Here is a 144,179-nt window from a genome sequence, read left to right as displayed (position 1 = left end):
AGACACTCTCACTCTGCTTTCTAGTCCCTGTAGGAAAATAGGACATACAAAATATTTTGGAAACACAGTACCCTTTAGTGCCTGGAACCTAAGGGACTAATTTTAGAGGTTCAGATGAGATGAGTCCATCCCAAACAACGCTGAATATACTACTGCTTCTCTGTTTTCATTACCCCTTAAATTTTATTTTATTTTTACCGGATTGGAGTTTTCTTCTGATAGCCAGAGAATCACAAACAAGTAAAATCCCATCTTTCATTAAAAGAAAGCAGGTGATAATAATACACATAATGTACACATAATGTTGAACATAAATGTGAAAGCAGGTTTAAAATGCCAATATGCTTTTAAAATACATCTCATGATTTGCAGGCCTTCCTAATCTTTGAGCACTTAAGGTTGACAACACTGTAAATAACAGCTTCTGGCCCAAAATGAAAGGCGAATTTTATAATTTTAATGCAGAATGACACAAAAGATAAATAAAGATGATTGAAACCTCTGTCTAAAAAGTTCATAAATAAGATAAACCATCCAGGAGAAAGGTGTCACATTTGAAATGTCTGCTTACACCATAAAACAATCTTTCAGGTCAAGCCTGCAAGGCAGATTAGGAAAGACTAATAAGATATTTCCACCATCTGCCTTGGTAGAAGGAGAGGAGAAATATAAGACTTCATCAGCATATCCAGAAACAACTCCAAATTTGCAGTCTGCATATCAGCTGGAAGACAAGAATTCAAGTTTGGGCTGTGCCTTCAACAAAGTCATCAAGCCATTATCTAGACCAAAAACCTCCTGCAGGCAAGCTCTCTTTGCAGCTGATCATTCCCATTGACAGCTCATTTCCAGCTCCACTCCACCTGGAGTTCCAGACTTTCTTTCTCTCAACACAAACACTAACCCTAACCCAAACCTTCAATGAACCATGTAGACTGGCCCCTTTCAAACCCACACTTCCACTCCCTATCTCATTTTTACTCTGCCATCTCTGTGCAGACAGGATGTATTACTTCCATGAAGGAGCTGGAATAGCAAACTGCAGCCTGTGCAGGCTCATCTCCATATTTCAATTGCCCCATCATAGTCACTTGTCATATATCTGACATTGTCCTCTTCTCCGGTACCTATACTGCCATTTTCAGTAGATCTTGTGTGTCTCCTTCAGTAGTCTTCTTGTGTGAGCTCACCCTCTAAGATTCAAGCTCCAGGTATGTAGGACCACTTCTAGGAGATCATCTGTTCATCCAGGTGATTAGAGAATTAGGTGCCTCAGCCAAGGCTTTAAGACAATGGGACTAGCTTAAAAGTGCATTTACATAAATATAAATATCTCATCCTGAGAAGGCAGGCACAGAGGAAGTGTTTCCAAACCTATACTTTGAAAGTCATTAATTAGATACACCAGAATACCTGCTTTAGAAGAATAAAAGATTTTTTTCTCTTTTATTTAGCATTGGTTTGTTATTTATTAGCATGCATCTAGACGGCGTTTTCAGGACTTTTTCCTTGAATATGGGGATTAAAAGGTATTTTGAAATTAAGAAAGGTATTCTTAGACACTCACATCACTTCAGGAACCTGAACTTTAACATGAGCATCATAGAATAAAATCGTGACTTCCCACTAGTGCATTCGTCTACCACCCACAATGATGCATCAGCAATGAATGAAAGTAGAGAAGGCATTTTATTCTCGGATGCAAATCACCTGTCTTTCAGGAGTTTACTTTAGTTAGCAATACCAGATCATGAGAAGGCTCCAGGGAGCCCTTATTGTGGCCTTTCAGTACTTAAAGGGCCCACAGGAAAGGTGGAGACAAACTTTTTAGCAGGGTCCGCTGTGACAGGACTAGGGATAATGGCTTTAAACAAAAAGAGGATAGATTTATACTTGATATAAGGAAGAAATTTTTTACAATGAGGGTGGTGAAACACTGGAAGAGGTTGCCCAGAGAGGCGGTAGATGCACCATGCCTGGAAACATCAAGGCCAGGTTGGACGGGGCTCTGAAGAACCTGATCTAGTTGAAGATGTCCCTGCTCATTGCAGGGGGGTTGGACTAGGTGACCTTTTAAGGTCCCTTCTGACCCAAACTGTTCTATGATTCTATGACCTTGAATCCCTGTGGAATTTTATTTTAAATTGGTGTACTGCATCTGTCTGGGATAGGGTAAATTTTCTTCATAGCAGCCTGTATGGTCCTGTATTTTGGTTTTGTGACTAAAACAGTGTTGATAACACAGCAGTGTTTTAACTATTTCTGAGCAGTGTTTGCACAGCTTCCAAGGCCTTCTCTATTTCCCACTTTGCTCCCCCAGTGAGTAGGCTGGACAGCTGACCCAGATTGAGCAAAGGGATATTGCATGACACATAATGTCATGCTTGGCAATAAAAACTGAGGGGTGGGTGGTTTGGGGAAGCTAGTCATTGCTTGAAGGCTGGCTGGGAATCAATCTACTTGTGGGAGGCAGTGGGTGACTGCCTTTGCATCACTTATTTGTTTTTTTCTTCCTCTTTCCTTAGCTTATTAAACTGTCTTTATGTCAACTCAAAAGGTTTATCACTTTTGTTCTTCATATTCCCTCCACCATCCCACTGTGGGGGCAAGTAAAGCAAGCAGATGGCTGATGCTTAGCTGCTGGCCATGGTCAAACCACCACAATTGGGATCAATTTGAGTCAAGGAAAAACATAGTTCTTTCATGGTTTCCACTTCCAATGATGATTTTTGCCTTCAAAAGACCTCAGAAATTGTCCAAGAGTCAAAAAGTTTTGGTTTGTATCTGTTCACGTGCTGCTGTTGAATGCAAGAATGTGACTTCAACTACCGTGGGAGACAAAGTCTAACACACAAAGGATGGATGTGTGCAGAACATGAATCCAAAGACACGACCAAATGGTGTGTGCTATCTGCCCATCACAGGTAAATGTGGGTACAGAAAGTTAAATAAATACTTATAAAAGATTCCAGTTCTATCACACGGGCCACTGTCTACACTAAATGAGTTGATGCTACAGCAGGGGAACTCTGGTATGACCAGACCCATGGAAAAACTGGTTGAGTATCACAGCTACACCATGACAATGACTTGTACTAGTGTTCTTCTAGTGACTTGTGTGCCAGCATGGTCTTGGTGGTGGTCAGTCCTGCTCTTAGCTACACCCTGATTTTGTGATGAATCCAAGCAGATCACATTACCTACCTTTGCTGCTTACAGCCACAAATGGTGGGCAGGGCTCGTAGCCTCCATTGCACACTGCTTTAATGCTTTTGCTGAAGTGCCCTGGGCATTAGTAACACATCTAGGAACAAATGCCCTGCATTTATGGCAGATGACAGAGCCCTGGCTGGACGTGTTGCTGGCTGAGTGAACGCTGAGAAACTGCCAGAGTGGTGGCTGTCATCACAGGGCAGCTGGTGAGGGAGGCCAGATCCCATGGAGGGGACAGGGCAGCAGGGCTTGGGGAGGCACACCTTCAGGGAGGTCACCAGAGGCCCAGGGATCTCAGGAATGGTGTTGGAGGCACCATCCCCTGCAGGGATGCAGCAAAGGCAGGTCCTGTGTGTGGGAGACAGAGGCGAGGGCCACGAGAGCTGCAAGGGATGGAAGCAAGCGGCTATTGCAGCCTGCTGCCATGGGGCACCATCAGGGTCTCCACAGGTCACCACAGCCAGGGTCAGGCAGTGCCCAACTCCAGGACAGGAGTGACCCACATCCAGAGAGAGTGGTGACTCGTCGGGATCAATCTGTGGCCAGTGTAGGGCCAAGCATCCTGGTGTCCCCATGCCAGGGTCTGTTCCCTGACTGGCAGCACCAGCAGGGAGGCACTAACCCCGTGATGTAACCTGGCTCTGCATTTGCAAGGATGCCTTTATTCTCCGACTAACAAGAAATGAGATGTTAGGGCCTGCATACCACAATGTCAGTTTTCCTGTGGTGATGTAAAAGGGCTTTTACAGCCAAGCTCTGCTGGATGGGCACAACCTTTTGTGAAGAAGAGCCCTGTGCTCTGCTTCGTGTTAAGGATGGTGAGGAAGGATGGGTTCGGGTCGTGGCCCTCACTGCACATGAAGGTGATGGATTTGCTCATACTTCTGCGTGTGGCTCCGGACCAAGAGCTGCATGACAAAAAAGGGTTTGCATTTATTGAAAGCCGAATGCAGAGACTCTCAGTATCTAGACTGTGTAATTGACATGGCACTTCAGCTGTGACCACAAACGACCACATAGCGCTTTCTGTTTTCTCCATAACCATGGATGATGCCATCTCAGCAAACAAGTGCACCAACAGCAACATCTAGTGGCAAATGAGATGGTGGCTACACCACAGCAGAAACCAACCCCAATTAATGGGGTATGAACCAGACACAGATGTACAAGAACAGAAAGCAGCAACATACATGCATATATAATATACAGAATATGTATATCTGGAATATAATCTAGTCTTAAATCTTCCTTTGTTTCACAACTAACACTGTGACATTACTTTAAACACCAATTGATTTTATGACAATACGTTTGTATCCTATTTAGCGCTCTTAGACTTTAAAGATGCAGGACCATAACAGCAGAATTTGAAGGGAAATTATATATGTAGTTATGGGTTTTGTTTGGTTTTGTTAGGTACTCAAGCGGTGAACAGTATGATGCTTTAAGCATGAGAGAAACATTAGATGTATGATAAAACATTTGAAATTCCTACAAGGAGAGGAGTGTACCTTCTTTTCTCTATGCAAGTTTGAAAACAATTCAACATCTTTTTTCTCTCTTTCCATTCTGGCACTAGTCATGTATTTAGTATGTCAGACACCCATTATTCAAGATAGATGATTTTGTATTTAAAACATGGATCTAACTTACACCTCCTCTTTACCATTGTACCGGATCCAACTGGCGCAGTCCATACAGTGCTGGTGTCATGGTCTAATCCAGTTGGCAGCTAGGATCATCCAGCTGCTCACTCACTCCCCCCAGTTGGGATGGGGGAGAGAATCAGAAGAGTAAAATGAGAAAACTCATGGGTTGAGATAAAAACAGTTTAATGGGTAAAGCAAAAGCCATACACACAAGCAAAGCAAAACAAGGAGTTCATTCCCTGCTTCCCATCGGCAAACGGGTGTTCAGCCATCTCCAGGAAAGTAGAGCTCCATCATGCGTTATGGTTACTTGGGAAGACAAATGCCATCACTCTGAACGTTCCCCCGCTCCTTTCTTCTTTCCCCAGCTTTTATTATTAAGCATGATGTCATATGGTAGGGGATATACCTTTAGTCAGTTGGGGTCAGCTGTCCCAGCTGTATCCCCTCCCTACTTTGCTGGTGAGGTAGTTTGAGAAGTAGAAACAGCCTTGACTCTGTAAACACTGCTCAACAATAATGAAAACAGCTCTGTATTATTAACTGTTATTAATACTCTTTCCAGCACAAATCCAAAACATAGCCCCATGCTAGCTCCTATGAAGAAAATTCACTCTATCCCAGTCAAAACCAGCACAGCTATGTTTTAGAGTTGTGACCAAAACAGTGTCAATAACACAGGGATGTTTTAGCTGTTGCTGAGCAGTGCTTGCACAGCATCAGGGCCTTCTCTGTCTCTGACTTTACCCCACACCGAGAAGGCTGGGGGTGAGCAAGAGGCTGGGAGAGGACACAGCAGGTACAGCTGACGCAAACTGACCAGAGGGTTACCTCATACCATGAAACTTCATGCTCAGCAGTGAAAACTGGGGGTTGTCTTTCCAAGGCAGCTGCTGCTCAGAGAATTGCTGGGCATCAGTCTGCTGGTGGGAGGTGGTGAGTGATTGTCTTTGCACCACTTGTTTTAGTTGGTTTTTTTTCCTGCCTCTTTCTTTCACTTGTTCAACTGTCTTTGTCATGATCCACAAGCTCTTTCTTGCCTTTGCTCATTCAGTTCTCTCTCCCACCCTGCTGGGGGCAGGGAGTGAACGTGCAGCAAGTGGTTTCTTGATTTCCAGCCAGGGTCAACCCACCACAACCAGGCATACTGTACTTCATACCCTGATTTAAATATGCACATTGCATTGTGTCCAGAACTACCAAGTGTGATATTTTTCAGCTAGATCATGGAAAAAAAGTAGAGGAAGGACTTTCCTTCACAGACAGGAAAATGTATCAATTTAGAACTTGTGAGGCAATATCTGTTATAGATACGTATAGATTAGTATGTGCATTTATACAGACAGCCATTCTAATACTTATCTCTATGTAGTCACACAGAAATAACAGACTGCTATTATCATACTATCTTCTGGAGGACTGGGATCTCTCTGTGACCATCCCAAAATGTGCACTGTAGAAATGTTACAAGACACAGCTTCTGGTCTCTATACCTTCTTTGCAGCTGCATATAGGCATAATATTCTAAATACAGTATCAGATAATCTATGCAATGAGACTGAAGTGATGTCTGAAATAAGAGCATCTGCATGCTGTACATTGAGTCCTGTTCCATACAAAGAAGACCCTGAGCTGAAAGGTGGCCAACATTTCTGAAAAATGGCTTGGGGAATAGTCTATAGAGCCTGTACCCAGATAGTGCCATTCAACAGTCTTTGCGCTTTGCAGCGGTTCAGAAGAGACAGATCTATTTGTCTCCCAGAGCCCTAATCCTTACAGCTTTCCCTGTGCAGTCACAAGGGTTCACTGCTGCACTAAAACTTTAGAGATAGGAACTGGCAGCGGGTAACTTTCTTCGAATGAAGCTCCAGCTTGAACTGAGACAATACATCAAAACACCCAAGTCTCTGGCTAAAGGAAAGCCTGATGAATGTTAACATTGCGGTGTCGTGCAGTCAGAAGTGTGGCATGTCAAAATTGGGGTAGTTTCTTCTAGGGCTTGGAGACCAGGCCTTGACAAAGAAAAAAACCTTACTTCTTAAACTAGTTCTACACGTCACTCTGATAAGAAACTACACCAGTTGGTGCAGCATCAACTAGCATTCAAGCCACATTCACAGATACTCACTTCCCACCACCTCCTCCAAATGCTTCCTGCACCAGGCATCTAGGCTATTGCAAGCTGCACTTCACCAAATGATTTAAAGAAATAGCAGATGGCAAGTGGCAGAGAGATCCCTGATGGATAATTAGATCCTCCGCTGCTTCCCCTGTGCCTCATAGCTGCTATTCCCTGGGCTCTCAAAAGCATTACCAGTGCAGAAGCATCACTGCCCTCCCAACAGTCATCACGCTAGACTGTAAAGTTCTCTTTTCAACAAGTTATTCTATATTCTAAAGGAAATAGAGCATCATTTTTTATATGAGCTTCCCCTGGACCTTCCTGGTGTCTTGGCTTCTCCATGGACCTGTCCCTGGGCACTGCCTTGCCCTTGAATTGATCATTTACTTACCACCAAAGCTTCCATCCCCCAAAATTATCACAAGCAAAGCCAATCTGGACTTCTGTTCCTCAAGTCCATTTCCTTGTCCATGAGACCCCTTCCATGAAGCACGTTTTCCAGAGATGAAATGATCCACAGAAAAAAGCCACCTTGCCCCTCTATCCAAATCCTGGTTAGAGAAAAACTGTCTTCAGGAGCAAGTTTCCCCCTGAAATCTAGTATTTGTCAGCTATTTACATCCAGAAATCCAGTGCTTAAATTCTATGGAGGATATGGAAGGAGTATGTTTATTCCTCTAATAACAAATCGTACTGCTGACCATGCAAGTGTCCAGGCCTTTTGTGAATGCTGCTCTATACCCTGCACCAATGTGCGTCACAGAGTGTAGAAAACGAAAGAGAAATATTTAATTTTCTAGTTTTTTTTTTTCATTTTCCACATCAACTGTCGTTGGCTGCCCCTTCTTTCCTACCCTTTAGGAAGGAACTACAGGTTCAAAAGTGACCAGTCATGAGGGGTTAGAATTTATTCTACTACATCAGTCTCCAGGGAATGTGAGAAAAATGGAGCTCACTACAGTCAACAGTTTTATTTTGCAGGGAGCAAGCAGAGTACGAATTAAAATTTGTCTTTGTCAGGTACCGTGTTAAACTTGGAAAGAATGGGGAAAAAAACCTGAAGCAAAAACCGTGAACAGATCAGTAAGTATAAGCTCTCCCTGTCACATTTCTTTTATGGATAATTTCTTATGGAACAGGTGGTAATTTAGTTTTCCCATACTTAGACATACAATCCATATGTGCCCAACAGCCTATGATTCTCCTGACAATGCATCAGCTTAAAAATTAATTGACTGCCCTAACCAAAAGCTAAGTTGATGGCTTACCTCATTTCCCCACTTATGTACACAAGAGGGCAGAAGAAAGAAGAGAGAATTATTTCCTTCCTGAAACAGCATCATAGAGTTTTCCAGTCCTCTTGACTTGAACCTCTCCAAAGCCAGCTGCCTCGAGGAGCTTGCTGTACTCCGCTGCTGTTCGCTCTTTCCCTTCTGTCTGGACCAACATATTCATTGAATACAGTTGGGTTCCTAAAGGCCCACTTTTATCTTCATTCAGAAGTGACTCAACCAGCAGCACTCCACCACCTGGTTGAATAAAGAGAAATAAAACACACACTGGGCCCTGAGAAGACGAGATATTTTTCAGCTGAGTTGCTAGGCCAGACCCTAATCTTTAGTTTCAGGAAGAAGCAGTCCCTAAGTGAAGTTATATTTCAGCATCACAGAACACAACAAAAGAACAAAAGCATCAGAGCATGCCTCTGTTTGACTATGTATGTACTGATGTACCAGGGCCAAAGGGGATGCAATGACTGGGATGGAAATTCCCATTTTCCCCATCTGAAATGCACAGGAGCTTACTGATTATGCTGAGAACGTGGCTCTGTAGGCAGTATTTTAAAAGCTCGAGGGTTCAATGTGATGCTTAATGGGATTTTTATTATGAGGTGTATACACTTGTCTAACAGTGCAGTGTTATGGCACATATCTGATGTTTCCTTGTGACAGTAGTTATTTTAAAACAAAATATCACAAAACATTTAAGTATTAATCGTTCCGAGAAAAATGCCTTTTTAAGAGCTCATGCAATTGCCTCATACAGAAGGTACAAATATTGGTAGAGACATTAGATAACGGCTCTGTTAGATTTTATTATCCTGAAACACATAAGTTCAAAAAGATGGCAGCTGAACCTGCAGCACAAAGCCACAGCAGGGTCTCTCCCCTTAGAGAAGGCTTAACCTCAGCAGATGTGCGCAGGAGCCCTCGCAGCCAGACGGGCAGACACAGAGTTTATGAGAGCAAAGAGACAAAGGCTAATGAGAGGTAAGTGAACTACGTCACCTCCAGCCTAATGGCGACACTCTTAGTGTCCCCCGGGAACAAAACACTGGGCATCATTACTTTGGCATTTATAGTGAGCAAGGGGCCACTGCAGACTACCCTTCCCTGGCTTCCACTTTTCACAGTTAGAAAGACGGGAAATGAAAAACAGAGCCGGCGAACCAGGCGCTGGGGAAGCAGCGATGCCTGGCGGCTCCCATGAATCCTGGCTGCGCCCAGCAGCGCCGGGACAGCGGTGTAAGAGCCTGCAGACAGTCTCTCGACCTAATGGCACTGACTGAAGGGGAGGAGGGAAAGAGTCTGGCACCAGAAGAATGTATCAAGCAAGGCAAGAAAAAATGCCAAGCCTGCCACGTACGCAAGAGGATAAGCCACTACTCAAACAGACGAGACTCTGTAGAGAAAATCATTGAGCGTCCCAATGCTCTCACAACTCGCACATTTTTCTTTGTAACCCAAGACAGTAAAATGCTCCCTTTATTGCTGACAAGATTCTGAGGTATGTCCTGGTTTTCATTGCTGTACCTGTTGTATAACATAGGAGTTATTTTCAGAGCTTCTAAAAGATGACAGTTCAGAGGCTTGTTAAAGAAGACCTACTGATGCTCCCCTCGCAGGTCACAGACCTGCCTGAACAGGGAAAGGTCAAATGCAGCCAGAACATCTCTGCCACATTTACCCGATATTGACTGAATTTCAGCACGTCTTTTCAGCATTTCAGCATTAGCTTAATATGGACGCATTAATTTTTATATCCTTATATTGTGGAGCTCAAAACTGCAAACAGTACTCAAGGTGAGGCCACACCAATGCTGAGTATATTGGGACTTCTTTCAACAGGTTAGCTATACCGTGCTTAATACACACCACAATACAGTTGGCCATTTTGGCCACCAGGGCAAATTGTTGACTCATATTGATCTTACCATCAACCAAAACCCCCGGATCCCTTTCTGTGGGGCTGCACTCCAGCCTCTTGTACCCCGGGTCTGTAAGTACATCCAGGATTAGACCATTCCAGGTGCAGAATATGGGATTTGTCCTTGTTAAATTTCATACAGTTGATGACTGCCCAGTACTCTCTTCTATCAAGATCTCTCTGTAAGTCCTCTACACCCTTGAGGGAATCAATGGTTCCTCCTAATTTGGTATCATCAGAGCAACCTAATTTAGTATCGTCAGCAAATGATTTGGTAACATCCATGAGAAGGAAGACTCTTCTGTCTGCACTGAGAACATGGTTGAGATTACTTCTCAAAAACATGACATGAATGTGAATTTTGAAAGCACTGTAGATTGCAAATGAGGAAAATTAAAATTGAAATTGAATAGAGGAATTTTATGCAAACTCACATACACATAGGAAAACAGCATCAGCACACATTACAGAAATTGAAACTGCTGCCTGTCTGCCTCAATGATATGCTGTCTGGTAGAGAGTCATTACAACACACTCTGTATTCAAAGTCGCTTCCATCTTCCATCTGAAGAGACATAATATACAAATGTTAACAAACTTGGCCTGCTACATGGTAAATTTCAGGAGGGAAGAAGATATTTGAAAAATCTTGTTCTTTGCATGATATGACAGGGGGAGGAAAAGGCAACTGAAGTTTCTCAAACTCCAAAAATTAAAAATGGGAAGAAATCTTGCCACCAAAGGAACCTTCGACATTTGAGGCAGTCACACAGCAAGCCACCAGCTATAAACCCCCATGTTTTTAAAACTTCATGTAGAGACAAGGTCTACTCATGCAGGCCTCCAAAGGTCAGAGCATCTCAATAAATGTTAGGTCCATCCTGAGGGCCAGGTCTGCCTTGGTTGTTTTTTTTCTTTTATACTTCTATCGTGCCTATTCCAAGTTTAAAGTCAATGTAGTATTAAGATGCTTTATTATGCACTGTTTTCTTCACAAAGACATTAATTGATACCCTTGAGCATTCAAGTCAGATATCTATCCAAGACTGACTTATATTTCTTACCTTTGAGACTAAAAATCCACTGCTGTATTGCAAGATGGTTTGAGGATAGTCAAGGTCTTCGGTGGAACCCATCTTCTTTCTGGACTGAGGCACAGATTCTCTGTGGCTTAATTTAAATAAGCTTCTTTCCACCAGGCACAGAGCACACCAGATGATCCACTTAATCTTATTGCTTCTGAGAAACACACTGGTTACAAAACGTGTTAGCTAAGTTGTTTGGCTTCAACGGGTCTTTCTACCAGGTTCAGCTGTTTCTTTGGCTCTTCCATCAACAAGTATAAGGCTAAAGAAGCAGTGCGGATTAAAGCTTTATTGTCAGTTCAGCAGTTGGTTAACACGCTGGTACTTCAGAAGCCTTGAAAGCTTGTAACAAGCAAAACAGAAATCAGTACAGAACAGCATCAAGAACCTCAACTCAGGAGTTCGTAAACCAAAGCAGAGTCTTCCTGGGGCTTGTTCAAAAGCAGCTTTACTCCGTCAGGCTGGAATTTTGATGCTGGAAGACTTCCCAAAAAGAAACAGAAAATAGCAGGGGACAGAGTTTAATAATAAGAAAAGATGATCTGTATTGATCAGACAAAAGCCTGGACTGCAGGTTTCAAGAACACAGCTACATTCACAATGGACATCTTCCTCTGCGATCCCCATCTAAAGGATAGTGCACAAGCTCTGTTTCTATTTAAGAACTTCTATCTGTGTACGCACTAAATGGGATTCTGCAAAGTTCATTCGTTTCAACAAATCTGGACCCACTCTCACTGATCATGCCACAGCTTTTTCAGTTCCTCACATCCATTCCAAAGACAGTTCTAGGGGAAAAGAAAACTCAAAAACTTTTAACTGAGTCTGTGTCTTTTACCAGCTAAAGTAGAAAGCAATGGAGATCACTTGCACTTTCTTTCACCAGGCAATTCCTTGGGCCACTAGCTTTTACATGACAACAGTCTTCCACAGAATTGCAGGGTAAACCTGGTCTGAGGGTGAAAAATCCTTGATTAGGCACTTGTCCGGCAGGTGGAGAGTGCTGGCAAGGGTAGTTAGTGCTACCAAACCGTTACCCCTTCATATTGTACTACAAATAGCCTCGTTTAAAGGACAGCACTCCTGAGCATCCCATACAGAACATGTAGAGTTCGCTTTGCAGCTGCCACAGGGCATACGTGACTAGCTTACCTAACGATAAAAAGAGAGTCTCAACCAGGCAGCCTTAGTCCTGCGAAAGTTTTAACCTACACCTATGGTAAAGCATGTGGTTGAGCTAATCCACAAATTCGTTGTGAGGCAGTGGGAGATGTAGAGAGGATAAGGTGTGTGAGGGGATACCAGGTCCAATGGATTTTCTGCACTGTGATTAAAGACAGAAAGGTGCATACAATTTCAGAAAAGCCCCAAGAGCACAGTACCAGACAAAGTACAAAAAATAGAGGTACACTTTCTTTTAACAATAATAAAAAATACTCACACGTGTAAGAATACAAGCACCAAAGGGATCCATTCTGCACACTTAGTTCAGAACAAGTGCAAGGAGTGAGTAGTTTGGGTTCATTGCTGCTTTATGTTCCCCCTACAGATATCTCTGCAACTTGATCAACCACGGGCAGCTGCACTAGTCTGTTACACAAGTCTACACGTTTTCGAATCTGCTGTAAAATCTTTTCTACCCACCTGTTGAGGTGGCATTTATCTGTAACCGAAATCTGTGATTTCAGTTTACACCCCTGGGCCCTCTGGTATCATCCTGTGCTTGTGCTTCAGGGACCTTTGACAAAATCGGAGGGGCGGAGTTCAGCAGCACTCAGGATGTGACTTCTTGATAACTAATGTTTCATTAGGAAAATTAGTGAAGCATTCACCTCTGTTCTACAGCTGTTGAATAGTTTACATTGCAAAAATAATGGTCCATTAGCAGATAGATGGATGGGCAGATGCAGAGTTAAAGTTTTGGTAATCACTTTCTACCAATATTGATTAATTTGGCTATTATGACTTGCATAACACCAAAGTTGCTTTACTGCAGTGGTATGCAGATGGAAGACATCCACAGACATCACGTTTGAGGGGCTGGCATTGCTATCTCAGGAAAAAAGCTCCTTTCTAAGTTATGTGGTATGAATTCGGACTCAAGAGACAAGCTTAATTTCTGGAGGAGTTACTTGCACTTGAGGATTTCCTGCACCATCAAGGATTTTCCCCATCTCTACCCTGTACCCCTGGGGTTACCATGCCTGGACATGTCAGGACAAATGGCTTCTCCAGCTTTTCAAATGCCAGGCTACCTGAGAGGAACAAATTGTACAGGCTGGGTATGCAGAATGCCCAATCATTTCTGGTAAAATGTGGTTTTCAATTTAGTGTGACCTTATCATTCAAATGTCACAAGATACATTTTTTTTTCCACAATGACAACATACCTTTTCCACCAGAGTAATTATTTAGAGCCATGGATAGCTGCAGATAGTTTTCTAGAACAGAAACACTATGATCATACATTTCTGAAAGTACTTATTTTGCCCCACAATAACAAACTGACTTCTCTGTCAAAATGGTTTATGCTTACGTGTGACGCATTCACATAGTGTTTTGCTTATTAATATATGCCCACAGTTGAGGAACTTCTGGTTTCCACCAGCTGATATTTCCTACCTTTCTCAGGACTATTGTTTTATAAAACATTATTTTAAAACAGTTGCTGTTGAAAACTGCAAATTGTACAGTCTTCCCAATCACAAGGTTGTAAAGCTATGCTTACTGGTATGCAATCTTCCAATGTACAGGTTATCACAGAGGACATTTCCATAATTAATGGATTTTCATTTCCTTCTTGGAAATAATAAAGCATTCTTTATTTCTGAAACCCATGGTTTCAGTTGGGATAGAGTTAATTTTTTTACTAGCAGCTGCTACAGTGCTGTGTTTGGATTTGAGATGAGAAACACTTTTGGTAGTGCACTGGTGTTTTTAGTTGTTGCTAGGCGGTCAAGGCCTTTTTTGCTCTTCATTTCACCCCACCAGCGAGTAGGCTGGGAGAACAAGGAGTTGGGAGGGGACACAGCTGGGACAGCTGACCCCAACTGGCCAAAGAGATATTCCATACCATATGACGTCATGCTCAGCATATAAAGCTAGGGGAAGAAGAGGGAAGGAGAGGACATTTGGAGTGATGGCGTTTGTCTTCCCAAGTAACCGTTACGTGTGATGGAGCCCTGCTTTCCTGGAGATGGCTGATGATGGGAAGCAGTGAATGAATTTCTTGTTTTGCTTTGCTTGTGTGCACAGCTTTTGCTTTACTTACTAAACCGTCTTTATCTCAACCCCCAAGTTGAGATCTCTCCCCTGTCCAGTCTGGGGGGAGTGAGCATGCGGCTGTGTGGACCTCGCTGCTGGCCCGGGTTAAACCACAACACCTGCATATTAGCACACTACATGACGGAGGTAATATTCCAACCAGAATCTTCCCATTTGTATAACATTTGACATTCATGAGGACACATCCTTTGACAAGCAGCAATAGTTCACCTCAGTCTGTACTAAAACTTGTACCATTTCATATGGCTGGGTGAAAGCTTTAACCACATCATTGACTATCAGTGAGAATTTACTCCCAACGCATTGTAGGTCTATGCTATTCGTGATACCCCTCACTATCTCTAAATTTCCATAAAGAACTTAGGCCACCATCTCGCCCTTTCCTCCAAAAGTGGAAGACTTTCCGACTCTGTGGTGATTTTGAATAGCTGGGTTTCTCCCTGCAGAATTAGACTTCCATCTAAAATTTTAATTGATCATTTTCTTCCCTGAACTTCACTGAATCTATTAAAAGGTTGTGAATATCAAGTGTTTCACAGCAAAATTGCTATCCTTTCTGTAATACAGCAAATAAGGAAAATGTACCTAAAGAATTGGTAGCTGTGGGGACCACACTGTCATGAAGTTCAGATAAGCAACGTCAAAGTAGTTCCAAAATTTTTATTTTACAGTATCCAGAGTAAAGACTGAGCACCCTGTAGGTCATTTTACATTCCAGTTGAGTTGTTTTGGGGGTTTTTCATAGTAAGTTTGCTAACTTTTACACTCCATTTAGCACACAAGTCATTAATGGGAAACAATTCCGGATATTCCCACCCATACAAAGGTTGGGAATCACTTATACAGAAAGATACTGTAGTATTTATCATTCAAACATCACAGCTAAACCACCTGATCCTTTGTCTTCTCCCTCTTCAAATACAAACTCTTGAGCTGTAATGCCCACCTTAGATGAAAAGGCTTTTTGAGGTATCTGAGTATCAGCAGGTGTCTGTGCTAAAACAAAATTATTACATTTAGCTTCTGTATTTCTTTTCTGAGATGCTTTTCTATGCATGAGTAACCCAAATGGGGGCTTTCCAGGGCAAGACTACTCGGCCTCCTCTCCATGCCAGCTTGTATGTGATTGCTTTCCTGTCTTGGACTGCAAAATCATTATGAAACCTGACTGTATCCCAATTGCTTGGCATAGAGCAACCTGGTCTAGTGGGAGGTGTCCCTGCCCATGGCAGGGGAGTTGGAACTAGATGATCTTTAAGGTTGCTTCCAACCCAAACCGTTCTATGATTCTATGACTCTCCATAGGAGTCACCCCAGCAGAGCCCACAGCAGGCCCATTTGATCAGGTAGTGGCAACGCATTTTAGCCAGCTTGCAGTTCTGCTGTTTGTGTCCCCGCCAAAGGCTGAAGCCTACAAGCAAGTTTTCTTGGTGCGCTGCTGCTCTTCCCGCAGGTACTCTTCCATTAGGGTGGGAACCTGACCAGCCCATGAACTTGCCTAATCTATTATCATAAACCACCTCATACTCTCTCTTCAATTGCAGGCAGTTCCTCGGGCATCTTGGCCGCTATTGGAGCCATCTGTGTGGTCACAGCACTTAGGGTTGTCACTGTTGCCCACCATCTGTGGGCTGTGTTTTGCCACCTGCTTTGAGCACAGGCCACACTGGAGATTGCCGTATATACTAGGTCACTGCACTCACCTGTAGCTGAACTTCAAGGGGAGGCCACAATCCTTTCCCAGCCTCCTTTAGCCAACTGCTCCAGTGTGGTGGGGGCGAGTCAGGACCAGTAACCAGTACTTTGGCCTGAATTTTCCCTCTCTCTGATTTATCTTCAGCCCTCACTTGCAGAGATGTCTGCCTCTAGGAATCATCATGGTCTCCTTCAGGGTTGGGAGCTTGGTTTTCCCAACACCAATAGACAGCTGAAATCTGATTTTTCCTACCACCATTCAAGACACTGCATGAAACTGATTAGCTAAAGGTGAACACTGAGTTATTGCTCCTTAAAAATGAGCTGCCAGAAACACCATCCCTCAAACCCATCCCTATTTGAACACACAGAATCACAGGATCTTTGATGTTGGAAGGGACCTCTGGAGGTCATCTGGTCCAGTCCCCCTGCTCAAGTAAGGCCACCTACAGCGGGTTGCCCAGGACCACATCTAGACAGCTTTTGAATATCTCCAGGATCTCTACCACCTCTCTGGGCAGCCTGTGCTCAATCACCCTCACAGTAAAAAAGTGTTTCCTGATGTTCAGAGGGAACGTCCTGTGTTTCAGTTTGCGCCCATTGCTTCTGGTCCTGTCAGTGGGCACCACTGTGAAGAACCTTGCTCTGTCCTCTTTGTACCCTCCTTGCACACAGAATGTTCCTTCTTGCCAATTAGACCGCTTTGCCTTCAGCAGCTGTAACACTGGGGCCTTAACTCCTACACACATTAATGCTGTAGCTTTTAGCCTCCTTTGGTGTCCAAGGCTGTTGAATGCCATTTCTGACAGCTAAAGTCCCGAAAGAAATGTTTGTATAGAGGTATTAGATTATCCAGTCTCCAACTAAAAACTAAATCCTACCAATATTTCAGAGTTTACATACTAGATTTTTAATTTTTTAAAAATGTTTTTAATAAGCATTGAAAGGTGAACAGTTTTGTCGCACTTTGGCATCCTTGGCATTCATATCACAGCCTGGAACTGCAATCTTCCTTGTGCAATCTAAAAGCTGAAAGAAGAAATCAGCAATGTGTCCTACTGGCACTGCTTCATTTATCACCCCCAAAGGTTTATTGATCGACGATTGCATTCCATTTCAAAAAGCATTACCTGTTGTAAAGCTACAAGATATGGCACAGGATAGAGATTAAACATGTACCTTTCTAACAATATGAACTTTAAGTCATTCTGAAAGCCCACCCTGAGACGCTGGAAAGAAATACTGAGTTTTATGTGCTTTTACTCAGCTCCTGACAGTCTGATTGCACTAATATGTAACACACAGACATATTGCTTCTTTTAAGAAATCTGTTTCATCCTGTAACAATCAAATTGCTTTCAGCGTGTCTGGACACAGATACTGCACCTTTTCAGAGGCTGCAAGGTGCGAGAACATCCAGTTCTTCAGAAACATGCTGACCTTCTGCAAGCCACTCTACTGGCAGCCTTGCAGAAGACACTGTGCTCAAGGGGTCAGTGGTCTTGGTCAGGCCATGTCTGCTCTACTGGGCCTCGCACCTGGGGCTTGAGAAGCTGTATGCTATTACTGTAATCTGTAATTTATAATATCTTTGGGAAAAGTAAGCTGTGTGTGGATCAAGGGGCGCAACATATCGATCCTGAGTGGGAGCCTGTTGCACGTCTAGGAGGTGGTGACCCACATCACAGCTAAGCTGAGCAGGTGCCAGCCCATGCTGCACCGTGCGCTGCATGTCCAGGGTGGTCTTCAGGCCCGTGCTGTGCTGCCCAGAGCCCTCGGCTGCGGGATGAGCTCGGCCAGCTCACCCTAACAGAGGAGGCTGTGGGCAGCTCCCACTCGGAGCCAGCAATTACACCACCTGCGTGGCTTTGCCTGTATCTAACAGTGCAGCAACAAGTTCTTGTGAGAACGTCTTTTTTCTTGTAGGAAAATTATGTAATTATTCAAATGACCGAAAATGAGGTGCTTCCCTCCATGGACAGGATCTGCACAATACACTGTGGGAAAATCCAACTGAGCTGCATCCAGTGCTGCACGATGGGTGCCTGGCATTTGAAGGGACTTAAGGTTTAGTTGCTATCTATATTCCTCTTCTTATTCTATCTTATTAAAACAGTTATTTTATTAAGCCATTTGTTTTGGGCTTCCTTACTGAGATCCACAAAGCAGCCCACACCTTATCTCTCTCACCTCATCCTCCTGCCCCCAGTGTGGAACATTCTCCATAACCCTGCTACAGCTCCATTCAAAGTGTTGCTCTTGCCCAAAACTAAGTTGGTTTGCAATAAGGCTTTCAAGGCACTCATGAATGCGCACGTGCTCATAGGTACCAAGGGCAAGGCTGCGTGCAGATCCCACTGATGCACCTCAGGAGACATTATATAGCGTCCTGGACTTGGCTCCTTTGCAGGAAACTCCCCAAATGGAGAGGCCTCCCTTTGAAAGCCTTCAGCTTTCAGCCAGCATGCTATAAAGGCGAATTCCTTGGCTCCTCCTGCCCTCTGCTCTTTCATATAATTCCCAGGCCACCAGGTCAAGGCCCTGCTGGAAGCTTCTGTCCTACCAGACAGAGCAGCCTTGGGGGCAGCTGCACTCGCCCAGCCCAGCTCACTGACTACGTTTCCTGCCTGGTGCATTCTTCTTCTGCTCTTAGCTGATTCACCCCAGCTATGGCCAGGTTTCGTTCATTACTCTTAAGTCATACTGGGAGCTAGAAAATTTCTCTTACCCTATACAGCTAAAAACTCCATAAGAGGGGGAAAGAACCCTGTTGACAAGAGCCACAAGCATCAAACAGAAAGCCTCCCACCCCAGCACCGTGAAAGGGCCTGAATTTGGGAACTGCTTTCATTACCCAAAACACAAGTAACTCGGAAACCTCCACCTTATTGCTTTGTTCCTATATGAAGAGAAATAACTGGACTCCAGACGATCCAATGTGAATCAACAGAAGCCGTTTATTAAGCACAGATCATCATCTTTTATACCCTGTGTTGTAGCCGTACATGCCACTTGCTTATTTCTGATTAGCTAGTTACACTGTCCACGCGCTGTGCATGCAGTTCATTCACAGATCAGATTGGTTACAAGAATTCACATAGTAAATTACTTAGTCATTAGCACAACATGTTTTCTACCTTCTCGGTTCCTGTTTTTCCCATGTACTAATTCCATCTTCTGCCACCTGTTTTGCCCTTACTCTAATCTCTTATAGTAGGGAGGCTGGCTCACATGGCCATTTTCTCTCAGTCACATTCCTACAATACCCCCTTTTTCTTCTTGAGCCAGCCAGACCTTATGCATGGCATTTTCTATCACGTCAGTCACTTTGCGGAGAACACACGAGGCTACCATAATCAATAATAATATAACCAACAATAGCATGAGCCCTTGCTTTAGTAAATCTGATAACCATCCCATTATACCCCATGAGCTTAACCAATCATCGAAACCATTTTTGACCACTTTTTATTTGGACACGTTATCCTTCAGAGCCCATAACTGCTTATGAATGGATGATGAGTGGTTGGAAAGATTCATACAACACATACCTTCAAAATCTTCACATCCATGACCCTGAGCTAACAGCAAAAAATCAATAGCCGCTCGATTTTGCAACGTAGCATCCCGAGTGCTATCAACAAGCTAGATATGATTTCAGTTGTAAGGTTTATCTGTTTACTTGCCCAACACCCTATCTTATTCAACATATTTAATGCCGTTGCTGTTCCTAGCGAAGGAAGAATACTTAGCCCTATTCTTTGTCCGAGATTCGAAAATGTTATATGGTCGTCACAGGATGGAGTGAAGGTATGAACTGTTCTCTTGGCTCTGTGGTTCCTGTGTGCTCTGCTCACTGTATCTTTGGCCGTACGCAGGCCTCTGCTCATAGATCTGCCACATCTCCCCCTTTTTTGTTTAACACCAGACCATTTATTAACAAGGTCGCCATGACTTGTGCTTCTACTCGTTGTGACGCTCTTAGCAGGTTATATACTAAACACAATTAAAAACAGAATCAAAAAGAGCCCTGCTAAGGCAATAAATACCCAGATTCCTAAATTTAGCCCAGAAAGCCAATTTCTTTGGATTTACCCACGAGAAATCCTTTTGTAATATTTCAAATACATTGCGGTTCATTAAGTCTTGAATCTTTAGTATTTGAGCTTTTAGCTGATCATGTAAAGGACGAATATTTTGTTGCAACATGTCAAAAGCACCTTGCAGATGGTGTTTAACCATTTCTCAGCCACGTAGCAACATATTCCAGGGGAGAGATGTAACACAAAGTCTTTGAGAATTGTACTCCCAATCACAATACAGAGAAAGACGTGTTTTTAATGCATTTTGCCAATCCCCTATCCATTTTACTGCTGTTTATACCTTACTCGCGTTAAATTTACACAATAAGATTGATTACATTCTTGTATACTTGCATTTTGAGCCAAAGCAAACATACGGATGAGAAGTACAAATCATTACAGAATTTTCTTGCTCACAACTTCTATTTGTTGCAGTATTATCTGTCGTTAGCATGCACCACGATTTAAGGTGCTTATAATACACCTTCGGTTGTTCAGGCCATTCAACAGTTCTTAAAAAATGTCGATCTACTGCTGTGGATGACAAAGAAGAAAATTTAAAACATGAGTTGCTTTATACAATCACTCTTGAGGTGTCATACCTACAGGATTCACCCTTTTTTGTTTAGCAAGCATGGTTTTTAAAGTATGATGCATACGCTCCACAATTGCTTGCCCAGTTGGGGAATGAGGAATACTGGTGACATGTTTAATACCCCATATCTGTAAAAAAAAAAAAAAGACCTGTACTTTAGTGGACACATAAGCTGGTTCATTATCAGTTTTTATAGTTTTCGGTACTCCCGTGACTGCAATGCATTGCAACCAATGTCGAATAACATCACAAGCCTTCTCTCCTGTATGAGCAGTAGCTACAACAAAGTGAGAAAACAAATCAACTGAAACATGTCCAAATTCCATAATGCGCGTAACATCGGATTGCCAAAGTTCATCAGGTGTAAGCCCTCGCGGGTTAACCCCCGCAAATGATGGCAGAGGAGCCAGCTGCTGACAATCGGCACAAGTTCACACAATGTCATGTGCTTGTTGTTGTGTTAAAGAAAATTGCTTCCTCAATGCCTTCGCATTTTGATGAAAAAAATCATGCGACATTTTAGCTTGCTGCATAATGTTCGGAGTTGTTACCAAGAGTGTGATAACCCGCAACTGTGTTTCCCTCAGTTAAACGACCAAGTAAACAGCTATGAGAGTGTATGTGAACACTAAAATAATGAAACTGTCTTTTTCATAAAAGCAACATTAATTGCAGTAAGAGACTAAATAACAATTGGTTCTCTACTTGTTTTATAAATCCTCCTTCAAGTCTTTGAACAATACCAATAACGTATTGAGATTTGGCCTACATTTAACAGTTTCTGTTGAAATAAGTCAAACGCCTTTACTGTGTCTCTGAACCATCTACAAACACCGAACAGGTGCCATCAAGAGGCTTTGGTGCTAGCAGGATGCGCGGCTGTAAAGGAATTTGTGAAAGTGACTGTAATAGTCTGTGCTAGGGGAAAGAATAATTTATTTGCCCAATATAATGTACTAAGGAGATTAAGACTTTGTGATAACCAAGGGTCAAGGTCATCCTTTTTGATGGGAACATGTATGTGGCTTGGATCCATTCCAGAAAGCTGGTGAGAGCACAAACGACCCTGGAAAAACAATCGTGGTAACATTTCAATCATCATAGTTACTGGTTTTGAAAAGGTATGTGGCAAAAATACCCACTCTAATGCAGTCAGGCCCTTTGCGAGTGCATCATCCCACTGTCCTAACAGGGCATAAAGTTGAAATTCTTGTAGGAAGGTGTTCAATGCGTCTTGCAGCAGTAGTAAACTATATCTTGCAACATGCTGTAATGCCTTTGGAGCTGCTGGGGTTAATGAACATAGAACTTATGGGGGGGGCGGGGGCAGACACAGCGCTTCAGGGCATCCCCTGTATCTTCAAAGTGCGCTCATGTCTCTCTCCCCCTCTCTGACCCGAGACAGACCCCTGTATCCTGCACTGGATTGAGTGGAGAAGTACAGGCTAGAGTCGCTGCATGCGTGGCCAGTGCACGCAGCGAGTCCCACCAGACTCTCCTGCACTGGATCGAGTAGAAAAGTACAGGCTAGAGTCGCTGCACGCGTGGCCAGCACATGCAGCGACTCTCACCAAACTCATGATCCAGCTTTGCTAACAGCGGCTGTCTGATACTTGACTACATTGTTGTAATCCCTTCTGGTTATCTTCTTCTGTGAAGCTCAGGTTCTCATGGATACACACATAGTTTTTAGAGCAACATATTCTACAACTCGTACAAGGGTACGATGCAAAGCGGCATTTACAGCTGATCGTACAATGCTTATTAAACACGGCAAACAGCATACTAAACATAACAGACAAATTCCTTCCACGCAGGCGATGAGTATAATTTGCTTCAACCAACCCCACCCCCAAGTCCATCCAGCAAAGAGATTTCACCCAGTGGTCTCCACAAGTTGCTGGTTCGGTTGGTGCAGTTCCTGCAGCTGGGCATGGATGGATTTGGAGCGGTCACTTAGATTCATACAATACAGTCCTTTAAAATCTTGACAACCATGTCTGTGAGCTGAAAGCAAAAAATCGGTAGCAGTTCTGTTTTGCAACATCGCATATTGAATACTATCTACATCTAGCAATAACTCCGAAATAGCGGTACTAGTAGCATTGTTAAACTTAGCCTAGGCAGCAAAAGAGTCCTTGTTAGCAAGAGCGCATGCGGACTCCCTGTTCTTGCTGGTACTGTGCTTTGATCTTCTTCCACAACAGGCCAAGATTCTCAAGCAGCTGGATAAGGTGTCTGTGAGTCCATTACAGGCTTATGTCATCCAAATGTTTTTCTTGACAGCACCCGAGACTGAATAACAATTGGTGTGATATATGTGTTTTCCAGCGCCCAGGTGCGAGTCCCTTGAGTGTATTTACAGTCCTCCTCGCCGATTTTCCGTTGCTTTCCCATATTCCACCCCCTTGCTCAAGAGACCGCTTCTGCTGGGTTCATTTTAGGCTTGCAGGGTATAACACAGAGCAATCTACTAAGGCATGCAATAACATAGACACATATAGGAAAAAACCCAAAAACATATCTCTATGGTACTGCTTTGAATCAGGTGTCCTATTTCTCTTTTTCTGACACTTTCCCATAGCGCGTATGGCATACTTTTGTGCTAACGTGGCACATTTCCCATCTAATTGTTCCTGTTTGGTTTCTTTTTTTTCTTTTTCCTTTTGTTCCTTTTTTCCTTTTGTTCCTTTTTTCTTTTTTTTCTTTTTTTCTTTTTTCTTTTTTCTTTTTTTCTTTTACCATCACTTACAACTGACATAAAAGTCTGCCTTAGCAACAAGAGCTCAGTTTCTCATTTTTCCTTAAGTTTCTCATTTTCCTACAGAGCATCCTATAGATTTTGGCTCAACTCCTTTTCCCAGTCAACCATGATCTTATAGACAAACAACAAACAACCAGCGATACGCCCTGCACGGACGAGCCGTTCCCGAGAGCGTAAACGTGTCGGCTGGTGAAAACTCCCCCAATATTTCAGGACTTCCATCGGTTCTACAGCCCATCCTGGTGTATCTGCCTGGGGCGCGCTTGCCTTACATCTAAACATTGTGTATATACAGACTTCTTCACTTGACGGAGTGTCAGCCCTAGTTGCATACGAGAACAGCACCACACCGGGCAGAACGCCTGCTCAAGTGGAGTCACCTAACGACACTGCACACAACAAAAAGCAAACAGTAGCACACATGCTGATCAGCAGGTATAAGCTGGCGCCCGCACACACTTACACAGCAGACATACAAAAACCAGCACTTCTATCTCAGGGAGACGACTGGGGAGGGGAGGGGGCGAGGCGGGCCATGGCAGGAGCAAACAGCTCCGGCTCTGTCCTTCTCTGCTGACATTCTGCCTCCTCCCTTGGCCTCAGGTGGAGCAGAGGGGATCGTCCCAGACCTTCGGACCTGGCCTGTTCGATCCCCCTCCCGTGGGTTGTAAGGCTGCAAAAGCCCCGGCTGCTGTGGCTCGCTCCGCCTTCATATCTTGTGAGGTCGATAACACCAACCGCTATGTCGTCGCTAACGGTGATGCCTCTTCGTCTTCTTTACTTACCACTTCCCACAGTTTTTTCCCAACAGCCTCCCATATTTCTGGTTTAAAAGCTGTCTGGGGCTCTGGTGCGAATCCGTTCTCTCTGCACCATATTAACAACCTTCGGAGCATACGCTCATCGTATTTCACCCCTCTCTTAGAGAGGATATGCAGGAGAAGTTTTAATATAGCCCCTTCTTTTGTTACTTGTTGCCCCATCTCCTGCCCCGGCTGCTCACCTCTCTCTGGGTGTCCGTGGCCACATCGTCTGTTTCCTCTATTCCGGATTGCTGCCCAATCCACTCGGTCTCAGTCCAGCTGAGCCGTCCTCCAGCCGGTGGATCTCCTTCTGGGTCTTCCGCCCCTCACGTTCTGTTGCTCAAGCCAAGCGCTGATCGGTATCACGTCGGGGTCACCATCTGAGGAGAAATAACTGGACTCCAGACGATCCAATGTGAATCAACGGAAGCTGTTTATTAAGCACAGATCATCATCTTTTATACCCTGTGTTGTAGCCGTACATGCCACTTGCTTATTTCTGATTAGCTAGTTACACTGTCCACGCGCTGTGCATGCAGTTCATTCACAGATCAGATTGGTTACAAGAATTCACATAGTAAATTGCTTAGTCATTAGCACAACATGTTTTCTACCTTCTCAGTTCCCGTTTTTCCCATGTACTAATTCCATCTTCTACCACCTGTTTTGCCCTTAATCTAATCTCTCATAGTAGGGAGGCTGGCTCACATGACCATTTTCTCTCAGATACATTCCTACACCTATACAATCTTTTTTTTGCATTAAAATGTCCAATGGCAAGGAAAAAAGAAAGCTTAAAGACCTCATAGACCTTCTGATGACAAGGCATCTTCAGAAATGCCTGCTGGAGCATGAAAACCATAGAGCAAACAGGGTTTTAATTTGACTACATACGGCAAAGCACTTGTTTCAAGTCTTCTTCACAGTGTTTGTCATTTAGAAAAAAAGAAAGAAAAAAAGTGGGGTGGGGGGGAAAGGAAGAGCCAGCTATGCCTCTGTTTTGTCAAGACAGTCCTTAAGCTCAGAGCACTCTGGGCTTACTTTCTTACTCTGGCACTGACTTCTGTGCTTATAGAGCAACCTTCTCTCTTTGAGTCAGGAAGGAAGGACTAAAGGGTGGACAAGGGTCAAAGGCACATGGGAGAAAAGGGTCTCTGACGGAAGAGGAGGTTAAACACACTATGGAGGAAAGGCCAATGGGGTGAATAAGAAGAATAGGACAATCAGTAGATAAATAGTCTAATAGAAATAGCACAAGTTCTCTTACTACATTATTTTGTGGTTTCAAAGGTCTGGTCTCCGAAGGAGAATACAGAATGTTAGTATCATCCTTATGCATGCTCCAGTATTTACTTAGTCATCTAGCATAAGAGAGCAGCCAAGAATGCTTTAGCATCCCCCCAGAAGCTGGATGCTTAAATGCCAACTAGCAGATAAGGAATAAGCAGCTGAAGCTATAGCCGGCTGGAGGTTCTGCCTCACACAGGCAGCGAAAGCACACTGTCATGGTGTGTTGCTGTTCAGCTGCTCTGATATGGCACCACATCTGACCCTTAAAAGTCATTTAAATACCAACGATCCTCAAATTCTGCGATCACCATTCTGCACTTCATTCATTTCCATCTGTATTCCAGGTAATGATGGGTCAACCCTGTTCTTTAAAAATCTAGTATCTTTGAACCTTGATGCAGATAAAAAGGCATGTCAGAACCAGGTGTGCATCTTGCCTATTCAAGTTGTGCCCAAGCCACTCACGGGCAAGTCAATGACATGCAAACCATGTCATGAATCAGCGCAGAAGCACTGTATTTAAGGAATTTGTTTTGACAAACCAAAAGAGCCTGCTCGTGTTTTTCTTCAAGTCAAGGGCAGGATTACCACTGACACCAGCCGAGGCAGGAATTCTCTGACTCCTCAAGGTTATATGATGTGCCAGTTTATATATGCAGCTGCAGCGTGCTGACCATGACTGGCCTGTCTGTTAGCTCAGGAAACAGTGCAGCCCTGCAAGCAACCAGCAGTCCACAAGCATGCAACTTTTTTGGGGGGAAAAGCGTATTGGAGAAAGACCAGACAGGAGTTTTGTTTTTTAGCCCCAGCACACTTTATTTACTGCTTGGGACAGTCAAAGAAGCAAAATAATTTCTCTGAACACTTGTTTTTTGGGGGTTTCAGGGGAATCAACAAAGACCCGATCAGCCTCATTTCATTATTTGCATTCGTGCCTGGCTGCTGCAGGATGTAACACCTCGCTTTGTCTGGAAAGCGAGCGAGCGTTCAGAACACATTACTCACAGGCTGCAGCTCCTGGCAAAGTCACCTTCATGCCACATAACTCGCAGGTAGGGAACACTGCACAGTGACTGCAGCTTACGAGGAAACTCCCCCAAACCACTTGCCCCAACTCCTGCAATATCCCGTCGATATCTACAGGGCGAGATCATACTTGGGCATAAGTGGCTCATGAACTGTGTCCTGTTGCTTTTTACGGATAAGAAGGACCATTGCAGCCTTGTGATTTAATTGTGATGCCACAAAAATGTGACAAAAGGCCAACTTTTCCCTACTGAGGCTACTTTCTCCCTATGCTCCTCCTACAATCAAAGGAGCAGGAGGCTACCGAGAAGACTATCTCAGGCTCCTCCAAGATCCAGCTTAATGTGCAAACGTGATTAGTGTTCAAACCACAACTGCAGCAAATGACTTTCTGGTGCCTTCTCCAAGTGTTTCTCACTCCACTAATCTGTAATTCTGCTTCCAAGAACTGGGTGGGTTATGGAAGATTGTGGCTTGATCAAATGATTTGGAGACATAGCAATAAGGACTTCCCCAGCACGTAATTGAATGACTTGGTTGCATCATTCTCCCTCTCAGCTGCCAACTCCGGGCCTGCCCTGTGAAGAACATCCCTGGGCTTCAGCCAGTCGGCAAGCTACAAAATTCTTTTTTGTAACTTCAATAAAAATCTGGAGGAAATAAAAAAAAATTAGTATTGTTTTTCATGCCAAACTTCCCAAGGCTCAGACAGGATTTCTCCTGGAACTCTGAAAAGACTAACCACAGGGACACATAATTTGGTCTGCTTATACTATATGAATTCCCCAGGAATAAAAATTCAGGTTACAGAGCTCAGTGCAGGGATCAGTTTTATTTTGCAGGAATTCAAGCACAAATTCAGATTTGCTTTTGTCAGATACAGTGTTAAAAATAGAAAGAATGAAAAAAATCTGAAGCAGAAACACTGCACATTTCTTTCATGGACTATTTCTTGTGGAACAGGTGGTGATTTCTTTCTCTCCCTTCCAGATGCAAAGGCAAGCCCTAGTCAGGCTGCCAGACTTGCCAGTCTCACAATCAATACACACTCAAAATCTACCATTAGTGATTCTCCTGACAATGTATCTGCTTACCAAAAAGTGGGCTGCCTTAACTAAAAGCTAAGTTGATGATTTCCCTCTAAGAAGAGAATATCACATTTCTCCACTTACTCTATCTTGTTAGGTACATAAAAGAGGTACTATTATTTCCTTCCTAAAACGGCATCATAGAGTTTTCCAGTCCTCTTGACTTGAACCTCTCCAAAGCCAGCTGCCTTGAGGAGCTTGCTGTACTCCGCTGCTGTTCGCTCTTTCCCTTCTGTCTGGACCAACATATTCATTGAATACAGTTGGGTTTCTAAAGGCCCACTTTTATCTTCATTCAGAAGTGACTCAACCAGCAGCACTCCACCACCTGGTTGAATAAAGGGAAATAAAACACACACTGAGCCCTGAGAAGACGAGATATTTTTCAGCTGAGTTGCTAGGCCAGACCCTAATCTTTAGTTTCAGGAAGAAGCAGTCCCTAAGTGAAGTTATATTTCAGCATCACAGAACACAACAAAAGAACAAAAGCATCAGAACATGCCCCTGCTTGACTATGTATGTACTGACGTACCAGGGCCAAAGGGGATGCAATGACTGGGATGGAAATTCCCATTTTCCCCATCTGAAATGCACAGGAGCTTACTGATTATGCTGAGAATGTGGCTCTGTAGGCAGTGCTTTCAAAGCTCTGAGGGTTCAATGTGATGCTTAATGGTATTTTTTTTTTTTACTATGACATATGCACCTGTCTATCTAAACAATACCCAAAATCCCCAGTCCTTACACCTAAATGCCTTGAAAGAGGAGTCCCTGTAGAGGAGGAGACCAAAGTTGGAAGACAGATAAGGAGAACTTAAACCAGGCTCTGATCGTCTTGGCTGGACACAGCTGGTTTAAGAAAGCAAAAGACCAAATTAAGAAACCCCTGTACTGAAACTCTGCCATCCAAATCGAGCATCAAGACTGGTGTGCTTCATGTTCCTGACAAGTGAGAGTCTATCTGCTCTTCAAGAGCTCACACTTACCAGGTTTGCAAGCCTTGTAGACTTTTGCTAGCAGTTGCCTGCAGTTGTCATCATCCCAGTCATGCAGTATCTTGGATAAAATATACAGTTCGGCTTCAGGAATTGAATTGTTAAAGAAGTCTCCTGTAAAGCAAGAATACATGTATTACACAAAACCCCCAAAACATACTCAACGGGCTGAGTTCAGCAAATATTGTCAGTTTTGTCAAGTTCCAAAGACTCTGGGCTTGCCATCTCCATCACCCACATCAGACAGCAACAGGGTTGGGTAAAGGTCCTCTGTGGCACTCCAAAGGAGATTTTGTTCTTGTTCAGCCTCAAGAAGCTCTGAAATGTTTAAAAGCAGCAGTTCAACTGAAACAGCCTTTGATGTAGGGAAAGCATTTGAGTCTAAGTTTTCTCCAGTTACAGGAATTCAAATTCATAAAGCATTAAGAAGAGGAGACAGTTTCTCATGGTTTCTGTCATGGAAAAAAGGAAAGAATTTTCCCTTATCTAAGTAAGTTTTCAAAGACCTTCAGTAACCACAGAGATACAACAGAAATCCATAAGGAAAAAATACACATATCTCACCTCCAAGCACCAGTTTCATCACCACGCCTTTTGCACAGCACCTGTATTCCAGTTTTTCTGTCTGCATCTTACCTTTTCATGTCCACTCCCATTTCTTTGCATCATCACTGACACGCGTAACATTTCCTATGTTTCTCCACCTTTGTTTTTATATACTCCCTTCCTTCCTCATGGCTTCTTTTCTCTCTCTGAGCATCAAGCAATATTAAGTTATTCCAACACTTTGTAAACATCAAAAATTAGATCTCCCTACACTCATTTTCATCATAGATGGTGCAAAGACCATCCAAGATCTACCGACCGGCCAAGAGGAATATGGGCTAGCTCACCCACATTCAAAGCCTGAAATATCTTAGGACTTGAAAGTCAATCAAGTCATGACCAGAGAAGGAAAACCCATTGCTCAGAGCAGACCTGGCATTCCACACATCTGCCAGGAGGTCTGCACAGGAGAAAAGGGAGTGTTAGGAAGATTTATAACATGGCATGGCAGTTTTTCAAAACTGCAAGACTTTTGGGTTTGTTTTTTTTTTTAAAGTACCCTTGTTCTGAAGAAATCAAGTAGTTCTGTTCAGGAGTAAAGAGCTTCTGGGTTGCTGAATAACTGAGCTGTGTCTCTGACAGAAGGTAGCTGCAGATGCACAACTGGGACAGCCCTGTGGTAGCAATGAACTGCAGATCTGGGCTGGAGAGGCTGTGGTCTGGGACACACTGCCCATAAGGGGCAGCTGGAGACCTGATCCTCCACTGGGGTACCTCTGAGCAGACAAGGTGCTCAGGAGCAACAGCTGTCACAACACTACAGCACTGTCCGCACCTACCTTCATGGAAAGTGATCCGATGCTCCTCAGGGGGAATAAATTGCTCTTTGGCCACTTGCACAACTTTCGGCAGGTCATAAATTGTGACCGTGGAATTTGGGTACAAAGAAACACACTCCCGGGCCAAAGCTCCTCCACCTCCTTTAGGGAGAGCAAGCAAAGGTCAGTGCTGACACTAAACCAACCTGTTCAGCAGCAGCCCCATGAAGCGATGCGGGCAACAGTGCATTCAGCCTCATGGAAGCCAGCAAGGTAGGTTTGTTCCCCACGTTGCTGAAAGGGAAAAGAAGGGACAGAAGAGACCATCATCTCCATTTGCTCTGCAGGAGGCTCCAGGGCCCCCAGCACCCAGGTCTATGGGGTTAGCCCCAGCCATAACCACTTACGCACCCCCTCAGCCAGACCCAGCTGTGGGTGCTGGAAGGTGGGAAATGAAAACCAGAGCCACTAAACCAGGCGCTGAGGAAGCAGCGATGGAGCCTGTGAGAGAGCCTGACCCATCCCATGAATCCTGGTAGTGTCCAGCAGTGCTGGGACAGCAGGGCACTGCAGGGTAAGAGGCTGCAGGCAATCTCTCAGTGGCACTGAAGGGGAGGAGGGAAAGAGTCTGGCAACAGAAGAATGTATCAAGCAAGGCAAGAAAGAATGAGAAACCTGACACGTATGCAAGGGGATGGGCCACTACCCAAACAAATGAAACTCCGTAGAGAAAAGCATTCAGCTTCCTAATGCTCTCGCCATTTTCACATTCTCTTGTTACAAAGAGAATCAGTACCAACCAAATCAGTAAAATGCTCCCTTTATTGTCCTGCTTTCCATTGTTTTGCTCATCATATAACATAGGAATTATTTTTCTTTTCAGAGCTGGTAAAAGAAGATAATTCGGAGGCTCGTCAAAGAACATCTACTGACACTCACCTCCCAGGTCACAGATCTGCCTGAACGGGGAAAGGTCAAATGCAGCCAGAACATCTCTGCCACATATACTCCATACCGAGTTCTGGCCAGCCATGAATTTCAGCATTTCTTCTTCTGATCTAGTAATGCAAACAGATACAACAAATAGAAAAGGTAACTTGCAACATCCTTGGTGATTCATATCATATAACTGTTATTTCAAGTTACAGCTTAAACACTAGTCTTTATTTTCATTGACACAGAATACATTCTCTTTGCATATAAACCTACCTCGAGTCTTCCTGTAGCAGAAGGGTACGGCTATGCATTCATGCATTTAAATAGGGAATTAAGACTAGCGAAGTCCAACAGTGTATTATGCTGCTAATTCTCAGGCTTCCATGGGATTATTTTTTTTTCCCCCTTCAACTACCATTGCCTCTGTGCCAGAGACTTGTGATATGTTTTTCAGAATAGGAAATTATATACTTCTATTCAAAATATCAGACAGTGTGCCAGTAACGGATATTGTTGAGAAAGGAAAATGCTCCGTGACGGTTCTGAGGAGTGGGATTCTCACATCATTGTATTTAATTGTCCTGAGCCATAATTAAAAACATTAATTTTATCTACAATAAGAAGAATAAAATTTGTATAAATATGCTAATGATTACCTGTACATTGCTCCAAAAGGGTCTTCAGATGAAATGCCAAAAACTCTTTCATATTGGTTTCTTCCTTCTCTAAAGCAGCAAACAAACAAAGCATATGAGCATGGATTTCTTTTTTTTTTTTTACCCCAAACACACTTCCAGGCTGCAGTTTCAGATGGTTCATCACTGTAGAAGGTGCTCAACTTTGTACAGAATATATAGAATAGAACAGTTTGGGTTGGAAGGGAACTTTAAAGGTCAACTAGTTCAACTCCTCTGCAATGAGCAGGGACATCTTCAACTAGATCAGGTTGCTCAGAGCCCCAAACAACCTGACCTTGAATATTTCCAGGGATGGGGCATCTACCACCTCTCTGGGCAACTTGTTCCAGTGCCTCACCACTCTCATTGTAAAAAAATTTCTTCCTTATATCTAGTCTATGTCTAGCCTCTTTTTGTTTAAAGCCATTACTCCTTGTCCTATCACAACAGACCCTGCTAAAAAGTTTGCCTCCACCTTTCCTGTAGACCCCTTTAAGTCTGCCTTTAAGGCCTGAAAGGCCACAATAAGGTCTCCCCAGAGCCTTCTCTTCTCCACGCTGAACCACCCCAACTCTCTCAGCCTGTCTTCACAGGAGAGGTGCTCCAGCCCTCTGATCATTTTTATGGCCCTTCTCTGGACCAACTCCAACAGGTCCATGTCTTCCCTGTGCCAAGGGCCCCAGAGCTGGACCCAGTACTCCAGGTGGGGTCTCACCAGAGTGGAGTAGAAGGGCAGAATCACCTCCCTCGACCTGCTGGCCACACTTCTTTTGATGTGGCCCAGGATGCGGTTGGCCTTCTGGGCTGTGAGTGCACATTGTCAGCTCATGTTGAGCTCCTCATCCACCAACACCCTCAAGTCCTTCTCGTCAGGGCTGCTCTCAATCCCTTCATCCCCCAGCCTGTATTGGTACCGGGGGCTGCCCCAATATCAACGATGAAATGTGTGTTACCAGCCTGTTTGTAATGGCTGTAAAGGCACCCTCATTTGCCACCCCAAAATATGCTGAAATATTTCTCATCCTTTCACAGGAATGACTGGCTCTTTTCAAGGTCAGGTTGGATAGGTCTTTGAGCAACCTGATCTAGTGGAAGGTGTGCCTGCCCATGGCAGGGGGGTGGAACTGGATGATCTTTAAAGTCTCTTCCAACCCAAATCATTCTGTGATTCTATGCTTTATGGGAACACATCTTAGGTAAAGGTACAAGACTGGTGCAATCATCACCATCACACACACACCCCCCATGTTTGATCATCAGTTGCAAGGCCTGGAACAAGTGAGACTCCAGTCCCATATAGAACAACTACTATACACCTTTGCAACAGAAGTATCCTTGGCTATCATTACTCATCATTTACTTTGTTGATGCCTCCTCAAGTAAGATAGAGTGCTTTCCTGAAGGTCAAACACACAGAAGTCTGATTCTTAGATCATCTCTACCATCAGAAGGAAAAGGAAAACAAGAACACACACAAATGGAAAACAAGAAAAAACAAGAACACACATTGGCCACATTAACAGCAAAAACAATCTGTTGGTTTTTCTTTCTGAGAACCAGACAGCATCTTCATTGTGCCTTTTCCAAGAGACACACCACTCAGAGCAGCCACACAGATGCCGCAAAGCGGTGTGCAACAGACAGCGCACAACACTCCTCCTTACCTCACAGCATCGGCCAGGTAGTGCCAGCACAAGTAGACTGTATTGGAGTAATACATCATAATATGATACTGAGACTTGGGACTTGATTTTGTAAGGTAGATGTTTGAAATTTCTGTGTTTCTGTAGAGGGCTAAAGGGTGAAATAAATATATTTATTAACATGTATGATATACCACCTTGCCAAGCCTTTTGTACAGCATGGTATTTATCACCAGAAGATGCCTATTTGACCAAAGACACAACTGCAGTTCTTCTACAATCAATCCTCCCACTGCAGTGAGCAGTGGCTAAGGGCTGCTGAAATGTGTGTTGCCCCATTCAATGTGAGTAAACACTGCCTACGCTTGCTCCAGCAGCAAACATTTCTTTCATGAACAGCAAGAGGAATGCCTTACAAGAGTCATCATTTACGTATAGGCTTCTGCTATCAGAGGAAGCTTTTGGTATGCTCTATTTGAACGAGAAGCCCTTGCAAACAAGTCTTTTCTCTGCTCAACAAGGTCAGTAAGTGGGAGACAAGTCCCCAAAACAGCATGCCAACCACACCTACCCTCTCTCACTTCACTAGGGCACGACTCTCTGCAGACAGATGAATGTCTAAAGGGCTCACAGAAATCTTCCCTGCTTCCTCCAATGCATCTGCAGTGGCATTACTCACCTGTGTGACTGGCATACAAGAGAATATAAAAGATAGATCCTGCTCTCCTTAAACTCATTGGGCAACTACTGTAAGCCCTAAAACAGGACAAAGCAACACAAGCCAGAGCAGGGGACACAATTTGCAAGACTCTGGCTAGTCCTGACCAGCTGTCTGATGGCCACAGATCCGTTCTGTCCACATGGACTCAATGTCTCTGATGCAAGGGCAAACTGATATCACCTCTCAGTTCAGACCAGCAACTTAACAAAATACTTCATACGGTGGCAAAACTGCAAAGAAAAACAAAATGTATTTTTAAATCATGCTGTTGCCCATCCACCCTGGCATATTTTTTTTTTAAGGTTTAAAATCATGCCTACACCTCAGCATTTTCTTGAGACTATCTCTGTAGAGACCCTGAATATCTTCTCAAAGGTCATGTGAGGCTCTTGCCCAAAGAAGTGTAGGGATATAGAGCCTTTTAATTTACCCCTTTAATCATGCTGACATTTGATGCTTCTCTTTCAGGTGAAGAGGGGATGGTGTTCCCAAGTGATTCTGTCCTCCTTCCAGCTATGGTAACTGGCCTAACACTAGATATCACCTCTCCCCACACACCTTGCCTCACTTTCACAACCTTCAGAGGATTAAGTCTTTTAGTTTCTTCCCCTTCTTCTGCTTTTATTACCTCCTTCTTTTGTTAGCTCTACTGCCAAGAGCTTCAATCCCACGCAGGCATCCAGCAGTCTTTCCATCCCTGTGGTGCTGGTACCCAAGCGTGCAGCAATAGCACCTGAAGACAGAGGCTCTCCTGACTCCAGCAGAAGATCAAACACTCCCAATTCACTGGCAGTGAACATAACCTGAGGGTAAGGAACAGTGGAAGTGAGTGATCAGGTGAAAGCACCAAAGCCCACTGCATTTCTAAAGCTGCTTTGTTGGAGAAACCATACATATAATAATATTTTTTCATATAAAATCATATAAACAAGTCCAGTGATTAAACTGGAGTTTCTCTGAACACCAGTAATACCATACAGTGCTTGTAGTGCACCTTTTTTCATTTCTTTTCGTTTTCTGGAAAAGCCAGCCAATGTTTTTGGCTCACAAAGGCGCACATTTAGAGATTAGGTTTTAGGTTTGAACGTTCCTGCCTCTTCCTTAGTTTCAGAGCACATTCACACAGCCTCTCTTGCTTTTTTGCCTGGAGAGAACAAAGGCAAGACTGTGTGGTGGTGGGTTTTCCTGTTGTTGCTTTTCTTCTTTAACTAAGGATCTAGTGTATACTCCAGTGAACCCTGGAGACTATCCTGTGGCTTGCAGCAGGGGGGAATATCCCAGTCTATGGATCCTATTTTCAGGGACTGATGTGCACGACTACTGTGGTCTCCCTGAGGCAGGGAGGTTCATCTCAGCCAAAAGGACCGCCTCATTCGGACCAGCAGAATTGCCCGGTCTTTTCATAGAGAGGAACGTAACATCTCCAGGAACAACCCTCGACCTTCAGACAGACATACGTAACAATACATAAGAAAAACATCCTTCTCTAGCTGTACGCAGTAAAGTTTACAAGTATTAGCCTATTTCTCTGTCCACACAAACACTCCTAAAACAGTATCCAAGGCATCAACTCAATTAACTGTCTGTATCTACAATGATTTGATAAAGTTCATGGGAAACTCCTTTTACCCTCAGTAGGAACATCGTTTATCCAAAATTGAGATCACTTCTCAAAAACATAGCATCAGTGTTAATTTGGAAAGCATTGGGCACTCCTGTTTCTCACCAAGCAAAAGGATTTTTCATTATCCCATTTTCCTCTCTCTACTGTCCGCTCTGCCTTTCAGGAGCCTTAGGATGTAGCAGTATTTGCGCAACCCAAAGAGCATTTCTTCCATTACCATGTTGGCCAGAGGTGCAGCAAGGGACAATAGAAAAGGCAACTAAATAGTAAATGAGTAAAAAAATCTCCACTGCACTGGATATTATAATTTTATGCCCATGTGCTTACACACACAGAAAGGCAAAAAACATCAGTAAACGATAAAGAAAGTGGAACTACTTTTTCTACCTTTGTGCCTTAATCTTTTATCTGGAAAAGCAGTCATTATACCAGACTCTTTCTTTCACCTAAAAAAAAAAAAAAAAAAAAAGGCATTACGCAGAAGTTCTCAAGCTCAGATTTCTGCATAATACATACGCACAGGAGAGGGAAGGAAATTCTTTGAGAAGATATTTGAAAAATCTTGTTCTTTGCATGGTTTAACAGGGAGTGAAAAAGCAAGTCAAATCATCTCTCCATTTCTCATACTCCAAAAATGAGAAGTGGGAAGAAATCCCGCCGCTGAAGGAACGTTACACATTTGAGGCAGTCAGACAGCAATCCCTCAGCAAAACAACTCCTATGTTTTTATAAAGCCTCATGCAGAGACAAGGTCTGCTCATCCATGCCCCAAAGAGTCAGAGAGGTCTCAATAAATGCTAACTCAATCCTGAGAAGTCAGCTCACTTTCAACTCTTTTTCCTTGTCAAATTTCCATCCTGTCTAGATGAGCAGACAGGATGCTTTCATATGAGATAGTTTACGTTCCAAAGACTTACATTCAGGACCTAAAGTGAGATCCTTGAATATTTCTGTCTGCATACTCTTAGATATCTATCCAAGACTGACTTATATTTCTTACCTTTGAGACTAAAAATCCACTGCTGTATTGCAAGATGGTTTGAGGATAGTCAAGGTCTTCGGTGGAACCCATCTTCTTTCTGGACTGAGGCACAGATTCTCTGTCCTCTTAATTTAAATAAGCTTCTTTCCACCAGGCACAGAGCACACCAGATGATCCACTTAATCTTATTGCTTCTGAGAAACACACTGGTTACAAAACGTGTTAGCTAAGTTGTTTGGCTTCAATGGGTCTTTCTACCAGGTTCAGCTGTTTCTTTGGCTCTTCCATCAACAAGTATAAGGCTAAAGAAGCAGTGCGGATTAAAGCTTTATTGTCAGTTCAGCAGTTGGTTAACACGCTGGTACTTCAGAAGCCTTGAAAGCTTGTAACAAGCAAAACAGAAATCAGTACAGAACAGCATCAAGAACCTCAACTCAGGAGTTCGTAAACCAAAGCAGAGTCTTCCTGGGGCTTGTTCAAAAGCAGCTTTACTCCATCAGGCTGGAATTTTGATGCTGGAAGACTGCCCAAGGATAGAAATCCTTATATATGTTAGCCAGCCCAAAGATGTGACCCCAGAGGACCCCAGACTACAATTTGACAACACAATTCAAGTGAAATGTAGACATTCCAAGGGGTTTAAGAGTGAAGGAATATCAACTCAGTTCAAAGTGGTCACTGCATAGCCCTGGCCAAGCCTGGCATCTCCCATAACCCTAATTCCACTCACCCCTCACTCAAGCATATGCACAGGACTTAACTTCACCATACTGAAGCAGAGACTTGTTCAGCCTCAGGCTCCAGGCCACATACCCAGGGCCTCAGACCTTACCCATAGAAGTAAAACAACTGGCGTAACTACTACATAGCAGGCAAGAGCTGCTGAGGAAATAGTCTGAGAGCAGAGTCCACAGAAGGAGCTGAAGGAGGGGAAAGAAGCCCATCAGTGCGTCTGGAATAATTTCCCCCCAAGGTGTGGAAAACCTGGGTGCGCTCCCCTGGCCTGGTTTGCAAGCCATACCCATGGAAAGGATAAAAGAAACACAAAGGTGTAGCCAGAGGGGAGCTGAAACTTGCTGTGACGGGCACAGGTCCAGGTGACCCTGGGGCTGGCAGTAGGGTACACCCCACCCCTGAGTGCAGAAGCAGCCAGTCTGAAGAGAAGCTGTGAGTCTGTTTGTTGGGTTGCTTGGTCGCAGCGACTAGTTTGCTCCGACAATGATCACTCAAGTGAAGTCTACAAGGATTTAAACCTACTCCTGTTCCTCTTCTGTATTTTGCAGGTCCCCCCACATACTGGCTTAGAAAGCAATGCCTGTTTGATAGCAGCAGCACCACAGCAGGGGTGTCCTGCTTGTGCTTTGCCATGTTTTGGCACAGCACAGTGCTGAGGGATGACAAAACATTCCACATTTTCCAGCTGGCTGCCATGGTTTTCCTCCCCTTCTCTGCAAAACTAACCAGAGGCATGCAGAAAGTCCTTGGGAAGAAACAATGGAAGGATGGCCAAGTGCCAGATGTGGCATGGATTTCATGCAGAACATACCTCATAGGATTTCAACAGAAAATTAAAACCCCAGATTACTTTCTTGAAACCTCTCTGCCCCATTGTCCATTGCTCCAGCTTGTAAATGCCTGCCATCTTGCCATTTTGGGCAGACACTGCAACTCTCAGGTGAGAAAAGACTATTTCCATCAGGAAAAGACTCAACTGTTTTTATATCACGCATTTAGCGGCCCTTGGAGCAACAACATTGAATGAGACCTGACTTAGGTGATACAGTGACGACAAAATGTTACAAAGTAGCGTTTTTCCAGTGGTAGCTTTCTTCATGCTTCTTCAATAAATTTAATGGGTAAAACTTGAGCAATACAGTGATCAACACGCAGCTCAACATTTTGCCTACATTAGCTTGGTGTATGTTCAAAGGCTGAACTTGACAGCTTTGTCCCGATCCAGTATTTTAATGTTCTCTTTTTTCCTAGGAAGTAGGGTTGATGTTATACGCTGCTGCTGAAGGTTAGTTCTGTGCCTCCTCTCTTTTGAATCTGCCTCAGTTTAGAAGGAACAGGCCAGTATAACCTTTCCCACGTGTTCCTTCTGTCCGTTTTCTGGATGCAGTGAAACTTTGTCTACTGAAAGCTTCCACTGTATAATCCTTCTGTAAATCTTTATTTTTCATTCAGATTCCTACATTTCAGCCAAAAGATGCTGTATTTCTTTTAGCCAGTAAAATAGCAACCTACTTTAAGAGTTAGTTGTTAAAGTCAGCTAAGCAGATCTCACAATTATCAGCCTTCTCCCCCTCTGTATACAACTCGGAAACAGCACCTGTTCCCCAGGTTCTAATGCCACGGAGTCTCCTGTCTTACCAGAACATTAGGTCCGAACATACAAAAGTTAACAGCAAACACCACACTGCAGAAACACTCAGACCTCCTCATCCTGGATGATTACAGCACAGCCTGTAAATACAGTGCTATTGTCTTGCTAGTGCAGACTTCACTATTCAGTATAGGTTAGGCAGCGTTACTCTGTTCATATTGTCCTGTGGAGGCTGGAGATCACAACACACCTTTCTGCCAGAGTGACTGTGAATCTGTGCAGCTTGCATTTAACATGACAACACTTCTCCAAGGGAAAAGCCCGGACAACAGGTTTCAAGAACACAGCTACGTTCATAATGGACATCTTCCCCTGCTACGCCCACCACAAGGAGAGCACACAAGCTCAGATCCATTCCAAACACAGTTCTATGGGAAAAGAAAGCTCAAAAACTTCCCACTAAGTCTCCATCCATATGGACAGCCAGGTCAACTTCTTTCCCTCAACAGATTTCCCTCTCCTCGGATTAAAATACAGAATTAAATAGTACACAAATGAATATCACTAACCAAAGATAAATATTGTTAGCCAGAAAATTAGAAAAATGTAGGAAAATAAAAATATTTCTCTGCTGAAGGCCAGTTCCGCCTGCCTGCTACTGAGAAACAAATTGGTGCAATTTTGCCCAAGCATAGAGATTTCCCATTTCCGGGATCATAACAGCTATTCAGACTGAGGCCATCAGCCACACTGGAAGCAAATGCTCGCCACGCTGAAGAATACATTTCTCTTCTGTTGAGCTAAACAAAACAATTCTAGGATGAGCTAGCAGCTGCTTAGCAGCTTATAGACCACTTTCCTCAAATGACTCGGCCACAGACTGGTTATCAGATAGTACGGTGACATTTAGCACAGCTGCATTAAAGATTCATGAGTACAAAAATGCTCAGCCCTTGATTCTTGTAGGTTTGACTAAATAACAGACAGTTAAGTGCACAACTGCAGACTAGCACATCCTAATGGGCCATAAATTCACTTCACTTACGGCAAAGTCACAGGGTACAAGAGGCTCTGGTAATAAAATGACCACACAGTTAATTAAACTAGAAGTACTTTTAAAATTATGACTAAATCTGTCTGTTGAGGGCACCAGATGTAATCGTCTAATGGGATTACTACTGGTAGCAAGATGCAGGGGAGGAGGGTTGCAGATAACCCACAGACTGATGCAAAGCCACACACAGTGTGTTGTTGTTTCCAAGTAAATTGTTAGCGAGGCTTAAAGTCTAAGCTCCTTTTAATCTACAAATGCATTTATGAAGATGAAATTGCAATGGCTTGCTTTCTCTGAAAACCCCATCAAGGTTTTTGTCATAGCACTTAGACCATGCACAGGCTAAAGCTGTTACTTTACCTCCACGGTTTTATTTTGGTGATGAATTTTTCTTTGCCTAAATGACTCAGTACAGAGAAATACTACACAAAAAGTAATTATGTCATTTTTGCACACCATTTGAAAGTAAGAAATGATCTATGAACACAGTAAAATTAGTGTGTCTGCCAGTGAGAAATGGCAGATGACACTGTTTTCACACATGCAACCTTCCTTATAAGCAACAAGTACAAATCTCAGGGACGTGACTACGATAATGTTTCAGTAATGCCAATATGGAAACAACTGTGTCTCGCTATCATTATTAAGCCTCTAAGCATGCCTGGTATATATCAGATGGCCTGAAGTGCGCTAAGATAATACAGTTTCTACCCTTTTATTTTTTTTATTTTTTTTTTTAAGAATCATAAAAAGGCAAGGTACTCGGTATCATACTTTTTCTTGAAAATAGAACACCCAGTTTTAACAAAATATTCCTTTTCTTCTTTATAGCTTCTAATTCTTCTCATGTTTTACAATGGATGAATTTCCCTAGTGACATGACTACTGCTTCTGTCAGTTTTTGACACCAACTAATTTTTTATTCTTTTTTTCCCGTTTACATCACACATACTACTGTCAGACATCTGAAGTGGGCAGGAACTCCTGTGTACCCAGCTCATTCTCTAAGCAAACCCTCCCTTCTCCTCGGTTTTCCTTATAGTAAAAACCCTGACTGAGAATGCCTTTTGAAGTCCATCACAAGCAATCCAGAGTTGTTCTTGGTTTACCTTCCTGGCCCGCAAATAATCTCTCAACAAATAATTCAACCAAATAGTCACTGAAATCTCTGACACAGGAAGGTCCCAGCAGGTAAGAGACATAGTCTCCCTGAGAACAGACAGGTTCACTAGCTAAAAACGGTAGAGGCTGAAACTTTAAGGAGAGATAGATGCAAAAAGAAAACCAAGACAGACAGCAGCTGAGATAGGCTCTTATGTCAGCATTACTTGTGCTCTGTCAAGCATCACAAAGCCAACCAGCGGACATGCAACTGCCTTGCACAGGCCATCTTACGCTTGCTAGTCTGACAATCTTCTCCTCCATTTCTTCAAAACTAGAGCTTCAGAAAGAAGTGTCCCCATGGCTTGACATGGGCAAGCACCCCAAAAGTCTTTTTACCCGGTGTCTCACCTCAAATGTTTTTTTACAGCTTCATGCTGTTTGCCAGGTGCAGTGAGCGGAAGAGAAAGACTTTGACAGCCCTTCCCTTACCCAGTTAAGGTAGGAAGTAACAGACACCACCAAGGAATTCCTCAGAGCACTTACAGGCACATGTCCAGAATTATACGCAGAATTGACGGGAAGACCTGGTATGAGAGTGATCAATCCTTGCTCAGATACTTGGTTGGCAGGTTGAGACTGGCATCTGGGAGCAACTGTGGTGCTACCACACCATTATCCCTTCACAGAATCACAGAATGATAGGCGTTGGAAGGAACCTCTGGAGATCATCTAGTCCAACCCCCCTGCCAGAGCAGGGTCACCTACAGCAGGCTGCACAGGAACACGTCCAGGCGGGTTTTAAATGCCTCCAGAGAAGGAGACTCCACCACCTCTCTGGGCAGCCTGTTCCAGTGCTCTGCCACCCCCAAAGTAAAGAAGTTCCTTCTCATGATTAGATGGAACTTCCCATGTTCAAGTTTGTTCCTGCTACCTCTTGTCCTGTTGCCGGGCATCACTGAAAAGAGCCTGGCCCCATCCTCCTGACACCCACCCTTTAAGTATTTATAAGTGTTGATAAGATCCCCCCCTCAGTCATCTTTTTTCCAGACTGAAAAGATCCAAGTCCCTCGGCCTTTCCTCATAAGAGAGGTGTTCCAGTCCCCTAATCATTGCTGTTTTACAGACAGTCCAGTTTCAAGGACAGTACCCCTGGGCATCCCGTCCAGAGCAGGTAGAGCTCACTTCACAGGCATCACAGTGCACGCGCAACTAGATTAGGTATCAGTTAAAAACCAGTTCCAATCAGCCTTAGCCCTTCAAAACTTTTAAAACCTGCTACTATGGCAAACCATTTGCTTGAGTTAATCTATGATTTATTTTTATTTTATTTTGTGGGAGGAAGCAGGAGATACATTCTGAGGATGCAGCAGGTGAGGGGGAACCAGATCAAATTCATTTTCTGTGCTATGATTATAAAGAAGGAAGGATGGTTGTGCACTCCATTTCAAACAAGCCTCAAGAGCCCAATATCAGATCATACACACAAAAAAAAAAAACAAACCACAGAGGTACATTTCCTTTTAACAACAATAATACTTACACATGTAGGAATGTAAGACTCAGAGGGATCCGTTCTGTACGCCCAGTTTTGAAGTATCAACTGCAACTAGCTTGCTCCTTTATACAAGCACTAGAGACAACTCTGCAAATTTAATGTGAGGCAGCAGAAGATACACATTGTTGGGCTGCGGAAGGAAAGGATCAACAGAATGCAACATAAACTTAATGAAATGGGTGTTGTATCCAGATTACAACCAAACCTCAAAGGCAGGATACCAGATCAAAACACAGGAAATACATATATTTCCTCTTCTTCTTCATTGTAAAAAAACCCCAAAACAACAACCTTAATTTATATAGCAATGCAAGAGAACAGTGGTCAATTCTGCTCACCCATTTATGAATTAAGGCACCTACCAAACTGGTTGGTTTAATTCATGTAATCATAAAACGGTTTGGGTTGGAAGGGACCTTAAAGACCATCCAGTTCCCACCCCCCTGCCATGGGCAGGGACACCTCCCACTAGACCGGGTTGCTCAAAACCTCATCCGGCCTGGCCTTGAACACTTCCAGGGATGGGGCATCCACAGCTTCTCTGGACAACCTGTTCCAGTGTCTCACCAGCCTCAGAGTAAGGAATTTCTTCCTAATATCTAATCTAAATCTCCCCTCTTTCAGTTTAAAACTGTTACCCCTTGGCCTATCGCTACACTCCCTCATAAAAAGTCTCTCCCCATCTCCCCTATAGGCCCCCTTTAGGTACTGAAACATTGCAAAGGGTCTCCCTGAAGCCTTCTCTTCTCCAGGCTGTCTTAGATACAATCTAGCAACATCTCTACCTCCGCTGTCAAACATGTACAGCTGCAATAGTCTGTTACATGATCCTATACCTGTTCACGAACTGCCCTAAACCTGACACTGCTGCGATGCCCAGGTAATGCTGAGCCGTGATCAGCTCTCATTGGTTTCAGTTTATAGCCCTGCAGTCCCTGGTACAGTCCCGTGCTCACAATTGTGGAAGCCACTGCAAAAATTCCCATTTTCTCTAACAGCTTTCAAGATGATGCTTCCAGAGAACACATAAAATGTTTTTTTATATGCATACCTAATCATGCATATGCCCTTGTTGTTCTTGGTCATTGAATAGATTACACTACAAATGTAGAGTCAATTGCAAAATATCGTGGATATGGTCATGGCTTTGGTAACCACTTCTTATTAATATCAATTACTTCTGGCAACATGACTCTTACATTATCAAAATTACTTTACCCCAGCAGGCAGTAAGCAGATGGAAAGCACCACAATAATCATATTGAAGGGCTTAGCCTTGCCCTTGTGGAGAAGCCATAGTTTCTGTTGAATAAGTTGCTTCCTGAGTCACCTAGCGCAGGTCGAACCCAGGATAGAAAAAGAAAATTACAGGATGAAAGGCAGGTAAGTGCAGAGGCTCATCAGCCCTCAGATAGGAAGAGGGGGAGACATTCTTCTTTACGGATCAGAACAGGACTATGTGGTGACACTGTCCATAGCAATGGGAACTTGGTTTTCTTACCCTTTTGAGGCTCATGTTCTTTCCTTAAGAAAGGCTGCAGGAAAACCATTCCTGGCTGCTACTGCAAGAGCCGTGGCGAGGCAGCAGCACGTGCCTGGACAGCACACACCAGCTGCTGCACAACATGGGGAGGCTCTGGAGCTTTGGTCTACAACCTTCCCCCGCCACAGCTCAGACCTTGCTGCAAGCCATCTGTGATGAGCAGGATCCTCATCCTCAAACACGAAGAGGTCATGCACTTCCTTGTATCATTAGATGATTAATAACCTTCTGAACCCTACTCATCCTCAAGAGCAAGGTGAGTTCCCACTGGCCCGATGCTATTTTCCTGGCACCTCTATGAAGACAAAAGGGAGACATTGTGTTTTATGGTGACAGATGTGGAATCTCTCTGTGAGCTGAGTGCAAGAGAGGTGCATGCTCACTACAGAGAATCTTATTTTACTGTGATTAAGTCTGTGACTTAAAAGACTCAAGAACGGAGGCAGAACATCGTAAGAAACACGGCATTTCTTGGGACTCGGTAAGTGGAATAGGGCTTAGAGGTCTCTCTCACTGCTGCCAAGGCTTTCCAGCAGGCATGAATACAGTGCTGTGCTGTGGAGCTGCCTGATCCACAGCTAAGTGGGATTTACACCACACCAGTCCTGCTCACTGAGGAAATCTTTCCACTACTGAAGGAAAAAAACCATACCAGTAAAGAGCAAACCCAAGCTTTCCTCAGCAACGAAGGCTGATCTTAAAGTAAGCTTAAAATTAACTGACAGGTATGGCTGCCTGACACAGAGCAAGAAGCTGCGAACTATTTGAGTTCTTGGCTTTGCAGTGGCATGGGAAAAGCTCCAGAATTTAAAAGCAGGATGAAAAATGAAGTCAAATGCATGGGATAAACTTAACACTTCTGGAGGAATGACTTTTACTGAAGTTTTCCATCATCTTCAAGGACTTCTTTCCCCACCTCTACCCTATACCCCTGGGCCTGCCATGCATTTGGTCAAGATGAAAGCTGACATCCAGGCTCCAACTTTTCAAACGGCAGCCTACTGGAGAAGAAACAAAGACTTGCAGTCTTGCTCACCCAGATCCTTGATGTTCTGACAAAAAACAGTGAATAAATCTATATTCCTGGTTACAACCGAGGGGAACAAGGCCGCTCCGCCCCGCCCCCCCCCCAACAAAACCAAAACCTGAATATTGACAAACGGAGTAAGATATGTAACTTTGATGCAATGGGACATAAGTAACATACACCTCATGTCAAGCCTAGGCAGAGAGAGTCAGCTTACTACTGGTATATAATCCTCACTGACCAGTTTCAGAAGTAAACAGGCAGATATCTCTGCAGACCTTCTCAGTGGATTAGAATTCCAGCAGTTAAGGGTCTGAAAGTAGAGGCAGCCTAGTAGCTAAATCACACTCTATCCAATACTCGACCATACCAACATGAATTCAATATTTCAGAAGTATTTATTAGTTTGGTATGTCTTTGATAAGTATTAGTTGCTAAATCAGATACTCTTCAGTTTCTTTAACATGTATATCAAAACCTGTGACTGTGGTGTGATTTAAACACTGTAAATTTAATAATTAAACAAGAACAGAAGTGTGGATTATTGAAACTCCTTCATTAATTAGACCGAAGTTTGTTGATCAAAGTTTCAAGTCCATTTCAAAAGGACCTTGCTTTAAAGCAGCTAAAGCAGCAGAAGACAGACATTAAATACTGATATTCTTTTACGAACTCAAGGTCATAACTCAACAGACATACACTGAAACGTAAGAAAAAAGACCAACTAATTTTATCTACCTTTAGACAGCTCTTGAAAGTCAAGATTGCAAATCCAAGCAATCAGGTAAGATTTACGCAATCAGCATCACAACATTCTTTCAGAGTAGGGAAAAATAGCAGTAACTTTGGTACTTTGGCTTCTAGAAGACATTATAAAGTCTGCTGGTATCCTAGGTTCTTTTATTTGAACAACTAAGACCCCTAGAAGATACCTGGTAGAAATGTACTGACTTACAATCAATACAGAACCAAGAACAATTGTTTACTATCAAAAATTATATTCTTTAAGTTATTGCATCAGCAAGGTTTTTGCAGCAGTACAAGCACACACTTCAGCCATAACAAAACCTGAATAAATGATATTGGGCATAATTTAGACTCGTGACCTTATTAAAAGATTACAGTTTCAACTCTTCAAGTTTCCTTGCAGTTCAAAGCCCATCATCAATGACGACCACAAGCAGACTGATGCCCAGACAGTCTTGGAGCAATGGCTACCTTGAAGAGACAAAAGCCCCCATTTTTATTGTTGAGCGTGATGTTACATAGCACAGGATATCCCTATGGTCAGGTGGGGTCAGCTGTCTTAGCTGTGTCCCAACCCTCTTGCCCAACTTCGGCCTACCCATTTCAGGGATGTACACAAAATGGGAAACGGAGAAGGCCTTGACACTGTGCAAGCACTGCTCAGCAACAGGTAAAGCATTGGTGTGTTATCAACACTGTTTGCCACAAGTCCAAAACACAGCACCACACTGATAGCTATGAAGAAAGTTAACTCCATCCCAGCCAGACCCAGAACAAGGACACACGACTATATGCATTTCAGGGAATTCAGCACTGAAAAGATTTTGGTGAGCAAAAGACATACCTGAAGCAACAATACTGTTAAGTGTTAGACTAGATAAAACTCTGCACTGAGCGGTTACCGGGCAACTTTAGGTCCTAGGACCTTTAAGAGGTTTTGATGGGTTCAACTGGCTGACTGAAAGGGGACTTCTTCCACATTCCCTTTGCAGTTTGGAAAATAAGCATTTTCAAGTACCTTCAAAGTGCTGTCAGGCTTTTATTCCTGAAGCTGCTGTGAAAAGAATAAATAATACAAGCACTATAAATAACTGGGTTACTTTATGTTAACTGCACTTTTAGGGCATTGTATGAAGTCAGTGCTGGATATGGTGTGTTAAACTGAAAGATTATCAAAGCCTGACAGCTGAACATCCTCCCCCTTGTCTTCTCTGGACTCAGAAATTACCCTAAACATCAGGGGAGTTTATGGAATTTAGTAATTTCAGGGTGGGACACGAAAACTGCTCTTGGTGTCCTCTCTAGAGCAAAAAAATCTATCACGCACAGTCTTTTTTCATTATCAACTAACAAAATCTGGATTCTTCTAGTAGGACTCCACACTTTTTGGTGACTGCTACTGCTTTAACTGCTTCCACTCTTGGCAATGACACTGCATTCATAGCTTGATGATTTCCTGAAAGTAGCATTATAAACTAGCATCTCCCCAACTACTTACATAATGTGTCATCAAGACCCTCACTCAACATATCAATCTCATTGGAAATCTACAGTAGAAATATACTGTAGAAATACTAGTAAGACTCTAACCCTGAGCTCAAAGACATTGGTACTGGCAGCCGTTAGTTACATTTTTCACATAACTGCAGACAGAATACACTTTTTTTATAAAGAAAGTGGTGTTACCATGGACAGTGTCAGTATTTGAGAGCAGGCTAAGCAGAATTGCATGCATTTACAAACAGGCATCCCACCAGCCTTATCAAATACTTGCAACCAACATTATATTGGGTTTTAGCAAAATCATTACTACAGATGAACTTATCTTCAGGAAGACAGGCTTTTAACACTTTAACAAAGACAGCAGAAACATGAACTCTCCACAGAAAGCAACTGCTCAGAATTCAAGAGATCGGTGGTGCTGAGATTATTAGATAAATCAGTCTAGGTCTCAGGCCCCAAGACAGTCGTGAAACTCACAGAAGTAGTCACCAAAACTTGAGAAGTAACACAATTAATTTGAGATCTTTAAAAACGTGAATTGCCAGGAAGGGAAAAGAATGTCTACCTTTTCTTTCCACAGCTAGTATCTGCAAAGACTTCAGCAGCATGCTCTATTAAGAAACAAACCCCGCATGGATTCACTGAAAGCAACACAGCCAGCCAGGGATCCAGCTGTGCTGCAGCACCAACGTGCTTCTCAGGCACTCCAGGAATGGGATGTACTTTGATTTGATGCATCAGTATGAGGAAAATGGCATCCGAATGCTGTAGATAAAGAGTACACGCCCTGCTGAATTAACAGTTGACATAGCTGTATACAACAGGGCCATGAAGAAGAGTGGCTGAGCTTCATTATTCAAATGTCTTGAGTGATTTTTTTGAACAAATGGGTTCTCATACAACACTTCTGCAGATTTTAATACACTGACATATGAAAACAGCAACTTCGGTTCACTGGAAACAGTTTTCTTTTTAATTTTACCATAAAAAGGCAAAATAAACTCTTTCACTGTAATGTTATAGCTTTTAATATTCCTGAGCTGCATTTTAGAAGCAAAAGCATTCTTAAATGGATTTAAGAAGAGACACTGCAGCCTTACTTTCCAACACCACAAGTAAAAATAATTTAGCAACAAGGCCCCTTTTTCAAAAGACAATGGCTACCTCTGTACCTGAAAAAATATTTCAAGTAGCTCCATGCCACCTGAAGTAATAATTACAATGCCAAATATGTCAACAAAATAACAGAACAACTTTTCAACCATTTTACCACTGCTTCTTACTTCCCACATCAGTGCACCTCTCTTACATGGAAAGTATTATTACACAAGTGGCATTACATGCCAGAATAAGTCGGGCCACAAAGGTTGGCACCATACAGACATATGAAGGAATCATAGCAGTTTAAAAGATATCCTGCATATCTTTATAATAAGTTTTAAGAATTATACGAAAGTCCTGCTATACATCTCAATCAGCAATAATTCTACTTTGTTAAATGTGATTTCATTGAATGCACCAAAAAGCATTTAAAATCAAATCTGTACATAATAGCTTGTCACATTTGGAGTTCCAGATGTTCCCATGTACTTCCCAAGCCAAATTGGGTGATACAGAGATAAAAACTAAACCAACCAAAATTAAGGTTTAGAAAACTGAAAATCAGGAAATCAGGTTGGGTTTTAGCACTGTAGGAACTCGAGCGCAAGCACAGGTGGTTATACCTACATTGTGGCAGAAACCTAGAAAGAGACAACAAAGCACAAAGGAAGATTAAAAAAAAAAAAATCAGACATCTATTTTCTTGATTTCAGAGATCAGAGGCAAGTTAAGCATTGGTTGAAACAAACGTGTTGTCTATAGCAGTCACACCAGTGAGGTCTTGTTTACAACCTTCTGGCCCTTTTGTCCAACCACAGCCTTTCCAAGGAGCCAAAGCCTCCACTACCCACTCCAAGTACTCCTGTGCTTACTCAGTGATCTCCTCCGGTGCCTTTGTCTCCTGCTTGCACTTCTGCGACTGTGACTTCTTTCTCTTCTGTCTCGTTTACGTTCAATGCTCCGCGTTCTTCTGTAACGTGAACGTCTGGGGCTTACACTTCTTCGACGAGGACTATGGCTTCGACGAGGACTGTAACTTCTGCTTGAGTGTCTATAATACCTCCTTTCTTTCCTGCGCTTTTCATCCAGATAACTCACATCTCTCCTGTGCCTGCTCCTCTCTCGTTTACCCTTACTCTCATCAGTGTTTATGCTGCTACATGAACGGCTCTTTCTTCTCCTCGGCTCTGTGCTACGTTTGCGCTGCTCATAGTGTGAGTCCTTCCTGCAGGTATTCTGGTCATAGCTAGAGAGGTTCTTCTGCTGCTGGTTATTGGTGGGAATACATGAAAGTACCCCTGAACTTCTTTTCTCAGAACACCTCTCAGAGTTTGTGGTATGAAGTTTCTGACTTTCTTTGACATTAACTTTGTCATGAATGCTGCCATTCAAGTACTTGCATTGAGCGTTTACACTCTCAGGGGATGGTATTTCCCTTTGAGAGTCGGGAGGCAGTTTGCCTGTAACAGCCTGTCCTGAGGTAGAAGTGATGCAGCTGGATGACACAGTGTGCGGAACACCACTAGGGGTTTTCAGTACGTCAGACTGAGATGTTTCTGTTTCTTCTTTGTTTTGATTAACTGCATCCATTTTCTTGCTCAGAAGATTGTTCAGTAGTTTCACCCTCAGTTCCTTTTCTTTTCTCTGCAACCCCAGTGCTCTCTCTTTTTCCTCTTCCACACGTTTGAGCTCAGCCTCCTGGAGCCTTCGTCTCTCCTCTAGCTGCTGAAGACGAATCTTTTCTTCATTATGTTCTTGCTCCAAAAGCTTTACTGTCTGAAAGATAGTCAAAGGGAAGATAAGAGTAAACAAGAAGATACATATAGACCAGCTCATGCTTCCAAGTTATACCATAACACAAAAGCAGCAATATGGCAAGAAAATGAAGTCTAACAAACAGAACTTAACCATCCCAAAATAAGACAGTTGCTTCCCTCTTGAAGGAAAAAAAAAAAAATCAAAACCAACCAAAAAGCCCCACTAACAGACAACTCTTGTAAGGTGAAACATTAGTCTTAATCCACAAATTCTTTTGAGTGTTAATTTCTCCTAGCTGTTTCACAAGGCAAAACCAAAGCTTGGTCTTTGTGTCTCCTTAATACGAGAGTAACACGCAAGCTAGAACAACATGTGAAATTTGAGCTATTAAAATACATTTATCAAGGTCAACATTTCAAGTTGGACTCAAAATTAAAATATTAATTTCTCTTAGATAATTGCAATCTATGATTCATAGAAGACTTTGCAATGAGTCCATAAAAAACAGCAAATAATTAAAACCACACATATTATGTAGAAACTGATTCTCATTTTGTCAAGCACTTTGTCATGATACTGAAAAAAAAGATTCAAAGTTTTTTTTTTTTTAATTCTGACCCAGACAAACAGCTTAGTGTAGACCTCAAAATTCTGGGAGTGAAAGAAACATACTGTCCTGTTTTATCAGACAACCTTTCTATTTCACAGCTGCAAAGTGACAAAGCCTGCAAGAAGTACTGCTCCCTTTTCCTAGCATATAACTCACTACATAGCACTGCATGACTTCAAAAACACTCCTAAGGTACACTGGCATCAGGGGAAAAAACAAAACAAAACAACAAACTGTGTTTGTTGTGCAGTGGCAAACTGCTTTGCCACACAGTTTTTCATTTCTACAGAAAATACTTAACATACATTATGTTACACCCTAATGTGACTTTATCCAAGTCTTAAGCAAATGACATCCTGTTTCAGTGAAAAATATAAATATTGCTAGAGAGACAAGATCTAACATTTGAAAACCTTAAGCTGACGGTACTTTTCCTACAGAGAAATCATTTCGTACATTTTCAAACATCAAATAATGAAAGCTTATTCTCTGAAACTGCAAAGAATAGTTAACGGAATTGCTGAAAGCCAGAAGGGAAAGAGCATCAAAAATGGAATTAGAAATAAGGAGTCTTGCATCTTATACTCTGTGCTTACTTCACTTTATCATGCTTACACATTCTTTTACTGGACTTAAGAGCAAGCCTGCCAACTAGTTTACAGGTAAAAAACGCTATTCAGGACTTCAAGTTCACTCTTCCATTTACCTATATGTGTGTATTTTACCGAGGAAGAAACCCTGTTTCATTGCACTTTTTTTTAATTTTTGGTCTAAGGACCAAAAATTAGCATCTGGAGAGGTACTAAATCTGTTGTTAATGAACACTGATCTCCACACCCTCTCAAATCAGTACAGGGCTCTGATGGCTCTTCATTAGCTTCTGAAATAAATATTGAAGTTACCTTTGCCCTGCTTAGCAGTTCTGCAATTAGTCTAATTGACTGAAGATTTCTCTGAGCTAATAGGAGCTTCCTTTCTTCTAACTTTATCTTCTCTTGCAGTTTTTTCTGTTCTTCAGCTTGAAGCTTTTCAAGTTGTTTTTTGTTTCGTCGAACTTCACGATCTTTCTGTTTCTGTTCTCTCTTGCGCAACTTTTCTTCTCTTTTTCTCTCTCTCTCATATTCTTCAAGCTCTCTCTGCTTCCTAAAAAAAAAGAAATTAATATTTTTACCTTATCTAGGACAGGTACAATTTTAGACTTCTAGTCTATGTAAATTTTTTTTTTTTTTACTTTGAGTAAATTTGTTTCTAAGTAAGTCTTATTGGTTATTGAAAAACAGAAGTAGAAAACATTGAACATTTTAACCATTAGTTGTAAAGCAAACAATCATTAGCCTGTCAATATTTGAAAACAAGTTGAAATCCAAAACCAAAACATGGCTGCAACAATTTTTTTTTTGAACCTTTAAACCAATTCGGCCAGACACCATAACAATGCATCAGGCAGCTGGGCAGTCAATCATCATAGTGAGAAGAAAATTACCAAGTGAACTACTATGTGCAGGGGTTGGTGGCTTTTATTTCAGTCATTAGAACAAAATGATGGCTTAGCTAAAAGGCCAAGGGTTTCTGAGATCAGGTATCTAATGGCACAATTTTTAGGAAATTTAATATTTTGCAGATTTAGTATCTTGAACTGAACATAAACATTAGAGATAGTCTAAATAACCTTATAGTTTCACAAACTGTTTAATATCTAAACATTTAAGCACGAAGAATTTTTACACAAGAAGGCAACTGGACATCATACAATCTCTGAAACAATTTGCTCCATTCACTTTTATATTCTGAATAGCCGTCTTATGACATTTGCACCTATATACATTTTCTTAAAATGTCACTGTTAAGATATGCTTGTATCCCATCCCTTTCCTGGAAAAATACTGATGTTAAGAATGAACAAGCTTTATAATATCGAAGTGACTTACTAGTATAACTAGTGCAAAATTTTCTATTCTCCGTTTGAAATGCTCCATTACAATGTTCCATTCCCAGCTCTTGGAATTACAGTTCAACCAAAAAAAACCAAAACTGAAGGTGTAAAACACTCATCTCCAAACCTCAAGCCCTGAATCCTACTTCCTGAAAAGGACCACAGCATTTTGAGTGCTTCACTTTAGCTACAGGAGTTGAACTTTGAAACTAAACTTGTGTTTAGTTATTTTCTATCTATTGAAGCTGGTATGAAGAAGTAAATACAGGTTTATTATGCCTGATTCTTAAACATATAACTGAGAAATAAACAATAAATACCTTTCTTCCTCTTTTTGTTTTTCCTCAGCTTCTTTCTCTTTACGTTTTTGTTCTTCTCTCTGTTTTTCAAGCTCTTGAAGCTTTTGCCTTTCAAGCTGACGCTTCTTAATTGATGCATCACTAAGGTGTTTTGTTGAGTCAAAAGAAACCTTTACAGGATACAATTGAAAACAGTTTTAAGTTGACTAAAAAAAAATATCTCCAACAACTGACACAATCACAAACAATTTTAACATACCACAATGGTATCCAAACCACAGCGTAAGTACAATCAGAAATACAAAGCCTTTTCCAAAACAAATGGAACTTCTCTATGTGCCCAGAGGAAGTACTAGAGTACTATAACCAGATAACTGGGAACTAAATGCCTGCACACTAGCACACTTAGGTACCAGTTTACACTTTACTGTGTGTCTGACATCCAGAAGTAAATCCTAGCATAGTTTAGGCCCTGCCTGTCCAATGTTTTCAAACTGTCAGAACAGGAACATACAGAACTCTTTCAACTCATGTATGCTATTAGGGACTGTACAGCATTAGGCAGAAATGGGCCTTAACAAAGGCCTTCCTTTCTAACACTGTGATCCTTAAGTTCAGCAGAAGAAACAGTTCTGCAACATTCAGCACCTGGTTTAAGGAAGTGCATCCTCACTAATTCTAAGACCAAGATTCCCAAACTGAGGTACACTGGGCTGAAGCTCCAAGTTTGAGACAGGGAACACAAGAGAAAGGGAAATTACACACATCTGAGCAACGAGACCTGGGAAAATACTCAGCTTCCAAGACATATGGGCACCCCCTGGCCGTGTCCAGCTGCGCGCTGGAATAGACCACCAGCAGAGATCACAGCCCTGGTATCCTAATCTCCTATTCTAGATACCAATGCCTGTGCAGGCAGGCAGGGGTCCATAACACGTTCCTGCAGGCCCATGGTTGTGAACCATGGGGCAGAGAACAAGAAGCACATACTCTGCAGTTTAATTCACCCAGGCTGAATGTAAAATCGTGTTTCACTAGCAGGCTAAAAGGACAGACAGGTGGAAACAGACAAGGTGCTGTGACCTTCTATGAAGGAGATCTATCCTGACAGCTCAGTTACAAACACAGCCCTCTCTCTTTCCTATCAATCCCCAGGGCAGCTGCCAGGAAGGCATGCTTCCTCTTGCACAGCCAAACTAAATTTGGGAACCCTGATTCCCTGCATGTAAGTGACAGTTTGAATTTCACATCCCCTTGAAAACCTTGAGAGTCAAGGTACAAACAGTTTTTATGCTCCAACTGACAAACTTAGATAACAACATAAAAGATTACAGTATTTTACTTACACCGACTAAACTAAAACTTGAATAAATATTTGCATGTTTCCACATTACACAGAGAAATACTCAAAGCTTTTTCCTAAAATACGCTTTCTGATTTGATGAATGACTATTGAGCATACTGAAATACATCTGCAAACATTTCACTCAACCGATACATAAGTTTTCTTCAGGTCATGCTTTCATAGATCTGAACAGCCAGTCTTGTTCTCTCCTGTCAGTTATATTTTTCTAAGCCAATGAGGTTACAGAAAAAAAAATGTGGAAAACTCAGTATGTAAATATTATGAATTAAGCACACTGCATTCACAGCAAACTGCTACAGATTAACATTGCCATTTACATTTTTGTGGTACCTTTCTGTATGTGAAGTACACTAATGATTAACCGTGTACTCCCCTGGCCGTACAGACCACATGCTATTAAACTCCAGTTCTGACACGTGTGGTAGACCGCATTATCAATGCTGGAACCAAATACAGAGGCTGTGAAATTCGCCCCCAAAATTTCTATTTGTAGCGAACACAAGAGAAAACAATGCACTTTAAAGTCAGCCTTCTGGTGAAATATGTCTGAACTTGTTCAGAATTAGAATTTTAAATGAAATGACAAGATTTATAAGTACATATTTATTTCTAAAAACTATTTAGCAGGTTACATTCATATACTTGGTCCTTCCACCAAGTGGTTCTTTTTTCTAGAACTGTCCTGTTAAAAAAAAAAAAAGCAAAGTGCATCCACTTTGTTCACATAGTCTAAGACTACATTTCTCTTCCATCATTTTCCTTCAAAAATTCTATTATGGCTGTTCCATAAAACTACATTAGTGCTGTTAATATCACCTGTTGTCATCACTACAGTACGTAGATGTAGGTTTGAAGCACTAGGGAAATAACATTTATCTGTATTTGGTCTTTCACATGGGTTCCCACAAAAAAAGCCCAGGTTCTTACCTTTATATTGCAAGCCACTGCTTTGCCATCATCGCCTTTATACATCAGCTTCATCCCTCGCAGGGCATTCATGGCCTTAATGAAACCTGCATACTCCCGATATTGAACATAAGCCTCAAAATTTAAATGGCCTCCAAAACTGAAAGTGTGGAAATTTCTGCCAGTCATTTCTTCTCTGTAAGGGTCCAGCATGGGTATGTCCACATTACGTATTTCTCCAAATTTCTGGAAAACTTTTATAAGGACTTCTTCACTTGGCTTTTCTGAGCCAGAGTCCTTTGCTGCAAACCACTTACAAGGTAAGCCCTCTAAGTGAATAGTATCTGGCCGTTCCCCTGGCAAAGTTTCATTCATATCTTTTGCATCACGGAAAAACGAGTCCCAGTCATGTCTGGTAGGGAAGTCAATCTTATATTCCGCAGCACGGACTTTTAAAATGTCTGAGAAGCCACTCAGCTTTATTGTTTTGCCATCAAGGCACGCCAGAAAAGACTTAACCAAACTTTTGTTTTCAACCTCTCCTTCAAACCGGATGAAATCCATTGTGCTTTTAGAAATCCGCAGAGTGGAAAACTGATGAGTTTGCACCATCCCTTTCAATCTTTCCATCACTTCCCAGTTCGAAATGGATTTTCCCGGTTGTTTCAGCTGAGGAAGTGCCACACTGATGGTCATTTTTGTAATGGGTTTAAGATACAACCCACAGGGAGCACAGAGCTCTACAGCTTCTGATGTATCGTGAACTATTGTTGCAGCAGCCATAACACAGAAAAAGCATAGGATAAAAAAAATAAAAGACGCAAGTTTAAGTCGCAGGCCAACAGTAGTCAAATAAAATAGCCCTTATCCACAAATAACTGAATTCTTTGGCCATTTAACCATTCCCAAGTTAAAACAATCTCTCTTAATACAAGAGTCAATTAGAAAATTAAAATCAGGTAGTACAAACATCTTAAATTACTTTATAACCACCATAGCCTATAAGTAATTAAACCTCAGTAAGGCCTCAGAAAAAAACCCAAGAAGCTGATGACAATCTTAGGAATACATGAAGTTGGTATGTGATGGCTCAGAAAGCAGCTACCCTTTTTTACGGAAGGAAAGGACTGGCAGAGCGATGTCACACCGCTTTGAAGTCTACTTAACAAGCAGCGAACCCCAGCAGACTAGCGCCGAGGCGAACCCCACGTTTTCCAGCGGAAAGACTTGGAAGACGTCTGTAACGAGAGAAAACCGCCCTGTGTTAATTTAAAAGCCAGAAGCCCCGCCGCCCTCCCTCCTCATCAATACGAGGCGGGGGAGCGCCCCGAGCCGCGCGGGAGCCAGCGACCACGACCCGCCCCCGGGAAGGCCGGCGGCTGACCCGCACGGGAGGAGCCCGGGCGGCGGGGAGAGACCCCGGGAAGACGCCAGCGGGGAAGGCCCACAGCGGGCCGGGCCGGGTTACCCGCACCCTCCACCGCCAGCTCCCCTACGCGTTCCCCGGCCGCCGGAGACCAGCGACGCCCCGCCAGCCTCCCCACGCTTCTCCTCCTGCCGAAGGGATCCTCCCGGCGCCCGCCTCACCCGCAGCCGGCAGGGCGGCTCGGCCCCACAGGCAACAACCGCCGACCCCGGCCCCTGCCTCTCCGCGCGCCGCCGGGGCCGCTTCCGCTTCCGCGTGGCGGAAGTGTCCCGGGCCGGCACGGGGCGGGGCGCGCGCCCGCTCTCTCTATGGCAGCGTCGGCAGGGCGCCCCCTGGCGGCGGGGCGGGAGAGGGGCGGGGGCTCGACCCCGCGGTGGCGGCTGCGCGGTGGGCGGCGGGATGGAGGTCTCTGCTTTTTTTGCCGTCCCACGGGGATTTATGCTGGACAGGACGGTCAGCGCGCCGGCAGCCGGCGTGTGTGAACAGGCCTCTTTCCCTGTAAGGTGATTTTCACCGTTTGCTTCCAACAGGCTGGGGCATGCGGGTACGAAATCATGGAATCGTTTTGGTTGGAAAAGACCTTCAAGATTATCGAGTCCAACCGTTAACCTGGCACTGCCAAGTTGCCACTAAACCGTGTCACTCAGCACCGCGTCCACACGTCTTTTAAGCACCTCCGGGGATGGCGACTCAACCACTTCCCTGGACAGCCTGTTCCAATGCTTGACAACCCTTTCAGTGAAGGAATTTTTCCAAATATCCGATCTAAACCTCCCCTGGCACAACTTGAGGCCATTTCCTCTCGTCCTGTCGCTCGTTACTTGGGGGAGGAGACTGACCCCCACCTCGCTACAGCCTCCTTTCGGGCAGTTGTGGAGATCGATAAGGTCTCACCCTGCCCAAAGCCACCCCACCGCCTGGGCAGCAGAGCCTCTGCAGTCACCAGCTACCCAGGAAGATAGCCTCCAACTTGCTGCTTACCGCACGTTTCCAACAGTTCACGCGTTTTTTGGAAAAAAAACCCCAAACTCTGTATTTACGAAAGAATGGCCCAGATCAAAAAGACGTAATTTAGTTGCATAAACATGAGTGACTAGTGCTATGCAATATGCCATAAGATATCCAAGCTATATACACGGGTCTGGAAAATACGGCACAAGACCTACAGGAAACATGACTGCACTGTCGCCTTGTGGTGGCATGGGTGGATAAGCCTGTGGGTGGATGGATGAGTGTGTCCATGGATGGACAAGTACACGGGAGGACGGATGGATGTGGGGTCACAGAGTAATTAACTGTAACAGAAAACAGGCAGAGCATTTAGCTATAAGATAAGAAGGTAGACAGAGTGTTTAACTACAAAATTAGGAAGTAGGCAGAATAATTAATTCTAACAATAGAAGATAGATTGGAAGGGAGCGAGTGCCAACTTTACCTGTCTCCATCAACCTAAAGTAACCTAAGCCTAATTAGCACACTTCTGGGAAGAGATCTGATATGCTGTTGTGCTTTGGGCTGGACTGGCCACTGAATGAATGGCAGATGCTTTCTTTGACCTCTCTCCCTTTAGAGAAGAGGAGAGAGAATGAGAGGAAGAGAGAATTTCTGGGTTGAAAAAGAAACTAAGCTAATTTAATGAAATAATAAAAAATAATAAAAAGAAAACATAGCAACATTAATAAGAAAATAATGACACAATATATACAAAACCGTATCAAGCTCCCAAGATGACAATCACGTCACCAGCAGGCACTGGGAAAGTCCCAGACTGGACTCAGTGATGGACAGGAGCTGTATTCCAGATCTGGAGTCAGGAACACATGGATTGGGATCAAAGGCAGACGAACAGACAGGGTCCTCCTTGGACGCCGGCCATTGAAGAAAGACATTGACTCCATTGATCCCTCAGCTTTTATATTGAGCATGGGGCAGATAGGATGGAACACCCCGTTGGTCAGTTTTGGGTCACCTGTCCTGTCCGCTCCTCCCTGCAGGTGGGACTCCTCTACACTCTTCCGCTTCCGACGCCCCAGCATGGCCCATAGCAAAGTGAGCTGACCTTGGTTGTTATAGCGATAAGTATAAGCAAGAGCCTCTCTGCGCACCATTCCTTGGTGTTAATTATAAACATCAGACCTTATCACTCTGGTAGCAGACGCTGTCTGAAGAATATGCTGTTAATTTCATAGAGTTAGTTAGTTAGAAGAGGCTTAGCCGAAAAGTAAAATTACTGAAAAGAAAATCGGTTCTGTTTTACCTCAAACCAGGACATATGCTAATGTTAGACTGCATTTGTCTAATGACCGGGAATTAATTAGCACATGTGCTGTAGTTTGTAGTTACGTAATATCTTGAACAATAGCTAATTAATCAATGAAGTTTTTTGCCAATAAGCTAAATGTATAAAAGTTGTCTGTGCCTTCTGTGGGCATACAAGCTTTGCGAACAATTGCCTAACATACGCACAGAAGAAGGCCTGCATCTGTTCCCTGCACCACCACCCTCCACAGATGTGCTCCTACATTCTCAGAGAACCCCGATTTCAACACTGGGACTGTAGTTGCATGTCCCCGCCTACCTCTCTCAATTTCCTGCTGCTCATCCCTAGCCTACGAGCTGTTCCTGCTGCTGCCAACCTCCTGCCCGCACCCAGTGACCCACCCACTACAGCACCTTCCAGCCCCTGCTCCAGTGTTTTAAACCCAAGTCCCACCTTGGATAAACTCCCACCCCTTGAGAAACTGGGACTGCAGTAACATTCAGCAGCAGGCTCATGCTAACCGCTGTGTGGAAATACTGATTTTGAAGCATCAATGAAAGCTGCGCAGGAGGTCGCCATCAGTCAGGCAGCTGCAAGGAGACCACAGCTGTTGTGCAGAGGCGCTGCTTCGCAGCACAGATGCTGGTAACTGCTGGCCCTACTCTGTTTCTTTTATGGTTTAGTTAATACTAGTGGAAAGGCAGAATCAGGAACTGCTGCTACCACACAACTGTTTGAAATGGTTCGTGCGTTATAGTCTGAGAGCCCCTGCATAGTACGCAACACCTTCTCCTACGAACCTGCACGTGGGAGCGCATAAAGCGGATCTAGTTACGTCCCAGAGAGTTTCAGTAGCAGCGCAGTGAGGCACTGTGTGTGGCAAAGATTTTGAATCCTGTGCACAATGATAGCCCCACCCCAGAGACCGTGCCAGAAATAAGTATTCTGTATTTTTAAACTTGAAGAGTAAATTAATGCTCTGAGAAGTTACAAAATGCCAGAATTGAGGTTACCCATGCCACGACATCAGCCACAACCGTGACAGCTTTCATAGGTTATTTTTCTGATATACTTGAAAGAACTGCCACAAGCATTACATTTAATAATATTATAAAACATACAGGCAAGAAGAAGTAGTGATAATGTGTGTAACTTTTAAAAGATGTAATCAAGCATCAATACTGCAGTGTGGCAAGGGTAAACAGTGTCTCTGCTCAAATGCAGTCCTCTGCGTTGGGAAGATGTGTCATTTTTATTATTGTTTTTTCGCTGTAGTGAGATACCTAAATGAGCAAATGAAATGTCTCCCTTCGGGTTTCAGAATCTGAAGTGAAGGTCAGTAAAACAAGGGTATCACACCTACCAGGAAGGGGCCGTATGAAAAGGCAAAGTAAACATTAGTAAGGGGCAGTATTCAAGTGCAACAGTATATGTAAATCTGTTTTTTACTGTAAGACATTGTCTCTCCCCTACTCTGACAAATACATTGCCCTACGGACCTTAAAAAACACGTAGCATGTCTAAAAGCTTGTACATTTTTTCTGACTTCAACAGATAGTCTAATAGAAGATATCACTTCTGCCTATAAACTTTCTCATCCGTACCTTCAGTAGTTACAACACTGAATCCCACAGAAGTTCACTAGAGGGAGCGCTTGTTATTTACATATGTATAATAGTTCTATTCATGAACACAGTTAAAATAGGCTATAAACAGCAGATACTAGTTTTTGTATTCATGCCAGAATACAAACCATTCTTCTTTTCTTGGGAGAGGATATAATTCTCCGAACTACGCATGGTCTTGTATATGTACTTTTTCTGCTCTTCCTGAAACGCACCATTTTCTCGACCTTAGTGGTCATTTGTGGTAATGCATGCAAGATGTTACGTGGGTGTTTACATGAAATAAAACAACAATCTAGTATAATTCCATTTCCTTTCCTTCCATCTTCCTTCCTCTCTAAAACACAGCGAAGGAGAAGAAAATAGTCTTTTTAGTTTAAAACTTAGCTGTATCTGTTGGAGAATGATTTATCTCCTGTGCTCATTTAAATCTTTTCTACTATATAATATCCAGAAATACTCCTAGTATCTGTTTAGAAACAGAGTATGTGGCACCCTGTGGTTACTTTCAATGTGATTTCTGTTTTCTGTTGTCACTGAACATCTCTTTGTTCAGGGGGGTCATCTCTTTGTTCTCTCTCACACTGAGGAAAACCAAAATGATTCACTGTGCAATCAGTTTACGAATGGTATTTGAAGGTGGAGGCAGCAGCACAGAAGAATCTCTTGGATGAAGAGATTGCGTAACTGTTGAAGAACCATTACAATATTGTTTTCAGACTCTAAATAGCCTCTCCCCACAAAGGAAAATTAATCCCTGAAGTGGGCAGCAACAGGGCAGTGAACCTGGAATATATTGATTTATTTCCCGTGGTAAGAAACAGCTCCACAAATCGTTCAATTTCCTTTCATTAGCTCTACTCAATTTTGGGGTTTTTTTATCTAACTGAATGCTGCGTGTCAGCGAAGTGTGTGGGTGTGACAGATTGTCTACCTTGGAAAGAATAGATAACATTAGAAGTAATATATGCACTGATGCAGGGCAATTTCGATTAACTGGAATTAATCATCACTTCCTGTGGCTGGTTCTCCACATGCCTAATTGCTGTATTCTGTTTAAAGCGGTAGAATATGACAATATACAGAGACAGTTTCGTGCTCCCTCACTCATCCTAATGGCAGAAAATTGGTCTTGTTGTCACAGATTAGGAGCACACAATGCAGAGCAGGGCCTTTTACTAATTTATCTCGGTGCACTGTGCCCACTGCCATCTCTCTTACACTAAACAAATGGCAAAATTTCTGCTTTTGCTTTCACCGAGGAGGAGTTAGCATCTGTAGCGGTACTGGTTTATGAACTGTCTGGTCAAACCATAGTGTGCTGTAGCCTATAAAACATAAAAATTAGATTTAAACTGCAAAGACATGTACTGTGCTCTCTAGCAAGATGTGTGTTTTAAATAGTTGTAGTACCATGCTGTCAGATGCATCACTAATTATTTCAGCTTTTATACAGGCACCCATAAGATGTTTTCACATAGTGACAGATTTCAATAGCTATCACTTAAAATAAGTCCAAATCTAAAAGATCAAGATTTTTTCCAACTTTTTTTTCCATTAACTGTTTAGGGGAAAATATTTGAATGTGATTCAAATTAGCATTTGAAAATTAAGTATTTCATGCACAATATTATATGTTAGAGATTGATATCAATCATAAAATCACCTCATTGTTTTAAGTCCAAAATTTTTCTTAGCAATTTATGGAGTGAAATGCAAGAGCAGTTGGCGTATCTCCTCAACTATTTCTAAAGCAGAGAAGAGCAATGGGTTAATACCAGTAACCTTCCTCAGAAGTACCTTTCTCTTTTGACGAAGGGAAGAATTCCACAAGATTCAGTACCAGGGCAACTGTTGATACCCCAAAGACGTTTTTTAAAAGACATGAAACTGCGTTATTACAATTGTAGAACTATGAATTTCTGAAGAGCTTTTAAGCAGACAAGATGCCCTCTGGAGGTCCAGCCTGCCCTCCTCACTTATATTTCACGTAATCCAGAAAGACCAGAGACATTTTGATAGATCTGGCATAAATGACTGTGGCATCAATTCCATGTTTCATAAGCAATGCCTGTAGCCCAGCCTTGCTTCTCAACACACACGTCAGGGATGTCAGGGGAATCGGTGACAGAATGCTGTGCTGAGTTTTTGTTATTATTGTTTTTTGCTCTTGGCAATCCTTCTTCCTCATTTTCCAGGGTCTCATTGTGAAATCTGAAAAGCTAAACAAAGGCAAGATGACCAACCCAGATCACATTTGATTCGCTCATAACACTGCCCTTTTCATACCGACAGATAATGTCAATGTGTCTCAGAAAGTGCTGCCAGTGCTCATTCATTTTAAGCTTTGTATCTTAAAAAACACAGTCATTTCTGTTGACCATATAGTGGGTTTATACTAAGATGCAGATTAAGACAGCTGAAATAATCATCAGGTGTCCCAAACCACTAACAAAGTTTTATCAAAGTTTGTTTCTGGCCCATAATATGTATATACTTCTATATCTATCTCTATACATTTGTCTCTATATACACACACATACATGTATGTATACAAACTATGCTATGCAAACTGATTCCCCCCTAAGGTCCCTCTGCAGCCAGCGGAGACACACAAGTTTGTGTAGGGAAAACCCTCTGGTGTTCTGGTGGTTCTGTGCTAAGGGATGACAACTCACCCTAGGATGAATTTGTAAATACTCTCCTCCCTTCTCTCCTCAGATACGTCAGTAGGTAGAGGGACTGCTTCTGAAGTGTTAAGATATGAAAAAAGCCTTGGTAGTCAGAACGAAACTCAAGTTATGTAGGTGCCCACATATAGCTAATATTGGATAGCGATCAACTTCCAGCCAGAGACTGAAAGCTCCCCAAAAGATTAGATTGTTGAACTTGCCACAAACGAGCAGGTATTCAGGTACTGTTGCTTGAACACATCTCAGTGGATATCAGGCAGCCTAAATTGCCTATAACTGAAAAACCTCCGTCACGCTCCTGGACGGAGTTCAGACCACGTGTTTCAGCAGCAGTCTTCTAATTGTGGGTTAATTCCAGACATTCATCCCGTGATAGCTATTTGATATAGTTTCATATCTCCCTTGGATTTTAGCAACTGCCAGATCAGGCCGGTAAATGTGACGCTGGAAGCGCAGATCTACACTGGGCCATGCTCAAAGTAGCATGGAAGATCTATTTGCCACCACAATATGAGAACTTGCAAAGATCCTCATTCACCTTCCTGTTCCAGGTCTTCTCATTAAATCATGGGAAGGAATACGTAGTAACTGAGGCTACATACCCTGAGAGTGGACAGTTTTAGGGAAGGCAAATTTTGCAGGAGAAGAATCAGGATTCGTGAGTGAAAATACATACAAGTCTGTGCGACTTGTCTCTTTGTAAGCAATTTAGGGGTTAGGATAAACTCAGTCAAGGGTTATAGGAGAACTGGGACATTCAATTTGGGGCAAAGCTTCTTGCATATTTTTTGGTCTGCATACTTTCTCATGAGAAGCCATCAGCAATGCTGTCTATATAAAAGGCTGCTGTGAAGACTCTAAAGAAATGCGATGCAGCTTTGGCCATCAAGTGAAAAACCTTACACAGGAATTTAAGAAATTCAGATGGTCTTTTTCAAGGGCCTGGAGTGTACCAGCAGGCATTAACTGCACTGACCAGCATCACCTGGATCCCTCACAGGTGGATCCTCTACCCATCTGAGCCATGGTATAAGTAGTCATAACTTGCTGTCTGGATTCATGGATTGACCTTGTACTGGACTTAGCATCTTGCCCTGTCTGATGATCACCAGGCAGTCAGAGGAGCCTGTCCCTGTCACCAGCCTGGCCCTGCTTGGGTGCTGTGGGACAGTGCCCTGACTGGTGAAGGTGCTGCTCCATCAGCGCTGCAGACACCTTTGGTCCTTTTGCCTCATGGAGAAACCCCAGTCTTGCTGTTCCCTGACTGCTGGCTCGAGCCTTGCATTTGAGATAGATAAATAAAGATTCTGGTAAGTGTTCTCAAAATAAGTTGTGTCAGAAAAGGTGGCCATTTGCTGAGTTTCACAAGTGCTGATAATCTTCTATTTAAGCTCTACAGAGAACTGGATGAAAATTGTGAGCTGAAGATGTCTTCTGAGCTTTTATTGAGAACAGCATGAAGCAATGACTCTGCTAAATGCTTATTTGTGATAACAAGTTCATAGACTACTTTCTCTTCAACTCCCATTAGGATCTTTGATATATTTCCCACATATAGGTGATTCCGCATAAGAGGTAAGTTAAAACAGGATTCAACAGTTTTCTAAATCTGGTGGTCAAAGCTGCTGATGAGGATTGAGTGGTGGCATCTTCTCAAAGAAGGAGAAGGATCCACAGTGGTGCTGACCATTTACCAGAAGCTGGAATGCTAGGAAGGGGTGAAGTGCCTCTCCCCGCTTCCACCTTGCCTGCTGGGCCTCCTCTTTTTCACAGTTCCCCTTCACTTTCACATACAGAAAGGCAAGGTAAATGCCTTGTCATGGAGGATGACTTGGAGTCAGAGGTACACCTCTTATGTGCAACCTAGGATGCTTGACTGCATTCAAGCACAAATACAGGTTGGGTGGAGAATGGCTTGAGAGCAGCCTTAAGGAGAAGGACTTGGGGGTGTTGGTGGACGAGAAGCTCGACATGAGCTGGCAGTCTGTGTTTGCAGCCCAGAAAGCCAACTGCATCCTGGGCTGCATCAAAAGAAGCATGGCCAACAGGCTGAGGGAGGTGATTCTGCCCCTCTACTTTGCTTTCGGGGGACCCCAACTGGAGTACTTTGTCCAGCTTTGGAGTTCCCAACATAAGAAGGACATGGACCTGTTGGAGTGGGTCCCGCAGAGGGCCACGAAGATGATCAGAGGGCTGGAGCACCTCTCCTATGAAGGCAGTCTGAGAGACTTGGGGTTGTTCAGCCTGGAGAAGAGAAGGCTCTGGGGAGACCTTATAGTGGCCTTCCAGTACCTGAAGGGGGCCTACAGGAGAGATGGGAGGGACTCTTCATCAGGGAGTGTAGTGATAGGATGAGGGGTAAAGGTTTTTGAAAGAATGAAAATTTAGTTTAGATATTAGGAAGAAATTCTTTACTGGGGGGGTGGTGAGACACTGGAACCGGTTGCCTAGGGAAGTTGTTGATTCCCCATCCCTGGAGGTGTTCAAGGCCAGGTTGGATGGGGCTTTGAGCAGCCTGGTGTAGAGGGAGGTGTCCCTGCCCATGGCAGGGGGGTTGGAACTAGATGATCTTTAAGTTCCCTTCCAACCCGAACCATTCTATGATTCTATAATTGATTCACAGCAGAGGATGAGCTCATGGTAGAAGTTCACCAGGCTGCTGAGTAACCTGCATCTTGTACAGCATCCATGCTGGCACAGCTTCCATCAGCCTGCAAAAACATCCCCATGGGACCACTGCAAGCGTTGATACTGTGATCAACCTGCAGCTGGACGTGGGAGCTGCTGGAAGATACAGCACCTAATTAGCCAGACCTGCTGGTGACCCGTAGTATGGACAGGTGTGTCCAAGTTCATCTGGGCCTGTGACTCCAGTGCTTGTACCAAACAGCCCCCTCAAACACCAGAGTGTTTCTCGCAGCTCCTCCCCATTCCCAACTGTCCTTTGTAGCTTGTGTGTCGATGGATTCCATAGCAGATCCGTACCTCTTGCAGGGAGTCATCCTATTTCATCAAGGTGGGTCACTTCACCTCCCACCCCCACCTCCCCAAGAAGTTGCCGTAAACTGTCTGATTTTTCCTACAACACTTTGATGCTGTGTCCTCTCAGATATTCACAGTCACATTTTAGGAGGTCAGGGGCCTCCTCACAGAGCAAAATCACTTTGAAATACCCAGAGATGAATGGACAGATGGAGAAAGGATGTCCTGGATTTATCTCAGATTTGGTTTGTCACTTTGTTTTGTCTGATGATCACTCAACAATTGAAGGAACCTGTCCCCAGCCTGGCCCTGCTCAAGTGCTACAACACAGTGAGGGTGTGTGCCTGCCTGTGGGGTCTGAGTTAACATTGGCCACCTCAACTTCAAAAGGAAAGAAATGCAGGTTTTTCATTCTGAGTCAGTTTGTGGCATTTTTTGAAGATTTCAAATTAAGACACTGGCACCACGCATCATGCAACACGGAAGGACATTTACAGAAAGTGGCAAATGATTCTGCAAAGATTAGGTAGTATTCTACCAAGTCTCTGTACATAAAATAGTTCCTACGCATGCTACTAAATCCCAATGACTAGAATATAGTTACTAGTTATCATCTGGTTTTGGTGTGCAGGTTTTTTTTTATTTGCTTTTAAACAGTAGTAGTGTTCCTTCTGCAACATCAGGCAACATAATTTTCTGCAAGAAGAAAAACTTATCTTCCATTTCCTTTCTATGTTTTCAAATTGCTTTCCTTCTTTCTGTGGCTGATGTTCAATAAAGACTATGGGAAAAATAGCTCATATTACAAATCTAGTGTAAAAGTCATCACTGATGTGCTTAAAAAGCATATTGTAGGATGCGTTTCAGGTGAGTACAGTGGTCCTTGGTACCCATAGTGTGAGCTGTTTCTTTGTTGAGATCTTGTAAAGGCTCTTCCTTTCAATTTCTTCTGTACTACTACCGTTGCTGATTCAAATCTCTGCAGTTTCACTTACAGCTTTCTGTAACAAGTCCAAAGAACACAGAAACTGTAGTCTGGGTTTTCCTAAATAGCTCATTTCTATGGTTAAAGCAGCAGCTTTGATTTTGTTCCTTGTTTTGCAACTGACTCTCACGTGACTTTGGGCAAAATACTTTCCTATCTGAGCACTGTTTCTTACTGACTTTATCAACCAGAGTAGACCTCAAAGATGCTAGGCAGAGGCATGTATTTTTTTTGCATCTTACTTTGAATTGTATAATCAAAATGAAAAAAAAAAAAGAGTATCTAACATTTAAAAAAAAATGCTGATCCCTGTGACAGATAAATGCATTTCTGCAAGATTTGTATCACAGAATCACAGAACGGTTTGGGTTGGAAGGGGCACTAAATATCATCTAGTTTCCATCCCCCTGCCATGGGCAGGGACACCTTCCACTAGACCAGGCTGCTCAAAGCCCCATCCAGCCTGGCCTTGAACACTTCCAGGGATGGGGCAGCCACAGCTTCTCTGGGCAACCTGTTCCAGTGTCCGACCACCCTCACAGTAAAGAATTTCTTCCTGAAATAGAGCATGAGATAGATGATAGAGCATGAGAAATCAGTCAGAAATCCATTGAAGCCTATCAATCATTAATTGCTAGTCCTCTTTATCATGGAAGAAAACTATGAAGAAAGATGTAAGTGCTGTAAAAACTGAGTAAGAAATTATGTGTTATCAGGAAGTGGCAGAAAATGTAAAAATAAGGAGAAATAAGGCTAACAACTCTGTTCTAGTGACATCAGCTTGTGGTATAATGTAGTTTGTCATGACCCGCATCACAGGAAAATCTGAGACACCATCTCTGTGTAGAATTTACTTATTCTGCCAATGTCTAGATACTCATATAAATCCTGTGAGTTTCCAGTATTCTGGCTGCAAGGCTCCCATCATCACTGCAGGTGAGCTATTTTTTCTAACTGTTGATTCTGCAACAAGTGAATGGAATAAAACTTTTTTCATTAGTTTTCTATTTAACCTGCATTTTCCTGTTCTGTTTGCAGTAATATTATAGGCATGATAGGAAGAACAGCCAAAGGGAGAAGGAATTTATTATAGCTTGCCTTATATTTAATATCTTTGGGCTACAATAATCTCTGATATAGCGACAGTTTATCAGGGACCATGACTGTTTTTAAGCAAGTTCTGCTGATCACAAGCTTGCAGGAAAGTATAAAGTTTTAGGCGCTTGCAGTTGTCCTGACTTTTAGTTCAGGACACCCTTTTTGCGCTCTGCTTGTCTTTCACTGACATTCTTGCATTTTCTTACTGAAACAGTGTGTTTAGAGATACGGCACATCAGTTTGAGAGTAAAGTAGTATCGTTGAAGAATAAATTCCTGAGGCCTGCCAAGTCCAACTTCATAACAGCTGATAGTAACTCTCTGCAGTACACAGAAGAAAGCAATTTGATAGTTGAAATGCTTGTCCAAGAGACTGAAATTAAATTTCCCTCCCTATCAAAACTTCTGTGTAAAGCCATGCTGGCTAAATGAATTAAGTACCGTGATACTTAAATTTTAAGCGTGAAGCCATTGCTCCATATGGGCACTCCTGCATACAGGGCATGGAGGGAGTCAAACACCTTAGGTGAGGTTCTAAAAAGCCAGTTGGAAGAAGCCTAAACTAGTCAAAACTGAAGTAAGGTACAGGTTTTGGGTCTTCATCTCAGCTGCCTGCAGGAGGCAAGTAGGGAAGCTCTTTCTCCCAAGGATCAAGCAGTTTCCTTTTTCCTTGAGATCCTTCCAGCGGGAGGATCACAGGACCTTCACAATTCATGGGCTGCCTCAGGTGAGGTGGGAAACCTAAGCTCATTTCCCATCTCAGTATGGAGGGAATCAAGCCCACAACCAAATCTGTCAGGGTGCATTTTTACAACATAGTTAAAACAGCATATTCTTAACACAGAAGCAACTGCCACTGTTAAGCACTTGAGGTGTTTGGTTTCTGGCAAGCTCTACCTTTCAGTCCAGGCTCTAGGCACCAGAAATGTGACAGTGTTTACTGCTGTTCAAACTGATGAGTTTAAAAGATAAAGAAAATTGGGTTTAGCATCTAAATTTCCCAGTACGCAGAATTTTTTGTGAATGCTTTTCTCAAAGGTCTGTTGTCTCAAGGCATAAATCAGTGGGTGAAATTCTACAGCCTGTGTGATGCTGAGGTCTAAGTCTGTGCACCGCTACTTGCAAGAAGTACTTGGGGAAATTTTAATTTGCATACACAGTGTTTTTCAATTATTTTCACATAGGCTTCATCTCTTATTCAGGTATTTCATTTTAGACCAAGTCTGTAGTCAAAGACAACCATGTCCGCTTATCTGTTGGCGAAGCAGTTCCAATGTGCACTCTCCCACGCAGAAGGCAAACACCAGTGAGCCAGCTCCAGCCCAGCTGACCCAATTGATTTTATCGGTGGCAATGGGGACACCTGCCCCACGCCTTCTACTGGCAGTGGGCAGATGGTAACTAATTCCCCAGCCAGAATCAGCCAGAAGTCGCTGCATCAGTTTAAGATGTTGTCAGTGGCACCTATCTGTTTGGCTTCTCTGCTGGAGATTAAATACCACAGGCAGAGGCAGGAAAAATCGACAGTTGTTTACAGCTCTGCTGCCCTCATGCACAGCCCAGCTTATTTAACTGTGCAGGAGCTGGGAGCAAGTATTACATTTTAGTCTGCTGCAGCCAACGCTGCAAAAGGTCATTTCTAACTCTTGACACAAAAAGCACTTTAAACCGTATATGGAACAATTGAGGTCAATGCTTCTCTATGTGACTTTGGGTTCTGCACTGCTGCCAGATTCAGAATCACTCTAATTAAATTACACGATAGTTTAAAGTAGATCTGAGAAACAGCAGAAAGACAAAACTTACCTGTTGGGTTTTTTTTTTTTTTCTCCATCTCCTTCTCATCACTTATCTGTCCAGGAAACTGACTGCAATTTTTAATGTTGCACCAAAGCAAAGACAATTGCCTGTATAGATCATTGTCTTTTAGGAAGGTTTCTGTACATAGAGTGTGTTGCTCTTTTCGATGACCTTCATTTGTAATCTAAAAACCACAAGAGTTGAAGCAGCGCGCCCCAGAGTAACTAGGGTCTCATAAGAAAAGGTGAAAAGAGCTGTATCTGACTTATGAAAAAACAAGAAAGTGAAGATTAATGACATACAGGCAATACATTAAGAATTTATAGCAACAGTAGTATAAAATTTAGCTTATATAGGTAATGACCAAGCAAGAAAATAAATATTAATATTAAAAACTGAAGTTTCACCTTGAAGATCTCTAGCAGGAGGATCCGTAACAGGAGAACAGCCTAATAGCGGGAAAATTGATTGTAACTTAGGCTGAGAGACTAAACTTCAAAGTGCTAGGCATGGGCACTGTAGCATAGACACTAGCCCATTGAAAGAGAGAGGGGCATATCTCCAAGCAAAGCACCTCTTTTACTAAATCATAAATGAATTAATTAGGGCAAATTATTATTATTACCAATATTTTTAGCAAGTATTCCTAATTGTTATTAGGAGTAATACACCTAAAACTAATATGGAGTTTTCCATTCTGTATAAAGAACTCTGAATAACTATGGGTTTTAACCATCACACTTTCTGACTTCTACTTCTTGGAAAGCCCCATCTTACTTCTCACTTCTGAATCTCCTCACCTCTGATGCTTTCAGGTTGTTGTATTTCCTATCAGCATGACCAAAGCCAAGCTGGACGTATGTAATTTTTTTCATTTTTACTCATGCTGTGAAAGCTGCTATGTATATTACTGCCCAAATCCATTTTGCTGCTATCTTCTACTGCTTAATATATGAAGATCTCTTAGAGGAGCTCATGTTAAACGATCGATCTGCTAAGGAGCAAATGAATAGCTGAGGTAATAATTTCTTTCAGCATCCCAGCTAGACCTTGAACAGGACATCCCGTTCCCAATCTCAGACGTTTGCACCAGTTAGGAGTGGTTCTTACCTGATGTGATTAGCATGGGGCACTACTGCTAATGCAGACAAGTTTCCTCTGGTTTAATGAAAGAGGAAAACAACTATAGAAGTCTTAGCATAGGAATGGATTTTACAGGGCCAACAGAGGTCTGCTAAGGATCTTGACGCCACTGTTGGCATTACCTAATGGGATGTCTATGTCAGTTGTCTCCAAAGCAGGGTGCACACCCCCAAGGAGTGTGCAAGACAATCCACTGGGGTGCAGGAAGAAAATATATTTGTACCATTAATAAATAAAATATAATTTTTTAAAAAAGTTATTCATTAGGGCACATGAATAATGAAAAATTATTTCATCTTTATCTCATCCTTTCTCATTTCTATTTTTTGTAGGTTTTATAATAATGGACATAATATATTAATACAGTAGTACATGTATGTAACTTATTTATAAATAAACATACATATATTGGGGTTGTGTGCTCAAAAATATTTTACTGTTAGGGGTGCATGATCAAAGAAGTTTGGAGACCCCTGCTCTGTGTCATATTTGAGCCACTTTGCACTGGACATCTGTCTGACCAGCTGCAGAGCATGAGTCTTGGTACAGTCTAGGATATCCTCATGTGGCTAATCTCAAATAACTAGCACTATTGAAACAGGTTACCTATTTTTTCCACTATGGAAAATTAATCTTATGGGTGAATGAGAGACAGACCAGGCTGGTAACATGGAGACAAAACATACTGCTTCCCTCATACTTGTGTTCATCTTCTACTTGGATTGCACTTAATATTTTAAGAAATTCTTTGCAGCTTTCCTTGCTTTAAAGAGAAAGTAGATATAGATTGGAATGTCAGAGCTGCAAAATCATATGTCCATTCTGGAAAAATACCTCTGGCGGTGACTCCAGCATTTGTGATGCAAGGTGAGTGAAGCAGCCGTACAGTGCTCCATGAGTAATGGGTTCATCTTCCAAAAATAGATTTTTGAATTGGGGAAAAAATATGTATCCTTTTAGCAAATATTCTAAAATAGCTTTGTCAGTGATTAAAAGAAATGAAAAGGGGAAGTAGGTGTTACAGTATAACACATGTTTTTATTGGCATCTTGCAGCAGAAATGCATTTGGTGAGAAAAGACTGAAGAAATTCAATGGGTGTTAAAAAATCAGGTAGGAAAATAATTTATTTCTGACGAATTTATAAAGTCATTAGGAGCAGAAGTAACTCTCTTCACAGTTTGACTGACAGGAGTGTTTAGTTTGTGCTAGTATTTGTTCAGTCGTTGTCGTTTGAAGAGATTAAGTTTGTCTAGCCTGGAGAAGAGGAGTGTTCGGAGGGTTTGCGTAGGAAGGAGCTCATTCTCTGTGTTCAGGGTGGGTAAGCCAGGAGTCCCAGGCTCCAGACTGAGTAAAGAAAAGTCACATCTGAAAGTTTTTTTCTTTTATCTAATTTAAAGGTGGCACTTGAACAAATTGCCTGAGGACATTATACTCCCTATCATTCTTTCTAAGAAGATGTTAGATAAACATTTTATGTCAGAAATTGAACTGATTGTGCCATAGGGAAAGGATATGAACAAGTAAGACCCCATCCAGCCCTATTTGTTTTGTGAATCTGTGATTGGTATTTGTTATATTGCATTTGGAGTTATACAAGGCTAAATCCAGGTTTTAGAGTACCTTTACTTTGTCTGTCAGTGAAACAAATTCCAAAACAGTAGAACCCCCCAAACCAATATTTGATTTATAAATTCCCACAAATCCCCTGGAATATGAGTGGTCTGCTTTTATTTTGCTATATTAATTGCATAATTATATAAAAATGTATTGAAGTGAGTGCTATAACAAGCCACATTTTACTGAAAATGTCTGTATGGAATTCAGGCCTGACCATGGTTAAATAAAGGTGTGAAAAACTTTCCTGTTTAAGGCAACAGGTCTTTTCTGAAAACAGGGTTTCAGTGTTATAACTACTGATCTAATTAATTTATTTAGCTAACGATGTATTTAGCTCTTGCTCAGTGGTGTATTTCCACTGGTGTTTTATGGCGCCAAGTACTTTACATACATATATCCATCCCAGGAAAAGGCTGGAGTTTTCAGAAATGCTTGTGTGATTTAAGAGCCCAAATCAGATTTTGCCTTCCGAAGTCACCTAGCCTTCAAAAAGAAACGTTTTACTCAGCATCCCTTTCCAAAGACCTGCCAGCTTGAAACGCGGGCGAGGTGCCTGCAACAGCAAGAGTAGGATGGGGGCGGCGTAACAGCGAAAACCAAAAGTCAGATAGCTGCTGGGTTTATTTTACTTGTGCTTCATGGATTTGCTGCAGGGACTGTTCTTGTCCATCTACACGCACACGCGCTCAATGAGCTGCCGAGGAGGGAAGTGAAACTGGCGTGGTGAGTGAGGGAAGGCGGGTGAGATGTGGGCGCTGAAGGGAAGGGGAGTGGAATGGAGGAAGGTGACCTGGACTGGTGTCGACGCGCTGTGGCCAGCTGGTAAATGTGGGGAGAAAACGGGCTTTTCTGTGGAAAGCTTTCACTATCCCGGACAGACATCTGTGACTTTAGACCCTGTGAAGAGACATCTGCACATTTGTGCAAAGGCGGTGAAGACATTATTGAATTAATACTCAGTTATTGCATTCAGAGCATATGAATACTCAGGTTGACAATATACAGAGCTTTTCCAGTATTTCAGGTAAAGCCAACCAATTATAATTAGGCAAAAAGTTCTTTCCACAGAGAGAGGCTATTACAGAAGTGGGTCTTTTGGTGTTGTTTTTTTTCCCTGGGTGGTTTTTTTTTTGGGTGGCTCCAGGGAGCCACTGGAAAAGTGCAGTGTTTTTTACCAGTTTCTGTATGACTTTTTTGAGAAGGATGACATGTTTTGTAAGGGAATTGATATCTTTTGTAGGAAGTCTCAGTAAAGGATTAGAGCAGAGCCTGAAGTCGTATGGCTTTTCCTCTCCACTTTGTTTGATATGATGCCATAGCCAGGGAATTTAACATCACAGCCTGATACCTGTACCTCTCTACTGAAAGGATAACTCCTAATGAGAAATCTCCAAAATATTTCCTTTTCTGTTCGATTATGCTCTTTTGATCAAGTGCTTGCATCTTGACAAACACACACATATAGCAGCTGTATTCTGGGTTTTTTTTCTCAGTTTTGTGCCCTGACTTTTATTTAGGAAATTGCTGAAGCCTGTAAAACCAAGTATGTACACAAATTAAAGCAGCTGAGAAGTGAGCAGAGGAGCACCCTTTTTGCTGTCACTGACCCATAAGGATGTCACTGACCCTACTGAGGGTGGGCTGCCCCATGGGAGCGAGTCAGGAGCCAAGGGTGGCCATGAGGCCAGCAGGGACATGCCCTCCCCAATCTGGGTCCATCCAGCAGCACTCAGAGAGGCAGCAGGGATGGGTCAGGGATGGTGACCAGGTCCAACCCAGAGCTCTGCAACCGCCCATCAAGGCCACGGTGATGGGGCTGGTGCAAAGTCCCTGGGGGTGCAGTAGGTGACGGTCAGCAGGTACAAGGTTGTGCACAGACTGTGGTGTAGCTCAGGCAAGACGAAGGCTGTGGATCTGGTCATAAATGTGTTCTGAAGAAAGGAGAGGTAAAGCTGCCCCAGTGAAACTCCAGCTTTCTGCCCCGGCTCTTTCCTAGCGGCGTGATCCCAGGTTACCCAGCCAGGCTGCAGCAGGAGCGGGGATGGGTAGCAGATCCCGGGGCTGCACTCGGGGCCTTGGAGAATGGGGGCTCAGCAGCAGAGCTGGTCTGAATTTTTCCTGCGCATATCACTGAGAAATGCTGTTGTTTTACCTAAAGTGTTTTCTTTGAAACGTACTGCATTATCAACAAAGTCGCTGCTTCGCATCCAGGGCTCTCAGGGTCCTGGCGTGTGGGGCCAGCAGTGTGAAAAAGCTTTAGGGTCTGGCAGGGGCCAGTGTGGCCATGGCCTGAGGAGCCCGTGCTGGGAGCAGAGGATTCAAGGTATTTGTCTGTGCAGCAGGCAATGGGCATACTCAGTAACTCAACAAAATCCTTGAGGGTTTGCTGCACCAAATAAACATGAAAAAACCTCCTGAAACAGGAGCAGCATCCAATGTGTGTGTTTCATTTGAGGAAACATCATAATTTCTTGGAATCTTTTGGTTTGTGAGAAATTTAAAAAAAAAAAAATGTCTGTCTGTGTATAGTTTTGTTCTGACTCAGACAAAACCCAAATCTCAAAAGTGCCTGGACTTCCCAGAAATCTCAGAACTCTTTCTGATTAGCACTGGAAGGAGACTAACTCTGTTGCTTAGCATTTTTTTCCTTAGAATAAAAAAAGTTGATTTCTGCACAAGTCTTTTTCAGGAAGCATGTTGTTCTTTTGTGGCTGTGGCTGAACTTTTCAGAACAGAATGTAAAAAAAAAAAGACTTTCACAGTAGAGGCGAGGAGTCTACAGCTTTAATGAGGTAGCATAGATTGGAGCAGCTAAAAGCCTTGAACACTGAGAGCATCACCTTTATTTGCATTTATTTCATACAGACACAAAGATAATGACTTTTTGTGGTGTGGTATGGACTTCCTGCTCTCAGGAGGGTATAAAGGCAGACAATTTTGAAATATCTCTCTCTAGAGGTTGTGGCTAGATCATAACAGACATATTAATTTGTAACAATGGGACTTATTTGTACATCAATATGAAGTTTCAATGCGCTGCTTGATACTTCAGGGCACTAAAAATATTGCTAAGGATATTACTGACATGAGCATGCAAATGAGCTTCATAATACTTGTTTTAGATATTAAAGTGTCTTTCTAGGCAGTGATGTAGCTGAACTTACACACAGGTAAAAAGGTCTAATCTGAACAATGTAGAGCTTTTCCACTTCTCATCAGAGGAGATTTTTTCTTTTTTTATTTATTTATCACTATCTCACCATTCACAGGCAAGCATAGGGATGTGATTTCGACTAAATCTTCTATGCAATAACAGCTGCCTTGCCAAAACCATCCCAAAGTAAAAGTCTTAATGGAGTTGAGAAACTGGTCTGTATAGTCTGGGTGACTCCCTTTAAATGGCTTTTGCTTTTGGCAGTTCCGCACAGGGAGATAGGTTTAGCTTCAGCTGGGCACAGCAAAGTAAAAATTAACAGTGTCTGGTTTCTGGTGAGATCCGACGGGGAGAAAACAGAGCTTTGTTGATGGTGTAAGTGCAATTTCATTTGTGGATTGAGAATGTGACCCAGCCATGCCATAAAATGAAAGCCAATCGACTTGGCTTTCTATTGCCTCATATATGTACGTGTGGTGGAAGCCACCTTTTGTGTGTACATGGTAGGAAATAAGTCCTGTCTTAAATAAACTGATTGAACGTTAGGCTTGTCAAATTGTTACGTGTCCTTGCTTGAAACAGCTTGAAACTGGTTCTGTGCCAGTGAAGCTGCTCAGAGATAAGGATGGCTTGAAGTTTTTGACTGTTGGATGTTGAACTGACTTGGTAGTAAATCAAGGCCCTGGCTATAATTTATAGACAAGTCGTGAGATAGCTGTAGAGGTCAAGGGCCCCATTGCTAAAACACAAGGAAGGGAAAAGGAAAGCAATGAATAATTTACAATTCAGTGCTTCCTTTTTTTTCTGCCTTCTCGTGCGGGCGATGCAAAGTCCATTTTTCAAAATCTGTTTGTAAAACAGCTGAAAAACCACTCATGGTCCTTACTAGTGAGGAACACCTAGCAAAAGGAAATACAAACACTATTTTTTGCCTTGAATTCTATTTATGAGATTAAAGTTTAGCATAAAATCAGCATGAAGCCACGGCGTTAAAGATGAAAAGTCTTATGGCACCTGGTCTGAGTCAGAGCAAAAAAGTCCCTTTCTTCAGAGGTGTTTCAGGTGCTTTATTACTGTCACAAGTACAGTAATGTGGGAATGAGGTTTCAGTTACAACCCTTCATTCGAGGGCCAGAAACTTGCCATTTCAGTCATACATCAAAGCCATGGCATTAAAGATGTTCTTCCTGCCCTGTCTCGGCAGCAATTCCCTGGAAATGAACAATGGGGGTTTTCAGCAGGTGCTTCCACCTCAGCCTCGGGAATCCAAAACTGACTCAGCACCGTATCTCTTGCTATGACCCCGCTCAACCCGAGGCAGCTCTCTGTCTAGCTGAGATGAGGGCACTTGCCCCTCTGTCCTCAAGTCTCAGGCACCTTCCTCCAAGGATCTCCTCTGATGTGAAGTCAAGCCGGCTGCACTGAGCCCCAGGCTTGGCAGCGTGTCCCAGGAGCTCTGAGGCAGGTGCAGGTGCTTCCAACATCTGGAAACTCTGTCACCCTTCAGCTGGGCATCTTAGGATCCTGCTTTGAAATGGTTCTATTCTTGTTATCCCAACGCCCTTCATGAGGACAGACTCCTTGTAGGGTTTGTCAACAGGACTGGCTGGCTCACTGTGAAGTTGTTCATTGGACAGTACTGAACTTTGATAACTGTATTGTGGGCCATTGCTTCTTGGGCTTTAAGATTTTTCGTATAATTTTTTTAAGCTTTTTGAATTGTACTTCAGGGCTATCTGGGTAAAGCTATCAGGACTCAGCAATTTTTTCCCAACTCTCTTCCTCTCACTTGTGTCAAAGCACCAAACAGCCCAAAGCGTCCCCCAAAAGTGGGATGTATGGAGAATCCCTTCTCACCTTCTGCCTATACTGCATTATTTTTCTCCTGCCTCCAAAAGCGCCAGATTTTCCTGCTGCTTGTGGCTCCTCAGCCCTGCGGATGAGCTCTATCCAGAAGGAGAAGTCAGACACAGTAGATACCTTGGCAGGAATGAGTCAAATGGAAAAGGGACAAAAGGAAGTCAAATGTTCAGTGTAGATGAGTAAACTATCCTTCTTAGGGAGTTCAGGAAGGAGATGGAAGGGCAAGGAATAAAGATAACGTTTTCAGTTTCCTACTGTCTAAAAAAGATTGTTAAGACATGTTGGGGGGGGGGGAAGGGCATGTTAGTAAAAGTAATTGTGAGGACAAGTGGAAGAAAGAGAGTATTACTGGATGTCAGAGATCACCTCCCACTCTAAGACAGCAGATATACATGTTTCCAGGCTGTGCGCTGTCAGTTTTGGTATCTGCTGACCAAAACCCAAAACTTTTTCATTATTATAACAGTTTTCCTGCTCATTGCTGATAAGCACAATCTTGTCAACACTGAAACATCAACTGAAGCTTTTATCTCAGGACTGAATACACGCTCTTCAACACTGAGGGTGGAAAAAAGTCAATGGAGATAGTGTCAAAAAATGTATTAATTATATCAAGAATTTCTTTCTTGTTCTTTCCTTCACGTTTACATTGCTCCCTGAAAAATAGAATACAGCTGCAAAGAGCAGGGAAGCAATGCAGTTGGAAGAATTAACTCCTAGAGTTGATTTCTACTACAACAAAAAAAGTGCTTATATGTGGAATAACTCAGATTTCCACAGAGTTTGGACGAGCGCAAGGTCTTTGCTGGACCTTGTAAACCAGCGATGATAACTCTTGTGCTTGCATGGCACCACCTGGTGGGTAGCTACGCATCACTACAGCTTCCAAATCCTACATGCGTGATGGCAATTGCTGGACAAGTTTTTTGCATTTTGTCTACAGTTGGACTTGCGCTCGATCCCAGATGCACCCACGCCCCAGCCCATGGACAGGCACGGGCATAGCCGAGTCCTCAAGCCTTTATCCCAGTGTCCCTCCCTTCTCTGGGTTTCAGAAGGACGGGGCAGAGGTGAGGTCAAGTGTACTCCAGGCTCATCTCCTTGCTGATGTTTGAGTCTGGTTATCCATAAACACGGAGCCAGAACTGTGGCTGTGCTAACATGCAGATACAAAAGAAATGGGGTTGTGGGGCTGGGACTGCATAAACCCAGCTCCTGCTTCGATGAGCACTATCAACAAAACCTGGTTTTATGGCATGCATGGCATAATGCATGGCATTAATATTCCTTTATATCCTTACAGGCAAGTAAAATCGAGGTAGCCTAGCAGTAGCCACCCTCCGACTGAGCCAGGTGCACAAAGGAAAAAGGGGAATATGGTTTTGTAGTCAAAGAACAAACTTTCTCACAATGTTTGTGCAGAGGGAGAGTGATTTTCATGCTATTATCTCCTAGTTCCCACAAGTTTGACATTGCAAACTACTTTTTAAAATGTCATTTTACATTTAATAAATTATTGCCTTCCTTTTGGCTTTTTCCTGTTGATCTGGAAACATTTAGCTAGCGGCCTATATCTCCATGCTGCAGCTGCAACAACATCCTTCAGAGAAGGATTCACCTACACCTTGCAGCAGCAGCGCGACTCCTCCTGTGTCAGTGCAGCTGCCTGGGATTCTTCCACACGATCATATTCGAAATGGCTGGTGATGCTGGATTTCTCTTTTTTCCCAGAAGGGATTTTTTTTGTGGGTAAATGGAACTGGTTTAGGTTCGACTTGAGATCACCTCAGATCCTTTTTAAATTGCATTAATTCGTTCCTTTTAGTTATAATTTGAACTTTCTTCTTCCCCTTTTTTTGCTCTCAAGAGAAAGTTTTTCATCCCCATAGTTGCAGAAAAATGCTTGAAGATATGAATCTCAGTGAATGATAACCCAGAAAGCAAGTATTTGAGAAATAATCTGATTTTTAAAACCATCTCTTAGTATTTCTCACATTTAGTATTTCTAGATTTAGAGACTGGCAGCAGGACCTCCAGGTAAAAGTGTTAAAGAATAAAAATACAATGTTACTTTCTGGTCCTATGCTCTAATTCTGCCACATTTAATTTTAAAGATCTATATGCATAGCTAGCAATACCCTAGACATAATCTGGTAGACCATCAGTTGCTCCAACTGGTACTAACTTGCACTTATGTTTTCAATTGTTGTAACCTGTACACCCGCAGAAATGAAATAGTTATATCTCTTTATGAGAAACGGTGGGGGAGAAAATCACTTTTATACTCATCTGTTATCACGTTTCATTTAAGCTTCACTCTACAATAATTTACTTTCATATAGTGAGTATACCAAGGCCAGTTTTGGGAAGCTACAAGCTGAATATATGCTCAGCAATGGCAGTAATGAGTTTAACTCACTAAAATACCCATGAATTAAGACTTGCCTTTCTGGAGTAAGTCACAAAGGATGGGATTCAGCTCATGTAAATTAAACAGTCTAAAATGCAGGTGTCTGGCTTAATCTGGTCAGCTGGGGAGAGATGGGCACTTCTAGAAAGAGATTTCATTTTATATCAGGGAGATGGGACAGACTGCTCTGCGGGTCATGCCTGTCTCTTCAAGGATAGAAATCTAGCCAACGAGGGTCATCAGCTTTTATACAGCTAGTGTTTTGTGGATTCTTATCCACAAAACTGTTGCAGTGTCAGTTGATTAGCACTGGAGCTTCAAACTCACACTTATCCGGCCTGACAGGGCAGGGGAAGATGAAAGGGAAATGATATTTTAGCTAACAAGAGAAGTGTGAAGGTAGCTACAAACTGTAGCTGAGCCTAAGAGGAATCATTCACTGATAATGTGACCACCTTGTACAACTGGCCAAGTCTGTGTCAAGCAAAGTCAGGGTGGCAGGGAAGAGGAGACCGAGGGAAGTGTTTGGGTTGTGATTGCTTCTGCGCATCTGCAGTTCGGTGCTAGCCTGTGTCCAGGCTTTGGCCAAGAGGCGGCAGGTCCCTGATGGTGGTCAAAGCTCCCTATTCTCTGTTGCATCTGACAGCCAAAGTAGAGGCTGGACAGGCTCCTGAAGACCTCTCAGGCTCCCCCGGTCGCAGTCTCAGCTGCCCCGGGAGCCGCACGCTTCGGTTTTGCATTGGGGCAGCGGGGCAGCGCGGGCCCTGCAGCAGTTGGAAAATGTATTTCCCGGGACAGAGCCCCAAATTGCATCCAGCCAGAGCCTGCTGCAGGGAAAGAAGCTGGGATGAGGGGGGATAAGGAGCAAAGACTTTGAAATCAGCAAATGCTTCCTCATTAGGGAATCCAAACTAACTGTGTCATAAAATTGCTGATTTAGAAAACACATTTCATTTTTCCCCATTGTTACAAAAAACAATAGATGGAGCTGAAACCTACAGGAAGTATCCCTTATCATTCCCAGCCACGGGCTCGTTAAAGACTCAGCCTCTCACAGTTGCAGCTATGTTTCTAGAATCAGAAATTATAAACAGGTCACTGCGTATTAATAAAAGCTGAGGCTACCCCTCATCTATGTGTGTGGGAGTCGACAAGGAAGGTGAATAATATCCCCCATATCTGTGGTGAAGCAGGAGGAATCTGCAGGATAGGAAATCCAGTACAAATTAGTTCATGCTGTGGGAACCGGGGAAACACAAAATATTTTGATCATCTGGAGGCTTACATCTGCTCAGAGGCTTGAAAATCTACCTGCCATCTAGCTGCCACTGTAAGTTCAAAATCAAAACTCTTAGGTTTCCCAACAAAGCCTTAAGGTTAAGGTTAAAGATCCTTCAACATCAGATTGGGAAAAAGAAACACAGAGAAAAGCTTGCTTCAGGTCCTAGCAGGGGCCTTTTCAGAAAGCCATAGTGCCAGGCTACGTAGAAAACAAAGAATTCCTGAAAAATTAATTAATTTTTTATTATTATTATTATTTTCCCTTTTCTTATTTGGCTCCTAGCTCCTTCTTAGGAGTTTGTTCAGTGCTGAATTGGTCAGTGAGAACCAAGGAAAATGCTGCTGCAGATGCTTTTGGACTGAATTTTTACTCTCAGTCAGCCAAACAGGCCTGTTTCTCTGCCACTGGATCCAGCTTCCCCAGAGGAGTCCGGGTCATGTAGGAGAAGAAGCGGCTCGCAGCAGTCCAGCAGGTTGGCCACCTTAACTGGGATAGCTATTGCTGCTTTCGGTGTCTGCGTTAGAGCTATGAAAATATGCTGGGGCCTTCGTCCAAATGTCTTCAGATTCATTTGCTCACTCGTGGGTGTGTTTTACTGCAGCTGTGGTAAATTCTCCCACACTTGCCGCCGGTCAAGGAGCTGTGGGTCCCGCTCGGTGACCTGCTCCCTTGCCTTCAGTGAAGTGGGAAGACAGTTCAAGCTGGCATTTGGGTGCTGCCATCAGGCCTGTGATATTTTGCGTGTGACAGCATCCAGCCTGCAGGAGGATTTCAGTGCCCATCAAGTAATTGAGGACATCATCTGTTTTCAGGAGCTTGGCCTCATGGCAGAAGTCACCAGGAGGCACTCTTAGCTGTATCCCGAGGCTCACTTCACGCCTCACTAAGTTTGCAACAGCAGGAGCCGTGGCAGGTGCAAAATTAAATTTTCTGAGGTGGCGAGTGGCTCCTCCTGGGAGGAGGGACAAAAAAGGGAAACCCACACAAGGCACAGGGAGGAAAGCCGGGAGGGGGGAGGCGGGACCTTCGCTGCATTCATGCATGGAAGGTGCATTTCGGCCTCCAAATTCCTCCCACCCCTCTCCTCCGGTTTCTACCCTGGCAGGCTGTGGGGTGGGGAGCAGCAAGCAGTGACACCCCCCCCCCCCCCAACCTTCACGAGGGTGACGGGAATCGGTGAGGCTGAGATGTTCACTGAAAACGAGCAGCTGGTGGGCTAAAAGCAGAGGTTGTCTTTAGGTTGGTTGCCCACCTCTAGCATAAAGCAAGGTAGGTGCTGCAAAGGTATTCCTAGCAGGTGGGTTGGGAAGTGCTTCCCCACCAGCACGTTAATTGGCAAGACCCCAGAACAGGCTGGTGATGGGGCTCTGTGTTTCCCCGCTGCCACCACGCCATTTTTCAAGCGGCAAAGCTGCAAATACTCCAGTCACAGGTGGGAGAGGGGGGAAAAGGCACCTTGCAGTGCTGCCTGCAGCACTGGTGCCCGGTGATCCAAACCATCCCTTCCTGTGTAAACAAACGGGTTTTTACCCTCCAAAAAAAAAAAAAAGCATAGGTTTAAATCCCACTACATTTAAGAAACCTAAACACGTGGAGCACCTTCTAACCAGAACCTTCTAACCAGAATCCTTTTAGCAAGAACTGGACTGGATCCAAGGTGACAAGAGAAGGTGGGATTCAGAGAAGAGAGAGGAATAATAATTGAGCGGGGGTAAAAACATACATTAATGGAAATGATTATTTGGTGGAACAGCTATTCAGAGTACCTAAGATAACATCCTTTTCTGATGCATTATGTACAAATGCCTAAATTCTATTACAATTGGGAGACATACTAAACACTGCAGAAAATAGCTTTTTAAAAAAATTTATTTATGGATGAAAATGCGTAGTATTTACTAAGATGAAAATAGAGAAGTTAAAAGGTTTCTGACATGTAAAGGAACTTGCTGATTAAATATATCTAACAAACAGATTTTCAGAAGAAATCAAATGGGTTTATTCTTTACCCATTTGGCCTTCTTCCATAAAAGAAAAGGGCTTCTATTCTTATCTAGATGAGTAATTTCAGAAGAGCTCACCAAATCCGTTCTACCATCGTGGCAGCATTAGCTAATAAACCAGGGGAGATGCCCAACAGCGAATGCTGTGCGCTGCCCTGCCAGCCCTCTGCTTGCCCTCTGCTTGCCCGCTGCCCTGCCAGCCCAGCCTCCTGGCAGGTCCCCCTGCAGCTGCTGGATGCCTTGGGCTCCCTCTGCGAAATTCCCCCTTAACCTGACCAGCAGCACGTGAGGCTACGCTGTCTGCTGTCTCCACGAAACATCCCCGGGCTGTTCGGCCCTGCGCTCTGTCCCCCTGCGGCGGGTGCCTTCTGCGGGAAGAGGCGATGCTCCAGTTCTGGCCACGGGCAGCAGCCTCGGATGCTGCCCGGGAACTGCTCGCTCGATACTGCAAACGCTTGAGATGTTCAGGACTGCTCCTCTGGTGCACATCTTCTTCAGCTCTTTACTTCCACTTAGGAAGATACACCACGCTTTTCAGCGCAGGAATGGCAGACAGCAGCTGACTTTGATGTGTTTGTTGCCCTGAATGATGTTTTTCTTAAGAAACACTGCTTACCTTAGAGACGCTGCATTGGCTCACAGGTCTTTTTGTGCTTTCTCTCCCCTCACTAGCAATGGCACCGCAATTAGTCAAAAACTTCTTACTGAAAACTTCTTACTTCCCCTCGTACACAATTTGGGGAAACCAAAAAGCGCACTAGTGCTTTCAAGTTTGTTTTGTGTAAGATTTTTATGACGTGCTATATGCTGGATACAGTGATAACAGTAATCCAGTTAGCCTATATTGCCAAATTGAAAATTTTTTGGGGAGTTATATGATTTTCCTGGCATTAAGCAGTCTCCACTTTGATCCTGTTGTTTATTATTGTGCTGCAAAGAGTTTCAACAAAAGGCACAAATGAAGATCTGCAGATGCATTCCTGAGATGTGCAATGGAAATGAAGATATGCCAAGAACTTCCTGAAAGAATTGTAGAACTGAAAATATATTTAATCTGGAATAGATACACATTACAGTTTTATTTGGGACCTGAAAAGACTGCTATTTTAGAGCTCAGATTGCAAAAACCACAGAAAAGCGCACGCTGCTCTCTGCCAGAACATGATTGCAACTTTGTTGGGAGACAATTATTGGCACTAAATACAGCTCAGTGTGAACGGCAAGAAAGGAACTGATCTTCTTTGGCATCAGGATACTCCGGCATATGAATTAGAAATGCAAGGCATACATTAGTGCAGGGGCCCTGCACCCTGCTGGACTACATTTCTTGGTCTTAAAAAAATTCTTCTGAAGCTTCTTTCCCGTTCGCATTGTTAAAGGAAATGACTGAAGACAATACAATAAACATTCAGTCATGCAGCAAAGAAATAGGTAGACTGAGTGCAAAATTCATTGTTGCCTGGGTCAAGGGTAAGCACAGATGGGTTGACAGAGCCCACAGTTAAAAACTGAATGGCAGAAAGACACATAGATTAGCTTTAATCTGTAAATTTGCGTAAATTTGGTTTCTTCTTTGCAATCAGTATTTGCATTGTTGACACATCCAGTGTTAACACATTGTATGTATGTTTTCTAACAGTGTTGGTGCTTTTTCTGACGGTGTCGGTGCTTTTATCAGCGGTTTACGGGCACGGCCCATCATCTTACGTAGCCCCTGGTGTCTGAGGTGTATGGCGTAGCATAGCGCACCAGAAAATCAACCTGGTGCTTCGCCTCTCTCTTCCCTCCAGGCACTGGAGCATGAATCCTCGCCACACTCCAGGCTTCCCTGACAGCCTCACCTGCTGCCCAGAGTTTGTCCCTGGGTCCGTGCCCGCTGCCCAGGAGCACCAGCCACAAGAGCGGGGCCGTGGGCCCCGGCCGTGCCCCGTGGGAGCCCGATGGTGCCGCAGCTGGAGCGCTGAGCCGGCAGGTTTGCGTGTCAGGCTGCTGCTCCTCTGGAAAGCTGCAGCTGAGAGGACACCTGCCACAGCAAACACCCCGGACGGCTCTCCTCCCCCAGCTGCCTGGGCACTCCTGTAGAGGCTTCCCGAGCCCTCCTGCTTCCTTCCTTGCTTCCTTCCCCTTCCATCGCCCTTGGTGCTCACTGCACCTCCGGAAGTGCTGCACCCCTCACACTCCATCTTCGCTGGCTCCCTGCAGCCCCTGAGCATCCCAAGAGCCACGTGTGAGCGGGGTTCTTCCCCGAGTCACCCCAAAGTGACAGCTTCCCTGCCCCGAGCGGGAGCATTTTGCATGGACAGCTTTGCAAGCAAAAGCAAGGAGGACGTAAGGAGCTAAGCTGTAGCCCCGTGGGGATGGCAGGAAGGGTGGAATCCATCCAGGAGCTGCAACAGCGTTATTCCCACCTCGGCACAACTGGGAACACAATTAGACCCTCGCTTTTTTTACCTGGTGGTCTGCAGGAATAATTACAAGATGAAAAGTACTGACTGATTCTCGTTATCATAGGAGTAGGATGCAGGTTTCTGATTTGAGCTGCAATACAGACCCCTCTTGGACATACGCACCTCCTAACTTCTTGTTATCTCATGCGCCATTTCCTTTCTGCAAGAAATAACGCTAAATCTTTCTGTAGCTTTCTGAAAGGATTTCTTAGCAAATATGCGTCTGGAAAAATCAAAAGCTTTTCTGGGTGTAACCGCCATACCATTAATAATTAATGATCAGTAAGATCAACTTTTTTTTTTTTGCCCTTTTTCTTTCTTAAAAAGGAGGGGGAAATACAGATTTCTGTTGAGACACGGATGACACCTTTAAGCAATGGTGCATGATAAATTAAGAAACTGGGTGGAGTGCTTCCTTCCTGTAATCCGTTTGTAATCAGTGAGAAGTTGAGAGACAAATAGGACGCCTTACATAACATCTGAAAAACAACCTTTTTACAGTTAAAAAAAAAAAAAAGAGGCTTTCCTACCTCCCAGGTGGGCCTAATCCTGAGGCCTCTTAAAGGCCTGGATGACGGTCTCCCTGCCTCGGCAGGTGGAATTGCTGGTGCTCTTTCATCTTTTGTTTCCCCTTCTTGTTCAGTAGGAAAGCTTGTTTCTTGCACGCCTACTGTTGGGGGTAGAGGTAAAAGTGTCTTCAAGGGATTTTTGGTGGCAGTCAAGACTTGACAGCATCTGCCTACCCAAACGTGGGTTAATATATTTTCCCGGCAGCTGTGTGATGCAAGAAGGGGAGGGGGGGGGGGGCGGGAAAACAACAAAAAACTATAAAAAGCTCCAGGGATCCCACCGTCCCGGATGAGACAGCCACAGCTTCATTTTTCAGCACGCGCTGCTCTAGAGCTGACGGCTGCTCTGACACATCTACTTGGCATATTCCAATTTGTCATGTCCTACACCTGGGCAACAAAAGCAAAAAAATCCACTTTCCAAAAAGAAACACAAAGCATTAAAAAACTATTATTTTTAACCACTGAAAAACACTTTGCTTCCATAAGATGAGTACATTGACCTTTGCAGGAGCTGACCATTTTCCTTCCTGTTTTGTCCAAGCGGTAGAAAGCATGGTTACAAGGAACTAGGAAGCTGGGCAGTCTGAAGAAAGGCTTTCCCACTTGCTCATCCTTCATTTGGGGTTGGACCAGATGATCTTTAAAGGTCCCTTCCAACCCAAACTATTCTGTGATATATCCATGACCTTGGTCAATAAGGGAACAGGCAGACAGGAAGCATTGGTTTCCTGCCAGTCTGCCCACCAGTCACTCAAGTGTCTGGGTTGGCTGAGGTCTGTCAGGAAACAAGCCTTGCTTGTGGCTAAGGTAAACAACCTTGATGACCACCAGCAAAAGTTTTGCTGGAACCTATATGACCCTAGTAAAACAGCTTTTGACCAAAGCCTTGCCCGTGCTGACTTCAGTTTGTCGGTTCCCAGGTGTTTCAAGGCATGCTCCCAGAAACTGAGAACCAAGAATGTCTGCTTTGGGAGAACTTTGTTTGAAGTTGTCTTACTAGCACCTCCTAAGAACTATGGGGCAGAGGACCAAGACAGAGTTCAGTTCTGAGGCAACACTCAATTGCTTCAGCCATAAGAGTGTAGAGGGACTACCAGGCCACTGCCTCCTGAAGAACCATAGAGATTTCTCTCTTGAGCTGACCCACTCCTTGAGAGAGCTTCAGAGAAATGGATGTGTGGCCATGTCAGCAGAGAGCATCGTGTCTGTCTAATCTTGGGGGCCCAGCTCAAGCAAGTGTTTGGAGAATGGCAACAAGTGAGTGCATTTTCCTCCAAACCAAGTGACCTGAGCTTCTGATCACTCTGCTTCTCTCTGTTCAGGAGAAAGCTCCCTCTGCAAAATGCAGTAACCTGACGGACTGAGGTCTGGGTCCTGCCTCCTCCCAACCCTTCTCCCACAGAAATAACATGGTGCTCAGTCCTGAGGCCAGTCCTTAGGCTGAAATTTAAATATATCTTTAACAAAGACAAATGGCAAATAGAATTGGGCTTTATATGACTGATGGAAAAATACCTCCAGTAATTAAATACAAAGGAAGAAATTCTGATCCCTGCTTTATTTCTTTTTTGCCTAATGGCCCATTTACACTGCCTGGAAAAATAAACGGAGACCCACTTATGTGGGGATCATACCCTTAAACAGAAATACTAGCAAGGGGAAGTCACTTTTAAAGTTTGACTGAGTACTGGGATTATCAAACTGAAATCTGCCTAGTGGGGGTTAGTCAGACCAGCAGTCAGAAAACACGCAGTTTTCTAAATGATTTCAAAAGCAGTTATTAGTTTTCTCGAAGCTGAGTCAATTCAAGCTAAGGCTGTAGCCACTTTGTGTTCTGCAGGTGGTTTTTTTCAGAGTGCGCTTGTGTACTGCTGCACTTCACTACAGCCTGCAAGGAGGCAGTGATCAAAACTGCAATGGTGGGGTAGTCAAAACCTTGAAACCCCTGGCATACTGGGGATCGGGGATAAAAAACATTTTCAGTGAATCAAGAAATGTGTATTTTATTTTGAGCTGATGAAAATTTTATTTTCTGCCCAAATACATTTTTTTATTTGGGAATCTTTTTCTTAAAAAGTCAGTACTAGATTCACAGGGGCTCTGTGAGGTGGCAGCCACGGACCTGAAGCAGAGCTCTGGTGCTTCACAAAGTGGGCTTTAGTTTCAGCTGCAGGAAACTGAGGCACTTCTTGGTTCTCAATCCAAGCATCACTTCCCTCCCAGGAACTGTCACCAGACTGCAGATTTGTTCTGCACAGAAAATAGTTCAATATTTTATACAACAGGAAAGACAAATTCTGCATCTGGACTTGCACTTTGTTGCATGCCACAGTGCATCTGATGAGCCTGGTTATTCATGATGGGCAGGCTGCGCCTCCTGCCAACCCCTACCTGAGGGCTCTTTCCCCTTTTCCCTGCTCTCCTGCTTCTCCCTGCCCCTTGCACATCGTATTCGCTCCCCTCTGCCATCTCTCCTCACTCTCCTTCTCTTTTTTTCCATACTTTTCCTCACCCCTTGCTTGCAGTAAGGTCTCACTCCCCTGCAAGCAGTAAGGTCACACTCTCCCTCCACACAGAACAGGAGCCCTTGTTCAGACCGCAAGAAAAACACATGCCAGGAGTCTCATTTGGAGAATGCCTCCAGTTTTGCACAGAAACCAAGGGACATGTGTGAGTGTGTTTGGAGGGGGAAGAGATGTTGAGAGTCTCAAAGTTTTGAGACAGTTTGGTTCTGGGTTGTAACCAGGACACTCACTTCAATGTAAGAAGTAGAAAGTTTCCCTGGATGTGACAGAACAGATCTAGTTGGAGAGATCCTGACCCCAAACTACACTGCAGTCCAGTGACTGAAATGCAAGGTCCATCTCAAGCAAAGCAAAGACCCATATCATGTACTACCACCACGGCCACCGAATTAGGCAGCACTCCTTTCCTATGACAGAAATTTCCTATGCTGAAATGAAAATATGTCAGTTTGAGAACACTGAAAAGAATCTTTTCGGCTTTGATTTTTTTCCTTTTGTTTTCTCTTGGACAGAATTACATGAGCCTGCAGTTTGGGGATGAATAAGTATCAGTTGAAATGTTTTGACCCTATGAAGACCGTGCCGTTGGACAAGGAAGCAGGTCACACCTCCTTGTGAAAAGAAAAACTGTTAGGCAGGTTTTCTTTCTCATCATACCATCCCTTCATGGGCCCAGGACATCTGGATACTGAGTCTAAGTTTAGAAGTAATTGACCGAGATTGTCTGCTTATTCACTGGAGAGTTAGGACAAGTGTCTTCTTTCTGGAGAGCTCCACAGGTGGTTGCATGTTAGCACTGAAATGGACAATCAGTCATAGCTGGAGTCTGGAGCTTCATCAGATGTGTAATGGCATCATAGCCAGATCAATGGAATGGGCAAAAATGAGTTTTGCCACCCAGACAATGAGTGCTGAAGTAATGTATTCTGTTTGTCCTTGTCACTGTTGGCATTGCAACTCAGTTCTGAGCTCTGGAGGTGGGTGGCTGTTAGGGAGCTTGGAGATATGAGGTTGACTGTGAGGCAGTGGTCTCCTCGCTCTTTTCACTGGTTGCCTGCGTTCCCTCCATCCCTCTGCAAAGCTCACCTTGCTGTGGGACACTTCATGCCATAGTGATCTTGCCTGCCTAGAACGGACCAAGTGCCTGAGCCCTGGAGACCTGCCTAAGACCTTCTGGTGCTGGATGACAGAGAAGCAGAAGTCTCACAGAACACTGTTCTCCTTTTCTTCCCTTCCCTTCCCATCTGCTATGATACAAGATGGACAGCACCAGACCTTCTTTCCTCCACTTTGTTCTGATTGACTGCCTTCCACAGCTAAGGGACTCATTCTCTCGGCATCCCTCGCTCCTACCACCTTCCCTTACTTCTCTGGCCCTCCCATCTCCTCCTTCTTTCCATACAGATTTACCTTTCCATCTTGTCACTCCCAAAGCACAGGACCTCTTTCTTGAGGTTGCCCACCCTCCACCACCTTGTTCACACTCCTATATCACTGTCCTTACAGACCCCTCCACCACCACGTGTGCAAGCTCCCTTTGCCTCCCAATGCACTTCAAGCTGAGATGAAGAACCTTGTAGGAAGAGTGCAATGACAGCTTGCACCTCTTGCTTGTTTTCATGTTACAGCTAACATTGTGTCAGGCCCTCCAGCGGTTAGGCATTCCTCTGTTCATCGGCTGCCAGGATGGGTCCATCAGAGGCACCCAAAGCAGATCCTGTATTTACCTTGCAATTGTGCATTACCTCAGCCCCTCCTCAGCTGCAGAAGAGAAGGTAGCGTTTGCTTCTCTGGGAATAACATTGCTGTTAATAAATAACCACATTTAGCCTTAGTGCAGCTCCCCGAGATCATTTACTTTTTCTCTATTTTTGTGCAAGGGGTTGGTCCATCTGGAGGCTGGGGAGCCCTCAGGGCCTTGTGCAAATCAGATCCCCATCTGCATCTGCTCCCTCCGGGCACAAGGAGCCAGACCTACATTCGGGTCACCCTCAAGGTTGGTGTAGATTCACCCTAGAGGAAGATCTCTGCACTGGAGATTTACTGAGGAGCTTTCTAACATCACTTTTTAAAAAAACAAACAAACAAACAAGTCTAAAATAGTGCCAGAGTAGTCTAAAATGTCTTAAACAAATGTTATGTCCTTTTCCCAGGAAGAACATAGTCAAAGTGCAGATTCTTACCAACAGAAGTAGGAATCCAAATACTCATAGACTGCTTGAGAGGGCTCCAGGGAGGACTGGCAAGATGAGCTCCTGACCCTACTGAGCTCAGTTAGAAGCTAGCTATGGACTTAGAGAGGGATAGCACTTCAACCAAAGGAAAATGATCTACAAAAATTCACGGTATTGCTCCTAATCATTCTGAAAGACATGATCAGTCTTCAGAGTGACATTTTCTTAGCACCTAATTGCTTTCTGAGGATATTTTAACATGGCCAGTTGAGTCCCATCAAATTGATTACCTTGTGGTGGTAGTAGCAGTAGTAGTAGTAGTGGTAATAATAATAACAACAACAACAACAACAACTTTTTTTATTATGTTATGTTATACCATATTATATTGTACAGTAGCATTAATTACTGCTTATACTCATTATATAATGAAATACCCCAGGACTGTCAAATTCCATAGTTTTTTACCAAAAGTGAATGCTGGTTTTTTTTTTGTTCGGAAAGTTCCTTTCCCCAGTTTTTGAGGGAAAAGGTTCTTTTAAAATGGTAGTGAATAAAAGTGGTAAAATTTTAAATATTTATAGCCTAAAGGATCAAAAAGTGGAAAAAAAGCTCTATTTCTAACCTGCTATATTTGAACTGAAAGGCAATTGTTGTTAAAAAAATAACAATCTAGGAAGCAAACCAAATGTCATTAGTTTTTAGGAGGCCTGATTCAATAGTTTTTGCATGCTTTGAGGTTGTGAGACTGAAACTCCTTCCTGTTTACCTGTAGGCTCATGGTGAGAAGTGACTCCGGCAGCTGACAAGGACTGACAGTTGATTCAGTTTTTGTATGTGAAAGTGAGAGGAGTCAGGGCAAGAAGAACTTGAGTCTCTGTCCTGCAACCATGTTTAATATAAAACTCCCCAATGCTTCTGCATATAAAACAATATAATTAGTAGCTCTAGCTTGAGGAATCACCCGAATGTTTTGTCCACCATTAAAAAAAAAAGCAACCAAGTACCTGCTTACACTGAGCATCCTGAGTATTCCCATTATTTTTGTGGTAGACTCTGAAAGGATGAACATCAAGTGCAGATCACACTCCTCATTCATTGTCTCAGGAGCATGCCTCGGGAGTCATTATTCCTGGAAATAATCCCTGGGAAGTCAATGGAAGAACTTAACTTCAAGAGAATAAGGATTTTATTTGTTGTTTCTAAAAAATCTTGACTGCATAAAAAATTATGCAAGCATACATATATAGCAAAAGGAACTCTTCCTTGTTAAAACTCACAGATAAAGAACCTTGTAAAGGTCTGTTTCTCTCCATTGCCTAAGGTCAAGAGTGCTGTGAATGACTAGCTCTGGTGTAGACATCCGCAGTGCGAACGCCCAGAGCTAGGTAAGACAAGCCCACCCCTGCCTCAGATAAACCAAACATGAGGTCTCTCCACAGGGCCAGAAGCTCTGCAGGCTGCGGGCTGAGCTATCAGATCTGCTGTCGTCTGGGGGAGGGAGGAAGCACCCTGTGATGATGTCTGCCTGCCCGGAGGAACCTGAAACCTGTCCAGGAACCTGAACGGGCCCAACAGTGCTCTCTGCACACAGCAGGGTGGCTGTGCGCAGTGCTGGGGGAGGAGGTCCTAGCCACTCTCGGTGCAGTAATACAGAATATTGGCCCAGACAGTGGAAGACCCTTCAGTCTGGACAGGTTCAGTCTCCCTATTCCCACTTTCTGGGATAATCCTCTAAGCACACAGCTGGAATGTGTACCCTTTCCTGTCCTTTTGGTGAAGCTGGACCACTCTGCTGAGATGAGACCAAGGTCTGAGTGACCAGGTCTTGTAAGAAGAAACCTATTTCTGAAACCCACTATCCACTGAGAGCTGGACAATGCTGAGCTTTGGTCCTTGCTACTGAAGTCATTTATGTAGTTCATACAATGCATCTCCCATGGAAAAGTATGGAGCACAGGCTCGCTGACACGTCAAGTCCTGCTTTTTCGGCTCAGCTTTGCTGAGAAGAATGGATTAGATTCCTATCTCTTCTAGCTTCCGCAGACTTTTGACATGTTTTGTGCTCAAAACACAGATTTAGCTCTTATAGAGAAGATTAAGCCCAAACCATCATAGCTGAGTGCTTGAGCTATGAAACTGTTTTATAAAAGTGCATGTTGGTGACATTTCTATTCCTCTTCTGCTACCAACATCCCAAGTGCAGGGAGTGACACTTCCCTCCCCCATAAGGTTTTTAAAATTAAACACACACATGCCTAGGGGAAGAGACTTCAAGGCTGTGGAAAGGACATGTATCCATATATGTCTAGGACTCGTTTTCTAAATCATGATAGAAGGACAAGAATGCAAAACACAGGTCTGTATTCAGTGTTGCAGTCCATATGGTTGGAAGTGTTTTCTTTCTCAGCCTGCTGTTTTGGCTGGAGGGGATCCACTTTGGGGTGCCAATCCCCTCTTCACCTGCATGCAGAGAGCCCGGGTGCCACCTGGGGCTCCGCGTGGAGATGCCTGCTCCTCAAAGGCAGCCTGTCCTCTTGCCTGTGCTCTTGTGTGGAACTTGCCTCTACTAGCTTTGGTAGGCTAATGGTTTTATATATTGCTCAGGCTCAGAAATGCCTTTCAGTTGAATGGGTACATCCAGCCAAAGGAAATAGGCTTTTAGGGGCAGAAGGGTTTTCATGTGCAGAAAACCTAACTCCTGATGTTCCAGCATGCCTGACTTTCACCTAGACACTCCCTGTGCATACACCATATGTACATCAAATGCCTGTCCAGATTGCAATGGATCCTGCTCCTTTAAATAACTTTTTTTTCTTTTCCTCTGTTGGGCACTGCAACACCGAAATCATGCTTAGAATATTGCTCTAAGCCTCTTCTAAAAATGAGGGTTAGGTGCTCAAGCCATTACTTAGTCATTTCTACACTTCATCAGAGAAGCTTCACTCAACAGTAAAATGTACTTGGCCACAGTGATGTAGAAGCCACTGCGAATTCTCTCTTCCATAGAGGCGATCAGAGTCATCTCCTCTGGCCACCTGCATATTCTCAGTGTGAAACAGAAATCATGCCTAGGGCATGGCACTAGGTGCCAAACTGCAGTAGAAGGGTAAGATGGATTTTTTACTGTACTTGAAAAAGCGGAGACGATTAGAAGTAAGGAAGGAGTTAAATCGTTGCAAAAATACGCGGTCATTTCCTGAGCCCTGTGGTTGGATGAGTACAAACTTTCAACTATTTCTAATTCTTCTCTGTCATTTAAGAGGCTTTCAAGGTGCACATCCCAGATCAGGTAAGGAGTACAGCTTTTCACTTCTTGATTGTTTATTCAAAATTGTTTTTCAGTGGAGTCAGACTCAGTCAGGACTGATTTGTTCTCCCTCCTATTATTTACATCTGAAGGGAGAACAAAGTTCACTGCAATCAAAGAAGTACATGTGTGTCTTTGTGCCAGACGACTGTAAGCTGTAGAAATAAAGAACGAACTGTATGGGTTAATAATAGAGCAATGATAACGAAGAAGTTATGTTACATGTAGTCAGAATTATTACAGCAAATACTGCAGTAAAAGAGAAAGAAAGCCCTTACCGCCAGTTTTAAGGAGTTCACTCTGCACAAACCACTATCAAAATAAGGGGTTATCAGGGGTACAGCTTGCTTTAGTAAGGAGAGTAGTAAAAATCATAGCGCGTCGTCAATGGTATTTTTAAAAGGAGGAAGAATGAGCTTCTACATATTGGGAGAGAAAAAAAACACAGATCATTTTGGAACAGTTTTATTTGTAAATCTGGACCTGATACCTGTCTTTAGCTATTGCAGAGTCACGTATTGTAGTCATCCTGAGACTGTTCCTGAGGTTTGCAGCAAGGAAACATACACACAGGAGTGACTGTGGAACCATGTCATAAACCGATGTAATTTTATCGGCGTCTTTTGATGCATAAAAACTGAACTCAGACAGACAGGCACCAGAAGGAAGTCTTGTAACACAGTGCACTCTTGCATACTGCATTTGTTGTCTCTTAATAGACAGGGAGAGAGACTATTTGCGTGAAGTTTTTTTTTAATAGTTCAGAAACAAGCACAAAATAGCCATCTGTAGGGCAGTTATTGTAACAATGTGCTGTCACCAGGTTGCCCTACAGAAAGTGAAATTCTACATGCCATGAGGATCGCTGGGTGAAGTCATACACTGGAGAGTCAGGTTTTTGGCATTTAATTTTTTTTAAGTATTTGCTTGTAATCAGTTTTAATGTTTGGACACTGGCTGCTTGAGTGTGCCCAGCGTTTGCTATAAGCACTTTCTGGATTTTATTCATACTGGGTGGGAGAATTTAGCTAGGGTTTTCAAAAGCATTCGTTTGATTCAGACACGTTAAGCCCCATCAATGTTTGGACTCCATTCCTAAATCACTTCCACCTTACTTGTGAGATTGCTACTACGGCAGCCCTTAGACCGCTGTAATGAATTTCACCCTTAAAAGACGCTGTGAGCCACAGACGTTTTGTCACAGTCACCTACACGTGGGGAACGCGGATGAATCCCAGTTGATGCCAGACTTATGCCCTGATTTTCGCAGCTCAACAGTGCAGGTGATCTGATCAAAATTCCCAAGTTTTCCCTTGCAAACAGCTGTATGTCAGTTTAGATACAGCCAAAGAGCATGTCACCGTTCTGCTCGGGAAGAGGCTATGGCATGGGTAGGAGCACTTACATCAGCCTTGGTCTTCTCAGTTGGAGTACCGATGCTCAGCAATTTGCTGTTCCTTACAGCTCTGTATGGCCTGAGCTGCTAAATACTTGCAGCCTGTGCCACAGCTTGCCGATGAAAGCTGGCTGAGGTGTGCCTACTCATCCTGCAGTCACATTTCCCCGTTTCTGCAGGGGCACAGCTCAAGGGAAAGTACTCACCAGCTTGGTGTGGGAAGAGCAAACTGAACCCAGGCCTCCCCCGTCACCAACCAGCAGCTCACCCACTGCTTCAGCCTTCAGTTTTTAGCCTCCCTACAGGTACATTTATCGAAAAATGTGTATTCATCTTCTGTCTTTCAGAGTGGGTTTGGGTTCAACTCAGATGTATCTGCCTGTGCAGGCAATTTTGCTCACACTGATGACTGTGAATGCAGAAAAGGCCAGCTGAGGTGATTTAAAATGTTTGCCCTCAGCACTCTCTTTCAGCATGAGTATCTTTGTTTGGTCTGGGAAAAGGGTGTGCTCCTCAGCTCTCCGTCGGAGGGAGCCATACGTTATATGTAGCGGCATAATAGGATGGAAAAGAAACAAACCCTAGAAAAGCCATTCCTTGTATGGTAAATGTGGTCTCCCCCAGTAACTGCTGTGTTCTGGTCGAGTGGCTAGAGGGGAGAAACCCAGCAGCCCACAATCTGGCCTCAAGAAGTTATCCTGTGGTGGGCTCCCTAGGTCCTGCTCAGAAATGGAGGGGCAGCGAGACTATTTCTCGATGTGCTTAAAAGATGTGGTGGTGTTTTGCACATGTATTGCCGTCTAACAACTTTATTTCATATTTGCATAGTTTCCAGATTAAAAAAAAAAAAAAAGTTGTTTTGAAGCAGAAGTCCAGGGGGTTTCACTGCTGCATCTAATTTTTGCAAAGCCTTCAAAAGGACAGAAGGACATTTTTTGTATCAGGATATTTATTGACACTGTTCTCATGTTTTTCACAGAAAAAATGAGCTTGAAAACGGAGCTCTCCCCTGAAAAATTACTTTACAGAAATGGGAGAGCTTGGTCCTTGACAACTGCCTCAAAAATTTCGGGACAAAATGAGCTCATTTTATAAGGAAATGTCTTTGGGACTGTTGTTTGGGCTTGTTTTCTCTTACTGACAGCTCTCAAATGGGAAGGCCAAGTTGGTGTTCCTCCTGGGCTTACTGTTTATATGCAGGAAACCTGAGAGGGACTCAGCCTGAGAGTTAGGGTTGTTAGTTTAAAATAGGCTTAAAATGAGTAATATAATCCAATTTTTGTCTAAATTTAGGTGCTAATCAATAAGAAATATCACACAGCGTTAATTTTCTACATCCTTTGAATCTGGTAATGTCAGTTTGATCTGGTCTCTTTTCACACGTTTTTGATCAGAATCCTTCCGCCCTTGCTGAAATTTTCCACTGTTAGTCTTATTTTTCAGTGTTGAGTATTTAACAAAAGCTCAGGGAGAGGAAGAGAGAGAGACATCTGCACAAGCTTCATGAAACAGCTCAATTTTTTAAAATGCTGGATTTTAGCTCTCATTGATATCGTGACAGAGACGTTCTGCCTTTTTTGCGCACAGACTGATGAGGGCCCAGGCGTTGATCAGTCTGGGGCAAGGCATCTATAAGCTTGTTCATCAAAAGCTGCACATTTTTTTGTCACATTTTCCCACCGCTGCATGAGGAATTCAGTCTCAGTCGTTGATGAATTGAAAAGAATTTTACCCTCACATCCTCGCTCTCCCAGCTACTGGTTAAGTCTTGAAATAACAACAGAAACTACGCACCGGTACAGTCATTATGAAGCAGCTAGGGTTACTTGCTAGATAACACTGCCTCTGATTCAGATCTGCAAAAATAAGAAGGGAAAACATCAAGTCACCAAAAACTATGTGGTCTTTTATCTTCTCTTTGTCTTCAGATGTGGATATTATGCATTTTTAGTAAACCTACACAGGTACGTATTACAGCTAGTAAACTGTGTTTTAAAGCTATAAAAGGCAGCGTTATCAGTAGTTATCACTGTTTGGCGTTATCTTTAGATGTGCTTCTTCTAATTTTTATTTTTTTTTATAACAACTGATCCTTAAAAGATTTTTCTTTGGTCTTTTCTGCAGCTCTTACTCATAGAGGAAATCTGATCTGCTGCAGCACGGAAACATCAGTGGTGACCACAGCGTGACAAATTCCTTAGGGAGCTGCCTGTAAGTCTGATCAACATTTAAGATGAAAAGTTTTGCGTTTTCTTTGGCAGGATGTTACACGCAGAGTTTAGCTGTATGAGGCAATTGCTGAGGCAATAAGGGAATATTCAGGAACACAAGCCTTTGCTTTGAGTAGGTGAGTAAGCACAAAGACAGGAATCATCTTGTAAAGACTTTTTCTTTCTTTTTTTTTTCCCCCCATAACTTCTCAAAAATATGATCGGTCTTTCAGACTCTCTAAAGCATGCCCAATTGAAATCTTGTTCTCCCAGGATCCTGGGTTCTCTGAGTAGACACTACTTCTGGGCTACAATGGTGCAGCAGCTGAAGGCTGGGAGAATAAGCCTTTCGTACTTTTATTGCTTCATCTTGTGACAGTCAGGCAGTGCTGGGATCAAAGGGAAGTCCTCCTGGAGCACAGAGGAGTGGCGGAGAGTAGGAAACTGTGGATACACAGGAACAGAAATGGTGAAGGAAAGGGGGGGGGGGGAAGAGAAGAGGAAAAATGGTAGTACGAAATTGAGGTAGATGAGGACAGAGGGTGGTGTCTGGACAGCAGTTAAGGGAAGGAAGATAGACTTTGGGTTACATGCTACACATGACGTAAGTGGGTTGTAGAGGACAGCAAGGCATGATCCTTTCAGCTCTTTTCCTCAAAGACTCTGGAGAAAAAACCTGCAATATCCAGGTCTCAGTAACCTAAAAATAATCTTCAGGGGAAAGTAGGTTTGTCTGCACCCTCTAGTGGTCTACACAGAAAATACGTTTTTACCCAACTAATTTTGCACTGCATTCATTTGCTGGGACCTGTCATATTCTGGTCTTTAGCTTATCTGACACATCTGTAACAACAATTGTTCTTAGCCTCTGAAATACTTTTTGGAATGGTCTTTGGTCTATCATAACTCCTAGACTGCACAAGATGGTTGTGTGGGGCACAGAGTTGCTTGAGAGAGGGAATCAAAACTGTGCCAGAATTGTAACAGCCCAAGGAAGTGAATTTTATGGCCTGAGCCTAGATTCTGACAGCATTTAATTTACTAATATTGACATATCCTTTGTGTAGTAACAGCTCCCTTGTGCATGTGGACTATGGTGTAGCCTTCAGTCATCTAAGAGTAAATATTACAGATGTAAACTTCAGCACAGAATATCAATCAACAGTTAATTCAGAGGGAGATTGTTGCTGCTGAAGGACACACGCTGACTGAGAGGTAGGGCTGCAGGAAAAGGCAAAGTAGCCTTGTGATTTTGGTGACTGAGTGATGTCCTGGGAAATGAGATCCTGCCACTGATTCCATCTAAAAGTCTTGTGTGATGCTGAGAAGAGGGCTTCTCCTTAAGAAATAGATACATGAGAAATGCCTGAAATGGAGGTGGGGTGGAACTTCAAAGCTTCAGCTCGAAGTGGGGGCGATTCTCATACAGGGTCTGTCTACTAGGGAATTACACCCTAGTCATTGCTTCTCATAACACAAGATAATAGTACTTAAGATAGCAGTACTTAAGATACTTAAGGACAAGTATAGAGCAGATATTCAGTTGTAATGATAGAGCAATTGTATTTTGACAGGACTGAGAGAGCTGGCCTAGTGCCAGTAAGGAGCATGCTTAAAGCACATCAGTAAGACTGGGTTTCTTCTTTAGTAATACAAGTGCTTTCTTTTCAAACACAGTGAAGGAGGAGGACATAGCGTTACTTCTCTAGACCACTCTCCTAGGAGAAAGAGCATGCCCATTCAACACTCTCTTTGGAAAGTATTTAAAGCCTTATCCACCTCCTTCCTTGCTAGATAGCTAGTATGCCAGCTACCACAGTCTGGGCTGATTTGCACCTGGCCAGTTGAAGCTGGAAGAGAAAGCAGTGGTCATTGGACAAAAAAGGAGCAGACGCCTGAAATATCGTTCATCTAGAAAGCAAAATACCTGATCTATAGTCTCGTCTTCAAGGACACTCTTTCGCATTAAGTAGTCACTGCATAGCCCCAAGGGCCAATCAAAAGAGTAGAGACCAGGCCATGTCCACTCCCTTACAGATGACTGCCCCTGTCACTAGGCTAGAGAATCTCTTGCCCTCCTGCATGGCATTTTCATCTTTCCCTGAGCTGTCATATCTATAATTTTTATTGCACATCTTTGATGTGAAATATGGGTAGTACCCAGCAGTTTTGTGGTTAAAACAACCTGCTGGTCAGATAATAAGTTACATGGTCAGACTTGGGAGGCAACTTAAGGCATTTATTTCCTGACCTTAACCGCTACTCTATCATTTAGACAGGGAAGAGAAGTGTTTCTCTTATATCAACCATCTTAAAAGATTCTAGCAAATCATATTCAGTCCCCAGAAAGAAAAGGCAACAGGGAATCTTCATAAAAGGAAGGTTCAAGGCTCAGGTCTCCCAGTAGTTTTCCTGTGTGAGAGATGTTCTGTGAGACTTAATAATATTTTTTTCCAAGTTTTCATGTTTCCAAGACTCATCCATAATCTCTTCTGGATGACTTAGGTATGTAGCATGTGAAGAGTGCTGACTTCACACTGTATCTCAGCATTTTGCTGACTCTTTCAGATCCCGTTCTGAGACACCTAAGTCATCATTGGTGCTTTAATCCTTTCACCCATGTGATGCTCATTTTATCAACAGCCTGAAATCCTGTTTCAGATTAAGGGGTTAAGGGGTTCTGGCTTTCAGAAAGAGACGCCAACTCCGAGTTCCTCATTTTCAAATGCTTATTAAAAGACACCTGGGTGTAACTTGCAGAAGTATTTAGTACTCACAGATCCAGATACAGTCAATAGAAATGTGGCTTTGAAACAGTAACATTTTACATAATGCCAAAAGCTCTGAGAAGTCAGGTCCTAGGCAACTCAGGGCCTCCATTCCTCGCTTTTCTGTTTGTAATACGGGGTTAAATAATCTTCATATTAAAGGAGGGCTGCAAATAAAAAAAATGGTGGGTCTTTTTGAAGCACTTTGATGCTACGACAAATGCCCATACATAAATTATTTTTGGATGCCACAAAAATGCCCATAAATAAATAATTTATTTGGTATTGAGGACAAGAGTTTGAACAATGCACTGTACGTAGGGCATAGCGTCACTCATTGAACAATGACGAGAAAAGAGCTAAAGCTTTCTGATGGGGTATTTTGCCTTTGGAAAATTGATGGGAGGGCATTGGTTCCAGCAAAGATCAAAGGGAAATGGGCGGGTTTAAACTTGTCCATTTTCCAGCCAGATGACTTGTGAAGTTTCTTGGCAGCTGGCTCTCTTCAGCTTGTTGACTTCCAGCTTTTCACTAGTTTGATCACTAAACTGCAAAGCAACCAGGGGAACATGCTGATGAAACTCTGGCTCCCAGGTTCTTCAGCTGTTTATTTGTCCAAGATGCTAGAGCAGTAACCTTCCCGAGGTATACAAGCATTGTGAGTATTTTGGCAAGGAAGGAATTATTATTAGTCCTTCATTATGGACACCTTCCCCTCCCCTCAATCCCAAGTCTCTGCAAAGCTGATGGTCTCAGTTATTCAGTGCTTAAATAATCAGTGCGATGATCAGAGCTGTTGTGGTCATTAGAAATACACAGTCAAAAAGTTGGCAGCTTATCCATTATTGCAGCTAACAGAAGTTGACTGCCAGTATGACAATGTGAGACTGAATTAAGCAGGAGCAAGATCAAGCCCTCAAGTTGAGCTAAACACTGCTTTACACATTGCGTACAGCATCTCTTTATGAGCCCAATTCATGACCTAAGTCTGTACATACTTGTCAAATAAAATATTTGTAACCCACTCTTTCAGATGAAGACTTGCCTTTTTGGTCACGCATTTCTTGCGTGGGGCATAAAGGTATTGTTAACACCTGTAGGTGTTAACACCTCCTGCTAAGTGCCTGGCTTTAGTGATCTCAGAAATTCTCTGCTGTGTAGATACATAACCTTAAAATCTGCTGTTGGTGGATAAATTAGCCTCACAAACTCATCACTGAGACATTTCAGGTTGAGCATACGTTAAATGTTTGAGATTTTAAATCATATATACCTGTGAAAACTTTTTTACAGCTTTTTAAATGAAAAATTTTCCATCAACAACACTTCTCAAAGAAACTAACAGGACACGTCACAGGTTTACATGTTATAGTAGTCTGATAGGTTTGCTCAGCTCACGTGTCTATTCCTGCTAATGTTTGTGGGCTGAATACATGAATATGAGTACATGAATACATGAGAGAGGCAGAGATCACAACCGATCTGAATATCAGTAACATAGATGATTGGTCTACCCTCGGCTGGAAAATGTTTACACTGAGTGGAGTAAATTCTCAGCACCTCCCAGTTTTTGCTGCTGCAGTACTGCAAAAATAAACTTTGAAGTCTCTCACAGCAGTGCCTGGGGATCACTTTGTTATACGGGGAACACCAGCATGTGGAAACATTATTCCTATGCCAGTTAGCAGTAGGAGAGCAGAGAGAGAGACAAATTGTACTACAGAAATACCAGCTCCTTTGGTTGTTCCTGCTCTTCTGGCTGCTCTAACTTGTCTAGGGACTAGTGTAGTCATGAGTATAGAAGGAAAAATAGGTGGTCAGAAACATCTTTGCCTAGTTTTAAGGAGCATGGGGGCACCTAGGGATTTGACTTCCTCACGTTTGAAATAAAAAACATATTGTTGCATCTTGCCATTGCCAACAATTTCACGGTTCAGGCTAACATGCTACAGGAGCTGTAAATGCTCCTCTACCCCCACCTGCTTCAGCAAAGAAAAATGTTTTCATCTTCCACGTATCATCAGCTTAAACTTTTCAAATAAATCTGAAGAAAAGAAATTAATAAGTAGAGGTTTGTTCACAAAGGACTAGCCAGAAATTCAAAGTATGCCAGGTGTTAGAAATAAAGTCATGCTTCTAGATGAAAGATATTTTGGTGTCCACCTGTGGGCCCAAGAGAGCCGAATGCTAAATGCTCTCACTTCCTGTTGCCTTCAATGGAAGATAAATGTATTCACCGGGACTTGGACCATTCATAAATTGGGTCTGTCATGTGTTGAGTCAAGCAGGATTTGGTGTAGGATTTGCAGACTGTCTTTTTTAACCACATGAAATACTCTGCCATTTATTCTGAGGTACAATTTTATTGCTTTGATCCCAGGCTGAAAAAGGCATTTTGAGCAGTTAGCATGAGACTGGCAGTGACACTTTCCCAGAAGGGGAGATAACACCAACAAGTTCTCTAGTGGCTCTGGGGGCAGTAGAAAACAGTAGTCTATTTTCTTCCTAAAATTCTGTGACTTGTGGTGGATTACTATATAATGAAGGTTGTCATTATTGTCATTGCACATGTCTACAACCTTCTCCTGTGTTATTATGGCCATAATGCACAGAAAACCATATGCAGTTGCAGAAATCAGGGAAAGGAACTAAAAACATTAGGTGGAATTGTAAATGCCTGAATCCCAGGCTTTCATCCAAATATTTTTATGCAACGCACAGAAACTTAGTTAACCTTCACCCTTTATCGAATTTGGCAAGAATTAACCAACACATTCACCTTATTGAGGGAGAGAGGGGAAATACAGACCTGTGAATATAGACCAAAGATCCTTTTCAAACAAAGCTGAACAGCAGCTGGGCTCAGCAGTTGTTTGGTTTTTCTTTATATTCTTGCCTCTAAATTAATGATAAAGTGAACAACGCATCACTCCCATATCACATCCTTCCCCTCCAGATGAGGCCACATGCCCATCCACAAACCTCATTTGCCAGGTAAGAACAGGTAGTGAAAAAAAAGAATCTCACATTTAAATTCAAGCAGCCTACAGTGTTTCTATGAACCATATGTATTGATTGGCTCATAGAAAGCCTTGCCTGGCCCAGCATCTCGGCGCACATTATCCCCATGGCGGTCCAAAGAGACTTGGCCTTCGCCTTCCTTTTCTGCAGCCCAGTGCCATTGTGCCCTTTTACTTTCTTCTGGGAAGAAGACAAACATCAAAGTCTCCCCTGAAATAGTCTGCACTTTCTATGTCAACATTAATGCCTCAATGCTCTCCTCCTCCGGAGGAGAAATGCGCTCTAGAGACTGTCTTGTGGGTGCTTATTTCCTTTTTCGAGATCTGAGCCAAAGCTTAATTCTCTTGATGCGTAGCCATCAAAGGCAGCGAAGATAGACAACTTGCAGTGATGCTGGTAAATAAAAATCTTACAAACTGTTACATGCTGTCTTATTGCTCCATGCACAAATGTTAAATGGGGTTATATAGAAACAGAAAGTTAAGCTTGCAACCATTAACTACTAAATAGCTCTGAAGATAAAGATGAAATATTTTCAATTATATATATTTATTTTATATTAATTTTGTACATATTTATTTCACTTCTGAAATAAATGTATCCTCGACCACCCCTAACATCCTTAAACTAAGTCTTTTTCCACGACCACGCACACTGGGGAAACACGGTGCCGTACGTTTTGGCAATACCCTTTGTACAGACAGTTGCAAATGACAGCACTTTTTTGAACACACATCTGCAAGACACAGTGACTTTACAGTTAGAACTTTTTTTCTATGTGAGGGCTACAAAGTCTGTAATGCTGGTCAATCACTACTGTCAATGATGAAAAATGACAAGAGTTTTTCCCCAGTGGCGAGACAGCAAAATATAGTATAATTTTTAAAAAGCCAGCATAGCATTCTTAGATCAGAATTAGAGAGTATGTAAATGTTCTTTGCAAATCAGTTTGTATTTCTCTTTGTGACGCTGACAGTCCAGCTGCCCTTAGTGGCAAACCCCAAGATACAGTACTTCACAGCACTTGCTGTGTTTTATGTACTTTTGATCTAATAGATCTCCAACGAAATAACTGGGTAGAAAAAATGGCGCTACTCTACAATGGAAAGGTTCAGAAACCAATCTCCCTTATTATTAGAAACAGTCACTTCACTTCATGTTTCAGTCTGGGTGGGTGAGAAACCTGTGCTTGTTCTTTGGCTAAAAGTGCAGACTTCCATTTCTGAAATTCCCATTACAGTTTCCACCAGCTCTGGATGTCCCCATCCCCCAGAAAAAAACACCTAGTTTGGAGCTCTTCTGTGTTGTTTATACACTCCGTTTAAAATGTTATCAAGTCTTTTTTAAGTTTTTGTATGCTTAAAAGCAGATTGTTTCAACCACTACTTCCTTATTTCTCCTCCCTTCCTCTTAACTCTTTAATACACAATCTTTTAGACACTCGTGCTTTTCTTCTTCATTTACAGTCTATGAATAAGTTGATCTATCCATCTTTCCAACCAACTGGGAGTATGAAAGCCAAGCAAACCTTCAGGTAGCTTCTCATTAGAAAAGCACGACAGGGTTGAAGAGGTGACAACAGTTTGGTAGAAGTGGTTTTGTCAGGCAGAATCTTATGGTCTTCTCATTCATCCTTCTGATAGAGTTTTATTTTGAGAAGCCAACATCACACATTGATTGTAAATATCAGGATTTCCTGCTATCTGACACCACACAACACTAAAAATGACCTGATATCTGCTACTTTCCTCAAACCCTGTCCTTCACAGTGAGGCATCCATAGACCCACTGATGTGATTCAGTCATACCAGCAATGAAAGGATGTCGCAAGAGAGAGCTGAGGTCTCGTGCTGGGGTGAGGAGATGGGAGTAAACTACTCCATGTATGTCCTGTGAGCCTAGTTATGTTACAAAAGCATTAGGTTGGTCTCTGCTCTGAGGCCAACCTGCCCCGTGTTGTAACTCCATGAGCCCAGCTTTCATTTTTACTGAAGTCTTTCTCTCTGATCTTCAAGTGGGAAAAACAGCTTCCTAGGTATCTCCCTGTGTAATTGCCCCTCTTAGTAGGTAAATGTAGTCAATGTAAGCACAGGATCTTTATATTGTTCTCCCATCCCAGCCGGGGCGGGGGGCTGGATATGTAAAGGACCTCAGTAAGTGGTAGAGCAAGTAGATACCTATAGCCCTGTGAGCTGAGGCGCATCATCCTTCTCTAAACAACCCAGGAAATCAGGTGCGTTTGTGCAACAAGAAACATCCTGACTTCACTCCTGCTGTCGGGAGGAAAGGAAGCACTCGCACTCGACCCGGTGATTAGCAGTGAAGGCACCATACCCACCTGCCAGACTCACCCTCGTCCACCCCCACAAATCCCTTATGTCCAGACTACTGTGTCTGGAAGAATGCTACAAAAAAGCAGAGTTGAGCCAGGTAGCTTTTTTTCCTTCCCCAGTCTGCTGGGACAGGATATATGGACAGGATATGTGTTCTCAAGGAGTTTGGCAAGCGAAAAGTTAAAATGTCTGTGGACATACCATGATCTGGGAAGACTGGGATGCTGATTGAGTGGCACTACAGTATGGAATACCTGCCAGGATTTTTGACCTAGAGAAAAGCCATTGGTACTGCTGCAAAAGCAGGAAAGGCAAGTACTTTTACTCGACTGCCACTGAGGCTTACAACAGACAGTGCCGGCAATCCATCTGGGGTCGGACTATGCTCACCAAAAGGGTGATTTAGTTGTATAAGCCAAGGAGACTCTTCTGCAAAAGGGGCACAATCCCAGAAGGCAGAGCAAGGCAAATGTGTATTTGTGGCTCACCACAAATATGCCCAACATCAGGCCTCTGCATCTTCATATGCCTGACCTACTTGTTGGCATTCACCCCAACCTCACACTAAAGGAGAAAAGGTGGAATTTCCAATATCCGACCTTAATGCTTGCATTGAAAAAAGGCTTTAGGGAGCCTAAATACTCTCTTGTCGTAACTGTAAGTGCTAAAACTCAAGACTGAGGCCTTCAACTGCTCAGTTTTTGCTAAGGGTGCCCAATACCAAAACTATGAAGCCCAGTCACTAAGTGCTCATAAGCACATATATCCTAATACCCAACTCAGAGTGAAGTCCTGAAATGATCCACAGTTGTGGTGTGGGGAAATACTGTTCCTTATGCTGTATCATTTTGAGGACCCAGTATACCATAAATAGTCAAAGCACTTATTTGAAACTTACTGGAGTAGATCCTGCATGGGATACAGCCAGAAGAAAGGTAGCAATTCCATGTGCCCTTTAATCCTGTGGATGCTTAGAGCGGTCTCTACAGACTAGAGATGTTTATCTAATCTGATTGGAATCAACCATTCTTGCAGAAATGCATTAACCACCACGTTGAAGTTATTTATCTATAGCTTATCTTTACTCTTGCACCTGAATTCGTTCCAGTTTGCATGGTGCAACTGGGATATAAAGTCCATGGGTGAGAAAAAAAGACTGTAGTGTTTTGTTCAGTACCTGAGAGGAGAAGACATCTGAACTGCAGTTCCTATTTCAATGTAATTTATATGTTTTAGATGAAGCAACTAATAGAAAATCTTTTTGCGTAGTGGGAGGTATAGATTCAAATCTCATGACTCTGAAGAGAGAAATAAGTTCCTATCTCCCACATCCCCATTGAGTGATATTTGGAGAATGTGAGCAGTACTGTTGTTGCTGGTTTGGATCCTTCCATTTTTTGTGAGATAAGACTGATGCAAGCACCTCACTCCAGGAGAAATGTTAGTCGTAATACATGGTTATAGCTAGAGGCCTCCTTGAAACCCTCAGCAAAATGTCAAAAGCTGCAGCTTTCTCGGGGACCAAGGTGTTTCCTGTTGTCTAGCTTGCTTGCTGCTTGGTGTCCTGGCTTTCTGGATCTCATTCTAAAATGCCTACTTGTGAGCCAGCGAGGTATGGGACTTGTCAGCTGGGGTCATGGAGACGCCTGGGCAGGCAGGTGCCTCTGTCTACTTGTGTTTCCACAACCCGGGGAGTAGAGGAGGTGTGGATGGTGTGTGCTCTAGGCTCTCTCCGTGGGCTTGCATTCTGTATTGACTGCTTCTAGGTACTGGTTGCTTTCCTGTGTCTCTGTCTTTTTTTGTGATTGAGCAAAACTAACCACAATCTCATTTTACACCCAGTTTCTAAAGAAACTCTTAACTGGTTTTCAGCTGAACTGTAGCTTTCTTGAGCTTGACTAGTAGCAAGAACAAAACATCAGAAACCCAGTGTACAAAGCCATACCCTGTCTTTCATAATATGAGCTATTCAGTCATTTGAGAACCAGAAAATCCTATTGTACCTTACAGTTTGTGGAGATTTTTCCCCTTAGGGTATTATTGCGTAATTTGGGCAGAAAAAACCCACTCCCTGTAAAGAAATAATTTTCTGTTTGGATAATATAATAGGTTTGGGAAGTCTCATTATTTGGGTATCCCAATTTAAGGTACAAGGAAGTGCTCAATTTAGAAAGAAAAATGTCTGGATGCAGTTTTGACAAATGCAGTCCCTTGAATATGGCTTGAAGTGGACATTCAAAAAAAAGGCACAAAACCTCACTCATTCAAGAGTCATAACTTTTGAATGATTTCATCAAGCTTACTTCATTGTTTTAAGAAATCACTGAAAGGTTTGCAGAGATGATAGCATAAGAGATCTTGTTGCTTTGTCTGGGAAAAACGTAGTTAAAGGACCATGAGAACAAGTCCACTGATTCCAGTAAATTAATGTGAATTAATTGGATTGATACTTTCTGTAAAACTGGACACAGAACATATCTAACTTCTGGAAGCATTCTGAAAAAGAATGGAAAATCTTCTAAGTAAATGGGTAGTCCATTACAGCAACAGTTTTCACCTTAGAGTAAGCATGCAAGTATGTTTTTTACAGATTGCTTCTTCACTTAAATAAAAGCAGGTGCTATGTTGGCAATTTCAAACGCTGCTTGTTCTCCTTTTAACTCTTGGAGCATTTACAAAGCAAGACACTAATATTTCTTAAACCATCATCAGCAAGGTAGCTGAGCAGTGCAAACATATTCGTATTATAAAAAAAAAAAAAAAAGAAGAAAATTAAACCAGAGTAGGAAAGTGACTTTTTTTAAAGGCATTGAGCAAGTGAGAGAGAGCGCACTGGAACTGAAGATGATCTGATTATCATCCTCAAGAACACACCCACAGTCTTGTCAGCTCTCAGAAAAGTCCTGCTTCTTAATCATCTTATTGCAAGGAGACTTCTTCACAAAAAGATACAGAGAAGTTGATAGCATTTTCATCTCCTTATTGACATGGCTTCCTGCAGGAGTCATAACGAGGAAGCTCATTGTGGGTGTTGTCCTCAGGCCACTTCATCCCAGCACTTTTGAAGTGCTCTTGGGAGTGCCAGAGCCATCCTTTTACACAGGCATGTTCAAGAAGGTGGATCCTTGCTCTAATCTAGAAAGCCAGAGCGTTTTGGCTATTGTGCCATTGCAGAGAGGTCACTGACATACTGATCTCCTGGTCAAAGTATCGTTGCTACATTTCATTGACAGTTTTGGCAGCAGGAGACAAGCTTGCTTTTGCTTTTGCTTTTGCAGAAAGGAGCATGGAAACCTGTCAGGAATGCTCCTCCTAAGGACCGATTCCCCAAAAATATTGGATGCCTAATTCCTTTTGAGGACTTAGACCAAAATTAGCATCTTCCCCAAATATTGTTTTGCTGCAGGTGCTTAAAGAAACAAGGAAAAAAAAGGCAATAACTAAGAGGCAAACAAAAGGCAGACATTTAATTTAATGTGAACTAGCTAGTTATCACTCTTTGCTTCTGTCAGATTATGAATTTGAGTATAGCAAGTAAAAACGAAGCAAGAATGAAGTATGATCCTATTATTCATAAAGGCTGAAAAAATTATTACATTTATAATTAAAATACAAATAGCAATGGCAAAAAGTTGGCATGTGATGTGACCTAAAAATAGGAGACTAATATAAACACATGTTCAGCCTAAAAGACTAGTCTGTCTTGTGATTAGTGTGACCATTTCAAAATATTTCCTGTTGTGATTGTGTAGCCTTTAAAAAGAAAGGATAGGTTTTAGCTGATGAATTGCTAGGTGTCTTCTCTTTCTGCTAGTGTTGGTAAAAAAAAAAAAGATTTCTTTTACATTAAAGAAACAAGTAAACAAAACAAAATAACAAGCCTCATTTTTTTTGTGTAGGGTAGTTTATAACATGATATAACAGAATGCTCTAAAAACTATCAACTACGAGTCTATGCGTGCAAGCACAAGTAACTTTTATGTGTAGTTTATACTACATCTTAGAAGTAACATCTATAGAGATGGTGTGGGAGTGGTGGGAGGTTTGAACTGAGGAAACCACTTTTGAAATTTGGGTTTTTTTTTGTGTGTCTATAATTTTGTTTTTAAAGCGTTTCAGAGAATTGAAAGAGGAACCTGCACTGAGCAGCTAGTCCTAACTTGTACAAAACTTTCCCCACATCATGTGATGAAACGTCTTTTATCAGTGCACTCTTATCTTTGGTATCTGAGATGTTAGAGCACTATGCCTTCGCTCACCTGCATGGCTGGCTGGATGGTGCTAGAAGGGGTTGTGAGAATTTATTTCACCTTTCCAGGCTTTTTTGTGAAAATGTAATGCGCGACCTTTACCAAACCCCAATCCTCAAGAAAATGGATTTGATTTGAAGCGTCAAACTCTGCTTTTCTTTTCTTCCTCTCTCCCTCTCTGTATATGTGTGTGACAATGCAGCAAAGCGAGACAGAGAAACACACACAGAAAAAGAAAGAATACTAAAGCTGCTCTCCTGGAATTTATGTTGCCTTTATGTTTTTATAAAAGATTTGCTGAGATGTTAAAATAGAAAGGACTTGGACCTGTTTCCTTCAGTTCCCTGAATGAGTTTCAAAACACTGTCTTTTTCCATTATTTGCTTGCTGAACCACATTTTTAATGCCCCCACGGGCTGTAATGCTACCATGACCATTGGTGACTCCATTGGGCACCATTGGGCTGAGCACTGGGGAGAGTGTAGGCTTGGCAGGTCTGTGGGAAAACCCTGAGATGTCCCCAAGCCCTTGAACTTCCCATGAGCAAGCATGAGCCATGGGTCCCGAAACAGAGCTGGGAACTAAGTAGTAGCAAACATTAAATGACCTCCGCTACTCTCAAAATGAGAAGCGAGAACGTAGTTGGTGCTGATCTTCCTTCAGAAGAAGGGAGGGGGGCGGGGGGCAGGTTGTGGTTTCAAAAGAACCATCCCATCCCTACTCCCAAGAAGCTGAGGGCATCCTTGGAGTTTCAGAAGAGAAGGTGGCTGCTGTGGGGGCTGCAACCATGTTTCAGCCTCTGCCAAAGCACCAGGTACCTGCCAGTGAAGGAGCTCCCAGCGGCAATTCTCCTTCGAGATCTATGGCACTGCAAGAGAGTGAAAAAGGGAACCAAAACCTTTCGATAGGGAAGCCCTCACGAGAGCCCAGGTTTCAAGCTTGCCGTTTTCTCATCAAATATTTCCATGTATTATGCATTCCTTTGGGGCCAACAAGTTGTATTTTTAATTTACATCGGTGCTAATAGATTAATCAGCTCCAGGGAAAGCTTTTGGTCACTGGAATGCGTTTCTCTTTCACCACTAACTCACAAGCAGGCTCCCTGGTGCAGATTTGGTTTGTGCTAGCTGACTTCTCCCCACTGGCTCCCAGGCATGGGTCAGCAGCCAGGACCACTGCGAGCAGGCAGGCTGCATGCCGTCGCCCTGATGAAGAGGTCTGGTGGTGTGGGCAGAGGCTGTCCCTGGCCAGCTGACCTCCACAGCAGAGAACTGCCCCAAGTGCATGTGGTTTATTAGTACCAAGCAACACTTGGAGTACCAGCTAAGGGCCCTCTCTACTTTCAGTCAGAGCAACTGCTCTTCTGGGGACAGGAGAAGGTGTTTTTAAAAAAGAAAAGGGATTCTTCAGCGATATTGGAATTTCCTATGGTATTTCTCCAAGACCTAATTCTGTAGCTGTGTAGCAAAGGGCCAGGCTCACCCGTAGGCTCCCCTCTCTGCTGGGCTGTGCCAGTATCTGGTGCTGCTTGTGTCAATGGCCCAAAGCAACAGCTGGGACAACCTGGTGCGTGTCTTCCAGCTGAGCACTTAAGGATCCAGAAAAAAAAAAAGCAAAGGAGAAGCTCCTTAGACATATCCACTAAACACAGGTAGGGTCAAACCTCACACACAGACATGCAATATTACTTTTTTAATTAAGCAGCTGAAGTTGTAGAAGGTTATTTGCCATAGGCTACAGGCCAAAGCTCTTGGGTGTCCTGATGGGGAGCAGGAGACCCCAGCCCCCAGGAGACCCCTGCTGCGGAGGCTCAGGATGACACAGGCCTGAGTCAAGAGCTGCTTCTCCTCGTCTTGCGAGGAGCTCCCCTCTGGATCTTGAACGCGTGGTTTCTATGAGGAGTCACACTTGTGGAGCCTGAACACACACCTCACACCTCGGCACATTTGCCCCGTTTGTTTAGCTGTACTTGAAGGGTTTTGTTATTTCTGTATTGTTTGCTCGCACAGCTGTCTTTCTACCCCAAGCACATCGCTGCCACATTTACTATCCTCGTTATGTGATCAATGGTACAGTCCTGCAGTTACAGCCTTCAACCCATGGAAATTCTTTCACATCTGTTGATGCAGCTGAATTGTTTACTGGATGTGACACAAAGCTTCCTGTAATACGATAGTTCCGATCCTTCAGCGACATGGCCTATTTCAGCAGGGCTATATCAGCATGTGCCCTGGCCGTACCATTTTTAACACTTACTTTCTTTCATCAGAGTTCTCAGATGCCTAAATTAGGTCAGATTCCCAGCCGAAAACCAGGACAATCAGCCTCAGCATTTTTACATATCTATAGAGACACAAATATCCGGGTTTTTTTTCTGGCTGACTGTTTTACGTGATCTGCTTCATACACTTCTCATGTAGAAACTGTTTGTCTGGTTCCTTCCTGGACTTTATTAATACCTTTTCCTGTCCTTTTTTCTAAGAACACAGAGGATTTAATAACATTCCCACCCGTAAGTATGTGTCATCCTGAACTACATGCTTTTCTGTGCCAGTTGGCTTTCTCTAATTTTTAGTTTAAAAACTATAACCTTAACTTCTAGTAACAGAAGCCTTTCCCTGTTTTGGTCCAGGTCAAACCATATTTTCCTGAACAGGAGCCATCTGCACTGAACTTTTCCTTTATTCTCAGTACATTTGTATCATTTTCCTATGTACCTGTTTTCAAGTTTCACACTGAAGCTGCAGGAATCCAGTAATATTTCAGAACATGTCACTTAGAGGTCTCCAGGACTCCTAACAACCCAAATTTTGCCTCCAAAGAAGTGTCTCTGACTGCTCTATCATTATTAGTATCTTATCAGTGCATAATTGTGCCAGTCTTCAAAACTACCTCACAGTTTGTCTTTACGTATCCCATGAGTCTCACAGTCTTCATCTCCAATGGGCAGTTTTCACGCAGGCTGAAATATCTATAAAGCCCATAATCAGCTCCCCAAGGGCTGATTTCTTTTCTTTCTTTCTTTTCTTTCAGCGTATTTTTTTTCTGCAGGATTATTACATTCGTTTTACTGTGTTATTAGGTTTTAGCGGAACTGGAGGAGTTTAATTTCCTCTTCCTTTTAAACTACTTGGGTGAAGGCAAGAGTATTTGTTTTGTCATTTTCAAGTGCCAGAGGGTAAGAATATTGTGTTTGCTTTTCCCACACCTGAATTTGTACCACAGTCAAGTTCCTCTCTGTCCTGTAGACTCATTTTGAGAGCTCATGCCACCCAGGGCCCCCCTTTGTGTTCTGACAAAGCCATATATTTCGCTTGAGGTTAGATCCCAGCCTCAGCTAGACCTCAACTAAACCTCAATAGTTTGATCCACGGCCAGGAGATGATTAATTAAGGGCAATTAATTAGCTGTCACAGTGTGTGGCACCTCACTGAAGACTGAGTCACACCAGACCTTATGTATATAGCTACGTCTGGAGTCAGCGAAAGCTTGCATTTAAATTTGCGCATTTGTTTTATGAGAGAACATTAAAAGTGCTAAGTTCTCCAGTCTGGGGGTGAAGCTAAACAAATTTTAAAAAACTAATGCGGTTTTGTATATTTGTCCTTGTCACTGCATTTCACAGACTTAGTATAATTTTCCAGGTGGTTGAGTTTTAGGTGTCACCTTACAAGGAAATTGTCTTTAAGACTGGCTGAGCTCTGGAGCCCACATTTTGCTCTATAGTGTTTTGGACCCAGTGAAACTGAAACTTTAAATGTTGTCCGAGCACTTTTTACATTAGGACTTGGAGCTCCTTTACAGTAGGATTGCTTTCCTCTCACGTAAAGGTTTATCCTAATAACACTTAATGTCCAAATAGCTGAAATTTCCCTTGTAGTCACGAAAAAAAGTTTTAAAACAGAAGAATGTTATCAATCGTAGCTATACTATGAAATAAGAAAATAATATCATATATTATTATATATGATCCTACAATATAATATAAGATATATAGTATTGGGTGCCTATATATTTACACAGACACATATATATGTGATGAATCAGTAACACAGGCTAAAACATCATCTGATGAAAAAGAGAGAAATTCTAGTGCTTGGGATGTTGGTTATGGATTTTATAGGTATTTCAGTTTGTGGTACCAGTGAAAAATATTTATAGCATACATATATCATCATAAATGATGTTTAATATATAATATTTAATATACTATATTATATTAGTACATTATCCTAATAATATCTCATACACAATATTTGTTTTACAAGCTGGATAAATAAGAATGCTTATGTGTCCTCATGATGGCTTCCCACCTCTCCTTTACTTTGCCGGCGTACGCTGCCGTGAGGGCTGCCTGCATCAGAATCACGCTAAGGCTGCTCTCGCCTCAGACTGGCCTGTGCCGCTTTCATGTGGTCACCATTTAAAATTTCACAGCTATGTTTATTTACCTTAAGCACGTGGGCAAGCAGACAACTCACGGCAGAGACAAAGCAGGGCATAAGGCAGTAGTATATCAGCTGTGGTATAATATGTCCTATGGTATAGTAATGAATACCCTTTCTTACATGGTAATCAGGAGCTGTTTTGCAAAACTCTATCCCAGAGCGGTAAGCAGCCTCCTCTGTCTGTATGAGTGAGATCAAATACATAGACTGTCTGATGAGATATGGATTCACACCTTCACATACATTGCAAGAATGTTTGTTTGCCCATACGTTTAAAAATAGCAGACCACAGATGCAGTATGACAGAAGACACTGTGAGACACAGACCTTTTACAAATGCTCTGTTAAGTTGGAGCTAAATGCCAAGGTCTTAAAAATTATAGTTAAGACACTAATTTTTAGTGCACAGGTCAACAAATTACACCCTTCAAAGCACAGCATCTTCACTTTCATTATTTTTTCTGAAGATGTCAAGACTTCAGTAATGATTTGCAGAGCAGTGATGATCCAGATATCTCAGGGCGTTTTGCTAGCAATAAAGAGGAACTCAAGTAAAGCCAATAACAAGCTGTTGCAATGTATTGCCTGTTGATAAGAGCGGAGACTAGTTCCTCCACCAAAACAGCTGCTGAACACGTTTGACTTCTGCCTGTGATTATTTCATAGGTAACATTCACATAAGAAAATATCAGCATGTATCTTGACTATAATTAGGGCACTTACATACTTCTCAATGCAGAAGGAGTATGTTAGACAAGGAAAGAATCCAATTTTGGTCTTATTTATGCCCGAATACGAGGCACTTGCAGTTTGGTTCAGCTGAAGAGCTGAACTTTGGCCTACAGTGTCACCTGCACTCGAGGACTTTCAGAATAATGAAACAATAGCAGATGTGGTTTCAGGGTGCTATTCCTGTTGTATCTCTTTGTATTAGTGTGATAGCTTAAGTAGTCACAAAGAAACTGAACAAGATGAAGCTTTCGTTAGAAATCTCTTTCTTTTTTTCCCATTTTGTAATCTTCACTTCTTATATGTTACCAGTCATAACTCTAACTGGTATCAAATTGCCAAGATGAAGAGAAGTCAGGAAAAAACGTTTTAAGTGTTAAGTCAGGGAAAAAATAATAATTACGTTGGCTCTTTCTTTTTCCTTTGTGTGCATGTATAGCACTGCTTTTAAAACTAGGTCATACAGTATATCTGCTCCTGTAGTTAGCTCTTTCTGAGGTTTCTGTTACCTGTGCACTGTGCCTTTGGGTACATCTGCTCAGCATCGTTCAGGCACATGTGAATTTATACTGTGCCCTGTGCCGGCCACGAGCAGCACTGCTACAATTATCAGTGCTCAACATAAGCTTTGAACTTTTGCAGAGAAGCCAACTTTCGGTTCTTTCAGCATGTGAATGAGTTTGCATGAGCTCGGACAGGGTGAGCTGGCTTCTATCTACCGAGCAAAGAGCTCTGAGGTGCACGCAGCACACAGAGCTGCCTCAGACTTCACTGGGAGTTGCTTGAATACCCGACCTGCAGGACCGGTCCCAAAATAAACGAACCCTGGTCATGCCATCTGAGCTCTGTAGCGGTACTGCATGTTGCTCCTCTCAAGACAGATGCAGACGATACATTGCTGTCCTAGTGAAACATGCCCTGGTCATGAAATGACTACAATTAAAGGTAGAATCAGCCAGGGTACCCCATGATTGTAGCTTGAATACTATTGATTGCTGATGGCAATGTTGAAAAAATGAAGAAACTTTCTCTAGCAGAGAATAACAACCACTTCTGAGACCATATACATGGGCAACAGAACATCACTCAGGAAAAAATACAGTGATATATAGCTCCGGAGTACAGATACAATTCAAGGTTCGCGCTCAGAGCTGTGACAATAAGCAGTAAAAGACACCGTGCAAAGGAAAGAGTTGTGACAGTGCAAGATCTCTCATGGAGATCACCTGAGGTGAGCCCCAACCGCTCCTCCTTTCAGGCAAGGCTGGGAAGCATTGTCCAAAGTGCTCAGGAATGAGGAGACAACCACAGAGCTGACATGTTTCCCAGTGTCTTGGTTTGCATACATCGCTGCCTACTGGCCCTTCGTCAGCCTGGGCACTCTTCTGCTGAAATACATGTGGCCACCTATTTTGTTGACAGGGGGTCCAGGGGAATGAGTGGACACAATATCCATTCCAGACACGCAACAGTGCTTCCAGCAGCCCATTTTTTGTATCAAAGCCTTCCAGTAAGAGGCACAGTTTGACAGGAAGCAAGGCTCCTTCTTTCTGTATGTCTAGTTCTTCTTGCCCTTTCAGAAGCAGAGAATTGGATATACAAGAAAGCTGCCAAGTGTGTGTCAATTTAGCTCCTACAGAGCCCCTGGTCTCATGTGTTTTTCAGCAAAGACCGTTTTCACGAGTGCTGATGTGAGAATCGCTTCTAACTGATGTGTAAGCCAGGAAAAGGCCCAGTCTGCCAGGAGTTCACCACCAGTACATTGCAGAAGGCATCTGGGGAGACAGAAGAGCAGTCAGTCCTGTAGGTGGACTGTCAATAAAGGCTAAATTAGATATGCTCAGCAAGTACCGCAGCAGCACCAACAGAAGATAAAATATTTTTTTATTCTGAGTCCAAGCTGTGGCACCTCTGCTACACAAAGGGTTTTACAATCATGTAAAACTGACTGTAGGTTTTGACACACAGGTGGAGGAAGACAGGTACAGGTAAAATCATGCATTTGGTCCTATTCTGTGCCAAATCATTTTCACATGATTTTCAGGAAGCCAGCCTGGCCATTTTAAAGTTGCAGCTGAGAGGCCCAAGTGTGAAAGGGGACAATTATGTTTTAGTGGACTAGTTCAGATTTTGGCAGAACCCAGGCAATTACAAGCCTCCACGAAACCAGGATCTGAATGGGCTGGATTCAGCTTCAAACACCTGCATTTACAATGGAAATGACTATACATGAGCCTGTTGCAGTCACTGGAGATCTGCCCAGTACAGTCAGCAGCATCCACACTTTCCGACTCACCCTAAAACAGACACTTAGATTTCTACGGATGATAAATCCACGGCTGTAGCAAAGATCAGGCAAGAAAGGCACCAGTGAATCCTGCTACTTCATGATACTGCTCTGGAAAAAGAGTTGCATATCCGTATAGATCTTACTTAACAAGAGGAATAATAATTCAGCCTGTATTTAAAAGTCACCAGTTGTTATGGATCCAGCATGGGCTTTCTGGGGACATAGCTATTTATCTAGGAGGTAGTAAGAGGTTTTGTAGATTCTGAGACCAGCTAGTGGAAGTAGTGGAAGAAGGCCTTTCTGAAGACGGCCTACATGCACAGCCAAGTTCTTTGATTCACTCCTAACAATACTGTTTCCAGTTTCTGGCCTCAGTACGTTACATGAATTAGGTTAGAATTACCCTACATTCTTTGCACAAAACATTTCCCAAATGCCATGTCAAATTATCCTTTCAGCTACACCCGCAAATCTTGGTTGGCTGTCCTGTTTATGGACTCCATGTTAAATCAATCAACAGCTACAGACTGTCAAATCCTTAGTGCAAGTGCAATAAAAAGCAATGTGTGAGCTTTTTTGCCTTTTTTTCTTTTTTAATCTCTAAAGATAATCTTTAAAAAACATGCACACAGTTCTACCTCAATTCCTTTGTGGACTGAACAGGAGAGGAAACATTCAGAAAGAGTTTCACAGAAGAGAGAGATGATAAGATCAAAAGTACAGATTTCAAATAGAATATATGTATATGTTTGCTCAAAAATTCCAATCAGACCATGCAGATTCAATATAATATCATCAAGTTTTCTGAAGATTGAGGGATTCCCTGTTGGGGATCTGCCATATTGTTCACCACAAACACCTTGTGCCAACAAACTGTTACTTCTTTTCCTGGCATTTTAGGTCAGAAGGGAAATGATCGACTACGCTTTTTCCTCTGACTTTCACAACAGCTATGTGAGGCAATTACTTGTAGGAGGAAATAATTGCAGATCGGAACTCATTGTCTGTCAATCCTGAACATAGATAATATTTGAAAGATTTAAAGTTATAAAGGAAATCAATTCATGTGTTATTTAAATTTATACTCGATCGGGCACTTTCTGTGGTCAAAGTTCTACAAAACCACAAATCTTCACCATCTTTCCATAACTCAAGGGCAAGCTACCTGCAGGAGGGCCCTCTGGCACAGGGGAACTCCACACTACCCAGTATGTCTGCCAGAATGGTTAAAAGGAGCTTTGCAAGCTGGTTGTCCATGGCCACGCACCACCTGACAAAAAACCGTGGTCTAATGAGTTCAAGGTTCCCCGCCAGGCGTCAGCAATATTTCAGTAACGGCTTGCACACATGCTCTTCCTCCATGATACGTGCAAGACAGCATTATTTCACCGAGAGGCAAGTTACCTTGTGCTGTTGGGAAATAAGAGCACACACATGGGCAGCGACCGCAGAAGAGTGTAAGCCCTATAGAATGAATTCCTGGGCTGTTATTTTGAATTCTTAAAAGGGGTTGCCCTGGCTTTGCTAATCCTTTTTAAAATATCAGACTGGGAAAAAAATAAAGTCTGCCTATGTAGGAAAGACCAACATACATATATAATAGTCTAGCTATTAGCCCATAAACTGGAACCTCTTTAAATCCAGTTGAGGATGCTGACTCTGACTGAAATTTCAACCTGCCTAGAAAATCGATCAGTGGAGTTACACAAGTTGGGTTTCAATTGACCTAAGGTTTTGCTCACAGAATTCTTAAAAGCTGAGTATCTTGCTCACCAATAAAGAAAAGTGCAAACTGCTTCATTTTGTAGTCTAACTAGCACGTAAAGTCATAGAATCACAGTTCAGACGCAGAGAGGTTTTTGTCAATACTGGCCCACAGCCTTACTATTTCCATAAACCTGACTACTGCAGAAATGAACTTTTTAAAGACCACATTGACTAGTTTCAGTCTGAATGGGGTTATTGACACAGATGATAGTGGCTGTGTTTATGCAAACCTTATCTAAATTAGGATGAACGTTGCTAACACCAGGACAGAATCCTGACTTTGCTAATTTATGGTTAGCAAAGATGAAGGTTCAAGTGCACGAAAATTCAACTATAAGCAAAACTGCATAGTCCAGGACAGACACAGGAAATGCAAAGGTAGCTATGTACAGTTAATTTTACTACTTACCTAGTTCTGAAGAATCGGTACAGTATTTCCTTTTGATGTTTCCTTGTCTCTCACCTGTATATTTAGATTTCACACTTAGAAAGACTTCTTTGGTTGAATCTGGGAAACTCCCAATTGCACTCTCTCAGGCTGGAGAAGGGAAACACTCTCTAACAGGCAGAAATGATAGGATTATTTTTATTCACTTTTGAATAAAGCTGCTTTCTTCTAGACTGATATAGCAAACAAGCTCAACAGACACGTACCCCTGTGACACTACAGCTGGTAATGCTTCTACATTTTCTTACTGAAAAAATAGAGAGGTTTTTTACCTTTCCATGTGAAATCCTTGTGGAGAGAAGACACTCTTCTTTTACCTTGCCCTAACTCTTTGAGGTCAAAGCTATAACCACCATAGGGTTTACTTTGACTAGGTGTACTGAGATAAAGACTGAAGTTTGTCTCCGCAAGAGTTTTTGATTAACACAGTGATTATAATATAACCCTTTCATTGTAAAATCTACACCATCTTTTGCAGTGAAGGCCTGCATATGGTTTTCTTATGTCCTTGAGTTGAATAATCTTTGGTGAAAAATAAGAAATAAAGAACAGTTTTATTTTTCTAAAGCTTAATGACATAGGAGGTCAGGAATATGGCAGCTAGTTAGATATTTTCAGAGTTGTTTTGTTTGCTCAGAAATACTTGTACACGCAAGTGCACAGAGAAGTCTCATTTCCCAAATGTGTTTATTCTTAAAAGAAGATAAGCTAAAGCCTAGTGTGAAATCGTGCCTTTGTGATAACATAACTACAGGCTCAGCAACAGTTTCTGATCTTTGCAGTAGCAATACTCAGAACAAAACAACAGATACCAAAAAAAAAAGAAATCAGCAAAAAGAACAGGGAAGGCCCAATACAAAGAAGTTTCTTAGAAGACTTAAGTTCAGATCTTGACTGAGTGAACCAAACCCTTGGCTTTTAGAGATGTAGACGTGTAACCTTACAAGCTAAAATTTGCATGAAAGTTTATTGCAAGGGTGAGAAAGAATCATCCAGACAAAACCTGCAGCCTCTTTCGGTAAAGCCTGTGATCAGTTTAAGGAACACGCAGTCAGAGATGCGCTCATTTACATTCCTCAGTTTGGTGAACCTGAACATTTGCAGAAGTGTTTCTCTGAATTGTATCAACGATGCTTTACAAACAATAACTGAGACGCGCTACAAAAGGGCACTTTTTCTTCTTGTTCCTCTGATAAAACCCCCTACTCTATCTAAATATCAAAGTGTTTGTCACTTTTCTCACAACTGAAGATGACTGGCTGCTGGCTCCTTGCCTTCCTGGCTCCTCCTTCGCCTCATACTCAGTCTACATCGAAATTAAATGTCTGTTTTCTGTGCTTGTCTAACATTCTTTCATCTCACTAGCAATTCAGACACTCCAGGAGGGGTTGAATCCCCAGCAGGAACACTGCACACTGAGGATCCTTAAGTTTTCAGCAATTTTAGCTACATTTAGGTAAATATAAACTATCCTAACCCTTTAGCTCTTGTTACTGCTTTGTAACAGTATTAAATTGAGCGAGTAAAAAAAAAATTTTCAAAAAATGAATTTTTTTGAGAAAAAAAATACATCCTTCAGCCACATTTATGTTGATTAAAAACTGTGAATATGACTTCTCTAAGCGCTTACAATAAAATCTGTGCTTTCATTTTGCTTCATTCTGAATCAGTTTGCAATTGAGTTGAAATTGCATTTCAGTTTGGTTTTCCTGTAATCTGAAATATGCCATCCTACCTTCTTCAGCTGGAAGGGTGTCTTTCCAAAAGTGTAACAACATCAAAGAATTTATGAAATAAGACATTTTTATTTTACACAATAGTGCTTTGACAGGTAATGAACCAAAAATTACGAACCAGAATAGGTTTTGGAAGGCTTTCTGCTGCATGATATGTTTTGAGATTTATTTTTCCACCTCAAATCACAAAACAAATCACAAAACTTTTTATGAAATGGTAGTTCTGGTTTTCATTTGGCTTACAGGCTTCTTGCCTGTGCACTTGACAGGTGCACTTGACACTGACAACAGGAAGAGAATAGATGTAAGTCAGGAAACACATCAGTTTTATTTAGTAGTCCCCTAAAAAGAAAGTAGACACATCTCTATTGTTACTCTTCCACGGCCAAGAAATAACACAATCCTCTTCTGATTTTTTTACCATTTGACCTTCAGTATACCCTTTAATGTTTTATTTGTCATCTTTTGCCAATTGAAGGGAAAGGAATCACCATTCCTGCCAAAAAGGCACTAAGCAGATGTCACCTTTGCTTATGGTTACAGCTCGGATGAAAACCTGGCGTTACTGAATTTCCAAATGAGCTTTCTGTGCAGAGTGCCATGAGCCAGTGAGTACAAAGAGAAGCAAAAAAACCCTGCCTGGATTTAGCGAGGGTTACTTCATGGCTGTAGGTGCTCTTAGTACCGAATATAAAACTAAAATACATCTATCCACTAAATATTTCAGAAATGAGGCAAGCAGAAAAGCTTAACTTTTCTCTTTCTGCGTCAGATTCTTGAGGACTGACGTAAATGACAATAAGACCGGATCTTCTCACTTGAAGAATCCTTACTGAGTTTTTGTTTCTGTCTACCAGTATGTCCATCTGTCTGTTGTAAGATTAAATATAGCTCTCCCCAAAATAAAAGCAAAATCATGTCTTTCTAACAGGGATATTTATGTAACAGAACTATATTTTTACAGATTATGCATATGAAACCTTAGCTGAGGGTTGATATTTTTAAATTATCCTGCAGTAAAGTTTCTCATGCAGAGAATGCATACAAGCTCCACTGATTTGAATTGCATTGGAAACCTGAAATTGAAAGGAAGTAACTCATAAAATCTAAGGGGAATCTAATTCTAATCCTCATAAAGATTACTTTCTCGTTTGGTTTATGACATTTTCAAGTTAAACCACAAGAGACAGGGACTGTGGTTGCAGTGGGGGAAGGACGTAAAGTTAACCTGAACAAGATGAAAATATAAATACAGTATTAACTAAACCCAAGTAGGTGCAATACTGGGAGAGGTAAAGTACGTTGTAATTCTATATTGTGGGTCCAGCAGCTTAACTTGGGCATCTAAAAAGCAAAGCATCGCAAGTAAGGGTGACTCAGAACAGGAATTTCTGCTGGCCCAGGCTTTCCTGAACAAGGAATTCAGGATTAGAGCCCCAGAAGCATTTGTCAAAACAAAAGGCAAAACTGGAAGGAGGATTTTCTGTACTCTACATTTCCCCAAGAGGATATTTGCCCTTGAGAATGACTTGCAACAACAGTCTTGTGTCCTTTGCATGCCCCCCCCTCCCCTGCAGAAGACACTAGGGAGCCACTGCATCAATTCTTCTTTTGCTCCTTGTGATGGACATCTTCTTATTTGAAAACCGTTCCAAGGGGACCTACCCTTTTTTGGAGAGCTCTTGTAGGCACTTAACCACAAAGTCTGGTGCCTTTCAGCCCCTATTCAAGAGGTGCCTAAATTTAGGAGGCGCTTATCTTTTTCTGAAGGTAGTGTTCCACAAGTGCGTAAGATTTGCCAGTAGCCAGGCCATGAATCCTGACACTGTTTTGCGTACTGCAGCATCTATGTGTGCATTTTTTTTTAATCTCCTTCTTATCAGGATGTGCTCTCAGAAAAAGCAAGTTTAGAAGAAATATGTTTGTGGTTAGCCCCAACAACAAACCAAATGTAAGAGGTATTCAATAGCTTTATGACCAATGTGACACATTTAACTGAAATTTTCACCTATATTCTTACCTCCCAAGTACATGCAATTTCTATAGGAACAGTATCTAGGGGTGAGATTCCTTGGCGTGTGAGAGCAAGTATCTTTCACTTGCAAAGGCTTCTTATTAGAGGTCTCTAGATACTTTGACATAGATAGAAATTTTCTATTTGTTTTGGGAAGTTTAGGGTTACTAGGCATAAAGGGGTGCTATTTGGGAAGGATTTTTGAGGCAATGGAGTTCATGAATAGGTATTTATTATGCAAGTCATAGATAGAAGAGTTGAAATAGCATTTAGGGACATGGTTTAGTGATGGTTTTTGTCAGTGTTAGGTTGATGGTTGGACTAGGTGATCTGAAAGGTCCCTTCCAACCTAGGCAGTTCTATGATTCTATTATTTTTTTCCAAGAGCTTTGTGTCAGTGAGTGCTTTTTCAAGTTCTTCTGAAAACTGAAGAGTTAGTTTCATTCCTGATATAGCTCCACTGGCAAGAGCAGAATTTCATCTGCAATGGATTTGGCTTAATGGGATTTTTGCAGTTGTGATCATGTGATGTGCTCATTACGTGGAACATGTTTGCTGTGTGTCACGTGCCTGATATATTAGGAACATGTCTGACTTATTTGCAACTCCTGTTTTCTTGTACCTTTTTCTGGGCTTCCAACAGCTCAGCTAGAAGCTCCTGAAAGACTGGCAACGTTAGTTAATGTCACGTGTTTGATTCTGCCTCTCACTACTTCTGAATATTTTTAGCTGACATTCGAAACACTATGTCAAATTGATCAGATCAAGAAACAACAGAAATAAGCCCTGACTGAGCTTCTTGCTGCTGTAGTTGTGTTTTTTCTGGACCTGCACTCAGTTTATTTTGGGAGTATCTCTCTACTACACTACAGCCTTCAGCAGAGACTTCACCTTTGCCAGGTCTCAGGAACCATCAACAGTTATTTTGTGAAAGGTGTAGCAAGTTATCCTGTAAGAGCCTCTGTCAGAAATCACAGTTGTTATCAGAATGGCTGCTTCCAGCTAGTTAGCACTGAGGGCTGACGTGTCTGATGGACTGACCCGTTACACTGCTCATGGGTACAGCCACGCAACTAAATTAAAAGTCTTATTTAACTAGATCTGAGGTTAAGTGACACCAACTGACTGGCACATACGTTTTTTTAATCTAACCACTTACAGGACGTGTGTCTTGCAAAGAGATGCTTGGATTAAACAGTGTATGTGACCAGAGTCCACAAGTAGGAGCGTGTGCCTGAACCCACTCTCTGTCCCTTTTTTATTAAGCAGCACAGATGTGCCCAGAGTTACAGGCTGGCTTGGGCTGGCAGCCTTTTCAGGCCCCCATTGCCATTCTTCACAGAACTTACTGTTGCTTTATCCTCTGTCTTTCTGGTCATTCATGGCCATTTCTTTGCTTTTTCGACCCTATTCTTTTATGACACCGAATCCTTGTACTTGCAGCTTAATGAAAGCAAACACGCATGCCTGTAGCACGTTGAGGAATGAGTTCTTGCTTGCAACTGCTAAATGCTGCTACGCTGTATAAAATAAATAAGCTAAACCATGAGCTATTGTGTCTGCCAAGAAAGATCTATACAGGCCAGACAGTGAAAGCACGGTTTTGCTTTGCAGACTGCAAAACTGAAACTAATTTTGCAGAATTACAGGTGATGCCAGTAAGACAGCTGCAAACAGAACGTTTTTTAATAACATACATCTTGCAGAAATTGAAACTCAATAGCTTTTCTTTTTGTTAGAAGGGGGCTTGTTGCTTCTTTACCCTGGTCTCTTCAGCCTGTAAACCAGTCCAAGCAACTGCAATCTGTCCCTGGTTCTCGATTATACATGGTGTTTTCCTTACATTCTTTTTACATCATGAGTACACCAAGAACAATTGATTGCATGTTCTCCTTTACCCTGTTGAATGAATGAATGAACGAATAAATAAATAAATAATTACCCAGCACTTACTTGGAATGGATCACCATTCAGTTGAGAGGAAAAAAGAGGAATTGTGCATTACAAGAAGCAAGGTCATGCCATCTAGAACAGATAGGATGGCTTTAGCTTACAGAGATCCTATGGCATAGTGTTCTCATGCAGACATCAATTTAATTTCTATTTGTGATATGTGGTTTTCTTTATGTTACAAAAACATAAGTGGTGTGACAGCATGTAGACTGCAAAAAGTATCAGAAAACCAGTCAGCAAGGAAAAAGCAAAGCTAGGAAGAAGTGAGACTGGTAAAACATTACCATCATTCGGAAGAAGGAGAGAGTTTTGAGGAGATGATTTTAATGGATCCTGTTCATTCTGAGATAATCTGTCAAACTACGTAGGGCTTTTTCTTAGTTTGATTAATAGAAGAAGTGTGTTCTTAATTTCTGTTTTGACATAGTGTGTTGCTCTCTTGACTTTGTCCTCTAGGTTTTTAAGCCAAGTGTTCATGATCCAGCTGGCTCAGAGGGATCAACAACCCCCTTGTGAATAATGGTTAAAAACGTATCCCACCTGGATGCTGAAACCCTGACAATGCTGCAGAATAAAGCTATCTCCATCACCCTCCCAGTTGTGTATTCACTGGTGGCAATGATCAGTATCCCTGGCAACTTGTTCTCACTTTGGGTGCTCTGCTGGCACATCAAACCCAAAACACCTTCTGTTATCTTCATGATCAACCTGAGCATCACAGATCTCATGCTGGCCTGCTGCTTTCCCTTCCAAATTTCTTATCACATCCAAAGCAATCACTGGACCTTTGGCAAGACTCTTTGCAGCCTTGTGACCGTGATGTTCTACTCCAACATGTATTCTTCCATACTGACCATGACTTGTATCAGCATCGAGCGGTACATGGGTGTGGTATATCCCATGAAGTTGATCAAGTGGAGAAGGAAAAGATATGCCCTGGCTGCCTGCCTAGGTATGTGGATTTTCTTGCTACTGGCCTTCTACCCACTAGAAAGCACAGATCTGACCTATGAAGTGAAAGAACTGGGGATTATAACCTGTTTTGACGTCCTCAAATGGGATATGCTGCCCAACTTTGCAGCTTGGGTAGCGTTTCTCCTCACACTGTTTGTTGTGCTCTTCCTGATCCCTTTTGTTGTAACGGTTGTATGCTATATTGGCATCATTCGGAAGCTTATTCAGACATCGAACAGATATGGTAACAGGCAGAAGACAAGATCCATATACCTGGCGATGATAGTCCTTCTGGTATTCATCACTTGCTTCGCCCCAAATAACTTTATCCTACTCGTGCATATGATCATCCGCCTATTTTATGGCAGGAGTTTGTACCCTGCCTACAAGCTCACCTTGTGCCTCAGTTGCCTCAACAACTGCATAGATCCCTTCATTTATTATTTTGCATCCAAAGAATTCTACCAGAAATTCATGCAAGTGTTTCGCCCTAAGGTACTGGTCAGCGACAGTTTGGAAACCAGAAGGGAAAGCTTATTCTCTGGCAGGACCATGTCAGCCAGGTCGATGTCAAGTGGACCTATGGATGGATTAGAGGGAGTGAAGGTCTATTTGCAAAGGCAGGAAAGCGTTTTTTAGCCTTAGACATCCCCAGAAGAAAGGCACGTTTGAGATCCATGGGTAGACACAGAAAACATTTATTTTTGAATGGCTACCCTCAAAATACCTTGCTCCAGTGAGAGAACTCAAGCCATACTTACATTGCGCATCCTACTTCAGTACTTTCCGGTAAGAAATGGAAGTGTCATAGGAACTGATTTTATTCAAGAAGGCACTGAAGCAAACCCAACATTGATAATTAGGGGTTGGCCTGGAATTAGTCCTACTATATGAAACCAAGGGATAAGTTTAGAAGGAAAATTACTTTCAGTTTGTATTATCTCAGTGTTTAACCAAAAGTTTGTGATTCTCACTGAATGTGAAACTGTATATGAATTAGAGCATACACTGAAGTTGGATTTGAGGTAGTTATTTTTCTAAGCAATGTGCTGCATATTTTTTTTGTTGTTTTTTGGGTTTTTTTAAATACATTTCTTTCTCTCCTGTTGTATCTCTATAAAAGAATGAGTAAAAATAGCTTGTCATTTTACCATTAATGCATAATGCACAGCCACTGTGAATTCACCACAACACTCACCCTACTGTTTATCAGAACCAAACCACACTAACCTTTGAAAAGGTTAGGTTGACTCATATTATTTATTTCAATTTTATATAGGAAAATATCTCATACAATGAAAGGGACGCTAGCACTTACGATGTTTGAGACTACTTCAGCTGCTGAGCGGATTATATTTTCATTTCTTGAAGTTATTAATTACTCAGGACAGTGGGGTGCGGTTCATTTAGGAAGACAGATTTTCTCCTATCAACCTACTACAGTAATAACGCTGCTGCTTGTATGTGATTGGTATCAACAAGCCGTTTTCACCAATTCACTATAGGCTATATGCAGAAGCACCATCCACCTCAGCAGAGAATTTAGCTTTATATAACGCACGGGCAGTGAGTTTATCTTCCTTATGGCAATGGTGTGGATTATTAACCAGATTTTCAGCTGGGTATATGAGAATTCAACCACAGACTGGAGTAATTGTATGCCAGCAGAAACCAGATGAAAACCTGTCCCTATGGCCAGATGTCAGAAACATACTTCTTTCAAGCAGGCAAACAGAACGAAGAAGAAAAATGTACCAAATGCCCTGGAAATAGGTTATGGCAGGTTGATTGTGCAGTCCTGTGTTTGGGATTCCTCTCTGAAATATCCCCCTCCAGCTTGTTTGCATATCATGGGTCATGTTTTAATTCTTCTCACATCACAACAACTGCCTGTGTGCTTGGAAAGATGACTGCTACAGAATCTGTAGTGGGAACAGACAAAGGAAAAGTTCTTCCTGTAGTATTTACAACTTTTTACCTACCTTTGGCCCTCATTGACAGTGAAAAGCCAAAAAATACCCGACAGAGCCAGACAAGTTTCCCCTCACAAGCGAGACAAAGCTATATGGTGACCTTTTGCTGTGCTGTGACTCCATCCAACGCTGAGTAGGAGGTTGTCTTTGACATTGTGGAAAGTTGGTTCAGACATCACATGCTATCCTGATTTCTGAGCTCCTGTGCTTAAGTAAAAGACAACACCCAAGGCCCTTAAAATCTGCCTTTTTCCTTTATATATGAGATGATTAAAACACAGTTTTCTACCACTAATCACCACAAATTTCTTCACGATAGAGGCTGGATAACACAAAATCAGCTGTGACATGTTTGCACGTCCTATCTTCTGCTGAAGTGTTGTCTTTCATTGTATTTATATTCAATTTATATTCAATTGGAGCAGGATAAATGTGAGTGAACCTCGTAAATTCAATTTATATTCAATTTATATTCAATTGGAGCAGGATAAATGTGAGTGAACCTCGTAAAACCTTTCAAAAGCCATCTGAAGTGTTTTGTGGCGTTTCACAGTGGTAGTTTTAATTGATCTGCACATTTTCTGCCCACAAGGCCAACGCGTCCAAACCTTCTTGTCAACTTGCCTGGAAGCTACCCTGCACTACCAGCCTGTGTGCGGTGAGGTGGGCTTGCTACTTTGGGTCACCTTGTATGTTCTGAAAGAGAGGAGCCCACTGAACACCTCCCTGTGTGAGCCCGGGGCTCTGAGCTCCTGTGTCAGTTCTCGCTCATGCTCCAAAGTGCCTGCTTGCGCCAGGACCTCCAAAGAAAGAACGGTGGCTCTTCCTAAGCTGTCCCACAGCTGTCAGGGAGAAATTCAGTTAGTTTACTTATGTTTTGCAAACCTGCACTGCAAAAGGCAGTGTGTGGCTTCACCTTGCTGTTCAAGTCCCTTCACCATCCACTTCCACAGAATTCCACTTTTCTCACCACCAAAACTGTTTTCGGCATTTTGCTGTGGCAGAAACTTTTTTTGGAGGTTATACTGAAATCTCCTTTTTTCTTTTTTTTTTTAACTTGCAAATATTTTTACAATAAAAATCATTACTTCTCTTAGCTCTAATGCAGATTTTCACTCTGTTTTATGTTGAACTTGATCCTCAAGCGCTGCAATGTGCCTGAACTGTAACTGACACCAAACAGAGCCCAAAGGGCAGAAACTTTGCACTTTGGACACCAACTGCTATATTTTGAAAAATACTGAATTGCTCTTTTTGCAAGAGGGAAACGATGATCACAACTGACTGAAAATTTTCTTCTCTCCAGCCTCATGCAGCTCTTCATAGCCCTTCATTCCTCTTCTGACATCATTGTCTGAAAAGGAATAGGAAGGATGCGTCCTTCAGGTGCCTCTTCATGCCATTTTATTAAGTAATCTCTAGTTAGCTCAGATTAGGCAAAATTCCTATTTGGGAATCCCAGCAGGATTGTTCCTTGAGAAAAGAATACAGAAATGAACACAACGACTGAAGTCTTTTGAGTCCAATGGTGTATACTGTGAAGTTTTCAAGGCGTTTTTTTAGAGAGGAGGAGGAGAAATCATTGAAGTGACCCAACATACTGTTTTTTAATACTGAAAACGTCCTTCTGGGGAACGACAAGGTAGCAAGACTTCTACCCTCCTTGGTCGGTGGGTATGAATTGACATACGTGTATATATATATATATATATATAAAAAAAATATATACACATAAATATACATTGCCATTTGAGATGTTATCAAGAAGTTCATGTCTATATTGCCTTTGGTTTGGGGAATACGGGTCCTGGGCAACATGCTTACTTGATTGCCTCTGTCGTTAATGTGATTTTACTGCAAGACATGAATGTATATAGAAGACGTAAATATGTTTCATTCTGGGATTTACTTTTTTGTGTTTTTTGTTTTAATTATTGTTTGGCAATTTAATCCATTAATGTATTTGGATTTTTCTGTATATATAATAATAAAAAACCCACCATAAAAAAAGACATCCTTTGTTTGCACCTGCCATGCGTGAGAAACTTCCAAGCTTAGAAGAGGGCAGGGAAACCAAGTTATGAAATAAAATTAATCCGGTTCCCATTGCTATTCAGCCTTTTTTAGATTTCTGTATCATTTTAAGTCTCTTATATTTTCCAACCATTTTGAAGACTGATTTTTTTTTTCTTTGCATGCCTGTTCATTTTTTTCTTTTTTTATGGATGTCTTAGAAGCTGGCACTGGCATCCACCCTTCACACAAATTTTAAAAGCAGCAATACTTGAATGAGATGTTGGCTAATTTGGAATCCTTCTTCTTGCCCAACAAGTGTACCGAATACATATATTTTTAAATTTCAATGCATTTCTGAAGGGGGCTGGCAACCAGGGCCCATCCCACCCCCATCCAGGCACAGGACAGCCAGAGGCACCGGGGCAGCCCCAGCCCCGGGCATCGGGCACCTCCCTGGGGATGGGGACAGGTTGAGGCTGGGAGATGGGCCCATGGGTGGGCCCAGCTCAGGAGGCCCATGGCTAGGCAGGGGAGGGCTGTGGGGAGCTGGAGACCAGCCCTGCTGGGGCATTGCTGGAGCAAGGGCTGACGGCCCTGGAGGGCTGACATGGGGTCCTGGGCCCTGGGCAGGGTGGGGGAGTCCCAGGGGGTTGGGCAGATACAGTCAGGGCTGCTGGTGCCTTGATAAACGTTCCCTAGACTGTCTATGCTCCATTTGGGGTTCACGGTCTCTTTGGCCACATCTATGCTGATACATGAGAGGGCCAGAGTGCATCCTAAAGTCACTCAAACATTTTTTTGTTGTTTTCTCTAGTTCAAAGTGTGTAAAATAACATGAAGTCTACACTGAGTGGTGCTTCTCTAAGGAGATGCTTAGGGTGTGTGTTATATACCCGAAGATGTGCATGATAGCGTCAATGAGGGTGAAATTCAGTGTTGGCAAGTGTGAAGTAATGCACATGGGGAAATCCAGTCATAGCTTTGTGTACAAAATGATGTTGCTCGGTGGTGACCACGATGAATCATAATATATAATTCCATGCATCAGCTCAGCATTGTAGAAATCCATGGTTCACCCACACCTTGTTTACTTTGTGCACTTCTGGTTTCATCATCAAAGATAGGCTCTACAAGAACTGGAAAATGTCAAGAGAAGGGCATGTGGGATGATCTAAGGTATGAATTTAAAACCTTGAGTTAAATTACATAGGGCTCTTCAGCTCAGAAAAAAAGACAATGTAAGGTAGGTATGAAAGAGGTCTACAAAATCCTCAATGGAGTGCAGAAGCTGACAGGGATGAGTTTCACTGCCTTTGCCCAAGCAAGAACCAGGGAATAATTTATTAAGCTGTGGTGGGTTGACCCTGGCTGAAGACCAGGTGCCCACCAACCTGCTCTATCACTCCCCTCCTCAGTTGGACAGGGGAGAGAAAGATGTAATGAAAAGCTCATGGGTTGAGATAAGGATAGAGAGAGATTGTTCACCAATTGCTGTCACAGGCAAAACAGGCTTGACTTGGGGAAATTAGTTTAATTTGTTACCAATCAAAACAGAGTAGGACAATGAGAAATAAAAACTAAATCTTAAAACTTCCCCCCACCTTTCCCTTCTTCGCAGGCTTAACTTCAATCCCAAATTCTCTACCTCCTCCCCCCGAGCAGTGCAGGGGGACGGGAAATGGGGGTTGAGGTCAGTTCATCACACGTTGTCTCTGCTGCTCCTTCCTCCTCAGCGGGAAGACTCCTCACACTCTTTCCCTGCTCCAGCATAGGCTTCTCTGTCCACAGGCAACAGGTCCTCCCAGGAGCCTTCTCCAGCATGGGCTCTCTCCACGGGGTCACAGCCTCCTTCAGACACATCCACCTGCTCTGGCATGGGGTTCTCCACAGGCTGCAGGTGGATATCTGCTCCACCATTACCTCCATGGGCCGCAGGGGGACAGCCTGCCTCACCATGGTCTTCAGCATGGGCTGCAGCACCTGGAGCACCTCCTCCCACTCCTTCACTGACCTTGGTGTCTGCAGAGTTGTTGCTCTCACATATTCTCATTCCTCCCTTCGGACTGCTGGTGGTGTTGCACAGTTTTTTTCCCCTTCTTAAATATGTTACCACAGAGGTGCTACCACCATCACTGATGGGGTCGGCCTTGGCCAGTGGCGGGTCCGTCGTGGAGCTGGCTGGCATCGGCTCTATTGGACATGGGGGAAGCTTCTAGCAGCTTCTCACAGAAGCCACCCCTGTAGCCCCACAGCTACCAAAACCTTGCCATGCAAACCTAATACACAAGCTAATGAGATCCAGGCTCAAAACTGGGAAAAGTTAGCATCTCTTCTCATACCTCATAGTATAATTGGGGAATCCGCTGTAGGTTACAAAATAGGCAAACAACAACTGAGTCAGGAAAACCCCTAAGCTTAAAATGGTCAGAGGCTGGAGGGGTATTAATGGGAAGTGACATTATGGTATTGCCCTGTTCTTCCTGTTCTTGACAGTGCTCGAGGCAGGACACCATGAGCTAAACAGCCCCTTGGTCCCACTCTAGTCACTCTCATGCTTCCATGTAAGGCCTGCCAGAACTGCCCTGGGGGCCTTACCTCTCTCACCCTCCCTGATGAGGTGCTGCCAGTGGGGATTCAGCAGGGAGCATTGCCTGTTGCTGTCTTGAAAGAGGCTGTCCCAGTGTTAGGGAGGGACGGAAGGAGCTGAGAGTTCCCCGGGGGAAGCCCCTCTGTCACTTAGCCCTGTTGACAAGTCACAGAATCACAGGATGATTGAGGTTGGAAGAGTCCTCTGAAGGTCACCTTGTCCAACCCTCCTGATCAAGCAGTCCCTCACGTTCAGGTAAAGATGAACTCGTCTATTGCCCTTCAACAAACCCCTCTGGCTGCTGGTAACATTTTGCTTCAAAGCATTTTGCTTCAAAGCATATAATTATGAATTCCATTTCTAACATCTTTTCTCACCTTCATTCTCATTTTTCCACCACCTGACTCTCCTGAAGGCTGCTACTGTTAAGAGCTTACTGGAAGCAGACCTCATTGTCCTCTTGGGGCAGGGCCATTCGCAGTTACTGTCTCTCTTTCAACTTCTCACCTAGCAGCCCAGTCTACTCTTAAAAGCTGCGGCTGCATTAGGCAAGAATATGATCCCCTGGCCTGAACTGTCACAAATACTCTGGCAAGATCTCTCGTGTCCCTTTGCTGAAAGATCATGTAACACTAGTCTTTTTCAATGACCTGACAAGTTCCTCCAGAGAAGCTGATTTAAGATATTCACACAGTATCTTGTCCTGGCAAAGTCCATTAGGAGAACCAGTTTTAATGGCAATTTTTTCAGATTTATCTAAAGCCGCAGTTCTTTTAAGTGCTGAAAATGAAATTTGTAATATAAAACGACTCTCACAAGAACGACTAGGATATAAGCCTTGGTTACTGTACTTCGTAATTAATTCCATCCTGAGAAAAAGAGGAATTCTCTATTGGAATAAATCTTGTACTGTCTTTCCTCATTTATGCTGCAGTTCATAGTCTTCAAAGGAGTTATTGAGAGCAAAATTTCAATCATACTATTCATCTTGATATATTTAGATTACATTCATTCTGAATTAATTTTTTGCAAGTGTTCTCTTGTCAAACCTATAAAATATAATTATGGAACACCTAACAGAGTATAATGCTTAGATGAAATATCTTTTTTAAAGCTTGCTTTTTTATCTGACAAAAAAAAAAACCCTGCCTGTCTGAAGTCTGGACTCCTGCTGAACTCCTTGTCTTTCATGACTTGGTTGAAAGTCTGATGACTTCTAGTATTATTCCTTAAAGTCTAAACAGCTGGAATATGTTACCAAATGAGGAGACTCTCAGGCCTCTTTAATTATAAAACAAGAAGTTCAGAGCTGCCAGACAGAATACCTTTCTAGCCTTTAGCATAAATAAATACCTCAACCCCCTGCTTGACTATCTTGGCTCACGACGATGGCCTACAGTCTGTCTTTTTCCTTTCCTTCTGCAGAAACGTTCAGCACTGGGACACTGATGGTCCTCTTTCCCCAGTTTCTGCACCACTGCCCACATGACCTGGCTCTGACACGCCAGAATTACTCAGATGCAGAAAGTAAGTATACGTGTTGTCTGGCTGGGAGCTGCCAAGGCTAATTGCCCTTTGAAGCTTTCTCCAATATCTTCCACACTCTTAACTGCTTGTTGGATATAGTGAGGTACCAGAAAAATGGGGAAGTGTTGAGTGACTTAAATCTGAGGAAACTCAAAGGTTTGGCTCCTCTGCTGTGTGCCTGAGCAGCCTCATCAAAGAAGAAAGGACAACAGACCTAAGGGAGGTAAAACCAGTTTCAAAATAGAGACGGGAGAGAGACTGAAGAAGTAACCTCTGTGGCAGCCGGGGCGGGAGATGTGTGTGGGGGAAATACAGTGACAGTTTGGAAAAAGATCCAGAAAGTCAGTCTCTGCAAGAGGCCAACTGCAGTTAGAAAATGTCTGTAAATAGTTTTCTTCATAAACACGCAGTTTTGTTTTAGAAACGTGGAGCCCTTTCAGCGTGAAAGCTGGAAGCAGCTGCAAATCTCCAGATCTCTGCTGTGATTAACAGACAAATAAACCACTACTCAGGTACTGAGTACACATTTTACCGAGGGACTCAGATCTCTGGAAATGTGGCTTTGCCAGGCACAAAAAGTGCAACTTCTCCGATCAAAAGTAGATATCAAGTTCTGTGCTAAGGATCTTATTGCTTGGCAGTGTTCATATTGACTGCCTCCTCCATTTCCGAAACCTACATGATAGCTGCTGTTGGTTGCACTCACACATCCAAATGTTGGTAGACTTACGTGTAACCATGGACCCACACCACAAAAGCAATGTTGGTATCCCAGTACTCTTACCACCTTCTTCTTGACAGCTGTCTTTGGACTTTGCCATCTTCATGCTCGTAACAGCAGCTTGTTCATCTGAGGGAAAGCCATGCTAGCCCATGACCTGGGAAATAATACTCCTGGGGACATCAGCAAACACTTAAATAGGCTGCAGGTCTTTCTCACCTCCCCAGACTCATATGGCTTCAGAAAATAAAGGCAAATATGTAAGTTAAGTGACTGGAAGACTCTTACTATCATTTACCTCTACAAAGAGACTGTACCACCTTCTCATCTAGAAACCTTCTGTGGAGATGCAATGGCTTTTTCTCCTTCAAAAAGTTTCAGCACTGCAACACTGATGGTTCTGTTTCCTCAGTTCCTCATTACTGTCCACAGGCTGCCATTTTTCCTTTCCCTATTTCACCTTGCTTTCCATAGTATATGCAGAATGCAGCAGCATCTCACCTCATTCTGATAAATAATGTAAACCACTCTGTACGCTTTTACCTAAAATGTCAATATATTTGAGCTTTTTTAACAAGGCAAGTGTTCCCACATAGTGCTGCTAAAACTAAACCTTTAAAGGAGTACAAAAATAAGACAAGATACAGCAAATAACTTTTCTTCAATTGATAAATCTGATCAGATGATTGACAAGATTGAAGAGGAAAATAAAGCCTTTAATCTGACAATATTTGCTCTAAATTTTTAGTTTAGTATTCAATTTGGGTCACAGGGTGGAATTATTCCTGTTCTTAAAACCATGCAAATTTGTTGGAGGGGCCTTAAACTCTGTTACAAACATATATTAGCACCTATTAATATGTTTATGGTGTCCCTTTATTGCTCCAATCTGAATGCATCTCTTTCAAGATATTGATAGACCTTTTGATATTAACATTATCCCTGTATAGTTGGGTTTTTTTATATATATATGGTTATCCCTATAAGTTCCCACATGCATGCACACCCAGTTATATTAAGTAATCTTTATACTTAAAGCCAGGACTTCGAGTGGTCTGTAGTCCTTACAAGTCACAGCTCTACAGCTACTTGTAAATTAAAGTATGCGAGCAAATACGGAGAAAAAATTTGGGATGTACTGCCCTCTTGTGGAGATTTAAATAATGAACATATTCTTAAGCGCTCTACAAATGTTCTTGACCTCGGAAGTAATTTTCTGGAAGAGCTGGGATTCCAACTGAGCCCACAAATCTTCTCTTCTCTGAATCTTATCTTCATTTTCCCTAACATTATACCGTTTTCTTTGCAGTAATCATTATACTGTACAAGTAGAAAGACTTGGTTTTCATACTCGGGCAAATACGTATTTGTATCTTACATTATATATGTATACATGTGTTTTTTATAAATACACACAAATATATAGCATGTGCATGTTGTGTATGCAATTATGTACACACATACACTTCCTGAAAATATTTTATTGTCATTTCAGTCAGGACGGACAAACGACAAGACTCTCCTTGAAGAGTTAAGTTAAGCTCCCTCTTTATTACAAACTTGGCTTTCTTATATATCTAATCTTTTGTTCACGCTCCGTTCACGCGTTCTTTCTATGCATTCAATTGGTTAGGTTACATAGCACACGCGCTCGTAGCTATAATACGATTGGTTATTGAAACCCTGTTCACATTGCTCAAAATCTGGCTTTCTCACAGCCTAACTCTCCTTGTTCTCTGAAGCGATCTTCTTCTTTCTCCTTTTTGTTACATTGTCCTTATATGACGCAACTCGTGGCTTTCTTATGGGTACACTGCAATCTCTATGTCTTCTGACAAGGGGTCTACGGACCCGCCGTATCCCCCAACATTTTATGACCTCGTTTATGTGTTTTCCAAATATAAACAATTCAGAAAGAGGGGTCTTTATGGTCTGATAAACTATTTATTTTCCTCTAGAGATTATATAAGTGTGAACCGGAGTGAGACTGGGGCGATGCTGAGATTAGAGGTGGAACTATCCCTGCAGCAACAGCCAGACAGGTGACTTTAAGAGAGGGATTCAATATAATCTGCTGCCCCTCAAAGACACGGATAACTAGGGATGTTGTCAGTAAACACTTACCCTCCTGCCCCTGGGTTATTAGGCACTGCGTGGACTTCTTCCTCTGAGGCTGATTGCTGGCCTCAAGATAACAGCACGGAGAAAGCAAGACACAGATCAGAAGTTGCTTTCGGCGCAGACACTGGGCTGTGGCAACAGCTGGAAAAGACAGCCCTGGAAGCACGTGTAACTGCGATACTGCTTCTATGTCACAAATATTGGGATGTGCTTGCAGCACATCGTTTCATCCCAGAAGGGGGATATAGGGGCTATAGGCCACATTTGATATCAGAGGAAACTAGCAGCAAGGAAGAGTTCTTTTCTTTCTTCTGCCCTGTGCTGCTGCTATGGACCTGGCAGCCCATCCTCTTGGACAAAACCTGTCATTCTGTGCTCCTTTCATGAGGATTTAGTTGTGTTCACAGTGGGATTTCTAGGGTTCTCCAACTTGCAACACCTTCTCTTGTGGCAGAGGCCAGATGCAAAGCAGTTAATCTGAATCCCTGACACCCTTTCTTTAATGATTCTTGGAAGGAACCTCTTTACACTATTTAAATATGCTGGCCAAGGATACTTCACCGGGGCTTGGATAATGCTTTCTGCGTTGCTAAGAGATGCTTTGTGAGTCACAGAGTGGTAAGGGTTGGAAGAGACCTCTGGAGATCACCCCCCTGGCCAGAGCAGGTTCACCTAGAGCAGGCTAGACAGGAACGCATCCAGGCAAGTTTTGAACATCTCCAGAGAAGGAGACTCCACCACCTCTCTGGGCAGCCTGTTCCAGTGCTCTGCCACCCTCAAAGTAAAAAAGTTCCTCCTCATGTTGAGATGGAATTTCCTGTGTTCCAGTTTGTGCCTGTTGCCCCTAGTCCTGTCACTGGGCACCAATGAAGAGTCTGGCCCCATCTTTTTGACAGCCACCCTTTAATTTATAAGCATTGATGAGATCCCCTCTCAGTCTTCTCTTCTCCAGGCTAAACAGACCCAGATGGCTCAGTCTTTCCTCATAAGAGAGATGTTCCAGTCCCTTGATCATCTTTGTAGCCCTCTGCTGGACTCTCTCTAGTAGTTCCTTGTCCTTCTTGAACTGGGGAGCCCAGAATTGGACACAGTACTCCAGATGTGACCTCACCAGGGAAGAGTAGAGGGGGAGGATGACCACCCTCGACCTGCTGGCCACACTCTTCTTGATGCAACCTAGGAGACCATTGGCCTTCTTGGCCACAAGGGCACACTGCTGACTCATGGTAAACTTGTTGTCCACCAGGACTCACAAGTCCCTCTATGCAAAACTGCTTTCCAGCAGGTCAGCCCCTAACCTGTACCAGAGTGTGGAGTCATTTCTCCCTAAGTGCAAGACCCGACACTTGTCCTTGTGGAATTTCATTAGGTTCTTCTCCGCCCAACTCTTGAGCTTGTCCAGGTCTCCATGAATGGCAGCACAGCCTTCTGTTGTGTCAGCCACCCCTCCCAGTTTTGTGTCATCAGCAAATTTGCTGAGGGTACGCTCTGCCCCCTCAGGTCATTGATGAATACGTTGAACAAGACTGGACGCAGTACTGATCCCTGGGGAACACCACTAGCTACAGGCCTGCAACTAGACTCTGTGCCGCTGATCACAACACTCTGAATGGTCAGGTTCTCCTCCTGGCCATTGCTACATCCATGTTTGATGTAGCTGCTTCTCCTTGTCCCATGACAAGGACATGGAGCTGCCTGAGAGACGGACTGGTATTCCTCTGGTACTAGATATACTGCACTCCCTCAGCAGTTGTGAAGTTTCCTCACACGCAAGGTATAATGTCATTTGATAGCTATGTAGGTTAAACACCTTCCAATTAAGTATATGTAAAAACATTTACAGGGACATTACGTACTACACAGCCCACGTATTTAACTTAAAATCTAATTTAATCTGACCTCCTGTGGTTTCCCCAAAATACCTCTATAGGCTTGTAACACCACTCTACTTCAAATAGAAAGGAAGTTATGAGAACTGATTGTGTGGACACACTAGGCTTTTGCAGGCTCTCCAAGCTGGATAAAAGAGGAGGAAGCAGAATTTCGACCTGAGCTGAAGAAAACTGAATTGACAAGGGTTCTTAAAAATGGAATGAGAACACAGAGCTAAACAATAAGACTGGTGAAAGAAATCTAGGGTACCCGCTCTGAAAGCATTTCCCGAGTCTGGAAAAATGGCTCTTGAAAGTCTTATGATTTTCCAGTAAAACTTCAGCAGTACTCTGCAAAAAGCAATGACAAAATAATTTGAGAGTCAACATGTACTTCCATTTTACACACCTTGCAAGGATCTGAATTTCTTTTAAAATCCTAGAATACCCCCTTCATAACTCACAAATCTACTTGAACATGTAAAGCAATCTTAAAGAGATCAAGGAGATATAGTGCTACATGAAGCAGGTAACTCTGCTCGGAAGACTGCTAGTTAAATACCAGTTGCACATAAAAAGACAAAAATAAAACATAGCGCAGGTGATGTTAAATGATACAATAATGTTTTTAAACAGAGGAGAGTTCCTGGTGATTAGCTGGTGAAATAGAATCCATCTGTAAACCACTAATGCTCTTTTCCCTATTGTAATAGAAACAAGAGGTATTAATTCATGAACTCTGCAGACACATTGGACTACGGCAAGGATTTCAATGGCAGAAAGAGGGTCCTTGAAAAACATGTGTGAGCTGTCAGAATTAATGAAGTTATCCTAGAAAAGCCAAGCTGCCTTGTGAAAGGTGAAACATTCATTCCCTTCATAGCAATATCCCTGGGATTCGCTAACTTCTTCACAATTGCTCCCCAAACAAGTTGATCTTGTGCTTGCACAGATGACTCAGCCAAATAAAACATCCAGGTTGAATACCTACACTCATTGCGATATACATAAAAGTAGGCACAAGAATTTGATTATCACAGTATTCTTTACATGCTAGAAGGTACTACTGTGATGGCCATAGTGTAAATGTGTAGGCAGAAAAGTGGAAAAGTCCAGAAAAAAAATATCGAGGAAAGGTCTCTGCAGTTCAGAGCTCTAATTGCTATTTTGCTTTTGTTCAAAATACCTCAGATATTTGAAAAAGTCAACAGTTTCATAACCAACCTTGGACAAGCTAATATTTGACTAGCATAGTCAGCCAAGACAGAAACTTTTCTGATAACTGCTGGTGTCATTGATCTTCACCTCGGTCAGCTTGCGGCAGCCTCACACTTGTCCTGCCTGACTTTTGCAGGCTGCTATGGAGCAGTTAATAGTGATTACTTGTCAAACCTCTCACAGCTGTGGTAGCTTATGGGATTTTGTTTAGCTTACTCACATTTGGACCAGCAAAAAATTACACAGAGGTAAATGAAAATGTGTATTTTAACAGCTCCACATTTTTGCCTTGTAAATAAACTAAATCACTCTTTGTTGTGTAAGTTTATCAGAATAACAAATTTATTAATTACCACTCATTAAAAATAATAATCAAAAAGCTACATCTCATTTTCTTCACAACAAAAATTCTTTATGTGATCACCATTTTTGGACATTGTCTGAACTTTCATGGAAAAGACTCTATAGAAATTCCACATATGTCTTCTATTTATTTAATTAATTACTTGTTTTACCTTCAAAAAGTCTGTTGTGCAATTCAGAGGAGCAGTATACAAGTAAAATTCAGCCAAGGGAGGCAAGTCATGCTTGTCTTACTCAGGAGTTAATGGGATGCCACATGTGAGAAAGATGAGTTATGTTGCACGCATCTCTACAGGCTCTACAGATGACTCGAGACAGATCCGTGTTCTGCTACTGTCTATCAAAACAAGAAAACAAGCTGTCAGGAACAAAAGGCATTCTTTTTTGTCAAGTCTGTTCTTTATACATATACACGTTGGGCTGGAGTCACCACTTCATTGCTTTGTTTCTATGCCAGTGAAACACTACCGGAAGACAGAATAAAATGAGAAAAAGAAGAAAATCAGGCCCATTGGTTTGAGCTGGAAAACTTTGCATTATCGTCTTACTCCTCTGAAGTGTCTGAATTTAGTTTATATCCCACACAAAGCAAGGCACAATATAGAAAGATGACTTTGGATAAGAAGTACGTCCCAAGTTCTAGGAGCATCCATACAACTGCCATTTCATTTTCTTTGGTTACTATTGCAGTCCCGTTGAAGATGTACTTGTATTAGGATTTACAATTATGTAAACTTGCAGGCATTAGGGGTAGGGATGTAATATTTTTCCAAGAGGAATAACTCCATATAACTCCACAGTTTTGTCCTATGTGTGCCAGGAAACATGTGTTTCTGTTACTTGATGAGATCCTTGTGTTTTTATTCAGTCAAAAATTGTATTAGTATCATATGCAAGATACTCTGGTTTCCATTTCTGTAGTGTCTTTCAAGTCTTTTTGTTTGCAAGGAGCAGCGTCACAGTTCACAGCCCTGAAAAGAGAGCAGTGACTTTGTTCTGATAAGCTCTATGACAAGCACAGACTATTCCTTTCTCTGTTTCACACAGGCCCTTTTTTCCTAGTTGGCTCTCCAGCTATCCCAGAACTATTTTCAGTATTATGGATTTGCAGAGGACAGTTGTCCACATTCACAGTTGTTTTTAATCTAAGCATTTTATTTCCACTTTCAAATCAGTATACTATCCCTAGGTTCCTAGAATTTTTTAATTATTCAAGCAAAAATGTCTTTAAAGATAAATTTTCAGTTCTGCTCTCAAGTCATGGCCACGCATAAAAAAAAAAAAAATCTAATTTCAAAAATTTAAATTCTGATACTTAGAACGATGTACAACCTGTTAGGTTACAGTGACAAAAGGCCGATCGATCCCCGTGCATTGTGACAGGAGCAGGAGGCCATGGTGGAGGGGGGGCACAGTAGCCCCACAGGGGCTCCAGAGCCCCCTGTTCCAGGAGCCTTGCCTCGGGTCTGCTGCTGGAGGGGTCCGCACTGTGTATAGGTAGGTAGGTATGTACGTGTGCGTACATGTATATTTCCCACCAACAGACCTTCACCCTGACCAGCCAGCGAGGGGAACAGGAAGAGGCCCGTGGTGCTGTTCCTGCCCGTGTCGGAGCGGTTGCTCTGGGTGGTTTTTGCCGTGCATCCATGTACGCGTGCTGCATGGTGTGTGCATGTGTGTGCCTGCTGGCAACGCACACCCAGCGGCGGGGCCTGGGGGCATGGAGCTGCTGCAGCCTCCCCTCCATTGGGCTACCAGATTGGGCAACCCCTCACACAACCCATGGGAGATACAGGCCATAAAACTGATGTCAAGAGACTTGATTATTCAATGCAATAGTGTGGCCAGCCGGACTAGGGAAGTGATCGTCCCCCTGTACTCAGCACTGGTGAGGCCCCACCTCAAATACTGTGTTCAGTTTTGGGCCCCTCGCTACAAGAGGGACATTGAGGTGTTGGAGCGTGTCCAGAGAAGGGCAACAAAGCTGTTGAGGGGTCTAGAGCACAGCTCTTATGAGGAGAGGCTGAGGGAGCTGGGGTTGTTTAGCCTGGAGAAAAGGAGGCTGAGGGGAGACCTTATCACCCCCTACAACTACCTGAAAGGAGGTTGTAGTGAGTTGGGTGTTGGTCCCTTCTCACAAGTAACAGCTGATAGGACAAGAGGAAATGGCCTCAAGTTATGTCAGGGGAGGTTTAGATTGGATATTAGGAAAAATTTCTACACCAAAAGGGTTATCAAACATTGGAACAGGCTGCCCAGGGAAGTGGTGGAATCACCATCCCTCGAAGTATTTAAGACGTGCTGAGGCACATGGCTTAGTGGTGTTTTTTTCAGTGTTAGGTTGATGGTTGGACTTGATAATCTGAAAGGTCCCTTCTAACCTAGACAATTCTATGATTCTGTGAAACTGCCGTTTT

General features: G+C 42.8%; 3 protein-coding genes across 11 annotated transcripts; 1 reads left to right on the top strand and 2 right to left on the bottom strand.

Moving 5' to 3' along the window:
- Positions 1-27,650: 27,650 nt before the first annotated feature.
- Positions 27,651-37,043, bottom strand: ASMT (acetylserotonin O-methyltransferase). 3 transcript variants are annotated; one of them, XM_063350465.1, is made up of 8 exons: positions 36,865-37,043; positions 34,869-35,043; positions 33,541-33,670; positions 31,856-31,924; positions 31,203-31,321; positions 30,285-30,425; positions 28,891-29,013; positions 27,651-28,232 (listed from the first exon to the last, which is right to left on the bottom strand). In XM_063350465.1, exons 1-8 carry the CDS (start codon positions 36,934-36,936, stop codon positions 28,021-28,023), a joined length of 1,041 nt encoding a protein of 346 aa, XP_063206535.1. In that variant the 5' UTR covers positions 36,937-37,043; the 3' UTR covers positions 27,651-28,020. The 3 variants fall into 3 exon arrangements, with proteins under 3 accessions (XP_063206535.1, XP_063206619.1, XP_063206448.1); XM_063350549.1 differs by lacking the exons at positions 27,651-28,232; positions 28,891-29,013 and adding an exon at positions 36,252-36,310 and having other exon boundaries at positions 29,064-30,425; positions 36,865-36,925; XM_063350378.1 differs by lacking the exons at positions 27,651-28,232; positions 28,891-29,013 and having other exon boundaries at positions 29,064-30,425.
- An 8,778-nt stretch (positions 37,044-45,821) lies between these two features.
- On the bottom strand, positions 45,822-57,365 carry AKAP17A (A-kinase anchoring protein 17A). 3 transcript variants are annotated; one of them, XM_063340761.1, is made up of 5 exons: positions 57,266-57,365; positions 55,700-56,916; positions 53,428-53,576; positions 52,077-52,317; positions 45,822-50,582 (listed from the first exon to the last, which is right to left on the bottom strand). In XM_063340761.1, exons 2-5 carry the CDS (start codon positions 56,459-56,461, stop codon positions 49,650-49,652), a joined length of 2,085 nt encoding a protein of 694 aa, XP_063196831.1. In that variant the 5' UTR covers positions 56,462-56,916; positions 57,266-57,365; the 3' UTR covers positions 45,822-49,649. The 3 variants fall into 3 exon arrangements, with proteins under 3 accessions (XP_063196831.1, XP_063196849.1, XP_063196839.1); XM_063340779.1 differs by having other exon boundaries at positions 55,700-56,442; positions 56,784-57,348; XM_063340769.1 differs by having other exon boundaries at positions 57,153-57,348.
- A 15,407-nt stretch (positions 57,366-72,772) lies between these two features.
- Positions 72,773-129,856, top strand: P2RY8 (P2Y receptor family member 8). 5 transcript variants are annotated; one of them, XM_063340733.1, is made up of 3 exons: positions 72,773-72,801; positions 98,569-98,655; positions 126,868-129,856. In XM_063340733.1, the coding sequence occupies exon 3, from the start codon at positions 126,931-126,933 to the stop codon at positions 128,002-128,004; it is 1,074 nt and encodes a 357-aa protein (XP_063196803.1). In that variant the 5' UTR covers positions 72,773-72,801; positions 98,569-98,655; positions 126,868-126,930; the 3' UTR covers positions 128,005-129,856. The 5 variants fall into 5 exon arrangements, with proteins under 5 accessions (XP_063196803.1, XP_063196785.1, XP_063196813.1 ...); XM_063340715.1 differs by lacking the exon at positions 72,773-72,801 and adding an exon at positions 94,955-95,030; XM_063340743.1 differs by lacking the exon at positions 72,773-72,801 and adding an exon at positions 96,653-96,749.
- The last annotated feature ends 14,323 nt before the right edge of the window (positions 129,857-144,179 follow it).

The sequence above is a fragment of the Chroicocephalus ridibundus genome, chromosome 1 (assembly GCF_963924245.1).
Source record: "Chroicocephalus ridibundus chromosome 1, bChrRid1.1, whole genome shotgun sequence".
Classification (NCBI taxonomy): Eukaryota; Metazoa; Chordata; class Aves; order Charadriiformes; family Laridae; genus Chroicocephalus; species Chroicocephalus ridibundus.
The sequence above is the reverse complement of the archived record's forward strand: the minus strand, read 5'-3'. Positions and strand labels throughout refer to the sequence as shown.

What these genes read in the sequence shown, in the direction of transcription:
- ASMT (XM_063350378.1), bottom strand. Translation starts at nt 36,936, where the DNA reads ATGGGTTCCACCGAAGACCTTGACTATCCTCAAACCATCTTGCAATAC. An exon ending in AGAGCTAACAAAAGAAGGAG is followed by an intron (nt 33,671 to 34,868) that starts GTAATAAAAGCA and finishes TTCACCCTTTAG; the next exon opens with CCCTCTACAGAAACACAGAA. An exon ending in GCAGATCTGTGACCTGGGAG is followed by an intron (nt 30,426 to 31,202) that starts GTGAGTGTCAGT and finishes CTCTCCCTAAAG; the next exon opens with GAGGTGGAGGAGCTTTGGCC.
- AKAP17A (XM_063340761.1), bottom strand. Translation starts at nt 56,461, where the DNA reads ATGGCTGCTGCAACAATAGTTCACGATACATCAGAAGCTGTAGAGCTC. An exon ending in AAACAAAAAGAGGAAGAAAG is followed by an intron (nt 52,318 to 53,427) that starts GTATTTATTGTT and finishes CTTTTTTTTTAG; the next exon opens with GAAGCAGAGAGAGCTTGAAG. An exon ending in AACTGCTAAGCAGGGCAAAG is followed by an intron (nt 50,583 to 52,076) that starts GTAACTTCAATA and finishes ACTATCTTTCAG; the next exon opens with ACAGTAAAGCTTTTGGAGCA.
- P2RY8 (XM_063340733.1), top strand. Translation starts at nt 126,931, where the DNA reads ATGGTTAAAAACGTATCCCACCTGGATGCTGAAACCCTGACAATGCTG.